This window comes from Centruroides sculpturatus, unplaced genomic scaffold (assembly GCF_000671375.1).
Source record: "Centruroides sculpturatus isolate CEXI.00-Female unplaced genomic scaffold, Cexi_2.0 scaffold885, whole genome shotgun sequence".
Classification (NCBI taxonomy): Eukaryota; Metazoa; Arthropoda; class Arachnida; order Scorpiones; family Buthidae; genus Centruroides; species Centruroides sculpturatus.
The window spans coordinates 1-123208 of NW_019385111.1; the positions used below are offsets into that span (position 1 = coordinate 1).

The window sequence follows — 123208 nt, forward strand, 5'->3', positions numbered from 1 at the left end:
TGACAAAATCTGGAGTGCCAGAGCGCTCTTATGCAGTCTGGCGGGACAGAGGCAGGTACAAACCACCGGACGTGACAATTGAAATTAGTGTAAAATTAATTACACATTTTGTTTTATGAGAATCCTTTACACAGTGTTAACGTTATTACTTGGTATAGTGCAACGTATTTTGGAATGATTGGACCATTCTTTGAAGGCAAAGCTGTAACAGTAAATTCAACTTTTACATGGAAATGTTTCACAACTTTCTTGAACTGGAGTTGCACCAGTATGATGTTGAATGCCAGAATCAGTGGTGTACTTAAAATTTAATTTTGGAGGAGACAAGTTGAACATATAAAAAAATTTTTAATCTGAATTCAATAAAATTATTTTCTTATGTGACCGCTAATTCATAAATAATATGTATAGAAATAGAAGACACGACATAATACAGGTATACCTCGCCTTACGTCGGTAATTGGTTCCAGGAAAACGACTTAAGTCGATAAACGACGTAAGTCGAATTTACTTGTCTCCAAATCTACTTGTCACTAGGCTAAACCATAAATTACCAATCCCAGTTCTGTATTTTATTTATTAATGCATTTTTAATAATATATGGTTAACAAAAATCTATTTTAAGCTTACAAACAAATAAATTTTACTTTTTAATATAGTACAGAAAAAAGTAATCTAAATTTACGAATGCATGTACTGTAAATACAGTAGGGCCTATATACTTGTAAATGTATATATTTTAATATGATTTTATGTGCTTTAAACATTTTTCTAGTGATATTACAACTTCAGTATTTGTGGCGGACAGACGTAAAGTCGAATAAAATGACTTAAACTTGATTTTTATTTTTTCATATACTTTTTTGACAAACGACGTATAATCGGGAATGACGTAACTCGAAACGACGTAAGTTGAGGTATACCTGTATAAATAAAGATTAAACTTTAATTAGGAAAAGATTTTTGAAACTTTTTCTAGTTTTTTCCATTTTCTTTGCAGGGTGCCGGGGTTCCTCTGGATGCACCACTGACCAGACAACAGTATAAGGCAATGGCTCACGCTGGGAACAGTGGCAGAGTTGAAGAGGCAGCAATTCCTCCTGAAATGTTGCAAAAAGACATGCAGTTTTTAGACTGCAAGAATGCATTGACAACAGACTCTATCTCACAGACACAATATTCAAAGTGACTATTTACAAATCCTATGTTAAATGCAGGATGATAAATTATTTCACCACAATTATGTAACTTGTATGTTATTTTAATCTAAAAACTGCCAGATTAATCTGCTGCATCCTGCTTAATTTAAATAAAAATTCATATAACTTATTAAGTAGCTAAATTCTTATAATTGAATATGGTAATTCTCAAATACAGAATAATTACGTATTATTGTTTTCTTACTCTCTATATCTCACATTTCATCATTAAATGCTAAAGAGTGATAAGCTGATTTGCTTATTTGATGGTGCAGGTTTATCTCCTTGCAATGGAAATATCTCGCTGGAGGACTTTCTCTGGGAAACTGGCCTCTAAGTGTTAGACATGAAAAACCAGAAAACTCCATGAGGCCAGCCCATTATTGAGTCACAACCAACTACTAGTAAACCAACTACAAAATACTAGTAGTTGGTTACATTTACAATTAAGCTATCCATTCTTAAAATGGATAGCTTAATTGTAAATGTACTTTTATGTATCAAATAAAATAGATATGATATTATTATATAAGTTTTTAATTTGTTGTAAATAAACAAATAAATTATTATAAACTTTAAAAATATTGGCATTTTAAATTTCCATTTTTTCATTGTTTTCTTCTAAAATATACTTTTTCGTTTTAATTTGTACTATTAAATTTTAATTTAGTAAAAATTGCATTGTATCGTATTTCAAAAATTGCCTTTTGACAAATGCTCATGAGACGAAGCATTCCCTGTCAAAATGTGTAGGATAAATACGAGTACTTCTCATAGGTTAATTTGAAGCCATTCCTTTAATAGTCAAATCCATTATCATAATAAACTGGATTTTGAATGCGAGAAAAATGGCAAGATATTCTTTTTCTTGCCATTTTCTTTTCGATTATTATTCGTACATCGACATGCAACACAACACGAAGTGGGCATTTGTCTTTTTGTGACAAAATTTCCATTTATTTCTCCCAAATAGACTGATTAATTTAGCTTATAGCTTAGGTCTATTGCTATGTGTTTTACAAGAATTTGAAATAGTTTTCACTATATCATATGACTTAATGCATTTCAAAATTCATTTAAAATTAAATCTTCTTGTTGTTGTATATTAAATATTCTGCAATAAATTTTGGTTTATTTTTAATATAACAGAAAAATAAAAATAATGCATAAAATAAAGATTGCAAAGAATGAATAATGAATTGTATAACTGTATTTAAAATCAGTGGTATGGCTAAACATGGTCACACAAACCCCCAATACATTATTTTGTTTTTTGCTATGAAATATTTTCATTGCTTGTTCTTTGTTTCTATTACATTATTTACTGGGCTGCAATTTGAAAAAATTGTAGACATAAATTTCCACTGTTGTCTGTCTTTCCTTAATCTTGAGAACGGAGTTAGTTAGATGAAAGATGAGAGAGACCAGATACGTGGACCTTAGGGACAGGCGGCCCCAATTAACTATATAAGAGCTTCTAATGCAAACTGGAAGTCATATTATTTCAATTCAAAAATTTTCCCTGAAAGGTGTTAGATAGATGAGGGCATGCTTCTATTGTTAAAGGAAAAGTATTATGTACAGGGCCACTACAAACCACTATTAATTTAAGGTGGAGAGAAAAACCGCAGCCTGGCATTACGATGATTTCACAATAAATAACTTCTCATTATATAAGTGATTTCTTTTTGAAAATCATTATTATTTACAAGTATCAACCCAAAAACCAAAAATTATAGCAATTTTTGCATATTTTCTGTAGAGTTCCTGTAGAGTCTGTTGTTGTTGTTTTTATTTTTTTGTTTTGCTGCAGTGGTGTATCTATGGAGGCACGACTGGGCAACAAACTGCAACTGAGTTTTTCTTCACTTTGACACACCTTGTAGTATTTACAAAAGTTGTACAACTTTAATTTTATCTTCTTTATGCCAATTGTTTAAAAAATTCTTTTAATTTATCTACATAAAATAAACTGATTATGTATATTAATTAATGATTATGTATGTAGTACATTCACAGAATCTCTCTCTGAATTTTTTTAATGTAACAGTTTGTGCAAGTCTTCAATTACATATCTGTTTCAGGAACATAATTAGCATAAATCACAATCATACTATATATACAAGAAATTTATTTAAAAAGAAAATATACATTAAATATAGAAAATAATAGAAATTTATTGATGTACATATTTTTCAACTGCAAGTTCAAACCATTTTTGATCATCAGCAAATATTTTTAACATATCTAATTCCAATGGATGTAAATTTCCTGTAATGATAAGTGAATGTAAAGGATCACCTAACTCTGCTTTCTTCATATTTTCAAGACTCAAAGTTAAGATTTTCTGATTTTCTGAGCCCAATCTGGCAATGCCAACACAAATGGTCTCTTTATCGTAAGCTTTAAAAAATTATGTTAAAAATTTATTTTTCAAAAATAATTTTTTAAGTAAACAAAAGCATGTATTTGTAATTATTTATTTTATATATACTTTCAGATGTATTACAAGTTTTTAAACAAATAAACCATTTTGAATTTATTTTCTATTTATTTCTGAAGATAACTAAATTTGACTGACAATATCAGAGTTATAAGTAGGTAATTCCATATCCATATGAAAGAATAATTTGCTAATCTGTAACTGCAGATCAGGAAATTATTCCTTTATCTGGTTATGAAATTGTATCACATCGCTATAAATACTGGATTTAGAGAGAATAAGACATCGATGAAAAAAGTAAAAATATAATTTGCGGAAAATTTTACAAAAAAAAAAAACATTTATATAATTTAATCATCAGATCAACATTAAAATTTGACCGATTAAAAATATTTGACTTATCAATTACTTACCAAGATCCATTTCAGAGCAGCCTGCCTTTAGTTTTCTTTCAATAATTTCCAGTAGCTGTTCAGCAGCTTGATTTACAGTCATAAAACGTGGAGGTTCGTATATTTTTTTACCTCTAAAATAAAATTAAGTATTTTCATAAATGGTTTCTATTTCTTAAAACTTTTAATTTAACTTCACTATAACTATTTTTAATATCTAATAAAACTTATTATAATTTCTTAATTATTCTTTCTTAAAAAAATTAACTCATCAAAGATACTAAAATAATACTTTAAAACAAATAACTATCACTAGCCTACATTCAGACTATAATATAGATAATTAATGATTAAGCAAAGTAATCTGACCAAATTGTAGGCAGTTAGATTCCCATATTTAATTAATTATTTTGTTACTATTATTCTTAGAGCTTGTCAAACTTAGAGATATTATAGTCCTAAAAGATATTAGTAATGAAGGAATTAATAATGGAAAACAGAAGGACTTAAAGCATAATATTTAACATATTTAAATTAAAGGTGAAATTTAGACATTTTGAAGAAAACTTTATTGACAATTAACTCAACAACAATTACAGTACAGTCTTGTAGGGTAATCACCATCAATATCAATCACATCTCACCTTCTTTGCTGCAAACTTTCAATCCTGTGAGCATACAATGACTGGAGTTTTTCTTTAAGAAAGTCTATAGTGGTGTTCTCACAGAGATATTGTAATTGAACTGTATATTGGCAATATGGTTCTGCAGGGTGGAAAATAGATGATATCAGTTGACAGAAAGTCTGGGCTGAGGCAGAATCTTCCAGCCCAGATTGACTAGCTTATCTAAAGTCATCTTTGCTCTAGGTGTTGGCATGTTGTAATGGTGGTATCAGATTTTGTCAATTTTTGGAGTTTATGGAAACACTCAAGTTGTTGCACTAATTCTCTGATGGTCAATCATGATTATCATCTATCAGTTGCAGGAAAATGTCATCATCAATGCTGGAATTGCTGCCCGGATGAGTTCATCTTAAAGTGAGAAATCTCCATCCTTGAAATTCTTGAACCTATTATAGCAGGTCTGTTTGTTGACTGTGTCCTCGCCAAATGCCTTGCAGATGAAATCATGAGCCTTTGTTGCATTGTGATCACTTTACGTGATAGAGCAACAGCAAAAAAATGTGTTCTTTCAAAAGTCATATATTCAGACATTACTGATATGTCTATTTTGAATGAAATATGTCATGAAATGGCTACTCAACTTATATATCCATATCAAATGCTGTGGAACATTTTTTCCAGTTGTTTCTTGAAAAAATCAAACTCTAAATTTCACCTATACAACCTGATAATTGCCTATCTTTTGACCAAATTAGTTTATTTAATCATTAATTAACCATATTAATGAGTCCAAATTTAATCCAGTGATAATTATTCAGTTTAAATAATTATTCTTTTATTTGTTGAGCATGACAAAGAATTACTTTTATTTATTTCATATAAATAAAAGTAAATTTTGCAGTTTGTTGATTAATTATTTAGTCTAAAATGCTCTATCGAAAACTGCTGAACTGACATATAGAATAGGCAAACTTCATAGCATTTGATTAAATATTTTTTAAACTCACAAAACATTTAGACAATTCATGTCTATTTTAATGTAAAAAAAGGCACATTACTAATAATTCAAGCTTAAAAAGAGAATCATATGAATTAACTGATCAGAAACTTGCAAGAGGTTATTAATACAGATTTTTCTATGGTTTATGTCAATATATTTAAAATATAAATTATTTTCCAATAAAATAAGTAAATTTAATAATTATATCCTAAAATTAATATGTTTGTGAAACTATATGATATGCAAACATTTAAGTGTATCAATTAGTGATGTAACAAATATTCGGTTACTATTCGGTATTCGGCCTATTTTTCACTATTCAGCCGAATACCGAATATTTAATCACTATTCGGCCGCATACCGAATACCTAAAAACAGGAGTAATAAATAACAAAAACAAAGTAAATTAATCATTTTGGTATTTAGATTTAATGTTACTGGGTTAGTGTTGTTTGTTTATATTTATTTATAACTTGTAACATGCACAAAATAAAAAAGAAAATAATATTAGTCACATGTATTCACAATTTATAATTACAAAGATCAGCACACATACACACCTATTCGAGAATCGTCGCACATCTGAGGGTCTGACCCTGCCTATCCTTCTTTTTAAGCGCTCGTCTTTGCTCTTCCCTTTCTCTTACCTCTATCGCTCTAATCCATGTATGCCTGTGCATACATCATAATACGTGCTCACAATACTTTCGATTCGTCACTTTTCCGTCGTAGAGTTCCCATTTTACAATTACATGACTCAGCCTGGTGATAACGGAGAAAAGAGACAGATAGGACGTCGATATAAGTCACAGTTATGATTTCACGGATTCGAGACAGCTTGATAGCCCGAACGGCCCCAGGCTTTCTCCCATGCACGCTAAGTGACTTTCATTACAAGCATTTAGCTTTCCGAAGTCTATGACAACAATTGTTTGGCATTGACAGGCGCAATTTTCGTGCCAATAAGCTGCCTCGACTTGTTCGATTATGTTATCAACTCAATTTCATATTTATTTTCACATTTTCACTTCACGGTCCTTCTCTGTTCTTTTTCCGTTATTTACAAGTGTAGGTCATTTGATATCATCTTTTATCACATACTTCCATGACACTCTTGTCTGTCGGCTGCAACTGCCAAGAATTAACATGATTGGCGAAGCGTAGTGACAATGGGCCAATAGAGAGCAGGATCCTTGCCATAATGCGGTTTGCGCGCCAATTTTCGTATGTGTGTTAATCAAGCCGAATAGTTTGGCCGAATATTCGGCTATTCGGCCACGCTCCTGGCCGAATATTCGGTATTCAGCCTGAGGCCGAATATACTATTCGTTACAACACTAGTATCAATCATTGTAAAATAGGATGTTTGGCAATGAATAATTAATTAGATGAATACAAAATACCTTTTCATTATACATAATAGCTTTGGAAAAACTGACTTCTTTTAGCCGTCAGTTGCTGTAGCTTTTGAGGCAGATGTCATCCTCTGACTCAAAATTATCTATTTTCATTGGGACTTTCAATTATGAAAGAGAAAAATTTAATCAGAGTGATATCTGAGCTGTATAACGAATGTTGATGCAAAAACTCATGCATAATTAAAGAATGAGCAGACACATTATTGTGATGGAGAATCCATTTTCTTTTCACCAACTTGGAATAAATAGACATATGCTTTCAAATAATCAGCAAACTGAGATAAAAGTTTTCATTGTCTATTTGACTATCTGGAGCAAATTCCTTGTACACAGCACCACAGATGTGTAAAAAAATAGATAATCAGCCCTTTTTCTTCTTACATAAATGTAAAATACGAAAAAATTATATTTTTCTTTCTCTTCTGACTTTTGGAGAATACAATAACTTCAAATATAACTTCAAATTTTAAAACATTAAGCCAATAATGACTATAAAATTTTCAAAAAAAAAGTTAAAAAGGTATAAAAAGAAAGAAAATAGTTTGCAGAGAAAAAACTTTTATTTACATTACGAACAAGCTTCCCAAATGCACTTCGCCAAAGGCCTCTTCAGTAGGGGCTTACAGTACACAGTTTACGTTCTGACAGTCAACTCATTAAAGAGCCACTTATATAGTTAACAAAAAATTCCCAGCATTCTGCTGTTAACATTCCTGTAATTAAATTTACATTATTGTTCTGCATAATTATAGTGAAGTGTTCTTTTACCTTTTGCTTTACATTGTTTTTTTCTTTAAAAATAATTTTTAATTTATTAGTATTAATCTGACAATTATTACTATTACAATGTTGGAAGACAGGAGAATTACTAATTTTTAACCTAACGACAGCCAGATGTTCCGACAGTCAAATCTTTAATCTTCGTTTTGTTTCACCAACGTAAAAACTAGGGTTGTTACACGTGCATTCTATCTGATAAACAACACCTTCTTCTAGATAATCAGCATTTTTACATTAGAGTTTTATGTAGTTGCACTTCACCTTCATCCACTCTTTGCTCTGTTTCTTAATCTCATGTCATACTATAACAGCCAAGTTTCACCTGAAACAATCATCTCTCTTTTTCATCTTCAATCTGCTTCAAACAATTAATCAATGATTATGATTTCTTCTGTTCCAAAGTGAATAGTTTGGAAACAATTTTTTTCAGAGATATTTGCAAGGCTAAATTTTATATAGTATGGGATGAACAATTTTATTAATATAGAGCTTAGCAGAGAATATTCATAATATCAGTCACTCATCATATAAAACCAGTGCATACATGTTCAATAGTTGTTAGATTGAGAGGTGAACAGCAACCATCTTTTTTGTTGTTAACTGATTTTCATTCCATCTTGATTCAATTTTAATATAAGTGTTTTCAACAAACATTATTGCTGCAATATTTGATGGATTTTTGCCAAATTTCACAAGAAATTCAATCACAGTTATTTGTTCATATCACTCATTTTTTCCAACACATTTCAAAAACTAACTGCATGTCAAAAAATAACAACAAAACAATAAACAGCATAAAATTTTGTGTGTCTAACATATGAAAGAATGTTTCCATATATGCAAGCAAAACTTGTCAAATCCTGCTTATCAAACTTGATACTGCTGTGTAACATAGCAAATATAATAGCAAAATTCTTATTACATTTATCACCAAACCTTATATAGTTTAATATTTTCTTCTATCAAAACATACACTTATAAATCTTTGCTTTTTTTGTTGACTTTTGCATAACATACAAATAAGAGTATATAAATTTGTTGATTAATTTGTAAGGAAAAAAACCACTGTTTACAATACAAATTATTCTATTAAGAATGAATATAAAATTAATTTTGTTTGTAACTTAATTATCTATAACAGATAATTAATATATCTACAAGGTCTGTTCAAAAAGTATCGGACCGTTTTTTTTTTCCGCGTAAACCAATGATGCGCGAGAGGCCTCCTTCGGTGGAGTTGTGGAGGGGACAGTCATGCACAGCCCTGAATTTTTTCCCGCCTGCAGGAAACGTCAGTCGTTGGCAATCGGCGTATGAGTGAGGTCATGTAGTGCGCTCTCGTCGGATTTCACTAAGCTGGAAAATGACTGAACAACGTGAGCAGCGATATTACATCAAATTTTGCCAAAAACCTTGCCGATACCCAAGCGTAAACCATTCGCAAGATTCAGCAGGCTTTCGGGGAAGATCCTCGAGGCCAAAAAAAGCGTGGCAGGTCCGCAGCAACATCAAAGGTCATGTTGACAGTTTTTTCGACTCTCGTGGGGTGGTGTGTCGTGAGTACGCACCACAAGGCCAAACCATCGCAAAGGAGTACTACCAGGAGGTCCTTCGTCGTCTTTCCGATACAGTGCGATGCAAACGATGGGATCTGTGGTCGATCAAAACTTGGCAGCTCCATCGTGATAACGCATCCGCCCATTCTGCGCATCTGATTCGGGCTTTCGTCGCCAAACACAATACTCCTGTGGTTCGTCACGCTCCGTACTCTCTCCACATGGCTCCGTGTGACCTTTGGCTATTTCTCAAGCTGAAAATGCCGCTAAAAGGAACCCAAATTTAGTCGAGAGAAGACATCATGCGAAATGCGACGGACCGGCTGATAACCATTCCAAAAGATGCGTTCCAGCAGTGTTTCCAGCAATGGCAGGAACGCTGGGAGAAGTGTATACATTACCAAGGAGACTACTTTGAAGGGGATTAGGGTTTTGTACCTCAAAGTCAATAAATTTATTTTTGCCGACCAAAGGTCCGAAACTTTTTGAACAGACCTTGTATAATGAAGCTTTTGATTAATATAAAAAGCTTCATTATAGGTATATAAAATAATTCATAATTATAAAATCAGAGTTTATTAACATGATAATTATTTTTAAACTCACTGCAAATTATAATATAGTCATACCTCATTAAATTTTCAATTGATTGTTCTTTCATTTTAATATCTAAAAATAAAAGAAAGAAAAAAAATTGATATTTAAGTAATTTTAAAACTATAAAGATTATTTAAAATATTGACCTAAGAGACATAGTGTATGTAATCCTCTTTTTCTGTTGGCTTCTATTTTATCATAAAAGCTATCTGGTTTCCATGTTTCAGTCCAAAATACAATTGAAACTGTTTCTCCATAATTATAAAGCTGTAAAATAAACAATTATACATTTTTTGATATATTAAATACAGTGAAACCTCAATCCATTTTTCTCAAATATATCACTTTCCTGGAAACATTCTTCAATTTCTAGGATCCTTAAACAAATTGTATTTAAACTGTGGAAATTAAATCCGTATCAGTCATTTCTCAGTTTATCATTTTCCCACATCTATTGATCAAAATTTTTAGTCCTGATAAAAATGAATTCTAACTAATCATTTTTAAGAAAGAGAAATACAATACACACACAAACATTAGTACATATTGATACTAGTAACAGCAGTTAATGTTTCTGAAATGCAGTATTGCTAGTAGTAATTTAGACTGTAGAGTTTGCTGTGCAACCTTGCATGTGTCTTACCTGTAAGATAATGAGCTAAAGAGGAAAAAGTGGTAAAGATGATGACAATAAAGCTAAGTCTGAATCAATGCTGAGTTTTACCTAGGCATTTAATGCAACAAAGCCCAAGAGAGTATTTTTGTATGCTCATGGCATTACTGGAACAGCAAACATCATGAATATTGAAAGTTTATCTGACCAATTTGAAAGGAAAAATAATACTAAATGAAAATGAATGACTTTTTAAAAAAGAAATAATGCAGATTTGACTTGGCAGTGGAAAAAATATCATTGATATATATTTTTGATTTAGTAAATACATACAAGCAAATGTGATTGTTTTTTTTTCCCCCCTCTCATTTTGTATGTGTCCTATATCTATATATTTCCTGTAGCAATAGTTTTCTTTAGTCTCCTGACAAAAGCGATGAATGAAGGTTTCACTGTATTAACTGCAAAAATACTTAATACTTTCAATTTATTTATAATTTTTAATGTTACCTGAAGGCCACAGCAACCTACAGCATTTAATATAGAAGCATTATGTACAACTTTATATGGAATTTTAGATTCTACAGCTCTCAGAACTAAATCTGTATGTGTTGTGGCCCTAAAATAAATTAATATTTAAAAATGTATTATTATGCAAAGCTTATTTATGTTACGTTTATTTATGATAACTGAGTTAATTTTCGTATACAGGTGTTCCCCTACTTATAAATGTTCAGCTGACAATAGTTTGATGTACCGTATGCCTAAAATTTAAAAAATTTTGTGGATTCTGAAGTTCTCTCGCTGCTCGTAGAGTGACATTGAAGTGAGTCTTTGGCAGTAATAAATAATAAATTTTTAATAAATAATTAATCTGGGCTTATTTCTAATGCAGATCATCATTTTTTGTTTTCACACGAATTCTGAAGTTCCATTGCTGCTTGTGATGTGTTGTCAAAGTTAGTAATGTAGTAATAGAGTAACAGGATTTATTGCTATTGTTTGCAATTTTTATAAACTTTTACAATTAGTGCATCCAAAATACACAAGTAAATCTAGCAGTGGAGATAAATGCAAAAAAGTTGTTCTATTACTATGGAAACTAAACTAAACTAAACATTATAAAACTGTGTTAGATTAAAAAAAACCATGTTTGAAACACTTGCTACTAAAAAGCATCAAGTGGAAAATGAGTGTAATGTATTCTATTAAGTACAGTAAAGAATAAAACATTAATAATAAGTGGTTATTCTGAAAAGAAAACAAAAAAAATGAAAAAATATATAATATATAGTGAGAAACAAATGTTTTGATAACTTTTGCTATTATCAGGTTAAGTATGTTTAAAAAAGAATGTAGGAGTAGTGAATATCATAATTTAAAGGAAGAGATGTCATTTGATTGTTTGTTGATGTTATGTGTAATATTTCTCTATACCAAAGTACTTTATAGATTAGTTTTCGACTTAAGACAAAATCTTGGAAACCTAATCTGTTCATTATTAGGGGAGCACCTGTACTTTTTTAAAAACATTTACGTATTTTGTTTAATGACTGTGTTAAAGTATGAAAAAGATTACAATATAACAAGAAAAAATGTTTGAAATTATTTTTAAACATTTTTTGAATTGATATAAAATAATACAAGTTACCTATAACAAAAGTAATTTTATAATTATTATTATTAAATTTTAATATTTTATATAAATCATACATATTTACCCAAATGGATCTCCAACCACTAAAAATGCAACAGTTAATGATTTTGCTTGTTCTAATATAGAATCTGAAGAGAAAAACAAAATAATATATATATAAACAATAAAAAAATTAGAATTATAAATTGCAAACAACTAAATACTATTTACATACAATATATATCACTTTTCATTATTATAAAAATAAAATTTACAATAAAATAGTTTGATTAATTGAATATATAAATTTATTTAATGTATAAATAATATTTACCATTTTATATTATTGTATATAAACAAAAAAATCATTAATGTTTTAACATTATACTTTATGTCTAAATATTTTATAATTCATATATTTTTAATGNTATAATTATAATGTTTATATAATAAGTATACTATTACTGTAAATTAAAAAATACATATGGTTTCCACTACACCGGGGCTGTCCAACCTGCAGTCTGCAGGTAACATGTGGCCCAGAGATGTAATGAATGCAGCCTAACATAAAATCGCAACTTCCTTAAAACATTGCAATTTTTATGTACTTATTTTTACTTTTTGAAATTCACATTTTAATATTTATTATAAAAAACTGTCAAAAGATGCCATTAAAGAGTCTTTAAAAATTGGGCACATTTCCTAGTTAAGCTGCTTAGTCACTTTGTTACTTGACAATTAAGCTATTTCCACTTCAAGTTAGCCACTGTAGTGCGAGTGCAGCGAGAATCACAAGTGCTGAAGACAAATGTTAAGATGGCTGTCATCATAAACTATATGCATATTATGTACTGGTACTATACCTCAAATGAAAAGATTTGACTATTTTGTGTCAAAATGGACAACTTTTTTTTAATTTGACACATTAGCTACTTTTTGAACAGAAATTTAACTTGGCTACATAAATTATTTCATTGTTTGTTTCGGCTAAGAACAGCAAATCTACTCGTGTAACCTTTATATATAGTTTTATAGCTTATGTGTAGCCTGAAACAAATTTTTTTATTCAAATGTGTCCTAAGGAAGACAAAAGGTCGAATACCCCTGCACTACACACATCATATAGTGCTACTTTTATCACTCTGGGATATGAACTGGCCATAAATAATACACATTGCAAATGAAACTGTAAAGCTAATTGTAAACTTACTCATTTGAATAATCAAAACAAAAAATATTGCCATGTGTTATTTTCCACAATGACATCCAGTCTCTGTGTTACCAGAATGGTTCATGCCCAAAGGGCTCTAGCAAATACAGCTGAGAGATCACAGAAATGTATTTGTAATCTGTTGCAATGAAAGATCACAACAATTCTAACTCCTGAGCTAAAATTAGGATCTATCAATAATTATACATTAACTACACTATTGGTGGGAAAATGAAAATTAAAAATTTATTTCCAGAAACTTTTTTGAGAAATATATTTAATTATTAAAATGATTTTTTATTTTTTTAGAACATATTATGATCATTAGAATTTTTGATGAAATTATTAATTCAATGACATCCATCTTTTCATAATATATATTACATTGTTGAAAGAAAATTACTAATTTTCAAGAATATTTTTACTAAATTATGCACAATATTTTTTTTATTACTCTGTAATAAAAATTTAATAACCTTAAAAATTCTAAAATTATTATGACAATTTTTAATTTTACTGTTAGGAAAACAGTGATTAAGATGGTACTGTAGCCTATTGCTCTGAGGGACCTGGGATCAAATCCAGATAGGTCACTAAGTCATAAAACTCCACGAATTTAAACAGCTATGCTGCTTTACAAGCTTTTGATCAGTAGTAATGGTTATATGCAGTGAAAAAAGGTTTCTTAGACGTAATTGCTTTCAAATTAGAGCTCCTGGAAACTAATTCTGCAAAAGAAAAATAAATGGTCATCAATGAAAAAATATCACATTTTGTTATTTTTATCTGTGGCCTATATAGATATCTTACAGTAAATAATTTTCAAAAATGTAGTAATTTACTATTTAATCAATGGAGACATTCTGCATATGAAAAAATGATGTCAAGGGCTGCAAAAACATTCTTAAAAAGTTTCATGCAGTTCTGGAGGCACAGATTACCGACCCCTGCATCAGACATTTTATCACGCAATTCATTGTTAATGATTCATCATATTATTTTTTGTCATGCTTAGTGATGCTTTGATTATGTGGAGTGAGCAATATTGAGCTGAGTGGTCCATAATAAAAATGGATACAATTTCAAGCTGCATCTTTTATGCATGCCGAAAGTACTGCACATTATACTTTTTATTATTGAATTGTAAACAAACTGTTAGAGAAATCATTGAAATTACATATTGACTAACCATATATTTTTTTATACCATGTAAAATGCAAAAATGCTCTTGGAAAAGTAATAGTCTTATTTAGTTAGTTAAAGGATATTAGATCTAGATTAAATAGTTTTATTTTGTCTTAATGTAACTTTAGTAATATAATAAAAATATTTAGTACTAGATGTATGCACTGTGAGGTGGCATTAAAATCTTCTTATAAAATAAGTACTTTCAAGGATACAAAATTGTCATCATCAGGCTAATGAATATAAAATGGAATGTCACTACAAAAATTTTGTATTGTTGAAAGTACTTGCATTATAAAAAGTTTTTAACACCATCTGACAATGCGTACATCTAGTATTATATATAAGTTGGTATGGACTTCGAAATACTATTTGTCTATTAAAAATATTTATTAAAACATACCTGATTCTTGTTCAACCATTTCTCTGTCAGCTAAAATTATTTCTTTTCCATAAAACTTTTCCTAGAAATATTTTAAGATTTAAAAAACTTTTGTATAATTATAATGTTTATATAATAAGTATACTATTTAATAATTTCCATATTAAATATAAAGTTAGATAAAACAACTGATTATCTATGTTATTTTATAACTTAAAAATATTTTGTTTTGAAAACTGTATAATTTGAAATATTTAATTAAATATTTTAAATACGATATTTGAACAGAAAATGTTTTTAAATGTTAAATTAACAATCAAGATAACTTTTATCAATAAATCTTAACAAATGTTTTGCTTTAAAATTAGTATTCCTTTCATGGCTTCAATGTTTAATTTCAACTTCTCTTTTGACCAAATGAATTCATTGGTGAAAATATTTTTTCTGTAGAAGATGTATTTCCTGAAAAACAAATAGTTAATTTTATAAAATCATTAAAATCTTGGAAATCAAGATTCTTTTTGTACATTTCATTATTTTGATCCATCTATCAGCTACATTGATTTTTTCCTCGTTCAATTTCTACTAATGTTTTGTTACTATTGTCATTATTAGCATTCATTAATTCATTAATCAAATTGTTGAATTTCGTCTGCTTCTGTTCTTGTAATATGTTCCTTAAATTTGTTGTAACCATTCTGTAAGCTATGTTTCATGCCATTTCTTCCCCAGCAATATCCATTCAAATTCATTATAAGTGTCGTCAATGCAGAATGAACATTTTCTAATAAATCATGAATTTATAATACAATGTACAAACCAGAGAGCTAATTTCTTAACTTTCAAAAATAGGTCAAAAGTGAAAATTTTATTAAAATGAGAGGAGAGCCAGGACAGAACAAAAATAAACAATATTGTCCTATTCAAAATGTTATGTATGGTCAGCCTATTCATATGAGACAGAGCAGACATATCCCCCCAATATTTTTGTACCAGCAAATTGTTCTCCCTTTCCATTATATTTTTATTTTATGCAATATTACAAAAATTAAAAGTAGAAATGAGTACCATACACAACAAATACAATTTATTTAGTATATGCACTTAAAAGCTGGCAATAAAAAAATTTTTTTATTACTGTCATTAGTCTGTCCGCCATATATTTTTTTCTTTTGATTTCTTTGACAGCTCAAAAAAAAAAAAAAAAAAAATATATACAACACTTAATTGAAGAATATCAACAATCAACAACAAAAAGAAAAAATAATAATAAGTGGATTTGTATACATGAAAAGAAAATTATCCAAAAAGCAATAATTGTAAGAAAACAGAAATTGGAATCATTGGCAAAAAAGTGGACAAATGCCAAACTTATTCTGTTCTGACAGTTCTGTCAATATGTCTGCTAAAGACACTCAGACAGAACTCTCGAAAAGCAGACAGTCTATGTGGATGGTTGAGAGGTCTGACAGTTAAACTCCACTAATATCATATGTTATCTGTTTATGCAAAGTCCATGTTAAAGCAAAATAGAATTGTGATCAGGAGGACAGACGATACACATTTCAATGTTAAAAACTGCTGTTAATACAAAATGTCAATTTGTAAGTCTGTTCAATTTTATATTACAGTAGAACCTCGAAAACTCGGCTCTCGATAACCCGGCACTCCGGATAACTCGGCCACACCCTGGCAGGGCAAAAAAATCCTTAGTTAATTAATTTTCATTATAGACAGCTTTATAAAAGTATAAAAGCTCTCATAAAGTATTTTTCTGAGGTCTGTCTTATCAGGTAAATTACTGTACACAGTGTATTCATTAATTTTCATTTTCATGTAGTAAAGGCTCTATGCCTTCATAAAGGACGTACTTTTCCTTTGTTTAAGGGTATTTGGGCAGTTTATTCTCTGTTATATTCTCAAGTAAACAATACATACAAGTACAGTACAGTATTTTCTGAGGAAACACGCATACTTATCCTTTTTTAACCCCATTCCCGATAACCCGGCATTTTCACAAACTCGGCCACCCTTCGGTCCGCATTAGGCCGAGTTTTCGAGGTTCTACTGTAACAGGGTTTGACTGCGATAAGTCGTCGACCCCCCTATAACACTGTTGATTATTGTGTTTCATATGAATTCCATGTTGTACGAGTCACTTAGATTTTACAAATACATGAACGGCTCATATATTTGTAAAATCTAAGTGACTCGTACAATATGGAATTCATATAAAACAGAATAATCAACAGTTATGGGGGGTCGACTGTATAGACTTTTATGACTAAATATATAAATATATCATTACATTTAAAATTTCGCTGGTGAGTGCCATTTGAACAAAGGTTCACAATGTATATCGTTCCCAATTTAAACTAATAAATATAATTACCAATTCTTCTTTTCCTACAGTTAAAATAGAAGTATAAGCTTCTAAATACACTCTATCAGCTTTCTTTACTATTTCTAATCCCTTGATCGTAATATCTTCCGCATTTCCTAATCCCAAACCGACAAGAAACAGCATTGTTAATTAAACAACTTGAAATTTACTCGCAACAAAACACGTGCTCGTTTGCCCGCTCTCTGGCGGATTTATACACAACACAATTCCGTCGCCGTAGTTCTGTTTTTTACCACGAGATGTCGCTACTGCGTGACGTCAAGAAGCTAATTCTGACTGTACTGTCGTGTATTTACACCACAGTCAAAATTAATTTATTACGGACGAAATTTGCTACTGTTCGTTTATTGAACGTCAAATTTGTCTTTTGTCTAATAGTCAATATTTATAATATAGCGTTAAAAGATGACTATTGTTCGTTATTTTTATCAAAATATTTAAAATTATACAGTATATCACAGTGGCGTGCCGTCATTAGAAGCGATGGATGCGCCGCTTCTCTTGTATTTACTAAAAAATAAATACATATTAATTTTAATTATACGAAAATAATCGCGCAATATTTTATTATAACCGCATTACGTATCTTATTACAAATTTCTATACTACACTGTTGTAAAGTACTATATTATTTTTCCGACTTTTCCAACGATTTCCGGCACGCAGTAGTGCCGATTACGCGAATCGCGAGTAGATTTATAACTTAACCCGACCGATAAGAATTTACCCGTATGTTTTTACGATAGTTTTCCGTATAGGTGACGGGAGTTTAAAAAAATCCGTTAAAATATTTGATATATTTATTCCGATTTTATATTACTCGCGGATTTCGATGTTAAACCGGTGATATTACGATTTCGTACGTCCCATCTATAAGGGAATGTAGAAAAAAACGTGTACAATTCTTGTACAATGTTAAAAAATTAACTGTTACTTCGACAGCGTCATTTACAACTAAATTTAATGAATGAGAGATGCGCCAGGTACGGAAAAAGCTCTAGAATTTATTTTCCTTAAATTTACGATTTATGTATCCGTTTGTCATAAAAATTTGTCTTTCCACTTTTTTCCCGAGACTACAAATATTCGAGTACAAAGTAACCGGTTTCGATTTATTTCTACTTAAGTAGTAGTTAAATAATTAAGCGATTAGGGAATTGGGGACATCAACAAAACCCTGACGAAAGAGCCGGAATATTACTTAAACAAAAGCTTAACAGAACCAATCTCTAGCCCAGTACAGTGGGACTGATTTCTTCGAAATATTAGATGTAATAAAGACAGACATTTTTCCAGTTCGACGACAGTGACCGAAAAGTTGTAAATTTCCGTGGACGACACCTGGTCCTAAAACGAATTAGTTAGAAAACAAACGACGGACAATCTATTAAGTTTAACGTACAGTATTTAGACTTTTACAGCTATGGTGAAAAACGTTTAAAATTTACAAGAACCCCGTCGCGTCTTTTGAGGTATATTAATGATGCCACAAGAGGCATTTGAAATTGACCAGTATGGGCACCCTCGGGATTTGGCAGCCCGCGTGCATGTACAGTACGCACCGCACACCTAGCGGGACCGTCTCCGATTCCACTTGTAGGGAGCTATTTGAATAAGTGGTTATGATTTAAAGAGTAAAGAATATTTTAATGTTATTTTCATGTACGTTTCATTACAAATCTATATTTAATTATAATTTTCTTTAAAAGCATGTTCGTACAATTGAAGAATGTTTTGTACCAGGTATGTATATCCACCACACATTTTATTTCACCGAGTAAGTTTCTATAATTTTATTTTTAATTTTAGTTCTTATATCGTGGCTAGCGATTCGAAATGTTATTGCGATATTGAAAATTTATTTTAAAAAAGTTTTGGCTCGAGATCATATAACGAAAAAGAAAGCATTATTAAAAGAGAACGGCCAATGCCCAAGTTAAATATAAACGCTTCAATAAAAAAAAATTTGTTCGATATTTTCACGATAAAATGGCTCTGTAAATGCATTTTTATGCATTTACAGAGTGAAATTAGTGTGTGGAATAAGAATGTCTTTGACAATTTAGCTGGCAAAAGGAGCGAAAATGGACTCTAACACCCCCTTACTACTTTTCATTTCGTATGTTAATAATATAATACACAGTCTTTGACCCTGTCAAAGATACATCTCTGATACTGTGCATTTATACAGCTTGGACAAGATTCGTGAAATGAATTGTAATAACTTTTTATTTTTATTAAGTAAATTAAAAATCCATCATGAATTTAATAATCATAAATTGTTTTCAAGACAAGCACATTTATGCCATAAAAATTTCAACATATTTAATTAAAAACTAGCATTTCTGATTTTTGAAAGTATCAATTCTGTTGATTAGAATTCTAAATCAAATGAAGATATATTAAAACATTTCTATTGTCTAAAAAAAGTAATCAATTATATAATAATTATTCTTCGTCCTTATAACAACATAAATTGACTTTTTCTGACGAATTTTTCCCAATAAAATTTCAATTATTCAATATTAATATTTGTCCATTATCAAATAATGTTTATTTTTTTAAATTTACTGATAACAACTAACATTTTTCGATACTTCACAATTTCAAAAGTAAATAAATAACAGTAAGAGTAAACAATATCATCACATAACACACTACAACACTACAGTTCTTTCTCTTTTCTTTCCAATTCTTCATTAAATTTAAGATTTGCTAAAAAGTAATTGTCACTTCTTATCTCTTTAACTGCACCTTTGAGTTCCCTCTTATATTGGTATCTTAATTTTTCCTTTTCTAATTTACTTTTACTACCTTTATGTTGTTTTCTTCCTTCGAATTTATCTTCTATTCTGGGTTCTAAGAATCTTAAACATTTTGTAGGTTGTTTCTTTTGTTTTAGAAGTTGTTTCTTTTGTGTCGATTGAGATAATTATTAATCTTTCAATTTTTTTAATTAAACATTCCAGATAATAGTGTGTTAATTGTAGAAAACAATTCCAAACCAGATGAATATTCACTATATAATGTTAAAAATTTTGTACTTAGATCAACTATGGAATTAATTATTTGCACTTTCAAACAGTCGTCAACTTCTTTCAACAATCGTCAAAATTCTGAAATAAAATTCGATTTATATAAAAAAATGTAAAAAAAGAAAAAAAAATTAATGCAAATATGTAAATATATCAACTTAAAAAGTTTTGTTTTAAATTAAATACGATATAAAACGCGTGTTAAACTAATTAATCATTAACTAATTAAAACTAATCATTCATTAAATACAATATAAAACACACAATATAATTTGTTGGAAATGATCGATATAAAATACAATATAAACAAAAAAATTGTCGGAATACTTACAGAGTGTACCCCGTTCGAAAATGCCATTGCTTAAGCTTGTTTTCGTCGCGAAGCGGCACGTCGAACGGCGTACGCGTACGAAGCGTGTGACGTGACATTTGTCGGTGCTATTCGGTCACGTGACTACGTATCTCTGACGTGTTTCCTGATAACTTACTCTTTTTTGCGAATAATTCGCTGAACTTTAAAGATATCGCGTGATAAATTGTAATATACTATTGTATTTTTATTGTAATTAGAAACTAATTACCATTATTATTGACTATATGAAGCAACAAAGGTAAAACCGCTCGCTAACGACAATAGTTCTATCATGATATATATAGTATGATGATATATATTACTCAAATGCGACAAGAGATGTCTAATGTCTTGATGTAAACAGATATAATTCAATTTTGTTTAAGACATGAAAGAGATTAGGCCATTTAAAAGCTGAGCAGAATTATTAGTTATATGTTGATTTTAATCCATATTTAAAATGGAATGATCTCTCCAAAGTTCAGCGAATTCTTTTGCAAAAAGAGTAAGTTATCAGGAAACACGTCAGAGATGAGTAGTCATGTGACCGAATAGTGCCGCCAAATGTCACGTCACACGCTTCGTACGCATCCGCCGTCCGATGTGCCGCTTCGCGACGAAAACAAGGTTAAGCAATGACGGTTGGAACGGTGCAGAGTCGTTAAGTAGTCCTATGAGTTTTTTGTTTATAGCGTTTTTTAAATGAGTTTCCCCTCATATATTGTGTTTTGGGCATGTCTAGCATGTATGTCTCTATTGTAAAAAAAAATGAAAAGAAAAAACGTTGGTGTATGATTTATAAAGCTTTACCCCATAAATAATATGAAATAAGTACTTACTCCAGATGACTTCCATTCATCCTATGTGGCATCTCCTCTCTGGAAGTTGACTACCATTGCATGAAACTATTCTCTATGTTATGCTTCTCTGACACAATCCTGAAAGTCCATTCTCTGATGCTGTCGGACCAGTTTAATCTTGGTCTTCTTTTCTCTCTATTCTTCCTTCCAGAACTTCTTTCTGGAGGCTTTTCTGATATAATAGGTGACATAAAAAGCAACCTTTCTTTTCATTATGATGGTCATTAATTCTCTATCATGTCCTAGCATTTTCAAGACTTCTCTATTTGTTTTTCTCTCACCAGATCTTTAAAAAATGGTCACTCCGAAAAGGGTGGTTGCGAGCAAACTCCTACGAAGCTAGTAATCCGGCGGGTAGAGTTTAGCGGCGGCAATGAGGAAGTGGTGATGCCGTTTTGCTAAGTCCGGATATTTGGCTTTGAAAAGACCCTCTGCCAAGTAACCGAGCGTTTTGTCCTTCCGGACACCCTTCCGGGGAATGCTCGAGCAGATTTCTCGCCACGTGTTGTTGGTGGGATTGAGGTGGCTGCCTATCCGGATATCAACAAAGTTATAGCTATAATCGACCGTCAGGCGACGAAAGCCTTCATTTTCGAGACAATCGTACGCCTTCCAGCAATCGCTCATAACTGTTGCCCCGGGAACCACCCACTCTCTCAGCACCGAAAGCAAGGTATCGCCGTCACATGTATCTACGGATATTAAGAAGTTTCGGAGAGTCTCTCTCTCCACACCCCAAAAAACCGATTCGCCTTCGAACGTACTATCCTTATCGAATTTCCAACATTTCAATTTCGCCTCTCCTACCTCGACAACTCTGTCTTGTCCTCCGAGTCTCTCCGCTTTGGAGAACACATCGTGGATAAATACCTCCCTGCAAAAGGAGTACCAATAAACGATGGTCTTCTGGGTAAGACCGAGAAATCGAGTTATCTGAGGAGTCCTCGGAGGCTTCCATATTAACAAAGTTAGAATGAATCGCCAGAGGGTAACAAAGTCAATTTGCTTATTTTCTAAGAAGGTGCCTGCCCAAACCGACCTACTCCAATCACACTTCGTCGGACGTTTTTTTCCCCGCCGGATTGTTTTTCCGCAATGAAAACGCAATCCGCTCACTTGCGCGTTTAGAGGATTGCCACACCGACCGCAGTTAACTTTGTTTCGCCAAATGCCGTGGCGAAGCAATTCCTCTTTGATACGCTCTTCCGAATAGCCCACTGCCTCGAAGAAGTTATACTCGCAACCCGAACATATATTATCTGCTGATGCCTCCATTTCACAAAACGACGTATCAACGAACTAACGAAACTGTATTGATCAGGGTTGCCAGATCTGAAGGTTAAAAAGTAGCGTGGTTGTGCTCCAAAAGTAGCGGATTTGAACTGTTTGTAGCCCAAACAATAAAAAAGAATTATTTTGCAACTATGCACTTTTACTAATGAAATAAGTTTGTAATATATGTATATACATACACAGTGTATATCAGAATGACGTTTTAAAAATTTGGGGATTGTAGAGGATGAAATTTTGAACGTTTTGATATAAGGAACCTACAGCCGGAAATGAGATACGTATAAAGTTTCTACTGCACTTTGCACGTTCTATGAGGTCGGTATGCTGAATGAAACAGCAGAATACAGTATTTATGACAAGTTTTATTGACAAAACAGTAGAGTACAATCAAACTGTACATCGAATCAGTGGCTGCACTACTTTAGAGTAAATGTTCAGTGTGACGACCACCAACTTCGTTACATAATGTGCAACGACGAACCATGTTTTGTCCGACTCTCCGTAAGATGCCACGCTCCCCTCTGATGGTATTAAATGCTGTAAAGATGCGCTCCGTAAGCTTATGAACTGTTCCTACAGGTGTTGCGTACACAAGGGACTCACGTTGACTAGCTGTGTGTTTACATCACAACGCCAGTGGATGCAAGGGGTGACCTGAAGAACGACAAGCACTGAGTACACAACGTCCTGTACACAGGCTCAGTTAGACCACTGTAGTTGTGTGTTTACAGTCTTTCATCCGCAGCAATAACATGACGTCAATGGATGGAAGGGTAGCTACCAAAGTGAAGGGCGGTCAAGCACTTCCTACCGCTGTAGACACTTTAGTTCAAATTTCCGATTATAGGTTCCTTATACCAAAACGTTCAAAATTTCATCCTTTACAATCCCCCAAATTTTTAAAACGTCATTCTGATACACCCTGTATATGGACATTCGGTGTATCTGCATCAATTTTCTCTAAATCAAAGCGAGTCATTCGCAGGCGAGGCGATTCATTTTTTGAACTTAGAGACTTAGCGACTGCGGCTTTTCTTTTCAGTTTTAAGGCCATCCTTTTCCATTGTATCAAGAACTGTTGTATCAAAATTTAATAACTTTTGGATCACTTATTGGGAGAGAAAATTGGCAATTCCAACAGGATAATGCTTGTAGTAGACAATCCACAATTTCACAAGCAATGTCGCCTCCGTGCTTGTGAAGTTGTGGATTGTCTACTGGAGCGAACGACTGATGGAAAACGGAAGCAAAGTATCTTAATCTTTGTTAAACGTTGCAACTTTATTTATATAGTTAAGTGTAATGAAATAAAATAAAACTTTATTACTTTTGTATAATACAATAAGTGTTTTGCGATTTTATATATGAAAATAAAAAAGTAGCGCATTTTTAAGATTTGTAGCCTGAAGATAATTATCACTAGCCCAAAAAGTAGCGTGTAGCCCAATTTGAAATTTTTGTAGCGAGGGCACTTAAAAAGTAGCCCAATCCGCTACTTGTAGCCCAATCTGGCATCACTGGTATTGATCAGTAAGCACGAGGTAAATGTGTAAACCACGTGTAAACGGTTACCTTTCTATGATTCGCTTATGGATCGACCATTCACAGAGCAGGAAGTACTCGTATAAACAGTCACGTGTGTAAATTCTGTATGAGTTCGCCGGCCAACATGTTATTCCGCGACGAAAACTAGCTATACCAATGGTAGCTTAAAAGGTGTAATTAATAAATAGTTCTATGATTTTTTTCTATACGATTCCGTTTACATGCGTTTCTCCCGAAAATTCTTTTTGTTTAAAACATGTCTTTTAATTATGCCTCTCAAAAAAAATTTCTAAAAGCATGATATATTTAAAATACATTTTACCCGGAATTTCATTAAGATTGTAAATAAAAAGGTAAAAAAAGAAATTATCAAAGTTAAAACGACTACAAAATTAGACAATTCGTTAAACTTATTGCAAAAAACCTCTTACACAACGCAAGCCATCTGAAATCTGATAACCAATAAAGCTAAGGATTGAAAATTTTCAATCCTCCTTCCTATTGGTCAGTGGATAAACCAATGGGCGCAAAGATTGAAGGCTACACAGTTAAATTTTATTTGTTATTACGTCAACCAATGAGAGTGCGACGTTTTATGTAAAGACATAAATACTTTGCTCGCCATACGAAAAATCATTTTTCATTTCGTTGTTGATCTGTCATTACTGCGTAAGAGATTCAAAAATGTCTGGTCGTGGTAAAGGAGGTAAAGTTAAGGGAAAGAGCAAGACTCGTTCCAGCCGTGCAGGATTGCAGTTCCCCGTAGGAAGAATTCATCGACTGTTGAGAAAAGGCAATTACGCCGAGAGAGTAGGTGCTGGTGCTCCCGTCTATTTAGCTGCCGTATTGGAATATCTAGCCGCTGAAGTATTGGAGTTGGCAGGAAATGCCGCAAGAGACAATAAGAAGACAAGAATCATACCGAGACATCTTCAATTGGCCGTAAGAAATGACGAAGAATTGAATAAACTGCTTTCTGGTGTCACCATCGCCCAAGGTGGTGTCCTTCCTAACATCCAAGCAGTGTTGCTGCCCAAGAAAACCGAAAAGAGTTAAATCTCTTTCATCTATTCAACGGCCCTTTTCAGGGCCAATTCTTTCTTGGTAAAGAGTAGTCGTTGGTGTCGATTTTAAACGTTTATATTTGACTTGATTTAATTGCTTTTTATTCTAAATTAATTTTAAGAAACGTGTAAGTATCGGATTTTATAAATTTTGAATGTGTATTTGAAATTAAAATCGTATATATAAGGAACTACAGATGTAATTGTAAAAAATAAATGTTCAGTTTAAACAGGTAAGTTTTTAAGCATAGTTATTTCAAGTATGTATAAACGATCAAAGAATTGAAGTTGAGAAATTTATCCAAATTGGCCTAGAATAAAATGATAATTTGAAAGGAAAAATTAGAAGATTCTATTTAAAATAAATGATATGTTCCTGTTATCAGATAATTGACATGGAAAATTTGAAATAATTCAATGCACACAGAATGTATCTGTCCTAAATTTTATGCAATTAAATATAACCTATACCATATGAGAAAAAAAGTGGACATTGAGATTTTTTCATTTTGACAGTGCATTGAACTTTGTTGTTATAATAGAAGGAAATGTGTTACATGTATATTTTTTAACACATGCTTGTGAGTGTTGACAATCATTATAAAATATGATAGATACAGTATATAGACATAGTAAAAAAAACAACCCAATTGCCAAACAATATAATCCAATAGAAATAATCTGGGATTTCAAGGACTTGGTGCTTTTTTTTTTTTTTTTATGAAATGTATGTATGACTACAAATACGAGTATTAAATGTAGGAGTTAATGTTTTCTAGTCAAGAAATTACTAAGCAAAATAACTCAAAATCTAAGCTGGTATGGTTATTGCAGAAATCATGAAAATGGACTTGTGGGTTTTTAAATTGTACCCATCAATTACAGTTGATGTGTATAAAAAACAAAATGGGAAACAAAATAACTTAATTTTAGCTGTATTGAAAAGAGTTGACATCTATCCACTAAGATGTTGAATTTTAAAACTTAAAAATACTTTATGCAAAAGTGCAGTTAATGGTTGATTGTTAAGAGTTAAAACAACTATTCTTTTTTATTTGAGTTTAATTCAGTATGAGAAATTTTTTCCTGTTTTTAATTGCAAAGAATTTAAGCTGATTATGTTATATTTATTATTTAGTAAAAATTTAAGACTACATAGATTGAAGTTAGTCTTTTATTCTGTTGTGAGAACTTTGACTTGTTGAGGAAAGAAAACAAGAGTTATCTTGAAAATAATTGGAGAGGTTTTAGAAGAAATAATTTAATAGTGTAGATTGTAAAAATAGTGGAGAGGAAATAATTGAATTATTATTGTGGAATCATAAGGAAAGTTTTATTATTGAATGATGTCAACTACTCTTGTCACTGCAAGTCTTTTAACGATGTCAAGTTCATTACTTCAAGTCTTTGAATTTTAAACTTATAAATTGTCCTAAAAAAAATTTGTTTAGATTTTGTATGCAATGAATTGACAGTTTTGTCCAGGATGACCTTTCTATGGTGTTTTTGTTAGTGGAAAAAAGGTTAGCTGTTTTCTATAACCTATAATTTCAGATACTTTTGGTTTAATTTTCATTTTAATTAAGCTTGTCTAAAACTGAATTTTTTTGTGATTAAGACATCAAAAAACTTTCAGCTTTTACGTGTCGCAACTATGACTGGAATTTTGACCGGAAGACATTGCATTAAGCAAAATCAATATGTGAGGGGTTAGTGATAGACAGTAGGGTTTCAAGATATAGACATCAGAAAGTCAGTGCCACACAAAAGGTTCCAAGTGTGCAATGTATTTCTTATGGATAGCACTTAGACTCTGACAGCCGATTGCAGAGAACATTTAGAGACTGACGGCAGTTTACAGATCGGGTAGACCGCTGTTCAGAAAAATTTCATTGCAGAGACGGCGTTTCCTGTCTGCCACAATGTAGACAGCGATTAGAAACAAGTTATTTTACCTATTTTCTAGACTCGCTCGACAGCAGGTTTAGAGGGCTTTTCAATTCAAGTGGTAGCTTTGTTCGCGGAAAAGTTTAGATAAAAACAGATATCGTTCCTTTGATAAATGTTGTAAACAGTACGAATTGACAAAATTATTCATTAATTAATTGCTTGGAGCAAAAACAACAAAATTAAATACTTTAAATTTGTTTTAAATGTTCAATTCCAATATTCAAATGGGTGAATACTTAAAACTTCAATTAATTTAAATCAGATGCATTTATTTACAATTCGAGTATTGTGTCGGTTATAAAACGTTAATGCATTTCAGAGTCATTGTACTGTTAAACAAATGAGACAATTTTAATAATTACAGAAATCTGTTTATAGATATATATAAAAAAAATGTAATATTAATAATAAAATATTTAAAATTATTCAATTTGACAGTAATAAGATGTTGAAATAGTTCGGAATAGATTTTTAAGGAAGACGAATTTTCTAAATATGGATTTGTTCATATTTTAACCATATTGGCGATGAAATTAAATATCGAAATGGAAAAGGATTGTCATTAATTGCCGAACAATGGTTTTGATGGCCTTAAGATTTTATTTCTGGAAGCTTTCGGAATATAGCTGGCGACTATTTCTGACGTCACAAACAAATAACCCGATTGGCCGAACGACTCCTAAAACGTAGTAAAAATAGTGAAGTAAGTAAGAGTCAATGTTTTGCCGAAGTTCGTTTAGAGAATGGTCAGAAATAGACGATCGTCATCTTTGCAATGCATTTTAACTGCAGTTCAGCCAGCCAACTGATAGACTGTTCTGTTGATAAACGTCGTTTAATGTAAACTCTGTCTCTCCATTCGGCTGTGAAAGTTGCACTGCTGTCGTAACTGATGATTGCGATGATGATTTGCTGATATAGATAAATGACAAAGATTTTCCATGTTGAATGGTTTATTGGATAATTAAATTGCCACATTTTGAAACACATTACCTTGTAGCTAAAGTTCAGTAGACTTTCTTCTTACTGTAAAGAGTCCAATATAAACTTCAAATGTCCCAAGTATATGCCACACTTGGAAGCTTTTGAGAATAGCAGTGATTTTAATACAATTGCAGTGCAAATCATTTTTGTGTTTACAGCTTTGTGACAGGGCCGTTCATCTGCATTTGATGCAATACAACCACGCAAAAATCTGAATTTGGGTGGGACTGGTGAATTTGGGACCTTTTGATTTTTTTTTTTTTTTTTTTTGCATACCCCAATTAGTAAAGTATTGTGTCATATGATATGGTTGTATCAAAAGGGGATGAAATTATTTCTTATATTCAACTTAAATGGTAATCTAAGATTGCAAGGAGGTTCAGATGCTTAAATAGAACTAACAGAATAACTCAAATGAATCTATTAAGTTGTTTAAAAATGAATGAAAGTCACATACACATGTTAATTTTTGTGGATAGAAATTTCTTGATTGGATAAAATCAAAACCTTTTTATATTTTGAAATGGTTTAATTACTTTTGTACCTAATCAGGAAATGTTAATTATTGATTTTACCATAGATAACATATTACCTGCAGAATTTTTTAATGAAAATTTTTCTTTAAAGTGCTCGGTAACTTATTCATGTAGACAGTTTGAATAAAGTTTTATGTAAATTAATCCTACAAAATTAATGTAACAAAGTTTTTACTGATTTTTCTATTTAGAATGCATGGCAGATGTAGCATACTAATTTATTTTGGAAAAAATTAGTAATATTTTTGATGCCAAATTCAAAGACTGTCTAAATGAAGCCAGTTATATTTTTAAAAAAAATTTTTTTATATTAACACTTTTATTGTTGTTCTGGTGTGCTTTCCAAAATATGGCCACATGTTCTGCCAGTTGTTTTTTAACAGGCTTCAAGTCAATGCCTGTTGAAGGCAGCAATCTTGAAGTCTGTCGTTAAAAAATGACTGGCAGAGAGATAACAGAACTTGTGGAACAAACACATTTACAATAAACTGTATGGGACCAAGCCTTTGATAGAGAATTGGACACCTAATGAGGTTTACAACATGAGATCAAAGTTATTCTTACTCATTTGAGAATCAGACATACTCTGCTGACTCAAATACCTTTTGAAGGGCGAATACCAACTGGGATGCCAGCATTGCAACTGTACTTTAAACGTTAAACACATACTGTGCAGTTGCTCTGTATTTGATAGGAGTCGTAGACAGCATTTTAAAAATGCAAGTTTGTTGGGAATTCTGGGCCAAAGTCCAAATCTTGACATAACTTTCTGAAAGTTACTATGTACAAAGAGATTTGATTATTTTTTTACTTTTAAATACCCTGTTGTTGTTTTTTTTGTTATTTATTGTTTTATTATTGTTGAGTTTATATTTAATATCATATAAAATTTATATTTTTAGTTTTACCTTTGGACAAGGCACAGTTATATAGCTCTTGTGCCATAAACTCAAACCAACCAGCCAGTTGGATCCAGCCTTATATCATAGGGAATGGTGATTCCCAAATTTTTTTTAGCCATTGCCCCCCTTGGTTCCTTAAACTTATACCCAACACCCCAATCCATTTTCCCTTGTGTTAGAAAGGCTTGGAAATATTCTTAGAAAAGCTTTTCTACAAACCTCACACTTTATGTCCTTACCATACATTGTTCTCCATACCTGAAAACTATTAAATTCAATGTTTCTTCTTACCCATTTTAACAAAGGAAAGGGAAGGGTTGTCAGTGACCCAAATCCTCTCCTATTGTCACCATTTGGTCAGGACTCTAACACCCCCTTACTACTTTTTTGCTCCTAGATTTACTCTCCACCCTCTGTGAGTGGTAGTGTCCATTTTGGAAACTACTGATATGGAATGTGGTTACTTTTAATTGTATTTTGTCATCCACAATATTTTGCATTTAGAAGCAAATCAATTTTCAAATGTTTGTGCAATAAGCTTCCTGCCTAAATCAGATGATGCTATGGCAAAGTGCTCTCTTGCAGTGAAAATTTGAAAAACATTTAGATAGTTACAAGCACTTACATAGGTGCAATGAACATAGTTTTAAGAAATAATTTTATTTCCTGTCACTTTCGAGGATGATTTTTCTTTAGAAAATCCATTAGAGCAGAGAAAAATTAAAATTAATAGGCCATTTCCATAATGTTACTCAAAATATCCAAAAATATACAGCTTTTGGTAAATATATTTCACATATGCAAGTACTGTACATAAATCTAGCTAACAAATTCCAGTACAAGTTGTTCAAAGGAAAGTTAATCATCTATATTACATCTTTCTATCACTTTTTAAAAATATAATTAACAGGACATTTTCATAATGTTACTCAAAATATCCAAAAATATACAGCTTTTGGTAAATATATTCCACAAATGCAAGTACCGTACATAAATCTAGCTAACAAATTCCAGTACAAGTTGCCCAAAGGAAAGTTAATCATCTATATTACATCTCTTTCGATCATTTTTTTAAAATATAATTTTATAAAAATGCATGTTTTATGCATAAAATATCAATCTATCAATCAACATTTATTTGCTATAGCTTTTGCCTTACAAAGGGGTTACAAAATCATGTGGCATTGATAAATACAAGCATTGTTATACATGATTTCAAAGAAAAGAAAGAAACAACAACACAAACAATAACTAATATATTACATCTTAATTAATAATGTTATGTTAACATGTTTAATATAAAACAGAAAAATTTATAAACTTTAAATAACATACCAGAACTTAAATTATCATCATATAAACAAAACATATCAAAACCAGTTGTCAGTAAANATACTTTTATCAGCATAGGACATAAGGGAACTGATAAAAAAAAATCAACATAAAAAAAATTTAGAATGTCTTACAACATATGCCAAATTCATATGGTAGATAGATTGCCTTCTACAGGGCAACAGTGGAAAGTCTAGAGGCTAAGCATTGTAATCAGATGTACCCAGTCATCAAACTTAGATGTCAGTCAGATGTACTAAGAGTTCTATAGGATTGGACTAGACTGGGATGTCAATGAACTGACAAATAGTGGTGTTGAAATATACACCAATGGCTCTAAAGATGGTAGCTTAGTAGGTGCTGTGTACTGCATCTTTTCTGACAGAGTTCAAGTGTACAGTCAGTCAGACTGAACGAGGAGGTGTCTGTGTACCAGGCAGAACTGGTGGCCCTGGAGGGGTGTCCTGGTGGATCCTACAACATCCGGGTCCAGAGCCGGTCACTGTTTACTCTAAGCCAGTTGTCTCTTCAGGCGCTGAATGATGGATATCATAGGGACAAGCTGGTACAGGAGATTAGAGATAGGGTACTGAGTGTGAGGCATGAACGATACATTGCCCTGAGTTGGGTTCAAGGCCACATTGAGATCCCAGGCAACAAATGTGCCAACCAACTGGCCAAGGGTGCAGCCAGGGATGGGCCCTGGCCGCACCCTTGTAATGAGGATGGTTGACCATCTGGTTATTTACATAAAAGGTAGTCTACTGCAGAGATCTATTCTATGACACACTAGCAAGATCACTGGGCCTAAAGTATGGTAGGTAGGTCAACTTACACCTACATGCCTGAAGTTGGCCAAACTCCAGTAAGTTGTGATTGGCATATAACACAAATACTGACCAGACGCAGGAGGTTTCCCACTTCAAGTCCAAGTTTGGACAAGGAGATGGTTTCTGCTCCTGTGGGTGTCCTCGCAGTGACACGAGGCACTATATACTTGAATGCCCTCTTACCAAGGACTTCCACTGAGGGGTTGACCAGGTCAACTGTAGTAAGCCTTCTGAACAAGTACTTCAAACACTTGCAGCTAGTAAAGTTAACCTATTGAAACTAAAGGAATTGATGAGGAAAGTAATAGATCTCTGACCTGTAAGCTCAGTGGATGCACTGGGCTGGGCTCATAATAAATGGTCAGGGTGGGACCCTGCTGACCATTTATTATGAGCTGGCCTCTCTATGGTAGATAACTCAAAGTGCAGTACAGGCTTCACACAACACTGTATGTGAATGCACGAGGGTTGGATCTGGGAGCAAGGAAGGTTTGTCCCCATTGGGTTGTATTGCCAGAGCCCAGAGCACTTATCCCAGGTTCAGCTTTATATGTGCAGGCACCTCGGTGGTTACAAGGTATCAGACCAAACCTATGATTAAAAAACAGTCTCTTTGTACTCTGTAGTGCCATTTGGCAGAGCAGAGGCAATTTATAGTTGTAATATGTAATATGAGGTAGATAGATTAAACCTTGGCGAAGGCTGAAAACATTCTGAATTTGTTGTTAAAAATTCTCTTACTGGTTATTAAAGGTTTTATTTTTAATTGATCACTCCAGTAATTTGTGGAGGAGATAGTTATAATGAATCAACATAAACATTAACAGGTTGGATTTATACATTTCAAAGTACTAGCTGAACTGTGTGAGGCCCTTACTAACACTTTACGATTTTATAAGCAATCATAAAAAGAAAATTAACAAGCACACTGATCTTAATTAATAATAATGTTTTATTGTTCAAAAGTAACATATACAACATATTATAAAATTAGATACAGTTTAATAAAGAAAATACTAAAAATTTTGTTTTCATAATTTTTGATCACAAAAAAGCTACTAGAAGCTAAGAAAAGCTACCTGTAAAACTACGATGAATTTTATATTAAAAGGGATATGTAGAAATGTAATATAAACAATATTGGTTATTAATAATAATAAATACTAAACAAAATAAAAAGTAATGTATAGTTTGTTGGTTTGTAAAATAATTTTTTTACAAAATTTGATTTCAATTTTATTTTTTGTAGAAATCTTTGAAGCCTTTGAAACTCAAGGTCCTAAGCTACAGCTTCTGTAGCTTACTTGTAAATCTGGTTTTACTTAACTTAATGGCCATATATTATTTTTTCAGCTTAATGACCAATGGAAAATGATCAATGCCTTTTGCTCATGCAGGGCTGAACTTCTTGGTAGATAAAAGAAGCAGCACTTACTTTATCACCTGTAAAGAAGAAAAAATAGAATTATGAACAAGTTTACCACAAGCTTGGAATAAACCAACAACTTTAAAAAAGGAAGAATACAAACAGCAATAAGGTTTAGCCAGATTGATTGGAATAGGAAAACAAACTAACACATATCTCCAGCTGATCCAAATATAATATACTGATAGAAAACTCTTCAGATATCTGCTCAATGAAGAGTGCATTGCCCATAAATATAATGGTTATGTTGTTCTCCAGATGCCATTAGACACAGCAATAGACATTATTGTTTATTGGAAATAACATATCCATCAAAACTTAGACATCATCATTAATTATAAACGCATCCCAAATAAAAGTAAAGCCTCCGTACAGCATTAATCCATGCATTTCTTCTAACTGGATCTTTTTTCATTTGGAAAAAATAAAAAAAAAATAACTACCCTGTGGTATTACTGTAAGAATTATTACATCTTACCACATTACAAATATTTTGTTTTATTCCAGAGGAAAATTCACCAAATTTGCCATGTTAAGACTAAGTTCACTATTTTACTGCAACAGATCTCTATCAGTAGCACAACATATAGGCAGGGAGCATATAATCCTAAATTTCAACAAAGAAATTGTTTCATTTGTTTTAATGTACAGAATGTATTGACTATTGCTATATCAATGGCATTTATAGAGTGAGAATTACCAATTTTCCTATAAATTTCACTTGATATTTTTGTACCTAATGTATCCACTTCTCCCTTAAATTGATTATGTTGTCCTCTAGCATATGGGGTTTTGAAATTTCTTAACTTTTTTTGTACATAATATAAAACAAAAGAATTTAAAGCTACTTAAATTAAAAACAATTAGTCATATAACATCATGTATTATATACAGGGCTATTAACGGGAGATCTGAGGATTTTCCCCAAGCCCAGAGAAAACTAGTGGTTTGTATACCTTTAAAATTTATTTTTACTAACTTTATTAATAAAAAGCAATGTGTTTCATTTGTTCAAAAAAACAAAAAATGGCTAAAGGGACCTGCTCTACATTCATACCCCATACAGTTCAATAATCCCAATCACTTCACGTGATTTTAATTGATCTCAACTTTAGTTGATTAGAATCAACTAAAGTTGAGATCAATTAAAATCACGTGAAGTTGATATGTATGGATATTAAATATTTCAAATGCTTTGGTTAACATTTTAAATATTTCTTTAGAAATATAATTAAACAATTTCAATAGATCTATAATGATTTTGAATGTTCTATTGACAAGGCCACTCATATCCATTTTTACCATTTTGCATCATTTGAATATATTAATTGCATATTTACTAACCTTAGAAAGATATAAAAATGCTGACAGAATAAAAAACAAAAAATTTCTTAATATAAGCATTGTGCAATATCAATTTTAATAAACATTAAATTTTCTTTTTTAGTCTCTGATATATTTTATAAAGTTATTGCCATAAACACTGTCAAGAATATGTCAATAACTTTAAACTCTTTAACATCATAATTTAAAAAAGGTCAAATATTTTACAGGACATATAAATCTGTACCTAGATTTATAATGTGATCTATCTTAATGTATTATGTTCTTGATATTGCATGACTGGTGACTCCTGTTACATGCCTTTCTGTGATGTTTTGCTTTGTTAATAATTTCTTTTGTTATAGTATAATGTACTCATAACAGTTGCTATCAGTCTTTTTATTGATTTTCACTGAAATTATTAAGGACAATAATTTTTCTGGTTATTTATTTCCTATCTGTTTTTTTTACCACATTGAATATCTTTTCCTTTTGCCATACAGCAAAGAAGTGGATGCCCTGCAATGCTGTGTGGTAAAACCATCATCAGCCTTACTGTTTTACAAAGATTACAAATCTTTGTAAAATAGTAAGGCTGATGATGGTTCTTTGAGATTTGTGGGACTTTACAGAGATTAAAACTTTGCAAAAAGTCCCACAAATCTCAAAGAACCATCTAGTTTCTTTTCTTGAGAAAGATACCATACGGCCTGTATATTCTTAAGTGATGAATCAGATGTTTCTTCTTTTTGAGCAGAGAAACTGTAGTGCTGATCAATAATTTGGTATAACTGTAAAAGTAACTCATTTCCTTCTGCTGATGAGTCGGTCATAATTGATTTAACTGTCAATATGATGGCACTAAAGTTGCCACACTTGAAGATGCAGTTTATCTTATCTGCCATTTAAAATTATCACATTTGAGCTAAAATTCTCATACATATATAAAAATATTAATCTTGGTTATTTCCCAATTAAAGAAATCTGAGGACATCATTCTGGTTCACTTCAGTCATTTGTAATAAAATACATACAATGTCTTTCATTATATATTGGTGTTAGACTCATTAAATGAAGCGTTTGTGATAATTTCAAATTCTTTAAAGATAATAACAAAAGAGAAAAGTGGCCTGTCCACTGATGGAGAATACAAAACTGATGGTTGGCAACTATGCAATTGATATTTTTACTAATGATTAAAATTATGCTGATTTCAAATATAGTTAATTGGGAAAATTTTTCCTAGGGATAAAAACTGCTCTTTTAATATAATTCTGATCATCTATTGTAATAGAGATATGGAGAAATGCTGCCCATAATTTGCAAGAAATAGTGCAATCTATTTCATTTCTGTCAAATCAATCTGCTGAAAAAAATGATTAAAATTCAACAATAAGCATGTTACTAATGCTTAGCAGGCACTGTGAGGTCAGTGTGATTAACTGTTCTATCAGAGTGTCATTCAATTTCTTTCTATTCAAAAGTTTTAAGCAGCCATCTCGAAGGAAAGCCATCTTTTATTACATTCTTATATATAAGAGAGAGTACTTTTGCTTAATAAATTGCAAAAAACTGGCTGTATATTAAATTAAAATAGTCTAGTCTGCTTTAGAGAGCATCCTCAGTATTGCTTTGTTGTACTCTCTTAGCCAGACTGCTCCCTTATCCAGTGTTCTGTTACGTGGACTCCACTGTATAATATAAAGTAAATATATGAATAACCAATCACATTACAACTATTTCATGTATAGCAAGCTTCAACCACTTTGTGGCAAGGCAGTTATATCACCTTTTTATAAATCTACAACAAAAGGTCAGAAAAAGTTGAAGCTTCATTTGTGTGAAACAGTTGTGGTAATGTGACTGGTTATTTGGATTGTTATTTTTTATATATATTAATTTTTTTCCTGCAATATACAGATTCAGTAAATACCTAGTTATCAAAAAATGTCTCAGCAAACAATTACTGTATGTATTATAACAATCTCACTTCAGTCTGTTTCACTAAAGTAAAACAAAAAGAGTAATGTCATTATGCTTGTCAATGCAAGCTGTCCTGAAGGAAACAAATTCATAGAATGTCCTGCATCAGTACAGTTTAATTCCACCAAGTTTTTTAGCATTAGAAATACAGTATATGAACATTGGAACCAAAATCTGGTGGATTTGTGAGGACTGCTGTAATTTCATTATCATAGTTTAATCAATGTGTTTTCATTGCAAAGCTAATTAGCTTTCCATAAAATGCTTTATGTAGCTCACATATAGATAAAAGGTATTTCTGAATTTATTATATTCTTATATATAAGCATTTTCATATTTTGTTTTTCAATTAAAAGAAACCTATAATAAAATCAAAATTATTATGGAAAATGCTAAATTCAGGAACAAAATAAATTTTTATTCAGAAATGTTTTTCTCATAAAAAATCATCATCAGCTGGAAAATTTTCTTAGTGCTTCATAAATACATTTAATAGTAGTTCAAATGTAACAGTATTCCCAGCTGATGATGATTTTTTTATGAGAAAAAACATTTCTGAATAAAAATTTCTTTAGTTCCTGAATTTTTCCTGATAATTTTAACTCTAGCCAAGTACCAAATGTTTTTTCTATATCTAATAAATCCAATACAAACAGCATTGTAAGCTTTTGACTTCTACTCTATAGGTTTCTACACACATTATTTATTCATTCATGCAACAAATATTCCAATAGTGATTCTGAAATATCAAGTTGGTCTAAAAATTTAAAACTAATAAACATTTCTCTTCAGTGATTTTTCTTTGACTCTAAAGCTTATTTCCCAACATTCCCTCATTTTTTCTAGTTTATAGAATTGGGACAAGCATGTGTGTTTGTTCAAATTACCTCCAGTATTTGATAGGAAGTTCAGTTGTTTTGTTCAAAATTTAAAAAAAAAAAATACAACTTATAATTTCATAAATAAATCAACTTGTATAAAGTAAGTTTAAAATTAAGCATTAGTCCAGATTAATGTAAAATTTTTGAAAGATGAAGCTGATACTTTCACATATAGAGCGTACTAGCAAAAAGAGACTTATTCTTACAATCTTATTACACCATCTAAGATTCTCTAAGAAAAAATTGCTTATTTAACAAATGTTTTCAACCTATTAATATAAGTAATCTTCAGGTTTTGAACTAAAATTAAAAATTGTTCCAAAATTAAAATGTTGCATTTCAAATTTTACATTTAAACTTAATATTTTAATATAACTCGGCAAATACAAATCAGGTGTGTGGGGTTTATTATTAATATTTTAAATACAAATTTTAAAATTGCACAAATTTAAATTATGAACAACATAAGGTTACCAAAATAAAAATTTTTATTTTCTATTTTATTAGTTTTAAGAAAGTATATCATAAAATTAAAGTTTATATAGGGGGAACACAACTCTGTTTTTATGTCCTAATCTTTTTTCTACAACATATTTTCATGCCAAACATAATGCATTTGCATTCCTGGCATTCAGACATTGTTCTTTAATCATGTCCTTGTATATCTATTTTTTCCCTGCCCATAGCAATGGTTGGAGACCAGTGGCATGCCGTCCATAAAAGCTGTGGAAATGTTGCTTCCTTGTATTTTCTAAAATATAAATACATATTGTGCAATTTATTTTAGCATACTTTGAATTAATTAAAATTAATATTTTATTATAACCGCATTATGTAGCTTATTACAAATTTCTATATTACATGTGATAAAAAATTATAAGATTTATATTTGAATACACAATAGCAATTTGTATATGCATATTCCCAATGGAAATTCTGTATTGTCAAATATGGGAGAGCTCTCAAGGTAAAAGTATTTGAATCATGTAAAGCAGCCAGATTATATGCATTTGCACGTGCACTTTACAGAGCACTGACCTAACACTGTTTAGCTGATGGATGCTACACACTAAAATATATAATGCTTCTAATAATTCCATCCAGGGCCGACACAGCCGACACCCAGGACCAACCCTACATCAAATGTCACCACACACCACTGTTGGAGAGTGTAATTTTAATGTTTGCTTCATCCCACTTTTAAATTGCTGCTAAATTAATATTACTATGGCCTTTTACCACATTGTATTTGTTCCTTGAGATGCACAGATTTCTTTGTGTAACACCAATATAATATTTTTTTACCCCCAACTGTTGGTTTTGTAGGGTATTTTGTATACCCAGATAGACATACTAAGGGAGGAGGAACAATCACTCTTTAGAAAATAGAGAGGTTGCAGCAGACATTTTCATCACAAAAACATGTGTCGGACATTCAACACTGCCTTCCTGTAAACTTAGGAGTTTGACAATGGCATTTGGAATGTCAAGCATGATTCCATTGACATACACGTTTTTGCAATTAAAACATCGGCCGCAACCTCTATAATTATAAATATAAGGTGATCTTTTTTGTACATTCTAGTTTTTGTAGGTTGCCAATTCATTTATAATGCATCCCAAACATTTGTACAGTGGTACCTCAGGATACGAAATTAATCCGTTCCGAAACTGAGATCGTATCATGAAAATGTCGTAAGGTGGATCATCTTTTCCCATATGATTACATGTAAAACCAAATAATTCGTTCCAACGCGAAAAACATACTCAAATTAAAGCCAAGTAATACATTTAAAAAAATAACTGTAGTAAGAAAAACAAATGAAAAATGCGAACTAATGTAACGTCGTATGGTGAGTTTTTGTTCGTATCGTGGAGCAAAAATATGTTCAAATTTCATGTCGTATCCTGAAAATTTCGTATGCTGGGGCGTTCGTAACCTGAGGTACCACTGTATATAAATTTAAAATATATCAATAGAAGAGTTATCTTTTTCTTCATAACTCCTGATTGTGATCATATTGCTGCAATTTCTTTAATTCTATTGATTTATTTTAATTGGTCCTGTATATTTGAGCAATACAAAAGGATCTAATAAATGCTTTGAATGCTAAAAGTTTATATTTGTAAGTCATTGGACCACGATTGGATGTATAGAGGAGTTTTGATTGTATTGTATATATTAAACTAACTTATTATATACCTCCTTGCTTAAAATGAGATATCAAACTCTAAGAAGTGAAGACAACTAGAGTTCTCTTGTTTGATTTTATATTCAAATCATCCTTATTATCGTTGATCATAATCAAAATTTCCTAAACTCTTCATTTATTCCTCTAAACTACAAACACATTATATTCTATAAAAGATATGTGAATGATGTCTTCTGTGAAATCAGGAAATATATCTTTCTCAAGCTTGTATAATACCAGTTTGCATAAGTCTTCAGAGGACTTCCCATTCAACCCCTTTTTGTTTGTAAAACTTGCCATTGAACCCAAAAAACAATTGATAGCAAATATGGCTAACTCATTAATTTCATTTGGATAAGCTGCTAATTCATGTTTATATTGGACCATGACTTCATTAAATTAGAATCATGCTTTGATGCAGTTATTGAACATGCAAGAATTGTAACGGGCTTTGAAAATTTTTATTTCATCAAATTTAAGCCTTCCATTTCTCTTGCAACTTTACTTAAATTTTGTACAATATTTATATTGTCCTCTAGTTTGTTTGAGATGTACTGTACTTTACTTGTGTAGGCCTTTTTTTCCTACTTGATATACTTATATACAAAATCAGACCCTGTACACAGCTATGGACATGGAAAATATAGATATAAACAAGAGCAAAATTTAACAACAATGCCAGAGATGCAAATACATTACCTTTGGCATGAAAATAGTGAGGTTGAGGCTTTGACAACAGTGTTTGGAACGTCAGTGGAATCATGCTAGATGTTCTAAACACCATTGTCAAACTTCTAGGATTACAAGAAGGCGGTGCCGAACATCAGATGTTCACGTTTCACATTGAAAACTTTGACCACAACCTAGCTAATATGTCATAGAAAATAGATTCAGACACACAAACCCTCGATGTCTTTCTACAGTCAACTTTAAAGTATAACATGAAAGTAAAATCATTTTTATTTTGTTAACCTTATTATGATTATAATTTAAATTCAAATATTTTAAAACAGTTTTAAAGCTGTATTTTCAAATTTTACATTTAAACTTACGCAATGTTCTATTTTTGAAATGATTTTTAATTTTAGGACACTAATTAGGGCTTAATTGTTTAACAAATATGCCAAGTGACTGCCAGATTAAACTGGGCTACTTTACTGATATTTTTAATTAAATCCTAAATAATTTTATACTATGAGGTAGACATTAGGTACAGTCTCTTATTAAACAATGTTTTCAACTTACTTTCTCTCAGCAAACCTTAGTTGGTGTAATAAGATTGAAAATAATCTTTGTAGCTGATACTTCCTTTTTCAAATTAGTTCATAAATTATGAACACAGATGATTTGTTTGGAAATGAAAAAAACAATTTTCCAAAGAACAATACATTTGTTAAATACAAAAAAATCTTTAGTCTATTACAATGACAATTTAAAAATTCATTAAACCATCTTGAAATAGAAAATGTCCTAATCTAATTGTTAAATATTTTTACACCAGAATTCTTACTTAATAATACATGTTAATTTATCACTTCAAAAAATTTAAGTGCATAAAACAATTTTTATTTCACATTAAATATTTATCAAATATACAGAAAAGTTTAAAACGGTCTTCAATACTAAAATAAAAATTCTGGAAGTAGAAGAAAAATAAAATTATAAAATGGCAATATTTTTAGATAAAAATATTCTGACAAGTAATGCTATATATTGTAAAAATTCTTAACAGTATCAAATCCAATTTTCCTACATTCTTTGGAAATCTGAAAAATAAAAAGTATAAATTTGTAGATTCAGATTAAATATATATGATGAAATGCATTTAATTTCAAATAAAGATAACATTTACTTTAATATCTTGTTTTTCTAAATATTGTTGAAAAAAATTTTATACCAAAATTAAGAATGCCGTGTAGTAAACTAGTTTTAGTTCTTGCAAAGAACAGTTATACTATTAAAAATATAGTAGTATAAAAAATAATTTAAAAAAGATGTCAATTATTAAGCAAATCATACATACTGATTTTGAAATTTTATAAATATTGATGTTAATTGGTGCATTCTATTCTTCAAATTTAATAGGTTTGTTTATCATTTTGAAAATCATTTCTCAGTAGTTTATCCAAAACATTTACTGTATGTTATTTTATTGTATCCTTCTGTATGATTTCTTAGTATTCTTAAATAATACATTGTTCTCATTAAAGACACTAGTGATCTCTGCCCAAAATCACAATTTTAAGGAATTGCTTTGTATATCATTTCAATTTGTCAGACAGTTAGTTGTTAGTTGTTATTAGTTGTTAGTACTGCAATGTCTATAACTAAAAGAGAAATATGTCCAATATTTCAAATGAGAATGGCATGAAGAATTAAAATAGGCAAAGTAGCAAGAAAGGACTATCTTTTGCTAGGTAAGATAATCAAGTGTATTGGTTTATTGGTATTTGCACACCTAAAATATGTATGTTTCAGGTGCAAAGCATATTATGATTACAAAGATAAAGGAAATTATACAAACATGATAAAGCAACCAAACATTTGAAAGGTGAAAACAAGATAAAATTCATATAATAAAGAAATAACTAACGGTAAAAACCATCATGGATTACTAAAAGCTAACACAATAATATCCAAATGAATTTGCAAAGTTGATTAAAAATCTTCAAAATATTTTTATAATTATTGATATGTATTTTTCTGCAGAAGTTAATTCCTGAAATGTTTACTTTTTTACAAAATCTTAGTCAAGCTAAATCATTAAAATTTTAGTACGAAAGTTTTACATTGAATATTGTCCATATTTCAAATACTGATCTTTTTTAAAAGGAAGATCTCCAATTTTTAGATCCTCAAATAGTTACTAGAAAAACCAAATTCATTGAAAAAATTGATTATTATTCCTCAATTTATTAGATCCAGATTTAATTCAGAAACTTGAAGATGAATGATTGGCTCAAAGAAATTGATTTTTCAAATTTTCAAAAGATTAAATTTTGAATAAGGAATTACAGTACAATAGTTCCAAACAACAATAGAAACTATTACTATTATTTTCCTATTACTTCAGATATGATACAAAAAGTAAATAGATCAATTTACAATTAGACAATTATTAATACCTGTACAATTTTTTATAAACTTAAAACATGCAATAAATGAATTGTTCAATAAAAAGGATTTTTTGTGATTTTTGTCAAAAATGAATTGTTCAATAAAAAGGATTTTTTGTGATTTTTGTCAAAAATCTCTCAAAAATCAAGATTTTTCATAACTTTATTCACAAATTAATTTCTTTACAACCTAGCAATGCTGCCAGTAAGGTGTGTTTTTAAGGTGTAACAGTTTTTATTGCTTAAAAGTAGACTGTCTTTGATATGAAACAGAGCAACCTTTAAGCAGCATACTGATCCAGACTGGGAAGCTGATTTATAAAACAAACATACATCAGACTTCTGATATAAACCCACCAATAAATTATTACAATCATCCATCCTTATTTTAATTCATACTTAATTGGCTCATTTTCCATTCCCAATTAATACAAAGTTCTTTTAGTCTAAACTGAAAATCAAGAAACAGTAAACTGAATTTTTCCAATGCATTATAAAGAGCTAATGATGTCAATATCTTGACTGATTTATGTATTACACTCGCCGGTTAGTTTAATTTGTGGTTTTGTAAATGTATCATGAAGACAATCGGTTATAAACCCAGAAAAAACTTTCAAAATTGAAAAAAGGGCCATCTTTTTAAACCATTTCGATCCACAAGATATACATTTTGGTAGATTCAACCACACATAATAATGTCTAGTCATTAGTAAAGTTTTCTGTTAAGACTAGTTTCAGTAGTGTCTTTAAATCAGTGGTTCATAATTAACCAGTTTTCTGCAAACCTACATCAAGTGTTCCAAGAAAGAAAAAATTTTAAAGTTTTTTTTATTCAAATTTATTCCCATTGCTATATTCATATAGACAATTCAATGTTTTTTTTTAATTCAATATATTAAAGTTTATTAGCTTATTGCTTCATTCTTTCCTGAGAAAGTAAACATGGAATTGCTTATAAATTTTTGAATATATTGGTACTAATGCTTTGTGTAATAGAAGTACTGTATCCTGAGGCTGTAGAACACTAATTATAAAGTTGAGAAGCACTTTAAAAATTGAGAAAATATCAGAATATCAGTTCAGTAACTTGTTTAGAGTTCCTACTCAAATTTTTGTTTTAAATTCCACAACTTACCCTGACCCTTATATTGTGGCATATTAACAAAATAAAACAATCACTTGATTTACTATACACATAAAGTTAGAAAAAAAGTTTATTAACAAACAGGAAAGTTTCAGAAATTGAATTTTGCTTGGCAATCAAAATTAGGATAAATAACTTAAAATCAAATGGTATTATCTATTATTTTTGTTCTTTGTTAGCATTTTTTCATCAATTAACATCTACCCTCAAATTGAAAGTAAATTGTGAGAGAAAAATTACATTGTTAGATTTCTCTCTCAAACTTTAAAAATAATTGATATTCTTGTATGCTATAATTTCGGGGAAATTGCTTACCTTAAAAATATATAGATCATTTTTGCTCGTAGGTTTCGTACCATGTCTTATTAAACTCCTATTTAGATAGATCAGGCTACTCTTTACCAATATATGTTGGCCCTGAAAAGGGCCGTTTTGATGTATTCATCGAAGAATTACTTGGAGCTGGTATACTTTGTAACGGCTTTAGTACCTTCTGAAACCGCGTGTTTTGCCAATTCTCCTGGCAACAACAGACGAACGGCCGTTTGAATTTCTCGACTAGTAATAGTCGATCGTTTGTTGTAATGTGCGAGACGAGAGGATTCTGCGGCAATTCTTTCAAAGATATCGTTGACAAAACTATTCATTATAGACATAGCTTTGCTAGAAATTCCAGTATCCGGATGGACTTGCTTCAAAACTTTGTAGATATAAATACTGAAACTTTCCTTCCTCCTCTTCTTCTTTTTCTTCTTATCTCCAGCACGAACATTCTTCTGAGCTTTCCCGGCTTTCTTAACAGCTTTACCACTCGGTGCAGGCGGCATCTTAACTCGCTACTCGTATCCGAAAATAAAGATGGACTTACCACTGTTCGGATCCTATTTATACAAAACTGAAGGATTGAACTTTCAAATACTGCGCCTTGATTCGCTAATTTGCTTTCGGATGATTTCATTGGTTTAGAATCAGCCAATAACAGTAAGGATTGGGAGTCTACAATCCAAACTGCTATTGGTTATTAAATAGACCAATGAGAGGTCTCTAGGGAAGCGTGTGAATAGACTAAAATACTTTACTACTCTATGAAAGATAAACACGTGTAAACAAAGAACTATAATGACACATTTTAAAACAGAATAAAATATTTAGAAAACAAAATTTTACGGATACGTAAGAAAATAAAGGATGTCTTTTATACCAATATGCCATAGTAATAAGTAACTCATAATCTATACTAAAAATACGAATTTTATTAGACTACAATATAATTATTCTGTTAGCTTCTTTGTATATTAAACTGAACCGTAAATGAATTCGAAATATTTACCTTTTATTTTAGGTAATTTCTACCAAAACATGTATTGTACAGTACATTATATGAAATATACAGTCAATTAATCCCTCGATGTTTATCTGAAATCCGTTTATCTGAAATCGCGTTAATTACAGTTGTATTGTACTTCAGTACTCGACCGAACAATCAACACCGCTAGAACAAACTTTCGGTTAACAAAGCACATCAAAGAAAAGTAATTCTTCGAAAAGAAATTATTTCGAACAACGTTTATACTTTGTTTTAATGTATAATGTAGGATAATATATTTTTAATTTTATATAATTGTTATCTTTATTTTTATGTATATTTGTTAAATTTTGGGAGGTAGATATCAATTGTCCTTCGGGACTTTTCTATTTACTTGTAAAAATAAATAATGTAAGATGGATAAATATGTTTGTTAATTACAAAATCTTTTTTTTACTCGTTTAACTCATTTCAATAGAAAACAACGATAATTTTAGTAAAGAAAACAATAAAAAATTTTGTATTTTGTCTGTTATTGATCTCTCATAGAATATTCTGCTCGCTCCTTCCTATTATTGGTCAGTGTAGAGCAATTGTTTGTATCCATCGCCTACTGTGATTAGTCGATTAATCTCTTTTAGAAGGAATGTTGTGATTAATCCACTCCCGCTGTTCGGCAGAGCAGCCATCCGAATTCGTCATTAGTTTATTGTATTTGAAAACAAAACGAGAGAGGAAATAATGTCATCCTCAACGCTTTCTGTTAGCGGACACCAAGCATCCGTGCAACCTCTAAGTTCACGTGTTATCTAAACATGATTCATACTTCCAGTTGGCATCTTTAATATTAAGCAGCTTAATAATTTAATTTAAATCAAGAAATACGTGATAATTTTTTAAAAATTACAAGATATTTCTATCAAAATTTGCTAGATTTTAACTTAAAATCATAGTTCCGAAATAAATTCAAGAATATTTACTGTTAGAAAGTTTCCTTGATTTCCCTATGACTTGGTTGATATTACAGTATAAAACTTCTCTAAGATTGCGCTAATTTATTTGAAATTGAATGAAAAAAAACATGTTTTTGTTTACAAATTTCTGTTAATAATAAATATAAAATATTCGTCTATGTAATGTATTGTTATGGTAAAATTCTTTCATTAATTAAAGTCATTATCGGGTCGAATTGAATACTAATTAGGGTCTTAAATACTGTATACATTTTCCAATGTATAATACGAAGCACGGTGTTATTCTTAAAAATTTAATGAAACGTTTAATTAAATAATCATTCAAATTTGCACAATTCGTTACCCAAATATCTGTATATCATTTATAATTACTTCGCCGATTGTTTTCCGTTTCCCCCCCCCTCTCTCTGACGGAAAATGAGTTTCATTTCTTAGATTGATCCATAATATGAATATGAAATATGATATTAGTGATATACTTTATTAAAAAAATGAATTTGACTTCTGTTTTATAAATATTTTTAAATTTAATTTTATAAAAAGATTGATTCACTAGAGATTGGAATAAAAGAAAACTGGTCAGTGAAAACAGTTTGAGAAGCACTATTTTAGATAATTCTAATGTAACTTCATGGAAATAAGTAATAACCTGGAATAAGTATTATCCCAAAATCAATTCTAACACTATATAACTTTTCATAAATAATTACTTAAGATGAACGGTTAACTCGATTATTATCGAGTTCAATTATAAACATTCGTTACAGCCGTATGCCTTCCCTTTGTCGTCGGGTTGCCCTTTTTTGAATCTCCCAATAGAATTCTAAGGTTTCATTTTATTTTTAAATTAGTTATTCATTTTTATCACAGAAAACTTTTCTTACGGATGACAAAATAAAAATTAAAATATTTGTTATTAATCCCTTCTGAACAATAATTAACCTCGCTACAACACGTTGTTCCGAAACATTTCCTTTCTCTAAATCGGAAATAAGTTCATAATATATAGCTCATACTTCGTAAGTCTTAATCGTGTATATATTTATATATTTTTTACCAATATTTACACACAAAAAAAAATATATATCCTTGAAATAGTATGCTTGTTAACGTGCAAAAATTTTTGTTTTTGTGGCCCAGCTGTCGTGTACCTTCTATAACAGCCAAGTCAAACTCGTCGTAACAATTATAGATTTTGATCTATGGCAAAAAACGTGATTTGTGTCGGAATAATTTTTAAAAGTATTAATATTAATTTAATTAATTATATTGTAGTATACTCAAAACAGTGCAAAGTTCAGTTTCGACTACGATAATTATTACATACAGTTTAACAAAAGAATAAACGTAACGCTGCTATATTATCTGTTTTTATGTTACTTTTACTCTTCAAATGCCAGTTTATTCATAGAACTTCTTTTGTGTAGAAATTACTTCCAGGTGCACGAATGAGATAAGAGAAAACAAGATTTATTGCCCTTAGCGTTGGACGAAATCACAAAGGAAACACGTGGGACAGAGTCGAACGAGGCGGACGTGAAAGTAAGCTTCAACAATAGACAAGCGCTGTTCTGATTGGTGGGAATACAATCTTTGAAAGGAAGAACGGGATAGGTTGGAACGAAGCGGACGTGAAAGTAAGCTTCACAATAGACAAGCGCTGCTCTGATTGGAGAAATACAATGTTTGAAAGGAAGAATTGAGCTCAGGCAGTCACATGTTTGTTTTTACGGGTCGATAGATAGACGGATTCTCTGATTGGCCGAGATTTAAGAAAGAAATATTTTAGATACGAGGCTGGAGTGAATTGTTGAGATGGAAGGAAATGTGAGAAACCCTGCGTCATCTGTAGTGAATCTTTAAAAAAAGATGTAATCGTTCCCGACAAATCAACCAGAATACTGAAGTTGTATTGCTTAGAACTTGTTTACTGAACTTTTATGATTTTATTTGTAGAGTCTTTTGTATAGATATATTATTTTCCTTTTATTAACGCTTTAAAATCAACCGAATAACCTTAATTTTTTATTTCTAACGACAACGGGAAGTTATTCGGACAGACCGACGTTACGTACAAACTTTATCTCGGACATTTCACACGAAAGAAAATAAGATTATACTTAGAGGATGTTTTAAATTTTCTTTTATGAATTAAGTTATTAATTTAAAAAAAACTAAAGAAAAAATATTAACAGTAAAATGCATACTGCTATGAAACGAGCATCAAAATATCGTTACTTTTAAACTTTACACTAAACATTGATATATTTGGCAATTTTTAAGTTGTCTAATGCATTATAATAGAATTAATCTGAACTCAAAGCACTATGGTTTTAACGGTGAACGGCGGTTGTCGTGACAACAGCAACCGTTACGATTGCTCTGTGGGTCGGCACCGACTGGTTTTTTTCTGACGATTGCTGGATCGAAAACCATATTATTCAATTGTATTAAATTTCCATTGACACTACGTGTTTTAAAATAATATGGGAAGATACAAACAATATTTTTGTTTGTATCTTCCCATATTATTTTAAAACACGTATATATAATATATACGTGTTTTAAAATAATATGGGAAGATACAAAAATATTGTTTGTATCTTCCCATATTATTTTAAAACACGTATATATAATATATAGAGATATATACATTATAAACAGTTTGTACTATACAGTACAGTACGTTACTGTATAAGCAAAAACCGGAGAACAGGACACAGAATCGGAGGAAAAGAATACATTAGGTTTTCTATCTGAGGTTCCTGGTCGGAAACAGTAATTTTAATGGGCAGTCACGAATATGACTCACCATCCGGTAACCTCCATTGTGGACGTAGTCAGACCCACGATGGGCATGATTTTAGAAAATAAGCCCTCTTAGCCAAATGATCTTTGCCCATTTAGAATAGTGAACAGTTCATTAAACGATTTAATACTACGCGACACTCTGAGCCATCGCCACGCGACAGACACGTGTGATTGGAGATTATTAAACACTAGATCGAATCCGTATACTGTAAGTGGATATAATAAAAGCTAAAACCTTTCATTTTTCCCCTGCAGATGGAATACGCAGTGATGAGTTTATTGACGTTTATAAGTTCTTAGTTTTCATTTCGTTCCTGTGGCACATTGCCGGTGTGGAGGAGGGGGAGGTGCCTTGTATAAAAGGAATAATTACGCTACTAAATTTTGGTTGTTAATTTAGAATTTTATTAAAGAAATCAAATTAATGGAAAATAATTTCAAGATTTTAATAAGGCGAGAGTTTCTAAGACAAGATAATCAAAAGCCGATCTGGTCGACTGTCTGGGGTGGATTCTGGTCTCCTTATATTCTGTAAAAAAATACGATCAATTTATTTAATAAAACACTCTATATTAATTTCAAAGTATCATTAAAATATTTTCATACCAGACTGCAGTTTCAGATGATTCAAAATAGGAATAAATTTGTTATAATAAGGCCATAATGCCGGTCCCGTTTTCTCGTATAGATGTTGAAGCGCAATCAAAGCCTTACTGATTGTTTCTTTGTTTTGACCGTATAAAGTTTCTACAGAAATTTTACCAAATTAAACATTTAACGTCAGTCGACATAAAATAAACCGAAAAAGTTTTCGTATTAAATAACGTAAAGAAGTAAACGTCATAGGCGACATAATAGTCGGGGCTGACTGTATAGTACAGTACATGGTAATTATAATTACCGGATAATGACGGTATAACGAATGGTAAAGCCTGTACGACTTTATTGCCTCCTTCGTTTAACATTTCCTGCAAACCAATGTAGGCCGCTATCGAATACGGAAGACATTCTTCTCGCAAGCCATCAAAGAATATCGGAAGAAAATAATCGTAGTCCAAATTACCAACGGGTGTCTAAGCAAATAAATTAATTAACAATCGTTGCGTGTAATTTAAAATGAATAATAAACCTACCAGCCATCTGATCGAGCAGCCCATTGTCTCGTCTTTCAATACTATCAATATAGGCAACTCTCCCCACTCGTATCTTTCCCTAAACGAAGGACGATATTCTGGAAGTGGATAACTTTGACCACCAAAATAAGAATCCGACACCTCGTTAAATGAGATTTTTTAAATTATTATTTATAATTATTCTAGAATTAATACAAGTTAGAATTACAGTCGACCCCCTATAACACTGTTGATTATTCCATTTTATATGAATTCCATGTTGTACGAGTCACTTAGATTTTACAAATACGTGAGTCGCTCACAGTCCGGCACACGTATTTGTAAAATCTAAGTGACTCGTACAACACGGAATTCATATAAAACGGAATTATCAACAGTGTTATAGAGGGGTCGACTGTATTATACCTTCCAAGTATCGTATTTGAATCGCGTTGAAAAATCAGAATTTATCCGTTCGTTATCCATCATAAAGTCAGAATATGAAAAAAATTTTGTTCCTATTGTTAATTTATTAGATTAAAGTATCATTAATTGTAATAATAATTTTCAATTATTAGAATTACTTACACAAATTATATTATTTAGATTAAAAATAAACAATGCATTGTTACTGAAATACCGGGACCGAAAATAAAGATTAAATCGTATTTAAATTAATGTTAAAGAAACGAAATATACCTTAAGATATCTCGATTAATAAACTTATTTAAAAAATAATTGATCTCCTTGCATTATAACACTATTGGAAAACGATAAAGTTTCTAATGCTCTATACTAAATCAATGTTTTCTACATAAAAAAGAGAGTTATAAACAATTTATGTAGTCTTTAAATCCTTTTGATGTAATAAAACAATTAGCTACAAGTAAACATCTATTTAGAATCAGATCCGCAGCTCTGTAATTTATCATAGTTTGTACCACAAGATGCCCACAAGTCTAAAGATCTTTCCACAAGTCTATCTTTCCTTTCTTTTTAAAATTGTTAAATGTGTGATAGAGAAATGCATAATTGATAATTTTAAATTGAAAGATTGATTATAAATTATACAAATTACAGTACGACTTAAACTACATATGATTTCCAAAGGAGGAATGGAAAATTATAAATAAATGCATTGATTTTATACAAGTGAAGATATTTTGTAATAGTAGTTATTGAAGTAACTACTAACCGTCTACTAGAGTCCAGATGGTCCCTGGACTCTAGTAGACGGTTGGCTAACGGGAAATATTTGCCCGGCTCGTAACCATACATGTTTATTTTTTATATTTTCAATTGATCGTAATTTCGGTTTCTTATGAAAAGTTAATAATGATGTCCAGAGAAAAATCCCAAAATGTTTATTTAAGCCAACAATAAAATGATCATATTATGTTGATAGAACATTGTCATAAGGTAATTTTCTGATATACCGGGTGATTGTGACAAAGTACAATGCTATTTAAAGCGATTCAATGCTGTTTAAAGGTATTTAGCAGTCCAAATTTGGTATGGAGACATTTAAAAAAAAAAAAAAAACCAAAACTTGTCATTAGGACACTTTTCACACTGTAAATATTTTATTTATACAAGATACTTGTGCTATATGGAGTCTAGAGCCCAATTTAGTCTCCATTTAAGGTGATGAACAATGTGTTTGACGGCCAACTATAAATGATCATCTCTGATGCTGTTTAACAGCATGCAATACTGTCTTTCAAGCTATCAAATTTGTAACATGTCCTTGAAAACTACACTTTTTAAGTGTCCTCGCAAATAAAACCTGCTTTTCATTATGTACAGTACTAAAAGTGCATTTTGGTATTAATTTTCTTTTAAGGAAACACCTTGTGTGTCCTGAAATGTCATTGCACCAAATTTGATTGCATTTGGATTGCTAAGTAACTCTCTAGATGGTAACGAATAAGATATTTTAATTACAAATCATCTTGTATAAAGTTAATAAAAATTCAAAAATATTCTAGTGTACTCTACAAATACTGAATTTTTTTCAAATGGAAACTATAGTAATTAGTGAGTTTTCCAATTAATACAGTTTGAATTAAAGATATTATCAAATGAGGATATGATAATTATTAGTGCTTTCTGGATACTGTAGACCTGCGGTAATTCGGCACCCCCTATAACCCGACATGCCTATATGCAGCTCGGTATGCAAGAGAATGCGCATCGTACAATGAACTTTTACTTCTGAGGAGACTGAGAGACGAGGCCTTACTCTCGCATTTAGCCAATGTAAAACAAAAGAAATTTGATGAATATTTGCATGCACCATAAATTTATTTGTTTATTTATTTTCAAATTAAGATCATACATAGTATGTACCTTGGAAATACTTACATTTGTTGTATGTAATTGATTGACATCAATATGTTTAGTTATTATTTTTTTGCAAGTGCTATAGTGTTAATGATGTTAATTTTATAATAAACCCTACGCTATCTATTGTGTTGTTTAATTCACTAAGTCCCGTATCGTATATTATGTAGTACATATAGATTTGATCTTACCATTTTTATAAGTATGTAATTTGTCAGATTAAAAGATGCTCCTTTTCAAAAAAGTTCCGGACTACAAGGGGTCGTGGCAGTACTCTATAGTCCGACAAATTCGATCATCCGACACCACCTTGCAAAATGTTTGTCGGATTACCGTGGGTCTACTGTAGTTGGATGGTGTATAACAAAGATTTTATTGAACTGTTTAGTAGTATTAAATATTAGTTTTAAGTTCAACATATTAATATATTTGAAAACAATTGCCATATTATATTTTTTTTTATATATATTAAAACTTTATTAATAAAGTTAAGTATTGAAGACTAATGTACAGAAATAATTTTCTTCTAAATAAAATTTTTAGAGATTCTTTAAGCAATCTTAATAAAGAAATAGTCTTTTATTTTATTTATTTTGAATAAACGATGGTTCGAATAACTTAACTCTCATGCCAAGTGAGATTCTACGTCCAATTTCAGAAAATCTAAAATAGCATTTGACTATACAAATATCCAATTTTTATCTGAAAAAAAAAAATTAAAAACAAAATAATTATAATATACTATTTAAACATAATAATAAATGTGAATAACTTAATAATATCTTTAAATGATAGTGATAAAATCTATAATTAATGTTGACATTAAACACAACAAATTTTTGTAAAAAAAATTAATAATTATGACATTATTAGAACAAAATTCAATAATCAATAATATAAGCAATAAGCTCAATTTTTTTAGTTTACTAATGCATATTCTTATCTTTCAAATTGAATAAACCCTTTTAATTATGATTGTTGCAATCCTAAACACATATTAAACTAAGTACTCTGAGACCATATCATGCCAACTTAAAAGAAAAAAATGTTACCATGCTAGTTGAGGATTAATAACATTATTAATGCAATAAGAAGAATATGAAATGACAAATCTCCTGGCTTGGATGGTGTGACTGCAGTTATGTTAAAATATGGGGGAAAAAATGTGGAAGAATGGATGCTCCGACTCTGCAACTTATGTTAGGATAAGGGGCACTGTGCCATGTGATTGAAGAAATGCTGTGATTGTTCCAATATATAAAGGAAAGAGTGAAAGAACAGATTAGACAGACAAGAAGTTCTGTGGCATATCTGGAAAAGTGTTTGCACAAATGTCGGTTGACAGAGTTGAGAGGCTGACTGCAAAGCAAATATGGAAAGTGCAATGTGGATTTATGAAAGGGAAGGGATGTATGGACCAGATCTTCATGATGTCAATGATTCTAGAGAAATGTTTGAATGTGGGCAAAAAAGTGTTTGCAGTGTTTATTGATCTAGAGCACGGGTTCCTATTGATAATTTGTGTTCCGCAGAACCCTAGGGATCTGACAATAAAATTTGGGGTTCCACAATTAAATCCGTCGAGTCTAGTGATGTATGAATGTGCCAATGTAGATTTGGGATGTGAGGTATAATTGTCATAATCTTGGATCGAGTCCTCTGATGATATCCTAAACATGTGCTAAGAGTTATTTGCAGCTTCATAAACAGTGGGGACTGATTTATCAGTAATGGAACAAACAGAAATCATGATATAATGTTTGATAAGATAATGAAAACCATAAAAATAGTAAAACTTAAGGTAAAATAGTAAAACTCATATTACAGATGATGATAAAACTTACCATCATCTGTAATATGTTGTACAGCATACAAGTGGGCATATCAGTCAAAAATTATTAGAGTTTTGCATTGCAATCGTTTCATGATATTTTAAGTATTTTTTTTATATAAAAATAAGTTGGGAACTGCTGATCTAGAGAAAGCATACGATTGAGTGAATAAGGAGAAACTGGAGCAAGTATTATGTGATTATGGAGTGAGAGGTAAACTACTTAGAGGTGTAAGAGCAATGTATGAAAACAGCAAAGCATATGTATGCATGGATAGTAAAGTGTCTTAGTGGTTCACAATTGAGGAAAGTGCAAAACAAGAGTGTGTTATGTCCCCATCGTTATTTAATGTTTTGTAGATGCATGCACAAAGAGATCCCATTATATGTCTTATATAGGAAGCATATGTGTGAGCCTAAAAGAAAGATTCCTAAAACATGGAAGAGATCTTCAAAGCTAGAAGGAATATAGAAAAAGTACTGGCTAAAGATGTTCACAAAATGATATGATGTTCCAATCATTTTGTTCTCTTCCAGAGCAATCAATACCAATCAGAACAACATAAGAACTAACAATTACAATTTAAGAAACGTCTATCTTGTATATAAAGAACAAACTATTTGTTAGTTTGTCTCTCCTGCTTGCAAAAGATCCCTATTAAACATTATGAGTAAGCTCAAAATATACATGTGTAAGTTTGAGGATGTCAAGTTTAATGTTTGAAAAATCTGATTGATTGCTGATTAGCACTTAAAAATAATATTAAACGAGAAGAGAAAAATAATACACATTTCATTGGTGCTATGATTATATTTCTGTGGCAACTGTGTTCAAATTAAAATTTTTCTTTTAGAATTATCTGTTAAAATTTAATAGTTAAGTCATTAAGCATTTCTTAAAAATTTTCTATCCAATTCCAAGAAATGTTGAATACCTCCATCAATTAATAAATAAAATGAATGTTCAACCAATAGATCCATGGATCTGGATACAGGCACTCTGCTTGAAATAGCAATGTTTATATTTATTTTAGCACCAACGTATTCTATTTAATCTCATTGCAATTTACTAGAATTAGGGCCAATAATTTAATATTTCTTTTCTCAATATATTACTAAGTTAAATATTTATCACAAATGTGATTACATTATTTTATATTATGCCAAAGGTCAGAGTTGTTACTTGTTAAAATTATTGCAACTATTTAAAGACTGTTGTATGGATGTTAAAATTTAGATCTAAGAATATTTGAAGCTGAATTGTCTTGATTTCAAAATCATTCATGTAAAATAAACAAGATTTCTTAATTTCTGAGAGTTTATTTTATTTCTTTTACTTATATATCATCAAAGAGTCAGAATATGTTACTATATAACCTTCTTATTATAAAGCTACTTTTAATAGGGAAAAATACATTTCATTTATGATATATGACAAATTATAATATATATTACATTTTGTCATTAATGGCCACCATACAAAGGCAATACAATAAATATATTTTTTTAGATGATCATGCATTATGTATTATGTTATATATACCTTACATATTCCAAACTGGAAGTCTTGTAGGATATGTGCAAAATACGTGGTGATGTTTCCATAACTCGGACAAGAAGGTCATCGATGTAATTTTCTAAATCTTGAATTTTATCTTTCTGCCTAGATAGTAACAGCTGTTGTTTAACCACTAAATCTACTAATTGCTGAGAGAAAAAAAAATTAAATTAAATTTATAAATTAAAATATATCGTTAGAAAAAAATAAAACGTACCTTGCGATTCATTGCTTTATACATGTGCAATTCATCTTTGGAAATGTAATCTAAATTTGGTTCTATTTCTGATGCTTTGTTTATCCAATCATTTCTTTCAAGAATTGTTTCACTCAAATCAGTTGTAAGTTGGACAGAATGTCTTCTACTATCTAAAAAGACGTACACTACGTATAAACAATTTACATAGAAGTATTCAAAGAAATAAATGAATTATTCTTCAATAATCATTATCTATATCCGATAATTCAAAATGTTCTATGACCTTAATGCTTAGAAAAATATAACTATTTGTATATTCTTACGTTCTGAAATATTTCCCTAATTTTTTAAATATTTTTAGAATGTTACTAAATTAAATTTGCTATCATTGAAAAAAATGAACAAATAGATAATTTAATATTCAGTTTTTTTCATTTTCTATAAATATAAATTTATTTTATAAATAAATTTCAAATTATATAAGTACTTGATCAAGAAAATTTATGTTTTTTTCTATAAAATTCTTTACTATTTTTAAATTATTATTAAAATTTCATGAGAGGTAAAAATACAAATATATTCAGAATTAGAATTTTTTTACACTATTNTGCTCCATTAATTTTGAAATTAATCAGCTTCATATAATTCCAGAAACAGCTTTAAAAATTTGTACATCAGATTTTACACTGAATATAGCAAAAGAAACAAAATAACTTTTAAAAAAGGATTTCAGAATTTAGAAATTCAGGAAAGACAAACATAATTATAATAACTTATCAGAACAGTTCAAGTATGGGTCTCTCAAATATTTGGCACAAAAGTAAAGTGCGCAGTTAGGTAGGCTGCTAGGAAACGGTCGATCGGAGTGGTTTTTAGACGCTTTAGGTCAGAATTGGAGCTATGTTGGAGAATTGGAGCTATGTTGCAGAATTGGAGCTATGTTGGTTCGCGTGAAAGTACGAAGTGTCCATTTCCGTCTCTTTTTGAACAGGAGGAGCGACAAGCGAGACTGAATCGACCATGTGGAAGGAGGCTACTGACCGCCAGCCTCTGGCCATCTCCAAGGTCCTGAGGTTGCTGATGAAGAGACGGCTCCACAGATACGACAGGGAGGCCGACGACCAGTGAGTGTGTTTGTCGACCTTATACATATACGCGCGCTCTGTTAAAAGAGAATCGGAAAGAATAGATTTTGGTTTTTTCTTTTTTAGCGTCAACAGACATTTGTAGTAGCAACCGACAGTAAACGGGAATGAGATACTACGTGGTTTTCTTTTTTTTTTTTTCGTTTCAGTTAGAAGGGACTGTCTTTAGCAAGGGCAAGAGATACCGGTTCAGAAGGGGGCCCCCGGGTCGCATACTGCGCAATGTTTTCGTTTATTAAAGGCCCGATATTACGTTTATCCATTATTTTCTCGGCTTCTTTCTTTAGTTCTTCAGTCAGTCTACTAGCTCTTTCGGTATCGCTGCAGCTAACAGCGAAAAGCTGTTTTTAATTGTCTTTATATTTCTGACCCCGATATTACGTGGATCTATGTTCTTCTCTAATTTATCCATAACTTCCTCAGCTTTATTGTTTTCCTTAGATTAACACTACCTTATTGTTGGACGTATGTATGGGACCTTTAACAATATCTGCATATGTCTGTGCTGGGGGCATGTGATGGCACGTGGGTGCCAAAGTTATGAGTGATGGATGAGGAAGTGCCTGTAGTATCATTACTAGTAGTTGTATATGTGCTATTATCAATGCTTGTTGCTGGATTATCCTGACAGGTTACGTGATCTTCATTAATAATGTTACATGTTTCTGTCTGTTGATGTATTTGATCAGCAACCTGTTGTTTGATAAGTTCAAGTGTTGTTTGTGGGATAAGGTTGTTGTGTATAATTGTTCTTTTTTGATCAACAACCCTTTGTTCGGTGACAGTGAGGTGAGGATATTGTGTGAATCTATGGTGTAGTTGTTGTCCGTATGCTGTCATGTTTGTTTCGAGTCTTGTGATGGTGTAGTAAGTACAGATGATAAACTCGTTCATTTCTGATGTCCATTTCATCTGTTGGCGTGGTTTTCCAGCCTTTGTGGTCTGTGAATGCATTGCCACAGAAACACCAAGGCTAGGTTGATTCCTCACATCTGTTGAGGACATTGCAGTAGCCATGCTTGGGCTGGCACTGCTTTCGCCACCAGTAACCAAGGGAGATTGCGGCCTATTTTTTGAACGTGAGCCTCTGCCTAACCCATGAACGTGGACCTTGTTAACCCGGGTGACGTCCGAGCCGGTATCACACTTTGATCTGGTTACTACCATGATAAATATCTCCACAGAATGTGGGTATGGTCACTCAGCTTCATTTCTCCCCATAGACCTTACTGGCATGGGTGTCCCTACCAGGAGCTTGTGCTCCAGCCTGCATTGCTCTATGGTTCAGTAAAATTAATGGGCTCTCCCACCATGACTAGGTGGTGACCACAGGAGAGTTATTATTATTATTTTCAAATGCATTCTATTTCAATAACTGTATTTCCAATTTACATGTATGTCAAAGATGGCCAAAAGTGAGTCCAAAGAGTTTTACAATAGACTTTTTGATTTATTACTACTGTAGTGCAAAGTTTTGTACACTTTCATGATAATGCAAAGCAATATTTTGAAAGTAACAAGATCACATTTTATTAAATGTGTTTAAAAATGTGATTAATAATAAGTTTAGAATGTTTTTGATTTTTCATAAATACGACAGAATGACAAATCCTCTGCTTTTGTAGTAACAGATTAATTGGATACACATCGTAAAAAACTTTTACTATTTTCATTGTCCAAATTTTTTAAAATTTTGACAAAGAAGTAATTTTGGTCATCAGATTTAAGAGAAAAAGATGCATTCAGTTAGAGAACAGGTTTACTTTTTTAGTTTAGATAATCGTTAGCATTTATGAATTGTATTTTCTTAACAGGTCAAAATTAATAGAGCAGATCTGCTCCATTAATTTTGAAATTAATCAGCTTCATATAATTCCAGAAACAGCTTTAAAAATTTGTACATCAGATTTTACACTGAATATAGCAAAAGAAACAAAATAACTTTTAAAAAAGTAATTACTAAAAAATTAATTCTGTTTTGAGCTTTATTTAATAAAATTATTTTAATAAAATCTTATAATCATCATTAAGTCATTAATAAAATTAACAATTATTAAAAATTAATACATTATTAAAGGCATTAATTCAATAAAGTTTTAGTTTTATAAAATATTTTACCGATTTCGCATAATCTGAAATTGAAGATAAAAATCAACTAATAAAAAGCTCTCAATGAAATAAGATTAAAGATCATATATTTAAAATCAACATAAAATATTTATCATTAATATTGATCAAATGTTAGTTTTACATTTATTAATTTAAAAGAAGATTATAGAGATTATTGTATGGAATTAAAGAAAACAGAAATTATATAGAATATTCAGCAAAATCATATTAAAATTATTTTGAAATTCTAAAGTTTGTATTATTTATTCACTTATATACTGCTTTTACTTAAAAAACAGTAGATCCACTATTATATTTTATTTGTGTTAAAGAAAATTTTACAATTCTAAATTTATTTCACATAATATTTTTTGACAATTAATTGAGCTGATTTTTATACATGCATAAAAACAAATATATAAGTAAATTTGTTTTTTTTTTTTCTAATTTTATCACATCAGAGCAGAGCTGAACAAAATACCAAAAGTATTTCAAATACAAATATCAAGTACTTTATATAATTTGGAGTATTTGAAAATAATCCAACGCTATAACAAGGGTATCTTTTGCCTGTGACTAATACACTTTTCATAATATCATTTCTTTTGTGTAGAACAATGCATGCCTTTTATTTGCCCTCTATATTTCTTTATTCATATATGCATTTTGGAGTCATCTCACCTCATCAGTATTGGTACCACTTTGTACACATTTCTTTTACACATTTTATATTTTACATTAATTTAAGTAATTTTATAATAAATCTAGTGCTTGTTTACATTTCTTTCAATTTGACACATCCACAAGCTTGATATTATTTTCAAAAGGCCAGTCATTCAATGCTGCTGCTTTAGTGATTGGGGAAACTGGGCTGGGTGTTCTTTCAAGCTATTGGGGGTTATCATATTAATGATAACCCCAATAGCCGGAAAGAACATCCAGCCTCACTGAAATTTAAAACGAGTAGTGGCAAAGTTTCTCAAATCACTAAAACAGCAGTGTTAAGTGACTGGCCTTTGAAAATAATACCAAACATGTAGATGTTTCAAACTGAAAGAAATGTAAGCTAGCACTAGATTCATTGTAAAATTACTTGAACTAATGTATGTACAAACAGGTATAGCCACACAAAAAGAAATGACAAATGATACAATGCTGTTTTGAAAAAATAAAATCAAAAACATAATATTTAATAGTAATTACATCAAATAAGACTATACATTTAATTTCAGTACAGTTAATAAAAATTGTTTTGTAATTATGAAAATTTATCTTGATAGAAAATATGATTAAAACAATTTTGTGTGAATAGAAATGTTTAAACAGTTTATGATATTTAATTTGCTGAATATACTATATTGAAATGTTAAATGGTTAGTAATAATGGCTTACAGCGTTTAAGTAATTGAAGTTTACCCTTCTTTTCCTTCATTGTAAATTTTATTTCTGATAAAGAATCTGCTGATGATTCTTTGCCATCAATTAAACTGCTATCTGACTTAGTCACTTGAACCTCTAAAAAATTTTAATAAATGTTAAAATAATTCAACATAAACAACTTTTATAAAAACAATTGTTATAAATTCCAAAAATAAAACAAAAATAATTCAAAATCTCTCTGATAAAAGTACCAGATGATCATAGTTACAGTACTCCTGTTCAATACTATTTAGAGATATTTAGCAGTCCAAATGAAGCCAAATTTGGTATGGAGATATTGCAGGACACACAAGACATTTCTATGAAAAAATAAATGGTTCTAAGACTTGCCACTATGGCACTTTTTGCACTGCAAGCAACAAAAAAGGATTTTTATTCGAGGAGATACTTAAAAAGTATGATTTATTGAGGATATGTTGTGAATTTGGTAGCTTTGAAAGCAATATTATATATTGCATGAGAGAAACATCACAGTGGATCAATTACAGTCAACACATATACAGTTGGTGAACATACTGCCTTCAGGTTTTATACTTTTAGAATCAGGATCATATTGAACAGTATCCCTTGCATCATCAAAATCTCTATGTAGCATGAGTGCTTTGTACAAATAAAATGTTTGTTGTTTGCAGTGCCAAAAGTGCCATAATAATCAAATTTTGGTAATAATTTTTTTTTTGAAGAAATGTCTTCCATCTGTCCTGAAATGTCACCATACCAAATTTGATTGTATTTGAACAGCTAAATATCACTCTGGATAGCATTAAATAGAGGTACTGTACAGTCAACCCCCCTATAACGTGGGTTCATATAATGCGGATTTGTATATTGTGGCAAAAAAATTACGACCGTATTCGCATAAAGACACTAAAAGAGACTCATAAAATGTGGTAAAACGTCATCATCAACTCATGTCGCGACAGGATTGGTAGAATCTTGACCAATAGTGGACGAGCAGCCGAACTACTTACACGCTACGGAGAGTTTAGGCGGGTAAGTTGAGTTTACTATCGTCTGTACAGTATACAGGCCTAAATTAGGTACTGTAAGTCTAATACAACAATACTGTAATTTTATACATTTCTTGAAAAAAACATTTCTTATTCAACGACCATAAAAATTATTTCTATTAATGATGTCTCCAAAGTTAAGTTATTTTTCTGCGAAAAATTCGCTGATCAGAAAACGTGCCCGCCGTTCCATGCGCTTCTCAGCGACAAAAACAAGCTTAAGCAATGGCATTGTCAAATGGTGCACACTCGGTAAGTAATCCTAGCCGGGCTATGATTGGATCATGTATTTAAGGATTCCTACAACGTGAAATTCTTATAAAGTGGAACGTATCTACCGTGTTATGGTGGGGTCGACTGTACTTTAATTATACCCAATATTTTTAAACACTAGGATCAAAAAACAATTCTAAAACATTTAATGAAACTTTTAGAAATAAGAAAAATTTTAAGAACTAATAAGAACATTGATTATAAAGAAATTAGAAGAATCACCAAACACATTGTCCATATTTAATTACTACTATGGAAATCACATAAATATCTATAATATAACAAAGGAAAAAGTTTTGTTTTGGTTAAATTATTTATTTATTTTCAAAGAAAAAAGCAATGTCTTGTAGACAATAAGTGTCTCCCTTAGTACAACAATTAGATAACATACCTAATTAAAAATCATAGAACAAATTAAAAATAAAAAAAATGTTTATCAAATTAAAAACAAGAAGTTAAATGCATTTCTCAATGGAATAATTAACTGTTGAAGTCATGTCGAAGTATAAAATATTATATATAGAAGCCAAAGTTTCTATATATAATATTTTAAGCAAAAAACTATGATCAATTGGAGTACATTTTAAAAGCTTTCTTGTGAGATGTACTGCTCTTGAATGACATAAGTTTAGAGGCAAGAAAGATTGTTTTCTGTGGACTATTTTTTGGTACTTTTCATAATCTTTAGATCAAGATGCTGGTAATACACGAGAACTGACTAGTGTTGGATTACCAAGATTATAATTTGAGTGAGTATTTTTAATTTATTGTAAATATTTATAGTATTATAATAAAGTATAAAAACCAGTTCTGTTTTAAAATATTAAGGATATTAATTTAAAATTACTTAAATAACACTTGGATAGTTAAAAATAACGGAAATATAAACTTGCCTGATTCTGTCAATAGAAATTGCTTCCAATTTTCAGGAGATACTGACAGCTGTCGCCTATCGGTTTTATTACTGGAATTAATAGATTTTTCTGGAGAGCAACCAGGCATACTATATGTACGTTGAATTGGTTTAGAACCATTTGAAATAAATACTAATTCCTAAATATAAATAAATTTTAAGTTACAATAAAGAATATAATAAACATCCCAAAGCCCAATGCATTGATACTAAACCAAACAATTGCTATAATAACCCAATTAATTGTGGCAATTGTTTGGTTTAGTGTAATAAAGAATTAAAATATTTTAATTTTTTTCAGAAAAAATTTTACAACTACAAAGAAAGAAAAAAAAAACCAGTTAAATTACATTTTATAAAATCATTCAAAAAAATATAAATTACTAATAATAATTACTGAAATTGAAAATAAATATAATTTTTATTTTGGCAAGAATATTTTTTAAAATCACAAATGCTTTAATTAAAAATACAGTAATAATACAGTCCATTTTTATAATTAACTGATTCTCATAAAATAATCCTTAAGTGTAATTGAAATTGTATTCCTGGAAATATATCATATTAAAATGGCTAACAAAAAATATGGCTTTTCATATAATCACAATAGAAAATGGTTTATGGATCAAGCAATCATGAGCGAAAGAAGAGATTTACTGCATATATTTATGTTTATATATATTATATTCTAATTGATATAAATATAAGCTATAATGTTTTAATCACCAAAAGTCAAGTAACTTGTACTTTGGCACTTAAAATCCTGTTTTCTTTTTAATAACAGCCTAAAATTCTAAATTTCACAAAAATAAATTCTTGTCAATATTAGTATATAGTAGTCCAATAAAACAAAAAGCCATTAAATCTAGTAGTTTTGAATATCACAGTAGTCAAAATGGTTATGCTGCCATAATTACTGTGCTCTAACCATAACCATCAAAATGGTTGCATCATTATATTGTATTTCAATTTACTGGCTTATCATACATATGAGACTATTATACTAAGTTACCATAGTATATATAATTTAGACAATTTAGACATACAATTTAGATATAGTATATACAATTAGGTCTAGGATATGTTTTGAGACCTATATCCAACTTAAGAAGGCTAAGCAATGATAGCCAAAATGCATTTTGGAATATGTCAAAAAAAAAAAAAAAAAAAGGTCTTAATTGTATATATTATAGTAACTTGGTAACTTAGTATAATAGAGTCCATATATATATATACAGGGTGTGTCCCAAAAAAATAAACAGCTGATAGCTCAATTGATATATATTTTTTTTACTTCAAGGTTAAACTCATTAGAATTAATAATGGAAGTCAGACTAAACTTTGAACAAAGGAAATTCATTCTAAATTGATACTGGAAGTGTGAAAACATAGTTGAAGTACAAAGACAGTTTATTAAGAGCTACATTGGATTAGGAGCAAATTAAATGATACAATTGTGCGAGAATTCGGACGCAAATATGAATTTTCACACATGGTGTACTGCGTCACCTAGAAGGTGACTTTAATCATCTGAAGAAGGATTCCCCTCACACCAGGGGATCGTCCAAGTCCAACGTAAATATAAGGTGCAGATAAGTAGCCAATTAACGGTGACAACCACCTGTTACTGTATAGAGAGTAACCAAAAGGTTACCGACGAGGATACAACATAACCCCATACTCCCCTCTAAGTCCGAGTGAACCGATGAGAAAGTTGATCTAAATGACCAAATAAGGCAATAATTTTACAAAGGGGATGAAATGTAGTCTGACATGAGTCACCTCATGTCAATAAATCAGGGAGTTTGACAAATTTATGATGGAAAGATGTCAATTATTGGAAGGAAAGGATGACGATAACATAAACACAGCTATATGCAAGTCGAGCTGACAATTGCATTAGCTTTTCTTCCCCCATGATTCCCCCTCCAAGATAAGTATAAAAAGGGGTCGAACTTGCACCTCCAGGCAGACAGCCAAAGAGGACATCGCCAGGTAGCCACCCTCAGCGGACATCTCCATGCAGACCTCTACAGTCGGAGATCAACAGAGAGTACACCCACGTTGGACATAGCCGAGCAGACAGGAAGGGACACCAACTCCATACCGCCATACCATCCATCCCTGGGAAACTGCGATTAGGAACCGCCGAGCCCAGTGCGTCCTATCAATGCCCTATACTATGAGATTGAATCCCAGGAGGTAAATCCTCGACCAAATTGTCTCTCTCTCTCCAACACATCCCTCTTAGCGAGGTCTCTCTCATTCTTTAGTTTAGGATAGAACATAGATATAGAATAGAAACCTTTTATTATTCATATTTGTGTCATTTATGTTTTTTCCTTTGATATGTATAATCTCTTAATTGTTTATTAAATGTGTTGTTACTGTTCAACCTGTGTAGTTATTCGGACACCTCGTCACGACCTCACTACCCCCCCCACTCGATTTGCCCTCCTAAGCCATCTGACAAACTGAGAGCGGGTTTTACTAACCCGTGCAGAGTAAGTGGGATCATCCCTGTGGCCCCCTGCTACCTCACAATTGCACCTACTGGAGACCTGATAACCTGCATCTTATGGTAGAACATCATGTTAATTTATCAGAAGTTACAGTGTGGTGCAGCTTATCATCAAGAGGATTAATCGGATCAATCTTTTTTGATGCTACTGTGACTGGTCCCATTTACTCAAACTTCCTGTGACAGTCTGTCATGCCAACATTAGAGAGGACTTTGAAGATGAGGAGTTTTATTTTCAGCAAGATGGGGCACCCACACATTACTATCATGATGTTAGATCCTACCTTGATGAGATCTTGCCAAACAGGTGGATTGGACGAAGGGGTTTCATAGAACACTCTCTGCGTTCACCAGACCACACCACTAGACTTTTTCTATGGGGATACTTAAAAGACAAAGTCTATGCTATGAAACCTGCAACAGTTGCTGAATTGAGAGCAGCCACTGAACGAGAATGTACACAAATATCAAACAAAATGTTTTGTGATTCCATTGCTTTGCATTGTCAACAATGCCTGGACCAGAACGGATGTCAGTTTGAAAACAGGCATTGACAAAACAATTAAATAATGTCTATAGATTCTATTACATTTTGAAAATGAAATATATTTTAATAAACACTGACTTTATAATTATTTAAAGTCACCCTGTATAATTCAATTATAAAATACACATAGCTATTTCTCATAACAGTAAAAAGAGAGATCATGCCTATTTTGGATTGCAATTAATAATTAAAATTATTCTTGAAAAAGTTGACAGAATATTTTGTCAGTTCTTTGTTAAAATGTCAATAATTTTAATTTTTATGAAAACCTTATCTCTAGTTCCAAGACTTTTCTATCTTCATTTTTGATATTAAGAGTAATATTAGTTTTCCTCCTAGTACTATAAATAAATAGAATATTATAATTAAAAACTGAAAATGTAATTAAAACAAAAAGGAAATATTACATATGTGTAATTCAGACATTGATTATAATTCAAATATGCAAGTCAAATTATTTTAATACACAATATAGAAATAATTAACACTAATCAAAATAAAAAACAAAGTAAACCTCAATAAAAAATAAAAGATATATATGTTTTCAAAACACTTTTATAGAAAATTTAAAAGTTTTGAATTTAATTACAATAGTAAAAATTTTAATATATAAATTATCAGGAATTAATAAAATATAATTCAGACACTTATTTAAGTACTCTTTTAAATTAGATTTTGAATAACAACAGATAATGACTATCAATTCTTGCCAATTAAATTATTGTTAAGAAGAACTATCATTAATCTTCGATTCAATTTGAAAAAATTTATTGCTAATATTTACCTCTTGCTCCTTTAAGGAAGACCTTGATATATCATACTTTCTATGAGTAAGAGAGGGCACTGTTTCTTCTTCTATGTCTTCTTCAGAAGATACAGACTTTCTTGAAGGTATTTCACTTAAACGTCTCTCTCTTAATTGTTGAAGCTGTTTTGGTAGTTCCGAACTATCAGATTTTAACGAAAAACTCCGCCTTGGAAGATGAGGTAATTTTATTTGGCCTGAAGTCAAATAATAAGAAAATCTCACTTTTGTTTAATTGATATTTTATATAACATTAAACTGACTTAATACTCTACTAACCTGCACGGGACATTAATTGTTTCAATTTAGTAGCAGTTTTACTTTTTGAATAAATATTGGAAGAATCATTAGTTGCATATGTTTCACTTATAATAAAGGAAACTGTAAGTTCCAACTGGCCTCTATATTTATCATTTTTTTTATCTTTCTTACTTTGCAACATGTACCATCTATTTATCAAATAATAACTTATTGGTTAATACAACAGAAATATGATTGATTTATACAATTATCAATTTTGTATTTAATGTTTAATAGCTGTATGTACCAAAAAATAAAAACTAAATTCATAATTTAGCCTTGTATTTTATATATTTATGTTAACTCAACTTATTTCTTAAGAAAAATAAGATTTCACTCATTACAATTAACTAAAAGGTATTGTACTTTTAATATTATATGATTTTATAATTTCTCATTTCTTCTAGAGAATTTTTATTTATACTATAACTAACTCTTATTTTAACTGAAGTTTCAATATTTTTTAATTGAAAAATTTATTAATAAATAAAAAGACGGTCAATTCCAAAAAATTTGATTAAAACTTTGGTCGATCACCTTTTATTTCCGTTAAAATTTTGTAATAGTTCGCCGCCAGGAGGAGAGTAAGGACGATTTACATTTAACAGCGCATTCCTTGAGTAAATATAAGGATCCAAGACTCCCGAATGGAAGAAGGATGACTAAAGACGTCGAAAGATCACCAGTTCCAATTTTTTACAACTTTTTTTACAAGTTTTAATGCTTAAATTGGATTATTTCTGTATTTTAAAGGACTGTTTATAGGCGACCGTGTAGCCTAAAAAGGAAGGTCCGGTCGCTGAAGTTTATTTTGAAATTTTAACAGAAATAAAAGGTGATCGACCAAAGTTTTAACCAAATTTTTTGGAATTGACCGTCTTTTTATTTATTAAAAAATTTATACATCTAGCGAAATATTAAAAATGAAAAATTTATTTTAAAGTAAACCACTATTATTACTAAAAAATTTTTTAAATTTTGTAATTAATTGTTCTTTTTTTATTTTTTAATTTGCAAAACACACAAAAACAATTTCATATAATAATCATTAAGACTATAATTCAAAATATACTGTACTATAAATGATAAATTTGAACATACAGTTTGAGATTATATAAAATATTTATTTTATGCTGTTTATGTTTCATTTAGTACAAAGCCTAAAGGAACAGACCAGACAGCAGAATATATATATATATATATATTATATTTTTTCCCCTAAGATACTATAAACATTATGACATATTCAGACTATAAAAGCAGAATGGTAGTAGACCATATACTCCATATGTTAAGTTACAACTTTCGATTATTGAAAAACTGAATCATTAAAACAGTCTCCCATAGAATAAGAACAGACTTCAACAATTATGTAGAAAAGAATAACTATTTATTTTCATGGCATCCAAATTTTGAGATAAAATATTCTTTCAGCTTTTGAGTGTTTGCAAAATTAATTTTTTAATTATAAACTTTTTATGCACACATATATACACAATATAAAAAACAAATGCTTCTGTAGTAATAATAATTATATATTGTTAATGCCTAAATTCCTAGCTGCTTACATAAATAAATGTGGTTAGGAAGATGTTCAATACAGAAAGAATTACTGACATCACAGGATTCTAGATTAGTGTATAAGTGAAACTCCACTATTTATCATTTGCAGTGGAATGATAATGATAGGATTCTAGAGTGGAAAACTGAGTTTATGTAGTACCAGCTACAACAGCTCGGTGGATTCAGCCTATATACTGTACTGTACATTATATTAGTAGGAACCTTGTGCAGGAACTATACAAACTTAGATATGACATGCGCATAGATAAAAACAACACAATTCTAGCTTGCTTCACAAATGTGGAAAATACAGAAATCATATGGAATCAAGTTAGAATAATCAGAAATATCAGATTACCCAAGAATACAGTTACAGCTGAAAGAATAAACAATACAAGTATCCCTTGTATATGTCCATGGTAGGTAGTTATGTTCTGAAAAAGTGCTGTGTTATGTGAATTCATGCTATACAAAGTAAAGAACTAATGCAAAATATAGGGTTATGTTCCAGAAGTTAGCAAAAGTATACTATTCTTTTTCGTTAATAAGAGAAATATGTTTATTAAAGCAATCAATAATTTATTTCCAATCAATAATTAATTAACNAAGTGATGTGTTATGTGAATCCATACTATATGAAACAAAGAACTAATGCAAAACATTCCAGAAGTTAGCAAAAGTATACTATTGTTTTCGTTAATAAGAGAAATATGTTTATTAAAGCAATCGATAATTTATTTCCAATCAATAATTAATTAACAATCACAATTAAAAGTACTGAATTAATAATATTAATTTTAGTTAAACGAGGGCGTTTTCTTTTTACAAAGTATCGTTGTCATCTCAGCTTTCTTGTTGATCTTGATCAGAAGTATCAGCAACATTTTCATATTTTTTATTTTTATATGTAATAAAATAAAAATATGTTATCAATCGAAAATTTGTTCTAGCGAGTCGCATTTGTTAAATCGAGGTCCGAGCGACATATTTTTTTGGAAAAATATTTGTTGTAATGCCGAATTGTTCAAGTACCGAGATACCACCGTATTTCATTCGTCATTTTTACGAATGATTACTGTACTTACATACGATTTAAAAAGTTTAATAACACCGAAAAATGTTTAAATAGACTTTACTAAATAAGGTACGAAGATGAATCTATAAGAAGAGAAACACTGTGACAGTCTTAAAAGTTAAAGTATGAAAGCGACGACGACGACGACNTTTTCTTTTTACAAAGTATCGTTGTCATCTCAGCTTTCTTGTTGATCTTGATCAGAAGTATCAGCAACATTTTCATATTTTTTATCTTTATCATAAAAAACTTTTATGAGTGATAAAATAAAACTATGTTACTAATTGAAAATTTGTTCTAGCAGGCATTTGTTTGGCCAAGTACCGAACGACCTTTCTCCAGAATTTGTGTTCGAATACTGAATTGTTCAAGTATTGAGATACCACTGTATTTTGTTCATCATTTTTACAAATGAAGTATCATTTGTAAGTAATACTTAACGTTAAAAAAAGTTTAATAACATTTACTTGAAGATGCTTAAATAAAGTTTACTAAATATGAAGGTTAATCTATAAAAAGAAAACACAGTGACAGTCTTAAGGGCTAATGTCTGAAAGCAATGTCAACAATACCTGGTAGAAGTACTGTGTATGATATAAACTACAATACTAGAAGTACTGTGTTGTATGAGGAATACCTGTATTTAGTCAACAGTTAAGGGCATCATGTCTTAATGCAAAAGATGCAGAAACCCTCCCCATGATATGAAAATTCTTACTAACTACAGTAGAGCGTCGATTATCCAAAAGTCAATCATCCGAAAGAATTCCAGTTAGCAAATTTAAATTTTAGCCAGTGCTGTGGCACTGCAATCTTTGGCTATGTCTTGGGCTATGCAAATATTTTACGTTTTTGATACTAAATTAACTTCTGAAGTATAATTTTTTATTGTTTTTATATTTTTCAATATATTTATTTTGTTCGTACAAAATAAAAAAATAATTTTTAACGATACAANATGTCAATGCCAATGAATTCATCTGAATCAGGTTTTTATTAATCAATTTATTTATAAAATGATGGGAATTTTATTTCTAGAATCCTAGATTGAAATTGGATTGATGGGCTAAAGCAATGCAACACATGGATGATCTACCAAGAGAGATGCCTGCTGAGAGAATTTTCTATAGGAAACTGGTCCCTAATTAGGTGTTAGACACACACAGAAAATCTGGAAAACTATCACTAGCCTTTTGGTCAGATGCAAACCCATAACCAATTACCAGTGTTCATCATCCTAGAATCTATATCAAAATATTTAAATATTGACTTAAAATATACTTTCAGTTTTGCAAACATTGTGTCAACATTATCATTTATTACAAAACGATTTGTTTCTGTTACCTTTTATCGTTTAAATTCAATGTGAGACAAACTATTCGTATTAAAATGTAACTACAAAAAAATACATTTCTATTCTTAAATTATCATCTGTATATTAGCTGTATAATAAACAATGAAAAAATTGTTCTTATATACATTTTATTTGTAGTTTTTAATCTTAAATGTTCATCAATCAACAGCCAAAATAATTTGGCAGAAAATATCCTACAAATATTATTTTTAGAAATTACATGGTGCTTAATGTCTAGTAGTTGTTATCATCTCTTAACTAAAGTAGAAACTATAATTTAATTTTAAATTTAGAAATGTCTGAAACAAAAGAATCGGCCCAGAGCGGGAGTCGAATCCACAACCTCCACTTATTGTGCAGTATCATGTAATTTCTAAAAATAATATTTGTATGATAATTTCTGCCCAATTATTTCAGCTGTTGGTTGGTTATTAATATGTCAGGTTATTGGAATATTGATATATTTAATCTTAAATGATTGTGGCTATCTATATTATCTGAATTTTCTGTTAGCCAAGGTACATTACTCGGATAATTGAGGTTCTACTATGATTTATATATATAAATCAATCACTGAATAACAGGCAATCTACACGAATAAATAAACTGATTGCCTAGAGTAATATATATATATTAATCACTTCACAATGGTTAGGATCTTTTCAGCATGCTGTATTAATGATAGTCTTCCAATTCAATTCTCAAGCAATTAAAACTACATTAAATTGAAAGTTTACAATGTGAAGACTATCAATGAAAATACAGTAGAGCGTCGATTATCCGAAAGTCAATCATCCGAAAGAATTCCAGTCGGCAAATTTAAATTTTCGCCAGTGTTTGGGCACTGCAATCTTTGGCTATGTCTTCGGCTACTCAAATATTTTACGTTTTTGATACTAAATTAACTTCTGAAGTATAATTTTTTATTGTTTTTATATTTTTCAATATATTTATTTTGTTCGTACAAAATAAAAAAATAATTTTTAACGATACAATAGTCTTTGTTAGGCTTAACATCGACAAAAATTCAACGCGAAGCGACACGCAATGGAGAAAAATGTCAAGATGGGATAAATTAATATATTTTTTTGTACATAATCGGTTATCCGAAACATCGATCTTCCGAACAACCCCAGTCCCCAATTGATTCGGATAATCGACGCTCTACCGTACTACTAAGAGATGTACATCAGTGTAGGTATCTACATGTACTGTACAGTATCTATATCAAGAAGATCTATTTTATCTTATTTTTATTTTATTCATAGTTTATTTTCATTATTTTGTATTTAGTATTTGTATAGTAGATTTTTAATTCATATTTATGTTGTTGACATTTACTTTTATTAAGTATTGACTGTTTTGGAATTTTTACTCTTAATTTTAACATTTGAATAATTCTATTTTGAAAGTTTGAATCCTGAAAATAGTCTATAGCAATGATTTTCAAATGGTGTGCTGCAAAAATTTTTAAAGGTTATTAAATAAATTATTTTCAAAAAAAAGCCCAAAGAATAATAAGTGTATATATGAAAAATAAAACCTCTTTAAATTGATTATATGAGTTTTTCACTGTTATAATAAATAAACATATACATAATGTAGTAAAAAATATATATTCATAAGTAAAATTATATGTGCATAACACAGGGTTATTTCATTTAAAATGAAATTTTCTTTAAATCAAAAATGTATCTATAATTGATATAATCTAATATATTTAATTTAAATTATTTTCTATTAGAAATAGTGGGGCATTGCAGGTTTCTAAAGGCAATTATCATGCCACTTTTAAATGCAAATTAAAATGTAATGTTAACTGCTTTACTTAAGTAAATGAAAATTATTAATTTACTATAAATAACTATTGTAACTGCTGTTATTTTAAGGAACAACAATATTGTTTTATTTAATTCATAAAACATAGACAAAATGAATTAGATTAAGTGGCAAGTAATATTGCGATAGAAGGTTTACAAACACAACTTTAAATCATATGATTTCTTTCCATGGAAATTTAATTATAGATTCAAGTATGCCATGAGATAAAAAAAAGTTGAAAAATCCTAGTCTATAATCTAGATCAAAAACATTAAATTCTATTTAGTCTCTTGCCTATATGATTTGTAAATATATAATAACTGAAGTATATAACACGACTGTGTAATCATAATAAGAAATCACAATTTTAGTGATCTTTTTCTGTAGATAAGAGCTTTATGAAAATCAAGTTTCTTCATTGGAATTTCTTTTGATAGTTATGAAAAATTTGGTAAAGTTTAGAATAGTGTTTTATTAAAAATGAATTGTAATTTTACAAAAATTATCTTAAGTTAGTGATGACTTATTAGTGACTATAATATTAATAAAAGTATTAAATTGTCTTAAGTGTTTTGAAAATCATGACTAACACAAAGAATGCATATTGCAAATATATTCACAAGTACTTTTAGTAATGAACACATTTACTGTTTTCAGTTGTTTGGAACAGAAATAAAATAATAATATTGAAATTCCATTTGAAGTTCTTATTTAATTTTTATTCAAAATACCTGAAAAAATAATGTGTTCATTACCAAAAGTACTGTACTTCTGTACAGTAAGCAATTTTTGTGTAAGTTGTGATTTTAAAAGCTTTAACACTAAGAAAATTTACATTTAGTAATATTGTACGGTGATGTGTGTCAATAATAATTTATGATTATAATATAAATTTGTTTTATTTCTTCCTATTTACAGTCACTGTTCTTAAATTTGGTAATATCAATAATAATAAAATTTGACATTGCTAAAATGCTTAAAAAGTTTTCTATTATATTTATGTGAATTTTTTTACAATCTACTTATTACTATTTGTTATATTTTCTATTTCAAAATAAAAAGTTAAAAATTAATCAAATCAGATACAATTTTTACTGTTATTTTAAATTAAAAATTTCAGTTACAGTTCCAACTGTTATTGAAAAAAATAAATTTTATAAACTTGCTATAGCAGAAACACACCAAGAAATGATAAATTATAGAAAATATTTTGCCATGAAGTACTGAAATGGTTAGTATTAAATGATATTGTTAAAAATTAAATTTGTCAATAAAAAAATATAAATAAAAAAACTAACTTTGTTTGTGGAGATTTAGAGATTTCTAAATCTTGAAAAGAAATGGTTACATGGCCCAAAAATTCATCCATTCCAAAAAAGTTGCGATGGTACACAATTATCTCTAAGTTTCTTGTTTTATCATTAAGTAATCTGCGACAAATATTTATGATTAAAAATATTATTAAAATAATTGTGAATAAATAACTAAATTATTATAAAACTTAAAAGCAATAATCTGAAATTCTATAAAATAGAAATTTTAATTAAATATTTTTATTTTTTGTATAAAAACATATATACTAAAAAAGTGATAATATTGCTTCTTGTCTGGTTAAGTTTTTCATATATTAATCACACAAAAATGAAACCATTTATTAAACTTTTTGATTAAATTAAATTAAATATTTTGAGTTAATAAGGAAACTTTATAATTGTAACTCCAACTGACAAGGGGTATATTCCTGAAATGCATATCGGAGAAATACAAACTAATAATATAAAAGAATATTAATAGAACTCTGTCCCTCATGTAATAAGTATGGAAATAAAATCATTATTAAATCAAGTGTAGTGAATTAATACATACTAAAAGATTGTTTGTATAGCTCAAACTAATTAAGACCACAGCCTTCTAACAAAAATAAATGCAGAATATCATTAAGGGTATGGAACTTCGTTTTTAAGATACCAAACCTCCTCTTGAAGTAATTCAATCATTTTACTTTTCAAAAGTGAAAATATTTGGGAAAGATAACTTTAGCAATATTTTATTTTTTGAAATGAAATCAGATAACTGATTCTATGCATCACTATGTAAAAAACAATTGCTGCACAGAGTTAACAATAAAACTGCAAGGACTATGAGTAATGAAGTAAAAATTGGTGAATAAATTAAAAAAACTAAATAAAATTAATTTTTTATAAATCATTTTTTGAGATTATAATTTATAAAAAAATTTTTGCCCAATATCTTAATGAAAATTACATGCGTCATGTACTTTTTAAACAGTTAAATTTCCTTTCTTTCCATAAAAACTATTATATTATGAATGTAAGTTTATTATATCCTTCTAGTAAAAAATATCCAAGAAAACAAAATATTTTTTCCTATAAGTAGCAGGAAAGTGTTAAAGATCATATGATTATCATTATGCATTGTATTGATTTTTCATGTATTTATACAATTTACATATTTTTTGATTTTATTAATTTGTAAAAAAATATATGATAAAGAATTCAATTCATAATGTACATTTTTTTATTTAACTTCCGTAAAGATAAAGATTAAATACTTACAGATCACACTCTTCATACCAAATTGGATTTGTACATTTTGTTTTAATTGAAGTCATGTATCTTTCTTTACCAAGCTGTACTACCACATACGCATCATTTGTACCTAAATTCAATGTATAATAAATTCATTATAAATATAAAATTAAATAGTTTATAAAATTTAATTCATAAATTATTATATATTAAAAGCAAATAAATATGTATAATTATAAAAATATTAAAACAGACATTTAATATTTGAAATTAGTGTATATTAAATTTAACTAAATAATTCCTTAAATTACATCAGTAGAACCCTAATTATCTGAGACAAAGCTGTAAGTGAAAACAACACTATTTTTCTTATATTGTAATTTATAAAAGAAAGTTTAAAACAATAACATGTATTACAAAATGTCTCTGTTACATTTTATTGTGTACTTTCAATGTGAGGCAAAGTATTCATATTACAATGTAACTACAATGCACATTTTAACTCTTAAAAATATTGCACATATTAGCTATACATTAAATGATGTAAAAATTGTTGTTCTTAAATACGATTATATTCACTAAGGTATAAAACGAGACTCAAAAGAGATAAACCATAAAAAATCCTTCATACTTTAACTTTTGATTGAAAATGGTTGTATCAATCCATTAGATCTGAGTTTTCAGTTATCTGAAATACATCAGTCCACATTACCTTGGATAATTGGGGTTCTATTGTATACTATAATTTTTAATAAATATATCATAAACTTGTCTATAAAACATTATATATTATTAGAAGTTTCTTCTATTGTTTTTACAGTACTATTAAATATTATTTTAGCAAGCGATAAATATTCAATTTTTTATCATAAATTTCAATTAATAATATATCTTTCAAAATAAACTATTATGACAGAAAATATTACCTAAGATTCTCAACTGAATTATACTTAATACATTTTCACATTATCTTAATATACTTTCTTTAAGATTTTCAACCGAATTACACTTTAAATAGATTAACTACTTAAAATCTGATCTGGTCATGTCATACTTTTCTCCATAAGAAATTACATGAAACAATGTTTAGCTTATTAAATATGATATTTATAATGAAATAATTTATCTCCAAATGAAGATAAAACATATTTTAAATAATTTTGAATGGAAGAAATAAAAAGGGAGATTCTGTTATATGCAAAATGATTCATTCTAAAGTGAATATATTGTAGTATAACATTCAGAATAAAATAAAAAATATTACAGTAAATAGTAAGCATAACTAGTCACAGATACATGAAAAACATTTAAATTGTGTTTGAACATTTTAAATTATATATGAATGAAATTTTTTACATCATTCTTTTTATGAATATAACATTTTTTCTATAGGCATTGTACAGTATGAAAAAAAGCTGGCAAGTGCTCTTGCATGATTTTCTTGGTACTCATAATTTAAAGTTAAAATTATGTGTGCCACCATATGAGATTTTAATAAAAAATAATTTTTATAATATTAATTACTATAAAAGTTACTTAATGACAATGATAAGACACTTTTTGTTTATTTTTGAGTAAGGGTAAGTTTTTAAGATAATTGTAAATGCCAATAACAAATAAAATTGTCATTAAGTCTGATTCCATTTGAGATAAAACCCCTGCACCCATCTCCTCCATTAACTTATAATTCCAAAAATATAATAGTATGCCCCATGTATAGAAGTATCCCTGCCAAATTTCAAAATTTTTTTGGCCCAAGGAGTCCTAGAGATATCAAACAAAACAGAATCTGACACACAAACAGGTATTCACAAGTGCAATTTTGTAAGGATGTTTTTTACATTTTTGTGTTTATGGAGTGTCAAAATGTTGAGGAAATGCAAAATAATTGAGAGGTCAAAATTTGACCAATCACCATACTCTCCTTATGTTATATTCTATAATAGCTGGAAAGGTGGAAAAAAAAATAAAATTTTTAAATCATAAATTAATTAATATTCATATTCGCTATTATGAGGGCAGTTCAACCTCTGTCCGGAGTTTCAGTAATGATAATGAAACTATGTGTGTTACATAGTCCTAATTTACAATTTTTTTCTGTAGGTACTCCCAATCTACATGCTTATTTCTACCATTGTTTTGGCAATGATACTTTGTCTGAGGAATAGAAGTCTTTTGGTTGATGACAGCCACTGCATAATAAAACTCTTTGAAGTCAGAGAGACTTCAGTATTCTAAGTGAATCTCCTGTTTCCAAAGCTTTTTTCAAAGATCCAAGCAGGAGATAATTGCATAGTGACAGATTCAGATTGTATGCCAGATGATCTAGAATTTCCCAGCCAAGACTGTTGATCACCTCCACTGTGCATAGGACGTTGCTCTGACACCAGCCAAAACTTCTATTTTACGAGCATAGCATTTTTGCTAAAACAATGGGAGAAGTGTTAGTGTGTAGAATGGGAGTAGATAGAGGAAAAAAAACCATAAATTAGGTCTATGTAACACATACAGTTCCATTGCCATTACTGAAATTCTGGACCAAAGTTGAACTGCCCTTGTATTTTAATAAATTCATCAATGAAAAACATAGAAGAAAGTGTGAAAAATTAATAAAATTGCTGGTGAAACAAGGTAATTTAATAAAAATCATAAATGATATATTATGCAAATATATAAATTGTTCTACACTATTTTACCAGAATGATTAATTATAATTGAAAATTACTTGAATCAAATAGTTCATGAATGAATCACAATCATTTATTTAATCCATTACTTAGAAATCAATACTTTCTTTTCCATCACTTTAACAGCTTTGTTTATTTTAACCATGGTATATTAATGTTTAATTTCAATTATATTAAAAAAATGACAAATTTAATTAACTTAATAATTTAAAATGTTTTAACTTAGAATATTTTTTTAAAATGAGAAGCACAAAAAGATGAAAATATTAAATTAATTTGTTTAGTTTGTATTTAAAATATATATATATTAAAGAATTTAAAAAATAATAACTATAATTACATATAACAATATTCTTACCATCTTTTCCTTTAATAATAAGATCTTTGGCTTTTTGTACTGTAAATAAAAAAATGAATAATATATTTAATAAAATAACATCATCATATTTTATACGAAATAAAATACATAGATTGAAATATTTTCATAAGTTTTTAAATTAATAATTTCCAAAAAAATTAAAAATTTCATTTTTTTTTATTAAATTAATTAATTACAATTATTATAAAAATTTAAAAATAGTAAATAAAATAAAATTAATATGTATCACACGTATAAAAATATTTATAAAAGTGGACTTTGTTTATTTTACTTCTTTAAATGATATCCATAAACAAACAGCAAAACAATTGATAAAATAATAAATAGGTTTTATTTATTACAATATAAATAGAAAAGAATGATTACTGATCATTGGCTTCTAAGGCATCAAAAATAATTCATTGTGCTTGTGCACAACATTTGACATCTTAGAAATTGCATTGAAATGGTTATAAATGCAACCTGAAGTGGATTTTTCAACTGTTATCAAGAAACCCAGGGATTTAGCAGGTTAAAAAAAAACTATATGAAACAAAATAAAATAAGTGACTTCTTTCAAAAAAAAAAAAAAAACTGTAACAAATAATTTTTATGTAAATACTGTACTTTGTTTAATATTAACTTTACTGTTATGAAATTTAATTTAAAATTAAGGTTTCATCAGATTGTAGATTGCAATGAAATACTACTACAGTACAGTAGAACCTCGAAAACTCGGCCTAATGTGGACCGAAGGGTGGCCGAGTTTGTGAAAATGCCAGGTTATCGGGAATGGGGTTAAAAAAAATAAGTACGAGTGTTTCCTCAGAAAATACTGTACTGTACTTGTATGTATTGTTTACTTGAGAATATAACAGAGAATAAACTGCCCAAATATCCTTAAAGGAAAAGTACGTCCTTTATGAAGGCATAGAGCCTTTACTACATGAAAATGAAAATTAATGAATACACTGTGTACAGTAATTTACCTGATAAGACAGACCTCAGAAAAATACTTTATGAGAGCTTTTATACTTTTATAAAGCTGTCTATAATGAAAATTAATTAACTAAGGATTTTTTTGCCCTGCCAGGGTGTGGCCGAGTTATCCGGAGTGCCGGGTTATCGAGAGCCGAGTTTTCGAGGTTCTACTGTACTCGTTTTATAAAATGGTCAAGCTTCCAGTTCACTGTTCATAATGTGAATCATTTGTATATTGTAGTAAAATTGTAATGCATTTAAACGAGATTAGTTCCTTCAGTATGAAAATTGACTGTTAAAACTTAATAATTTTTCAATTTTGATAAAGAATTATGATTATTTTACATAAATAGTATTTAACAAAAGTTATAAATTGAAAACATATTCGAAAACAGTGGCAAGCCTAAATAAGATAGAATCTAGTTGAAAGCTATTTAGATTGACAGAACCTATAGTTTTTCTGATTAAAAATGTAAATGAGTAGCTGTAAATTAGATAAATAAATCATTATTATTTGGTAAACATGGATGATTCCAGACATTATATTTTGATAATAATAATAAGCGTACCATATGAAGAATATTTTAAATACATTTAAAACAGAATTAACAACTAGACTCCATGTAAAGTTAATCAATTGATAAAAATTATTATTTATTTATTATATTACAGTATTTGATTTATATAACTACAAACGTTATCTTACGTATGGGATTATACCAATTACTTTTTTGTTGATTAAAACTCATAATTTTACGCGTTTTTCTTAAAATAAGCTAATTTTAATATATATTAAATTTAAAAAATTTTTTAAATGGATTAAAGTTACAATTTAATATTTACATGTATAGTAAAGACTAAACCACCAGATTTATGATAAAGTAAAAATAAAAGGTGCTACTTTAATGTAATTAATGTTTAACTATTATCATTGAAATCTGATTAAAATGCTATATAAAATTTGTTCAAATGTTCATACAAAAAAATACAGGTAAACTTTGTTTAGTGAAACCTCAAAGTTATTAATGTTTAATACTAAGCCTTTAACTGTATTATTATAAACACGCATCTTATTATAATGAATTTTTAGAAAATTTTTAATATTAGCAATTCCTCAGTAAAGTTAACATAATTATAGCTGCTATATTTATTGTTACTTGTGTATAATTTTGTTCTTGTATTTAAATGGTAAAAGGAAAAGCTATAGACTTAGTAAAGGAGTATTACTTAAATGAGCGCAGAATTTTGTAAAGACACTTAAATATTTATAATGAATTTTCTACATTTGCATAAGAATTTTTTTTCTATAGAGAGAACTATATGCCATACAGAACGTTAATGTTGTTGGGAATGAAGTTAAAGCGTAATTTGAATGCCATTTTAAAAAGTGTAGCCAAAAATTATAAATAACTTATTTCATAATAAAATTTTGAAAAATTTTTCTAAAATAATTATTAAAACGAATATTTAAATATTCGTTTAAATTACTGATTTATTTTTTAATTTTCAATCATTTAGTAAAACTTCAAAGTGAATAAGTAAATAAATTTTGATTTTAAAATCAAACTCAACTGACAAAGCAAAATAACAGTGCCATCAAGCGTCACAGGTCATAGAACATGTACACTATTCTACACACTATACTGTAGTGATCAGTTAAAACAACATTCTACTATACATTTGATTTAAAAAATATACAAGTAATTCTTATTTAAATTAAAAAATTACAATTATTATTCATTTAAAAACATTTTAATCATACTATTTCATATGTAAATAAAATTAGACTTATTTCAATTAAAATATAATTTGAACATAAAATTATAATATTTAGACTATTATGTCAATTTGCTATAACTCTTGAAATATAAACACAGACAGAGCAAAGTCTAAAATAGTCTTTTCAATACAAACTAAATGTTATACACAACAGATTAAATTCAAAGCTTTCTAGTCCCATCAGTGAACTTTACGGTGTAACAAAAAATAAAAGAAAAAACATCATAAAAGCAGAATAGAAACCAAACAATTCAAACAAAAACTACACACACAAAAGATAGATGTAGTTCATTAATATGCAAAAATCTTTTAACAAATGTATGCAGCAATGTAACAATATAAAATTACTTTCACATAATTACTTTTTGCAGTTTTTTTATCTTTATAGTTTTAAACAATACAATAAAGTACGATATTTTAATATGAATTTTTAAAATTGTATAATGAGTTCAAGAAACTTATANTGTAGAATTATATTGGGCTATATTACTGCTACTCTTAATAATTAAATGCTAAATAATTTGGCCTAGAGATAAATATTAGGCAATAAGCACCTCCTCTTATTAATTATTCAATTTAATTTAAATTATAATTAACTTAAAAGGTCCTGGAAGAAATTAATTGGCCTGGAACAGGACAAATCTGCAACTACTGCTTACTGTGTGTATGATGATCCAAACAGAATATTTTCTTCCAGAACCATCCAAATTAATTAATAAATATTAATTTAACTATAATTATTAAATTTAATACCAGATGATGCCTAACACCTACCTCTAGGCCAAATTACTTAGCATTTAATTATTAATAGTAGCAGTAATATAGCCCAAACTAATCCTGCAATCATTTGGCTTTGACAAATATCTCAACTAAATTTCTGAAGAACTGAAGATTAGGCTAAAAGCTAATGATGAAATAACTAATGTATGAATAAGTTTCGTAATCTGAAGTTAAAATAAAATAAATGTATATATATTTTTTCATATCTGTGATCTTGCTCACTGCATTTCCTACAAACAATTATGACTTAGGTTGAGGACAATCTCTAGATATATGCCTATAATCATTGCAGTTGTAACACTTAAGTTCATCATTTTTATTTTGAACATCCAAACTTCTATTCCTTTCCATCAACTTGTAAGGACCATCTTTACTGTATTTATTACATATATATTTGCTTCTGTTTTTGTTATGAAGAACTACTGGTTTATTATTTTTAACTGTCTGGTTACAATTTCTTGGTCTTGATTGTTGACTGTACATGTAATTTTTGTAATACGGGTTTCTTTTTGATTCAGCACTGTACTTCAAATTTTTACGTTCTGGGAAAAAAGCTTTCATCCCAGAATGTACGTTTTCATATGAGTCCAACATTTCAGTCAATTCCTCAGGATCTATTAATTTTGGCCATTTATCTATAAAATGTTCTTGAATCGTTGCTAGAACTTTCTTTTATATTTGATCTGCAATAATCAGCCCTTTCAAAGCATTGAATTCAGTAATCTCTAGACTTGATAGCCACTCTTTAAAATTGTTTAGGAATTCAAAAGCATAATCTTTCCAGGTGCTTTGCGGTGAAGGGACATGGTCAAGAATTTCTGTTTAAATTGTCTCAAAATTATCAAATTTTTGGTAAATACCACCAGAAATAGGAGTGCCTGAAATTACTGTTAGCTTCATTTGAGGTTACTTATGAAGTAATGAGGCTCTTGCTACATTGAACAAACCTATCAAAAGAAAATAGCTTCATAATAATTATGTGATTTTCATTGGACAATATATGATTGTACAGAACAAAACATATTTAGAATGTGCCAAGAAAGTCAAAATCTATTGAAAAATGTTAGATCATTCATCTAATATTCTAGAATTAGCAACCAGGAATTTCATTTGTTTCCTATCTTAAAAGAATATTTATTGAAATGTAACAGTGATGACATTGTATATTGTCATTTTATTCTATTAAAATGTTCTTCGTTTATGAGTAGTGTAAACTTATTTTATAATTGATTTTCATATTATATAACAATGTTTTATTTTTTCTGGACACTATTCACACTGTTAGGGTTTATCCCTAGAAGAGCAAAAACCAAGAGGAATTAGACACACAAGAGTAATTTTTACTGATAAACTGAGTTAAAACTTTTTAAAAATAATGTCTGGTTTGAACATAAAACCAGACCAACTGGATAACATTAAAAATAAAAATGTCTTCAAATTTTAATCCAGAAGTTTTAATGAACTAATATTTTACCAGTACTTCCAATTTTACCTAATAAAGCCAAAAATTTTTATATATCTATATAAACTTTTGTCTGTGTTAGGTGAANCAGAAAACACCACAAGCAAACTTGCAATATCTAATGAACGTAAGTGTTGTTATAAGTTTTCAGATTATCTTAATTTGTTTAAATATTCGGCACGATCCCAAAGCAAATTTACTTCAATCAACGCAGCTGTACGACGTTACCTTGTAAGAAGTTACTAAACTATAAAAAAAATTTATAAATATATTTTTTAAAGTTTTCTCTCAACTGATTTCTGAGAAGAACTTTATAATCTGTATATAATATATATTTGATAAACAGTTTAATTTTGCTAATGTCTGCCAATTGTCATCAGTCTCATGACTAAATACAGTGTATGTCAGCAAATCAGTTCATGTTTACGATAGGCATTAGATCAAATAGCATTTTTGAACCTTTGTACAGACTGAGAATGCTATTTTGAATATTGTTTTAAGATACCGTTCCACTTTTATTTTATTTCAAATTTTCAACAAGTATTGTAAAATATTCAGCTCTACAGAAAGCAAATTTTAGATGGCCTTATCCCATAAAGGAGCACTCTCGATTCCTTTTAGTTTTTGCTCGTACAAGGATAGCCTACGACATTAGCAAGATGCCAGAGGCGTACTGCAGAAAAAAATCTTGTCATATGTACTATATTAAGGTTTGCAAAGTTTTCGTCTAGTTATAATAGAGAAGCTATTAAATCTTACCGAATTAGTAATGTAATATATCTTAAATAAAATCATTAAATATTTAATAGGAAGGAATACTTCAAATTCAAATTTTTCTGAACAAATTTCTCTTTCTCATTGAAACTATAATATAATATTAAAGTTCATGTTTTAAATTAATTCACAAGATATTATATGCAATAATTTTATTGTTTATCTAGCATACATAATAACGTAATCTATATGCAGCAAGTATACCGTAATACGTCATACTAAAATATTAAAAATAGGAGTCGATCTCGGCTTACTTTCGTACGGATAATTCAGTTCGCTCACTTAATAATTAAAAAAAAAAAAAAAAATGACTATTGCATATATTACGGCAATACGCAAACAATAAAAGAAACTTTCATTTTTCTCATTTTCTGGATCTTAAAAAACTTTTAGATGATTGAGGCTATTAAAATAAAAGATAAATTATCTTTATTAAAGATCATTTATGGATCAGGCATCTTTAATAAAATAAAAAATTTACGAAATTTACTAACATAATGCTTACTAAAGCATTTATTCAACAAACTGTTAACTATGTAATTTATAATCGGATCAGTAACTCGAAACTCTTTTGTTTTTTATATATAAAATATAGAAAAATAATACGTAATTTAATATATATTGAACGAGCATATTAATTTATTACAATAGGCTTTTGTTAATAGACATATTTAATATCTAAATTAGAAAATAACATTAATAAACAAACACTAAATGTCAGTCACAATACGTGTATTGTCTTCTATTGTAAACTTACCAATAACTTGTACGTGTGTTGGATTCCACATATCCATAGAATGACAACATTAATTAAACAAATACAATGGGATATACCCGAATTATGTAACGCGCCGAATAGATTTACAAATGATCAAGGACGAACGTTTTTAAATGAATGAATGTTTTCGAATCTTTCAATTTAAAAGTACCCATCTCGCTCGACCGAAAGGAAACTGAAAACTACAACAACAACGACGACAGCACCCTCTGGTGTGGCCGATTAACATTTAATAGACTAACACGAAATAATTGACGTTATTAAGTGACTAAGTTGTAATTTTTTTATTATTTTTTTTTTTTTTGCGAATTTTTAAAAATGTAAATACTAAAATCACTGCATGATTGTCGTAATAAATAATATATAAATTTCATGACGTGTTATGTAATTAATGTTAATGTCGTTGCAGACGCGTAATTAAAGTTTAATTATAGTTAGGTAATAGTTAATTTTAAATTTCTAGCAATTTAATAATTCGTTCGTTGTTTAAAATTGTTTAAAATTGCATAAAATTGATTGTTTATCCGTTGTATATATATATAATGAAATAATATATCAAAATAACTAATCATATCTATAATTATAAATATATTATTAATTTATAAACAATTATATAAAGTAATTAAATTTATTTTGTTCAATTAGTACATTAGTGAACTCGTAGATGCATGCAGCGAAAATTCACATTCAACGTCTTAAAAAAACGTATTAGAGAGGTTGCGGCCGAAGTTTTCATCTGTAAAACGTGAACGTCGAACGTCGAACGTCGAGCGCCACTATCTTGTAAGCGGCGCTTGACGTTCGACGTTCACGTTTTAGAGATGAAAACTTCGGCCGCAACCTCTTGAAAANCGCCACTATCTTGTAAGAGGCGCTCGACTTTCGACGTTCACGTTTTACAGATGAAAACTTCGGCCGCAACCTCGCTATTGTATAAAGCGCATCAGCAAATTTTGTCACTTGTGATCTATCGTGGGCTGGAGGAGTAGAAATTTCGTCTTCACCAGTGTAAGTTACACAGCTCTGTCAAATATTAGTCAATTATTTCTTCTGGATTTTTTCTTACTATACGTTATATAAATGATTTCCTGATATTTAGATAGTAAAAATCATATTTTATTTCAAATTTGTAAAGATGAACCATTTTATTACTTTTTATGGACCTTCAAGATTCCTTCCACTTGTCAATATTGTTTGCATATTCTACGTGAATAACTAATAACCAATCTTTCCTGTTTTGTAATTTAATTATTATATTCGTAGATTAAATTAAAAGTTGAATTTTAACGCTCACTTTTACACGATTAAAATTTAAACATCTTTAGTAGCCTATATTCTTTATCACTATCTTCAATATGAATATAAACAGGTGGAAAAATCGGTAGATGAACACAAGATGTCAACTGTTGTGTTACGTTAAAAAACTCTAGCTCACTCGCCAACGAGAATCTACATATAATTAACCTCATTTAAACTAACGTAAAAATATAAAAGCTACCTTTAATTGTATATCAAAACACCTAAAGAGTTTCCATTACGAAATCGCAATTAAAATTCTTAAATTCATATTTTAAGAATTTTAATTGTGATTTCGTAATAAAAACATAAAAAAAAAAAAACGACAGCCATTTGTTAAACGATTTTCAAATTTCCGAGAATACGAATTACGTAATTTGAGAGTGAAATGGTACCGCGGTTCAAGGTTGCTCGAGTCGTACCACTTCCTAAATCGTATCTTTTAAATTTTGAATTTAATACCGCGGCAATAAGACGTACACTTCGGTTAAATGTGTTCTTTAGAATCGTGTTTCTTTGGGCTTACTGTAACTGATCTATGAAAACTGCAGCGGCCTGCCGTGACATTTGACGATAGGGAAGCGGTGTTTGTGTAATAAGCCGACTTCCGGGGGCAATCGGTTAATTGCGCGTGATGGTCTAGGGTCCATTCGTATTCGTTACTAGTAAAACCCGTAGACTTCTAAATGTATCTTGTGCATCGCATTCATTACATTTACTTGTAAATGATGCTACCAAAGTAACGGTTAATTTTTTTAATAGCGGCATGTTAATGAAAAATGTCCTGTTATAATATTTCGGGGTAGACGTTACTTAAATTAGAAATGCCGTGTGTGTGTGTTATGCGAAAAATGTATATACGAATTTTCAGTCTACGCTGCTNCTTTGAAATCTTCATAATGTTCCGATTCCAAAAATATATAAGTTGACCCCCTTATAAATATAATATGACCATAAAAGACCAACATTCAAAAGATACAAGCGTTGCTATGGGTAAAGGTCATTGACCTAAGCCGTAACAACGGAAGTCAAGCAAATGTTGATTTTGGAACTCGATAGTAGAATCGCCATAATTTAAAAATTAATAAACGTATAATAACGAAAATTACACAAAATAATGCTAATAATGTCCTTAAAGAACTGACCGAAGGAAATTATGATAAAGTTAACCGGAAGCTCAAAATCGACGTTCCATTTAAAACCGGAAGTACTTTAATAACTCGGTCCCTATTTATCCGAAGACCCCAAAATTTTGATACGTGACTTCGATAGCTAGTCCGCATAGACTGCCGTCAACCATTCCGGTTGATCGAGGCTCAAAAATCCGATTAACCGGAAAAAGCACTTATAAGCAGATAATTTAAAAAGTTTCGAAAATAAACTGTTCCACTTAACTGATTAACGTTGTTCGTCACTTCCGATAACAAATTCCATAATGAACCACTTTTTGTTTCGTATTAATACGCTAAAAATGCACTAAAAACCAGGAGCTTAAAATTGCACAACTTTACCATACAAAGACAATCCAACTAGTCAGTAGTTAGGGACATTTTTTTTCATTGGATGGTCATCATCTCCCCTTCCGAGGATCAGCTACATCCTTGTCCCACCATGTATCACAAGGATTGAAAGACTTTATTAATTACAGTTCAGTTTGAAACCGTACAATTTTTATAAACAGAACAATAAAAATAAAAGACTAATAAACTATATACAGTGTAATTGTCTAATTACATACAACTACCGACAGCTCGTCGGTGAAAAACAGGGGAGGATGACTCCCTCCGTCTTACAACAAAATCTTCCTTATGAAGATCCTAAGGTCATTACAAATGTCTCGGTTTCGGATAACCGTATACATATCAGCGTTGGTATCATGACTCTGAGTATGGCTTAAAGTCAGATGAAGCCGCATCGCTTCATATTTGTGGCATGTGTAAAACAGATGGTTAATATCTTGTGTCTCACCGTTGCAGTCACATTCTGCATTACTCCTTCTGCCAATCTTCTTCAGGTAAGCTTTTGAGTTACAATGTCCAGAGTACAACTGGCTAAAATAATAATCCACCGGGATCCAGTTCAAATCTCTCATCCTCTCTTCAACACACGGAAGGAGCCAAAAGGTATGCCTTCCTTTTGAGGAGCACGACCATCGATCCTGCCATTCGTTATAGGTGCAGGTTCTTAATTGCTTTTTAATTCCCGAGATGGGGATCTTGTCGTAATACACTTCAGGAATCAGGGTGGCCTCTTTCGCCAGCAGGTCCACCCTTTCGTTTCCGGGATTCCCGGCGTGTGCCTTAACCCACTCCACTCTAATATTGAGACCATTATGCTTTATATTTTTCTTAATATTTAACGATATATTATTTGTGTCTTTAAATTGCCTCAACGTGTTGACGGCAGCCATGCTATCTGAGTAGATTATAATAGGCTCCAAGTGCTTCATCTCAGCCACCCAGTCGACTGCTCTGTCTATAGCTAGGAGCTCAGCCTGGTAGACCGAGCATGCGTCACCAAGTCTAAATTGCCTCTCCACTAACGTACTGCCGTTGCACATCACCAAGAAGGCAGCACCAACTCTCATGTCCACTCTTGAGCCATCTGTGTAGATCTGGATTGAATATTCAGTATTCCTGCTTGATGGTTCTAAGACTATGCGGTTGTAGGATTTAAGTTGTTCGCACAAAGCAGGCCTTAGCTCATAGTCCCGACTGGTGTACTCGATGTCATTCACAACAATGTTGCTTCCTCTTCTACATTGGAACAGTGTGGCTCTTTCATTCAGGACGAGATCCACCGGCGGAGCACCTGCAATCACCTGCAGTGCCTCTGTTGAAGTGGTACTATATGCTTTTGTCCACCTAAGAAGTGCACATCTCTGCGCCGAATCAAGTCTTCTCTTAATAGCGACCTTTCCAGCTGCATGGCTCCAAGCCGCCGCACCATACGTTATCCTAGGGAGGAACGCTCCCCTATAGATGACCTCTATTGCCTCTCTTCCAAGACCCCAGGTGGCTCTCGCCACCCTGGCCAGAGCATTAAACAGGTTGATACAACTATCCTTAGTCCGTACAGCATGCGGGAGCCAGGTTAACCTGTTGTCAAGTGTGACACCTAGGTATCTCATTTGTTTTTCAATTTGAATGCTTTCACCTCCCATTTTGATAATGGGTTTCCTCCCGTATAAGCACGGGGAGCGGCCGGTTGAAAAAACAATGGCCATAGTTTTCTTAGGATTGAATGTCAGTTTGATCTGATTGCCCAGCTCTCGAATATGGTTCAAGACCCACTCACCAGTTGTCTCAATCTCCTTCCTTGAGTTTGCGCCAAAAAGCACAAAGGTGTCATCCGCGTAGGCCAAGTCTATAACCCCGGGACCCTTATCAGCCCAGAGAAAATGATCAAACACAAGGTTCCAGAACAGAGGTCCGGAGTTGGAGCCCTGAGGGCATCCTCTATTCAGCCGTTTGGAGACATACACCCCATGAGAGTTGTAGATCACCGTTCTCTCCTTTAAATAATCCTTTACCACATAGTATAGGTTCTGGGGAACCCTTGCTTCACGCAGCGACAACAAAACCAGGGGCCACCAGGCGTGGTCGAAGGCCCCTGTAATGTCCAAACTTATTCCGCAACAGTACTTAAATCGAGCCAATAGGTCATTAATATTACCAACAACTTTGCAAATAACATCTTCAGTACTCCTGTTCGGCATAAAGCCATGCTGCTTAGGACAGAGATAATTTTTATCGATTAAATGTTCAATGATCCTCTGACTAACCAAATAATCTAGCACCTTTCCCAGCAGAGGTAATAAACTTATCGGCCGGTAGCTCTTCACATTACTTTTATCTAAGTGATCTCCTTTAGGGATGATAACCAGCTTAGCAATTTTCCAGGGGTGTGGGAAAACCCCACAGCGAAGTCAAAGGTTATAAACAGTCACCAAGAACGCCGGATTAGATTCCCATAATTTGTGTACTATCTCAGCTACTACACCGTCCGGCCCTGGAGCCTTTCCAGGCCTGAGCCTGTAAATAGCGTTCCCAATCTCTTCCTTAGTGAACTCTGGGTCCACTTTGCTGCTATATACTTCATCTCCCTCCTGTCTTATCCTGCTTTGCTCCACTGTGTCAAGCTCAGCCCTGTCGAGGGGAAAGAAGGTGTTCATGAGGCACCTTATGGTCTCTTCAGTACCAGTAGTATACTCATCTCCCTCACGCACAGAAGTCAAGAATGAAGGCACCTTTAATCTCCCGGCACATGCTCTATACGGGAAGCCCCACGGCTTCGAATTACTCTCGTTACAGAAATCTATCCATGTCTGGAGTTTTCTTGTCTTTATTAGATCCTTATACTTAGTGCACATTTCCATGTATTCGGACCTCTTTACAGCCCTAGCGCTATTATTTTTTGTGCGTTGGTAACTTCTCCTTAATCTATTACAGTTCCTTCTCATAACCGATAGCTCGCTACACCACCAAGGCACAGGGGAGCGGCCACTATTTTTTCTTGGGATAGAAGCCTCACATATTGCGAGGAGGGTGTCCTGGAAGTGGGAGATGATCCTCTCCACCTCCGACTTGTCCGCTATAGACTGCCAGTTGTGAATTGACCCGATTTCATGAGTCCTGATGCAAAACAGAGGCCAGTTGGCCCTGTGAATAGCGTAACACGGGTTCGAAGAGCTGTCACCAGGCTCCTCAAAGCCCACATTATAAAATATATAGCCATGGTCGCTGAGGCTGCAACGCGGGGAAACATCCCACCCGTGCACCATCCTTACGGCCGCATTATGGCAGACCGTTAAGTCGATCCAGCTACGCCCGATAGGGGCGTCAAATGTTGGCAGTGAATCCGGTCTATTCAAAAGGTGAAGATCATTAGCATTAATGAATTCAAGCATCTGATCCGTCCGGCTATCATTGTCTGGATCGCCCCACAGCTCCGAGTGGGCATTGAAGTCACCACCAATAATTATATGCTTTGAATGAAAGTGTTTGACCATACCCTCAAGTTCTAATAAAACTGGGCTCAGGTCGTTTGTTATTGGGCAATAAGCACTTATTAAGATATAATTTCTATGTCCCCTACCCACCTCAAGGCAGGTTATATACTTATTACTCCATTCATTGTGAAACACCACTGGTATCTCGGGGTTACTGACAATCACCAGTGTAGAAGGACTATAGTCTCTATTATAAATTATCTTGTATCTTGTTCTGAGACATGCGGGAGCCCCACGCAGGCAGTAGGGCTCCTGCACCAGCGCTATGTCCACCTCTTCAAGGGTTTTACAAAGGGCGGATGTACCTCCTATAGAGCGCTGAACATTGACTTGTAGAATTTTTATCTTGCCTTCACTATCCCTATGCCGAGAGCTACTCTCCATAGTCCGTATTAGCAATCAGCATTTTCCGAACTTTTTGAATCATTGGGCATTTCTTTGAGCACGCGTTGTGCCCCACTTTAACTTTTTCACGCTTACAGTTGGCGCACTCCGGCTTATTTTTGTTTTTACAATCTCTGAACTTGTGGTCACCTCCGCATTGGCTACACGTTTGGCCTTCATCTTTACATTCTTTAGCTATATGTCCTATCCGGCAGCACTTAAAGCACTGCGTAACGGCCAAATGATCTTCTACGTTACATCTAGACCATCCCAGATTAACCTTTTTAGATGGTAAAATCAAATTTCTTACCCGAGGGCTAACTTCTATGACCCAGTTTGTTGTGCTCTTGTTCCTGCTACCAAATTGAAATCGAATTTCGCTTTGTTTGCAGAACTCCTCTGCTGACATCGCAGAGCTTATTGTGTCGTTTTGATCGTATAGGTGTTCTTGTAGTTCCTCTTTAGGAATATCCGTTTTTACCCTGTATATAACAATCCTAGGTCTTCTCTTCCGAGGCTCCCTAGTCTTCAAACCTGTATTTGTCTCTCTCATTTCCTTCAACTTTTTCTTTTCCTCTGCTGATGCAACCTCGATGGCCACCCCACCGCGCCGCAACTTTCTTACTGCCTGGATTCCTATGCCGATCTGTCTTGGGTTGACAGCCTTCTTCAGCTGTTCTTTAGTCTTTTCAGGATCATCATTATCTTTAGCCAGGTCTATGAGCAGCACTTCCCGGTTTGCTCTTATGCCTCTCCCTGCTGTCACTTGCGCAAAGGTGGGCTTGGAATGACTCTTAACTTCGAGTATTTGTTCAATTCTTGAGCTGAGTTTGTCCACCGCTTCTTGCAGTGGATCCACTTTGCGAATGGAAATCAGTTCTATTATTTTGTCAATCTGACCACAAATGTACTTCATGTGGTTTTCCGCCCCCAGCTTACACCCGCTGTTGGCCAACATATAGTTCCTCACATCCTCACGGATCCCTTCCGCAACCCTGAGGCGCTCATCCTCGAGCCCACAGTCCATCTCACCAACGGACGACACCTCGTCATCCGAGTCCGACACATGGGGCCGCTTGGCCGACATAGTCCTGAAAAGGACTGAAAACGAAAAGAAACACGCAGAGGTCGGTTCGGTTTCGCCCTTGCGGGCTACTCACGGGCAGGACCACGAGAAGGTACGACCCTGCACCCCTTGGATCAGTTATATCGCAATAAAAACAAAAAGCTTGACAAAAACACAGGCTAATCGCCGAAAAGCAGTCAAAAAGCTCTCGAATCGCAAACTAATCAAGTTGGGGCTCCCTGCCCAGTAGATAGGGACATTTTTTTTTTTTTTTTTTTTTTTTCATTTGTCGGAACCCGCCTAGCCAGAGTGACTCAACTTGTCCACCCCAGTTTGGCCATTCCATGTTAATACAACTCTGCCTCGCAAAGCTTTGCAAAGATATTAATTTATTTTCTTATTATCAATTTACATCTATTTAATTATTATGTGCCTCTAATTTCATCCACGATACAGGATTAATTTAATCAGTTTTAATCGCGTGTTGGTCAGCACGAAACATAATTTATATTCTTAATTTATAAAACAAGTTAGTTAATTCTGTCAACAATTGAAACAAATTGTTCTGTTCCACCAATTCCCGCAGTGACGCCGGCCATTGATGACCATTAATACTATAAGCACATCGGAGAGTGTGCCTGCGCTCCTCTAGGCGGACACAGTGATATATAATATGTTCTGCATCCTCTTCCACACCGCATGTCTCACAATTTGCCGAATCTACATGTCCATACTTTCTAAGATACTTATTTAGATCCCCATGATTTGTTACAATAGCCGATATCCTATGTGTTGGCCTAAAATGTTTATTATTTAATCTATTTCTTATATCCGGAAAAAACCCGAATGTCCACCTTCCCTTATCTTCTATCTGCCATCTTTGCTGCCACTCTGCAATATATTTAGACTTTACTTCAGTTTTCAAAACATCTAGCGGCACCCTGTTATATACTGATCTAATATCCATTAAGCAACTTGCCTTAGCTTGTCTATCCGCCTCCTCGTTACCCATCGTTCCTACGTGTGCCTTCACCCATGCCAGGGTGACCTCATTTCTAGTACCACTATCCATAATCCTTTTATATTGACTCCAAATTTTATGCGTTAAATTATGTTTACTATTATGATCAGCCAAAGCTGATACCGCCGATTGACTATCTGTACAAATACATATTTTACTACCGTATTGCCTATTATTTATCCAATCAAGTGCCATCGATATGGCCAGCATCTCTGCCTGAAAATTACTACATTTCTCATTAAGTTTCTTGTTCTGCCAAAAATTTCGTCTCTCACCCACATAATATACAAACGCTGCACCAACTCCATCGAGTCCTCTCGACCCGTCTGTATAAATCCTTTTATTCATTGATCTCGTGTATTCTACAACCTTTATATTTGGTATATCTCTAACTCTTACCCTTTGCTCAATTAATAATGGTGCTTCAATTTCCAATTTCTCACCTCGAATATAATTCGGGATAATACCCAATGATTTTATAGTAGATAGGGACATTCATTTCATTTCATTTTGTCGGAACTTGTCTTCTGGTTACGGACTTCTTACTCCAGCCTTCCGACTGTTCCCTTTTTAATGGATCTCTAGTCCGCAGAGCTCTGTAGAGATTTTTAAAATACAATATATAAAATGATACAATTATAGGTAAAAAAAAATGCGCGACAATAGTCTCCGTGTAAGCGGAGTGGGTATTTACAAAATAGTGTCTAGAGCTAGTTACAATATGGTCAGTTATTACAATTAGCCTTCTGCTTACAATATAGGTTTATCATCCTATGCACGATGTTGAAGAGGCAAGCGTCGTGGATGAGGACCGCCGGAGAAGGAGGCCAGTCTAGCTGCTTCAGGTTGCACACTTGCCTGAGTTCTTGTCTGATGTTTTCAAGCCGAACACAGTTGTACAGGATATGTACTGGGTCTTCTGGGATGTCACAATAGTAACAGTTCGGTGAGTCCGCGTGACCGTACTTGTGTAGGTACGTTTTGAAGTTCCCATGATGACTTAGAAAGGTAGTGATGTTTTGGTTCAGCGTAAGGTGTTTACACTTTAGACGCTGGTTTATATCTGGTAGGAAGATGAAAAGACCTCTTCCCTTATTGGACTTCTCCCAGGCCTGTTGCCAGACCATGTTCTGGAATGTCTTGCATTGATGTTTAATGCTGTTTCTTGTGACCAGATTATAATTGTCTTTAGTAGTATGTACACATGCTTCCTTTGCTAGCATATCAGCTGTCTCATTGCCGATGTGGCCTACATGGGCCTTAATTCAGCAGAAGCTGTAATTAATGTGCTTATTGTTGTTCCGTAGAACCTTCCAGATGTCTTGGATCATCCGGCATTTGTTATTCAGGTCCTTAATAGTATCGATGGCTGATTTGCTGTCGGTGCAGACCAGAACATCTATATTAAAGAGATGTTTATTTGACCAGATGAGTGCTTTCCAAATGGCAAATAGCTCCGCTTGATAGTTGTTGCAGTATTTGTTTAGTTTCCAGGATTGATTATATACCATTCTTTGATTATTAAAGTAGGCCATCGCTGCCCCAACACCATCAGGGCCGCGGGAGCCATCTGTATAGATGCGGAATTTATTGTTTGATACATAAGTTGTGACATTAATGGATGGAATATTCCTGATGGGCAAACGTTGAGTCAACCCTAATTTAGGTTCCAGTCTTATATTGTCCAGGCCTAGATGGTCCGGGACATTGTCCTCAGCCCTAAGTAGATACAGATCCATTTTGAGATTTACTTCTAGGTCGAGCGGCAACACACCCGCCAGGACCTGAAGGGCATCGTTCGATGTGGTACTATATGCCCTGGTAATCCTTAGTAGGATCTTCCGTTGAATGTTATGTAATTTCCTTTTGTAATGGGTGTAGGCGGACCTATCGCCCCAAGCACATGCTCCATAAGTGACCATCGGGACGATAGCGCCCTGATAGATGGTCTTGAGAGCGGGCCCTGAGAGGCCCCAGTCTCTTCTTGCTATGTTGGTAAACCAGTTAAAAATTTTGCTGGTTTTCTTATCCAAGTTGACTATGTGTGGGAGCCAACTAAGATTCTCGTCAATGGTCACCCCCAAGTACACCAGGGTGGGGGTGATGTTGATTTGAACACCATTGAGGTGGAATTTAGGATGTCTTCTTTCCACTTTGTGCCTGGTAATGACTATGGCGTTAGTTTTGTTGGGGTTGAAGTTCAACCTGTTCTTCTGACCCCACCAGTAGATCTTATGCAGAGTCTTATTAACAATGCACTCCAGCTTTGCTCTGCTATCTGCGGAGATGACAAGGAGAATGTCGTCGGCGTATGCCGTAACGTGTACATCCTTCAGGAAGCCTTGGCAAAGGAGATCATCCAATAGGATGCTCCAAAGGAGGGGGCCCGAACAGGAGCCCTGTGGGCACCCCATAGTGACAGACTTTTGGATAGTGTCCATCCCGTACGTAATATAGGCTGACCTGTTGGTAAAATAGTCACATAAAACTTTGTAGATATTATTTGGGCAATTCCGATTTTCCAGCCTGGTAAGGAGGAGAGGCCACCATGTGTGGTCAAAAGCACCTTGTATATCTAGCCCGATGGCTGTTGACCAGTTTGCTTCGACTTTTTGTAGGCAGAGGTACTTAGTCACCCTATAGATGTCATCTTCTGCACTTACTCCCTCTCTGAAACCATATTGCGTATTGTGCAACGGTTTGGTGGTAGATAGCCACTCTGTAAGCCTGTTAGTAACCAATCGATCTAATAGCTTCCCCAGAGTAGGGATTAGGCAGATAGGCCTGTAACTTTTGGTCCTTTTGACATCTTTACCGTTCCCTTTGTAAATCGGGATCACATTGGCATTTTTCCAATAGCTTCGATAGAGGCCGTATTTTAGGCAGCAATTACAGATGGCAACTAGTGTTTCAGGGATATAATTATTCAGCTTTTTCACTATTTCCACTGTGATGCCGTCATGGCCAGGCGCCTTGCCCTTTTTGAACTTGCTGATAGCCCATTTAATTTCTTGGGATGTGAAGGCAGGGGCATCCTCGCCCGAGGAGCAATACTTAAGGTTTCTCCTGATTTCTGAGTGATATAAGTTATCATCATTCATGTTATCATCTTTGAAAAAGTCATTTAATAATAACGTGAGGCTCTCTGTTGTATTTTGCCCTTGAATACCTTCTTCGTTTATAAGGTCCGTAAGTTGGAACTTATTTTTCAGTCTGTTCGTACCAATTTTGTATAGAATGTTCCAGGGATTTACGGAGGAACGGGTACAAAAATCCTCCCAGCTCTCCTTTTTGGCTTGTTTTATTAGATCTTTGTACCTTCTTTGCTCCTCAATATATAAAACTTTTAAGTGACCCCATTCGGTATGGTCTCTACTTTTTTGGTACTTCCTTCTCCTGGCTTTGACCTTGTTTTTAAGTATTTGCAGATCGCTGTTCCACCACCGCACCACCTTAACCTTATCCTTATAGATAGGTATATTGTCTTCAATAGACTTAGTAAGACTGCACAGGAACTTATTTATACTGTCTGTAGCATCCTGCATAGTTTGGATGTCATCATAAACTATGTTGTTCACCTTGATATCGTCCATGATCTTGTTCCAGTTTGCTAGCCGGAGATTGAACCTCTTGATGTTTGGCTTAGGTTGGGAACAGTTAGCGATATGGTAGGTGATGTACCTGTGGTCCGACAGGGTAATTTCATCTAAGACAGTCCAATCCTTAATATGGTGGATGGCATGCCGATTGCAAATGGTTAAATCAATATTCGAGGAGCCGTTACTGCTTTCGAAGGTGGGAAGGTTTCCAGGTTCATTCATGAAATAGAGGTCTTTCTCACTGAGGAAAGCTTCAAGAGCGTCTCCCCTATCATCTGGTTCCTCGTCATACCAGGCAAAGGAGTGGGCGTTAAAGTCGCCCCCAATAAGGATGTTATGAGATAGACTGTACTGGTCGATAATATCTTCTATGTTCTTTAGAGCGTTAAGCATATCCTCCTCCATGGGTACGTATACACTGCCAATAATCCAGCTCTGGTTTCCACTTTTATGCTCTATGTAGGTTTGATAGGCATTACTGAACTTGGTGATAACCATACAGTTTGTGTTCGTACCGAGGATACCAATCATTGACCAAGGAGTCTCTCCCTTGCTGTGATATATCTGTTTCATACTTAGTGGCCAACCATAAGGTTTGCCACCACGTTGGTAGGGCTCTTGAATAAGGAGGATGTTTGTATACTCCATAGAGGTGGCAACCAGTTGGGAGACTGCAGCCACACCTCTGCCCAGATTAACCTGCCTGATGTTGATATTTGTACTGTTATACTGCTGCTGACAGTTGGTTTTGAGAGTCGTGTAACTATTCATAATTAGTTTCATTTTGAATATTTTTTATTATCTTTTGGCGTTCAGTGCAGGAGTTTTGGTTTGCCCGGTGGGCAAAGTTGGGGGCTTTATTTCTCACACAGTTTATACAGCTGGGCGAGGTGTTTTTATTTTTACATTCGGAGTATCTGTGGTCCCCTCCACAGTGGTTGCAATATGCCCTTTCACTGGAGCACTCCTTCGCGAAGTGCCCGTACTTGCAACATCTGTAACATTGAATGATGTTGAAATACTCCTCAACGTTACATCTCACCCAGTCGATGTATATTTTCTTTTGCTTGGTCATTATACGTTTAAGTTTTGGGGTGACCTCACACACCCAGTGTTTTTCTTCAGGTCTCTTGCCCCATTTATATTTGACCTGTATCTGTTTTTTATATTCCTCATACTCACCAAGCTGTTCAGATATCTTGCTGTTTTGTTGATAAATGGCCTCTATCATGGATTCCTTGCTTATTTCAGCAGGGACGTTATATATTCCCACTTTTGGGAGAGACTTTTTTGGCTCTCTGGCCGTTAGGTTTTCTATTTTTTGAATTTCATTAATTATTTCTTTTTCACTTCCTTGCTTTTCCAGTTCAAGAAGGAGAGTGTTATTCCTAACCTTTCTGACCTTAGTTATGCCTATTTTTAACTTTTTTGGATCCAAGTGTTGTTTTATCCGTTCTTTAATGGTTTCGGCGTTTTCGCCGTTGTCTTTACTATTAATAAGGATAACAGGGCCGTTGCCACCTGTCCTATTGATTATAGGGCCCGCCTTCGCTACTGCTGCGTAGGTCGGAATAGGCGGCGCGGCACTGGTTTTCTCTATAAGATGATCCAGTTTAGAGGAAATAGCTGACAGTTCTGTGTCCATAGGCTTCTTAGTTCTTTTATATATATCAATCACTTTATCAAAGAATTCCAGGATACTCCTGGAGTGGGTTTTGGTCCCGAATTTCGAGTTCGGGTTATCTTCCATATAGAGTTCTAGCTGATCTCGTATGGTAAAGATTTCAACCAGCCGAGCATCTGGATGAACCAAAGAATGTCTGCTGGGTCCCTCTTCCATGCTCATAGCGGAGCTAAAGCGAAGTAGAAGGGGAAGAAAAAGAAATTGGCACTGAAAAGTGCCTTTTGCGCTGCTGTTAGTACCCCCAAAGACGGGGAAACAGGGCCACCACGGGAAGGTCAGCAGCAGGAGACGATGCTAGCCGTGTATTGCGATAAAGATAGCGTCTAGATGACACTCGAAAAGAATCTCGTAAGAACTACGAAAGGTCGCTACAATAGTCTCGTATAGATCGCACACACAAAACACATAGGGTCTCAGCCCCAGTAGATAGGGACATTTTTTTTTTCATTAAAAGTCATCATTTCCCCTAACTGGGGATCAGATCTTCCCTGCTCCACAAGCGTACCACAGGGAGGACATGGCTTTATTAATATGCAAACATTATTACAACGCAATTATTTTACTACATAAAAAAAGATATGTTACAACTAGAATGAACTATGTACAATTTGTCTAACCTGACAGAAAATTTGGCAACTCGCCGGGAAATGGATCTAGGGAAGACTTCCCCTAGTCCTTACAAAGTATCTTTTTCACGAGGTCTGTCAACTCATTCTTAATATATCTATTTCTAATTAAGTTGTAAAGTTCCGGGTTGGAGTTATTAATATCGGATTGAAAGTGTAAGGCGAAGAGTTGGTATCTCATATAATCGTATTTGCTACAATGCATCAGCAGATGGTCCAGTGTTTGTGGGCCAGTACCGCAGTCACAAGTGGCACTAGTCAGTTTGCCAATCTTCTTAAGATAGTCCCTGCAGTTGCAGTAGGCAGTATACATCTGACTGCTGATGTGATTTATTTCAAGCCATTTCAGGTCTTCCATTCTTTCTTGTATATTTGGCAGGATCCAATACGTGTGTCTGCCTTTGTTTGAGTTAGACCAGCGATCTTGCCAGTCGTCGTACGTGTCTCGTCTGAGTAACCGCTTAATTCCAGAGATTGGGATTCTGTTATATGTAATATCTTGTAGACTTAGGGCCTCTTTCGCAAGAGCGTCGGCCCGCTCGTTTCCAGCGGTTCCAACGTGGGCCCTTACCCACATGAATTTAATGTCTATTTGATGTTTCGTTAACATTCCTTTGATATCAAGAGCCATATAGCTCGTGTCCGTAAACTGTAGTAACGTGGCGATGGCCGCTCTACTATCCGAGCATAGTAAGGCCGGTCCGGCCGTTTCTGTTTCAATCATCCAGAGGATAGCCTGTTTGATCGCAAAGAGCTCTGCTTGGTAAACTGAGCACTGATCGCCCAGTTGAAATTTCTGCTCAGTAATCACTTCCTCGTCTTTGATGGCCAGAAAGGCCGAGCCGACTCTCTCATCCATTTTTGAGCCATCAGTGTAAATTGCCAGTGGCCACTGTGTTATGCTTTCTTCATTTGCCATTTCTATTGGTCTGCGATTGTATGTTGCTGGTAGCATGCGGATAGTAGGCTTAAGTTCATACATGTCTTTTGTCAGACTTTGGTTTGATATGTTTACCTCTAAGCCTCTTATACATCGAAATAGTTCCGCTTTCTCTCGTAACAATAGATCAAGTGGGGGAGTGCCCGCCAGGACTTGGAGGGCCTCTGTCGATGTAGTCCTAAACGCCTGCGTGAGTCTTAGTAGCGCGCTTCTTTGGGCGCTGTTTAACTTCCTTTGGATTGCTGCCTTTCCTGCCGCTTTGTACCAAGCCGCTGCACCATATGTTATCTTGGGGAGCATAGCTCCTTTGTAGATCACTTCAATCGCCTCTCTACCCAGTCCCCAGTTCGTCTTAGCCACTCTCGCTAGTGCGCTGAACATCTTTGTAACACTGTCTTTAATTCTAGTGGCATGTGGAAGCCATGTCATCCTGTTATCGAGGGTCATGCCCAAGTACTTTAACTGTTTCACCACTTGTATACTCTGGTCTTCCATTCTTAGGACTGGTTTTCTCTTGGTTAGGTCTGAAACTCGACCTCTAGCAAATATGATAGCCTTTGTTTTACTTGGGTTGAACGTCAGTTTATATTTTGTGCCCAATGCGCTCACTTTAGATAATAGTTTATTTCCGGTGTGTTCGATTTGTAGTCTTGAATTCGCTCCGAAGAGCAACAATGTGTCATCGGCATACGCTACCTCTATTACATCTGAGCCTTTATCTTCCCGGAGGAAGAAGTTGTACACCAAATTCCAGAAAAGGGGGCCAGAATTGGACCCCTGAGGGCATCCCCTGCTGAGAATCTTTGAGATGGTGATCGAGTTGGATATGTAGGACACTTTTCTATCATTGAGATAATCGTTGACAACGTCATACAGGTTGGACGGGAGTTGAGCCTCTCTTAGGGCCAGAAGAATTAGCGGCCACCATGCGTGGTCGAATGCTCCGCTAATGTCGAGACTGAGACCGCAACAGTACTTAAATTTTGATAGGATTCCATCTATTGATTCCGTTACTTTGACTATGATGTCGTCTGTACTCATATTGGGCTGGAAGCCGTATTGCTTTCCGCATAGGAAGTTCTTGCTTGCCAGATGAGTTGTAATCCGGCTACTAATAAGATAATCCAACACCTTCCCCATTAAGGGAAGAAGGCTAATAGGCCTATAACTCTTTGTGTTGCTTCTGTCTAAGCCATCTCCTTTTGGTATTATCACCAGCTTTGCAGTTTTCCATATAGGCGGAAACAGGCCAAATTTCAGGCATGTGTTGTACAATTCGGCCAGATAATCTGGGCAGAACGCCCAGAGTTTCTTTACTATTTCTGCAATCAGGCCATCTGGCCCCGGGGCCTTCCCCGGCTTGAGCCTTAGTATAGCGTTCTTAATTTCTTCCTTTGTAAAGGCAGGATCATGTGTGCTAATGTATTCCATGGCGCTCTCTCGCCTTAGTTCTTTCTGAGTGGCAGTGTCTGTGCTCTCATCATCTGCTGGGAAGAATGCTGCCAGAAGTTTCTCCACCGTATCTCTTACTCCTGTTGTGTGTGACTCACCATCTTTGATTGAAGTTAGGAAGGTAGGTTTCTTCAGCTTACCTACACACATCTTATACAAGAACCCCCAAGGCTTTGACGTACTCTCGGAACAAAATTCTTTCCAGCTTTGCAACTTCCTTCTTTTGATACAATCCTTATATATTTTACACCTATCTAAGTATTCTCTTTTTTTCCTTTGCCTCTCTTGTGGATTTCTTGTTCTCTGATACCTTCTTCGAAGTCTGTTGCTTTCTTTCCGCATTTGTGTTAGATCACTACTCCACCATGGGGTAGAGCTATTACTCTTCCGTTTCATTGGGATTGCTTCCTTACATGTGTTGCACAGTAAGTCATGAAAGCGATTGATGACTAGGGTAGCTTCTTCTTTGTCTCTACACTCTTTGAGTTCATGTATTCTAAGATTATCTTGGATTCTTTGCTGAAAGAGCGACCAGTTAGCCCGGCTGATCGAGTAATGTTCCCCATGCTCCACTAGCTCTTCTAATGGGAGGCCAACCTCTATAAAGAGGTAGCTGTGATCACTTAGGCTGCATAAGGGCGAGACTTCCCATGACCTGATCTGCTTAACTGCATTGCCATTACATATTGTTAGGTCAATCCAGCTTTTCCCCACACCCGCATCAAACGTGGGCAACGAGTCCGGCTGGTTTAGGATATATAAGTTATTTGCATTAACAAATTCTAGAAGTTCATCCACCCTATCGTCATTGTCAGGGTCGCCCCAGAGTTCGGAGTGGGCGTTAAGATCTCCACAAATAATAATCCTTTTGTTTCGGAGTTGTTTGACAAGAGACTCCAAATCACTTAGCACTCTGTTAATATCATCTGTAATTGGACTGTATGCACTGATTAATACATAGTTATCTTCCGCTGTACCAATCTCCAAGCATGTAATATATTTATGACTTAACTCAGCGTGGAAGATAGTTGTTAAGTTAGAGTTACTGATAATGGCCAGCATGGATGGGCTATAGTTCTCATTGAATAATATTCTTTCTTTTATTCTAAGGCATGCTGGTTTGCCTTGTTTGCAATAGGGCTCTTGAACTAAGGCTACGTCTACTCTTTCCAACACCTTATTTAATGCAGAAGTGCCGCTGATGGATCTTTGTGTGTTTATTTGGACAATTCTTATTTTTCCTTCATTTCTTTGTGTTTCTGGTCTATTGGCCATAATCAATTTTTGCCATAAGCATTCTTCTGACCTTTATTATCAGCGGGCATTTTTTTGAGCATGCGTTGTGCCCTGTGTCTTTTAATTTCTCTCTTTTGCAGTTTATGCATTCTATTTTGTGCTTGCCAGTGCATTCTTTAAATGTGTGGGCCTCTCCACATTGGCTACACGTGGGGCCCTTTTCCTTGCACTCTTTGGCTATATGCCCAATTCTGCAACATTGAAAACATTGTGTTACAGAGAGATAGTCTTCTACTCCGCACCTTGTCCATCCCAAGTTTATCTTCTTATTCTGGAGTATTAGTCTTCTTAGCAGTGGTTCAACTTCCACTACCCAATTCGTGGTTGGTTTATTTTTGTTACCGAATTGAAACTTGATGTTAGATTGTCGATTGAATTCTTCCAAGGTAATGTTATCCTGGATATTCTCGTTCTGTTGGTAGATGCATTCTTGTAATTCATCTCTTGGTATTTCTTTGTCAACTCCGTAGATCACTATCTTCGGTCTTTTTCTTTGGGGTTCTCTCGTCTTCAGGCCTGTTTCTTTCTCTATGACATCCTTTAGCTTTTCTTTTTCACTCTTGGTTGCTACTTCCAATGCAATTCCGCCTTTCTTCAGCTTTCTTACTGCTTGTATACCAATTCCTAATAGTCTTGGGTTTATGCTTTTCTTAAGCTTACTTTTTGTGAGTTCTGGGTCTTCATTTTCTTTTGCTGGGTCCACAAGAAGCACCTCTTTGTGTGGTTTTGTTTGTCTTTTGGTTGCTGCAACTTGAGCATAAGATGGGGTTACTTGGCCACCTTGTATTAAGTATTTATCCAGCTTTTCGTGCAACCCTTCCACTGCCGCTTGCACAGGGTCTTTTCTCCTATCCACTAGTAGCATTATGATCCTGTCAATCTGAGAGCACACAAACTTTACGTGGTCTCCAGCTCCGAGTTTGCATCCTGCGTTTGAGAGCATATAGTTCCGTACTTCTTCGCGGATATTCTCCACCAAACTTATCCTTTCATCCTCGTTTTGAACATCCATGTCACCTTGCGACAACAGCTCGTCGTCTGAAAGTGATAAATGTGGCCGTTTGGCCGTCATAGTCCTCAAAAGGACTGTTTAAGGTCTTAACTTTTCGCAGTAGTCGATTGGTTTCGCCCTTTCGGGCTACTTGCGGGCAGGACCACGTGGAGGTTCGACTCTGCTTCCCCTTGGACTGTTATAAATGCACTAAAAAGAGCTAGACAAATTGTAGGCGAAACGCCGAAAGAGATAGTCAATAGCTAACGAAGCGCAAACAATCAATGGGGCACCCTGCCCAGTAGATAGGGAAAGATTCAGATTCAGATTTATTTATTGGAACATACCAAAGGTACATAGCCGGCGCCGTTAAGACATAGCCGGATGGTAACGTGACAAGGGATACATTACAGCTAAAATGGAATACAAATGAGTAAATATAAATGTAACAGATAACATACGCGACGCGAGTACAAAAGAGTGCAACGTTAAACAGTATGTACAAAAGAACAAAATGGTAAATAGAGTTGTTACAAACTAAAGGTTACATAAACGGTAGATGCAGATACACTGCAATTATATTTACAAGGCAAAAGGTAGCATTAATAATGCATAAATGGTAAAATAGAGAATACAATACAAAATTATAGAAGCGCAAACACAGAAATAACATTGGAGAGGAGATGACAATAATTACAGGAATACAGTATGGTAAAATAGGAACACTACGAGCTAATGGATACATAAAGTGGTAAAATAAAATACAATACTAAAGTTATTTACAAAGCTAGTAACAATATTTACATTGGCGAGGAAATGGCGAGACACTAAGTACGAAGTCTGTGGAATCCAGGAACTGGAGTGTTCCTGAAATAGGAGTTAACAATGTCCAGTAGAACGTTGTAGGAGTCCTTGTGCTTTATAAGACAGTTTAGATTATGTGGAGGCCAGGCGTCATTGTGAGTATCACTGATAATTTTGAGTTGAAGGCGCTCACGTTCAGTCATCGGGCAATGGAGAATGTAGTGTTCACTTCCATCGACGGTGTTGCAGATGAAACAGTTTTGGTTGCTAGCATTTCTGAATCTAGCCAGGTAGGAGTGAAACCTACCGTGGTCAGTGAGAAACTGAGAGATGTTATGGTTGGGGGTGTACCAGCTGCAGGTGAGGAACTCTTTGATGTTAGGAATAAAATTATGGGTTATGGAGTGAGAGTTATTGTTATCCCAGTCTTCCTGCCAGGAGCGAATGAGGTGATTCCATAGGATCCCTTTGATGGAATGGATATTTATTTTGTTGTAAGCAATGGGCAGGTCGAGATTGATGGAGGCTTCCTTAGCAAGAATGTCAGCCCTTTCATTGCCGTGAAGACCCTGGTGGGCACGTGTCCAGTTAAGGTGAAAGAGGCAGGAAGAATTATTGATGATTTCCTGGATGCTACAGGCCAGGGGGTGGGAGTTCCTTGACTGCAAGATGGTGAGAGCTGAGGCACTGTCCGTTGTAATGTTAATCATCTTGTGGTTATGATTGCTGTCGGCCCAAGAGGCAGCCATGAGGATGGCAAACAGCTCGGCTTGGAAGACAGTGCAGTCACCGCCTAGCCTGTATTGACCAACAGTGACCTCCTCACCATTGCTAAAAACTACGAAGCTGCAGCCAACAGAGGTGTTGTTCTTGGAACCATCGGTAAAAATGTGGAAGTCAGCCTGGTCGGTGGTGTCAAATATGATCTTATAGTAGGTAGCAGGGTGCCTAGAGTCCTTAAAGTTAACATTTCTTTCCAGGTTGTCACTGCAGATGGTAGTGTTGCCAGCAGCAATGTCGATGCCCCATTTAATTTGCCAAGTTTTATGGTGTAAGATGATGGTTTTGTCAATGGGGGCTTTCCTGGCAAGGATGTGTAAGGAGGCGTTGGGAGTAGTGCTATAGGCCTTTGTGAGTTGAATGAGGGCTCTCCTTTGGGCTGCCAGAAGCTTGCGTCTAATGTGGACTTTGCTGACAGCTTGCCCCCAGGAGCCGCAGGCATAAGTAGCAATTGGCACAAAGATCTGATTATAAATGGCTTCCATTGCCTCGGCAGCCAGGCCCCAACGCTTTCTGGCCATGCCAGCAAAGGCGTTGAAGATCTTTCCCGTGCGGTCATTAATATAGGATGCAGAGACAAGCGTCCCGTAAAGTCCCATGACTATACTGCCGCACCTGTCTATATGACTTCTCGGCAGTAAAATAACCCAACATAACATAATCACTATAATACACTAATTAAAAAATAGCTAAAACAATAGATTAAACTGGACAATAACAAGTAAATTTAACTTCTAACACGAATCCGTATCCTCTCTAAAAGCATAAGTTGTAAAACGTTAAAAACCTGTAAATAAATATTCCTAATCGAAACAAAACGACGTAAATAATTCGGGTTATCAAAATCAGACTTTAAATAAATACAACGCGATCGTACATGTGCCAAAAGTGGACACTCAAATATAAAATGTTGTAAAGAATCATTAAAACCACATTCACAGATAGAAGTACTAACCAAACCAAAACCAAACAATTTTTCACGAAAATCCCCGTGACCAGTCAACCATTGACTTGTATAAAAATCTGGTGTAACCCACTGTGCCAAAATCCTAGCTCTAATCGACGGAAAGTAAACAAAAGTCTGCCTACCCTTATCCGACATCACCCATCGCTCATTCCAAATTTTTATTAGCTCATCCTTTATCCGTCTCCGTATCTGGGAATCGGTAAGCAGCATACTATCCCGCGGATACACAAATGTCCCCAACACAAAGGCTACCTTAACACGCAATAAATACCTATAATACATATAGGACACCTCTAAATCCAAAGGCAATTCATTAAAAAGGACTTGCAGAGCCGGGGAAGAAACTGTTCTATAAGCCCTTGTGCAAATCAATAGAACAACACGCTGAGCCTTAATCAGAGCTTTCCTCTGAGGGGGCCCCAGCGCGTCGCCCCACACACCAGCGGCATAGGTGACCATAGGTATGAACAGGAGTCTGTACAGGGACTTCAGGGCGGGAAGCCGCAACCCCCACCCCGAACCCAACAGCCCCTGTAACCTACAAAACTGAGTCACAGCTCTTGTAGTGATGTCTTTCACATGATCATGGATACCCAGCCTAGTACTGAAGGTTATCCCCAAGTAACGAACCGAAGAAACAGTCCTAATTGATGCTGTGCCCATTCGCACGCTGGGGGGGCGATCCGGGCTGAGGACACCCCTCAACAGCATTGCCACAGTCTTCTGTGAAGCAATCTGTAACTTTAACTCAGCCAACCAACACCTCAGGCTAAGAAGAATCTCTCCCGCGGATGTCTCAATAGAAGCTCTACTATTCCCCTCAACTAAAACAACCAAGTCGTCCGCATATGCCACGTACCGAACACCCACATTCCGCAAACGTACCAATATATCATTAAAGACAATATTCCAAAATTCTGGACCCAGTACCGATCCCTGAGGGCAACCCTTGCTCACAACCTTACTTACATAAGCATCCCCATGAAAATACCGAACAATCCTATTATTAAAATAATTACTTAATAAATTATATAAATCTTGCGGACAATTCTGTAACCGCAAAGCTTTCAGCACAGCAGGCCACCAGATATTGTCAAAAGCCCCTGAAATATCTAAAAAAAGGCCCAACACGTACTTTTTATCCGAAGTCTGCGTCCACCTTCGCAAAGCACACATCGCATCAGTAGTACACATTCCTGGACGAAAGCCAAACTGATAAGGATCAAGATAATTCGAGAACAAACTATGTAACCTTAATTTAATTAATCTTTCAAAAATTTTACCTATACTCGATAGTAAACAGATTGGCCTATACGATTTTGGATTGCTTCTATCCCTGTCTCGAGCCTTCAACAATATAATTACCTTACCTAACTTCCATCNGGGGAGTGGGCATTTGTGTCACCAGCAAGGATGAAGAAAGCACTGGGGAAGACATTCATACAGTCCTGGATTGCCAGAAGAAAGTCCTCAGTTGAAAAGTCTTTTGGGCAGTAGAAGTTGATAACGATGTATCTCCTCCCACCCATGGATAGTTCAGTGCAGCAGATGAGATCGCTGCTAATGTTCTGGTGGTGCAGAAGGGGTAGATCATCGTTGGGGGTGATTGAGATGGCCCAGGGATAGTTATCAGTGCCTCTCAGAGTAATGCAGGAGGTAGGCAGACAGGCAGGTCTATTCCCAATGCAGTAAGGCTCTTGGCAAAGGATGAAATCATATTGGTCGATGACAGAGGTTAAGATGGAGGTAGAGGCAATGCCTCTGCCCGTATTATATTGCAGGAAACTGATCTTAGTTTTGTGCTGTTGATCCATAGTCGGTACTGTTTATGATATTGGTTTTGATACGTTGATAGATATTGCAAGAGCTATCCTTTGCGTTGTGGTTAGTGTTAGACCTGTTTTCGTGTCTGCAGTTACAGCAGACAGGTGGTTGTTCAAGTTTTGGGCATTCTTTAAAGTTGTGCTCGCCTGAGCAATGACTACAGGTTGGCACAGTCTGGCTACAGGAGTTGGTGGAATGCCCGAATCTGCAGCAACGAAAACACTGCAGAACCGGGCAGAAGTCAGAAATTCTGCACTTGGACCATTCGACGGAGAGTTTTCCCAGCGTCAGCAGCTGTTTTCTTAGGTAAGGAGAGACCTGTATCACCCAGTTGGTATAGTCTTTATGTTTTCTACGCATGCTGAATTTGATCTTAAAGTTTTCACAAAAGTTTTCCTCAGTAAAGGACTCGGCAAGGGCGTCGTTTTGGTTGTAGATTAGAGATGGGAGGTCCTCACGTGGAATGTGTGTAGGAATTGAGTAGATGGCCATGTGAGGTAAGCGTTTCTTGGGCTTTTTAACCAGCAGTTGAGGGATTTCTTTTACTATGTATTGTTCTAGTATCCTGGCATCCTGTGTCCTCTTCACCTCAACAGCCAGGCCACCGCCACCAACATTGCGGATGCGTTCAATCCCAATACGAAGTTGGGATGGTTTGACTTTTCCATATATCAGTTTGCGGATGTTATTGCAGCTCTGTTCGCCTTTTCTATCATAGATCAGGAGTACCTCAGTGCCAGACTTAGGAATTCTGGGGTTGTAGGAGCTGCCAATGGTCTTCCCGGATTTCAGCGCGTCGCAGTAGGATTTACCCGCAGAGTCTCCGTAAACTTTGTGGGAGCACAGCTGTTCTAACCTCTCCTTTGTCTGCAGTTGGTTGTCCAGTATGTGCTTAATGGGACCCTCCTCCATGAGTTCCTCCAGTTTACCCGAAAGTCCTTCAATATGGGTAAGTGGAGTTTCAAGATCAAGACGATCTATGAGGTGGTCAATATGTCCATCAATCTTATCATTTGAGTCGGCAAGTTTGTCTAATTTGGAGTTCACTTCAGCAAACCTTTTATTCAAATCGCTGGTGCAGTCAGAAACTATCTTGGGAATTTGTGTTTCACGTTCTGTGAAGCAAACGTCCAGTCTTTTAAGAATAGTTGGGAGGTCATTGTCGATAAGCTTGTTAAGTTTGAGATGTATTCCCTCCAGCTCAGGTCTAGGCGAGGTTGGAGGGTGAAGAATGGGCATGGGAGGAGTTGGGGCAACATCCAGGAACCCCTGATGCCTCTTAACAGGAGTGTCCTCACAATTCTTAGAGTCAGACATAGTGTGAGAAAGGACGGCGCGGACGCCAATGCGGTCTCCAGAGGTAAATGTTGAAGTATCTTCTTCACCAAAAGTGGATTTGGCTAAATCAATGATTTTTTGAATACTGTCGTTAATATAGTTTTGGTTTTGAATTGAACCAAAGCGCCTGTCTGGTTTCTCAGCGCAGAATCCCTTCACTTCATCCGCAATCTTGTACGCTTCATCCAGGAAAGAAGCAAGGAGTCCGGAAGTCATGATGTCCAGATGCACAGAACACACAATGTACAGTGTAAAAAGTCAACCAATAGGCAGTGTAGAGTCGTGGAAGAGTGCAAAAGGTGCCTTACGGCCAGAGACTCTGTCCCAGCTGGATGGGATCCAACTCAGACAGAGAGAAAGGATTGGTTGACTCAAAAAGTAGTAAAAAGTATACTCACCACCTTAGAGACAACAAATATAGAAGTTTGCAAGTAATCCAAGGTGTGAGATGGTCCAGAGTCGGGTACACCAAAAAAAAAAACCAAAAAGTCAGCAGTGGATGTCCAGAAAAAGTCTCAAACGCACATAATCCAAACGGGTGTAGACGAAGAAGGTCGATTCTTTGTAGTCCTTGGTGGGTATCCAGAGGGAGCACCTTGGGAAAAGATGGAAAGTCTGCGCTGAAGCGTTGCCCTGAAAACTCCAAGAAACCGCAACCACACCAATAGCACTGATGTCAGCAGTCTACTAGGGTCGGGCTGGTATCGGGGGAGGCCAAGCTAGCTTGGCCAGTGGAGACACAGGCTGCTAGCTAGCTTTGATAACCTGCCGCTGTTGTCCCTCAGTGTCAACAAGACACCTGTTGGCACGGGGGGGACCTGGTCTAGTGACCAGGGCTCCCACCAAACGAAACAAAAACAGATGAAGAGGTGTCCAGCTACCCCAACACAGTCTATGTTGGTTAGACACCTGTCGCACTGCGACAGCCCTGGCTAGTGGACGGTAAACAAAAACAGAAGTACAGGTGCACCAGACATAAACACAGCATATCCATTGAGTAATCCTTGGGTAAGCACAACACGTAATCCACACATAAGAAACACACACACTTACGCACTACGCCTGGCACAGCAACACAACACAAACTCAACCGATGAATACAAAATGGCGTCCATCAGGTATCCACAAGGCAGACATCAACAGGCAGCTTGAGAAAGGCAAGATGGCTGATGAAATTATCCAAACTGAAGATGGCTGCTTTACCCAGACTTCCCTGTTGTAGATAGCAACGTTGAGGAAGCCAACATGGCGTCCAGCAAGATGAACACACACCAAGCAAAACTAAGTTCAGCACAGCTAAGTCTAAAACAAGGCCTAGAGACCAGACACCAGCTAAGCCTAAAGCTAGTCCTAGCAGAGCTAGAAACAGCTAAGCCTAAAAATAGGCCTAGCAAACCTAGAACTTAGCTAAGCCTAAAATAACCCTAACCAGCTATACTATACTATGGCACACACTGACCTCAGCCTAAATCTAGGGTTAGAAAAACAACTAAGCTAGACTAACTGCAGTTGAAGAGCTGAGAGAGACACAACCTTCCACTACGAAAGCTACACTCAGAATAGTAGATAGGGACAAGCGTCCCAGAAGTCCCAATTAAAACTGCCGCTCCTGTCACAGACTTATCGGCAGAAATTAATTCAATTAATAACAATATAACCAACTATACATTAACCAATTAAAAATAAACAATAAATAAAAAAATATATAAACAGGACATAAATGCAATATATATAAACCACACTCCCATTAAAATCTCCGCAACTGTATACGCTCTAAAAGCATTAGCCTTAAAACTTTATAAACTTGCCTATAAATACTTTCATTTAAAATTAAACGCTGTAAATAACTAACCCCAGTAAACATATCGCTTAAATAAATACTTTGTCGTCGAATAACTGTCAGCAGTGGACACACGAACATAAAATGATAAAGACTATCAACAACACCACATTCACACTTATCAGAACTAACCAGCCGAAATTTAAAAAGTTTAGCGCGAAAGTCACCATGACCAGATAAAATTTGGCAACTATAAAAATCTGGTTGAACCCAATGTGCCCGTGTTCTCTGTATTACAGAAGGGAAAAAATCCGCAGTCTGTCTCCCTTTCTCAGATGTAATCCATCTAACATTCCATTCCTTATATATCTCTGCTTTAATTAATCTCCTAATCACTGAGTCCGCCTTATTAATACAACCCTCAGGATACGACAATGAACCCAAAGTAAAAGATATTTTAGACCGCAATAAATACCGATAATAAAAAAGACGAATCTCTAAATCTATAGGTAATTCATTTGCTAAAATTTGCAAAGCTAGAGTGGAGGTAGTTCGGTATGCTCTGGTCATAATCAATAAAGCAATCCTTTGTGACTTCAAAAGACGCTGACACAGAGAGGGCCCCAGCGCGTCGCCCCACGCACCAGCGGCATAAACAATAATAGAGACGTACAGTAGCCTATACGGTGTTCGCAGGGCGGGAAGCCGCAACCCCCACCCTGATCCCACTAGACTCTGCAGTCTCCCAAACTGAGCTACAGCTTTATCAGCAATATAATCAATATGGCTAGCAATACTTAGCCTAGTACCTAGCAATATACCCAGGTAACGGACTGTCTTCACAGTCTTAATTATAGCTGTACCCAACCGCACGGTAGGGGGGCGATCCGGGCTGAGAAACCCCCTCATCAACAACATCTCCGTCTTCAACGGAGCAAGTTGTAATTTTAAATTATCTAACCAACCCACAAGCAACCGAAGTACCTCCCCAGCAGTGTTCTCAATTTGAGATCTACTATTTCCCTCTATAAGTACAACTAAATCATCAGCATACGCAATAAAGCGGAATCCCAATGACCGGAGACCAACCAAAACATCATTAAACACCAGATTCCAAAGTTCTGGTCCCAAGACAGAACCTTGCGGACATCCCTTACTAACTAATTTATCATAGTACTCCCCAGCATGAGAATACCTGACTACTCTATGCTCAAAATAATTTTGAATAACCCTAAAAATGTCCATTGGACAATTACGATAACGAAGAACACGCAGCACAGCAGGCCACCAGATGTTATCAAACGCACCTGCAATATCTACAAATAAGCCCAAAACATATTTAGTATTAGCTTCATGTGTCCACTCACGTAACAGCCTCACTGCATCAGTAGTAGATCTACCACCTCTAAAACCGAACTGGCATTGATCCAAATAACCACTAAAAATAGCACGTAATCTAAGTTTAATTAATTGCTCATATAATTTCCCAAGAACTGATAGTAAACAAATAGGTCTATAAGATTTAGCACAACTTTTATCTCAATCTTTCCCTTTCAGCAATATAACTACTTTAGCCAACTTCCACCTATGTGGAAATAACCCTCTAACTAAACAACCATTATACAACCGTAACAACTGATTTTTAATTACAGGGAAAGCCTGTTTAATCATCAAGTAAGTTACTCCATCAAATCCAGGAGCTTTCCGACCTTTAACACCATTAACTACCCTTTCCAACTCTACCATTGTAAAAGGCGCTGATCTCCTATCAGTAACATAACAATTATTCTCTTTTCTAACATTACTCTGCTCTGTAGTGTCTCACTTATACAATCATCGGGAAACAAGACCCTGAACAAACTTGCCACAGACTCTTTCCAATCAATAGGATAATCAGAACCTTTAATAGAACATAACATAGTACTCACAGATAGTTTCTCTCTTACTATTTTATACGGGATACCCCATGTATCTCTATTAGATGTGGCTTCAACAAAATTCCGCCAACTTACAATTTTTTCCTGAATTATTTTCTGCTTATAAATTTGATACAATGACCGATATTCATTTAACTTAATTCCGCGCAACACAAATTCCTTTTCTCGTTGATAATCTCTACGCATACGATATACCCTTTTCTTTAACATCTCTAATTCCAAAGTCCACCACTTCGATTTATAACACCTAGTTCTTTGCTTTTTAGATATCACATACTTTCCAACAGCAAGTGCACTATGTATATTATTACATAGATGAATGATATCACTAACATATGCAATTACAGGTACTGTTTTACGCTGCAAATAATTACTAATTACATTGCGATATTTATCCCAATTAACAAACTTTTTATCTAAATGTACCTCATTTCTCCTATTAGTGGCTACCTGTCCAAAATTAATCTGATAAAAAATAACTGCATGGTCAGATGAAGTAAACTCATGCGTAACTACACAATCATTAAAATGACCCTTTAATCTTGGGGAGTATAAAACGACATCAACAAACGAAGATCCCCTAGTTGACATAAATGTCGGAACTTTATCTTGTGTATTTAAAACCGTATATCCCCAACGACAACTAACAGCCATCAATTCCTCCCCTCTGCCATCTAATATACTACTTCCCCAAACTGGAGATTTAGAATTAGCATCTATACCTATAACAACCATCTGCCCTACCAAAGCAGCCATTATCTGTTCCATCTCATATAAAGACACTGAGATATCACCCTTAGGAGGAAAGTACAAACTAATAACAAATATACTAATTCCATCATTAGCCAACTGTGCCGCAGCACAGGTTCCTGAGGAAAATTGAGTTAATTCCATAATTGACCATGTTTCACTAATCTCAATTAGAGCTGCCCACGGATTTTCAGAAAAAGCCTGAACAACCCTATTATATACCCCAAAGCCCCGTACTCTCCCTTTAAAAATATAAGGTTCTTGTAAAACTAAAATATCAGGACATACCACATCAATATAATTCATTAATTCACCAGGAACAATTTTACTACGTTGACAATTAAGCTGCAAAACTTTTAATTTCAGATCATATTGTCTAACCATAATCAATATTACGTTTATACCTATTAATAGCCATTAAATACATATAACAATTTTTATCCCTGGTAAAATGATCGAATTTCCTACCAACATTTCTACAAGGTACACATATTCTATCTGGCCTATCCAATTTACACTCACGTGAACGATGCCCTTTCTCACCACATCTATAACACATCTCATAATCTTGCCTACAATTTTTTGCAACATGACCGAACATCTGACATTTAAAACACTTAATAATTTCCAAATAATCTTTTATCACACAACTCCTATATTCTACATATAACCTTGACAACTTCAACAATCTATTTCTCAAGTTAGGAGCAACTTCAACAACCCAATTAACCAATAATTCTCTCTTTCTACTTGTTCGATATACTAATTTAAAATTATTCCTAAAATCATCTATAGTAATATTATTAGTCCCAGAATCAGTTCCATAAATTAAATCACTATTTAACTCAAACAATAACCGCACTAATTGTTCTTCATCAAATTCTCGTGGAACATCCATTAAAATCATTCGAGGTCTACGTTTCGTAGGCAACGTTATTTCTAATCCTACTCTCTTAACCAATTCATGTTCTAACAATCGCTGTCTATCTTGTTCTGACGCTAATGTAACGACTAATCCACCATTATATAATTTACGCACTCCTTGTAATCTTATTCGATCAACTACTGGATTAATACTAGCTAAGAGTTTCCTTTTAACTTCCTCACTATTTTGTATTTCTGTACTCTTAACAAAAACAATATTATCACTAACCTCTTTTATAATCTCATTATCTAATCTACTACTCTTTACTTTTTCAGAATACAACATTGACCTAGGTACAGAAGTAGGTAAGTCAGAAATATATTTACTCTCATATACATTAACCTTACCAATTAATCGTTCATTTTCTAAAGCTAGAGTACGAACAATTCCTACCACTTGACTAAACATTTCAATTACTAACTCTGTTGTCGGTTTACTTAACCTACAATCTTTGTGTAGAACTTTTTTGCGAAACTCTATATATAATCTTTCTGCATCTTGCAGCAACTCTAAACCTTCACATTCAGTATCTGTTTCAGAAGGATGAGACAATCTAGTCATACCTACTTTTTGACCAGCACTCCCAGCCGGTGATTCTAATTGAGAGCCAGGAGACTCTCCCCCTTCCCCCCGCACTTGTAAATACTTATCTTTCTTTTTTATACTACTCATAATAATTAAGGAGTTCCCCAATACCCCCCAGATCCAGATGCGCGCCTGACCCTTCAGCCATAACATGAGCCCGACCATGCCCAGAGGCTTATGAGAGAGCCAAAGGCAGGCCCCGTGGCCTCGGCAATGGCCCCCACCCCCTGCCAGAGGGTCCTGGCCAGGACGCCACCCTGCACTCTGACAGGGGGCAAGATTATCCACTAGTTGATCGGGGCTGCCAGGGTAAACTGGCTAGGCCCCCAAACTGGCTAGGCCCCCCGGGCCCCTCACTACCTAGTGCCCCAGGTGTGCCCCCCCAGTTTTAGAGCTGTACCCTCGGGGACTGTCTTCAACCCTCTCCCCCCAGGGCCATGACCAAAACACATGCCACAGCATCCAAGACAGGCTAACACCTGAATCCCCCGCCGCACATTAGCTTCCCCAGGACGCATACCATTACAGCATGCCCCCTGGGTACTGAGCCCCTCTGCCACGACAAGGCTGGTACGTACGAGTTGGGGCCATTGCCTGGTTTGGGCACAAGCAATGGACCCCCATTTAGAGGAGAGTAGATAGGGACATTTCATTTCATTTCATTTGTTGGAACATCGCCTCTCGGAATCGGCTCAGTTGTGGCCGTCCCTTGAGACTGTTCCTGTTTGTTGTCTCTGTACACCGCTAGGCTTCGTAGAGAATTTGGGTACAAAGAATAAACTAAAATATTTACATGTGAAATTCACGCGCGACATTGTTACTTCCGTGATTCCGGAATTTATTAGATTACAGAGTTAATCGCGTGTTCTAAAGCTTACCGGATGGTTACTAATTGCCGTTTTCCTTCTGCTTGTTGTTTGTGTAGACCATACTGATAAGGTGGGTGAACAGGTTAGGATGTAACGCAATAGTGGCCGGGGAGGTAGGCCAGATAAGTCCTTCATAGGTGCACGCTGATCGAAGATCTTGCCTATGTTGCTCTAGCCGGATACAGTTGAATAGGAGATGATGAGGGTTTTCGGGAACACCGCAGGTCGTACAGTTTGGAGAATTGGAATGCCCGTGCTCATACAGGTATTCATTGAAGTTGCCGTGGCTTGTCAGGAACGCCGAGATATGATGATCTACGATGAGGTGGGTACACTGTAGCCTTTGATTAACATCAGGGATGAATCCGAATAGATGGCGTCCTTTGGTTGAGGAATGCCATTGCTGCTGCCAGATGCTGCGATGATGTAATTTCATCTGGTATTTGATGCTGCTTCTGGGGATGAAGTTGTAGATGCTTTTCGTGTCTTGGTCACACGCCTCCTTTGCTAACTTGTCGGCCGCTTCGTTTCCGATGTGTCCAACGTGGGCCTTCACCCAACAGAAGTGGAGGGTGTTTTCTTTGGTGTTCCTTAGGATGTGCCATATGTCTTGTACTAGCATACCTTTGTTGTTGACGTCCTTAAGGGCATCTAGTGCAGATTTGCTGTCTGTGCAAATATATATCTTCTTACGGAAAAGGTGTTGGTTCGTCCACTTCAGGGCCTGTTTGATGGCGAGTAACTCCGCTTGGAAATTGCTGCATCCACCGCTGAGTTTGCAGGATTGATGATAGATGTGCCGGGTCTTGTGTAGATAGACGAAGGCAGCGCCCACTCCATTTGGGCCTCTGGAACCGTCGGTGTAGATCCGGTTGCTGAGGCTGGCGCTGTAGTCGACTATGTTGATTTCTGGGATGAACCGAAGTGGGAGACGGTTGACGGCTGGAACGATGGGTTCGATGGTGTCGTTGGGTCCAGTGATATATGATGGTGTTAGGCCAAAGAGACGGAGCATGTGGGTATCATGCTTCTGCCGAACCTCCAGATCTAGGGGGAGGACACCGGCCAAGACGTGGAGGGCGTCATTTGAGACTGTTCTGTAAGCCCTGGTGATCCTTAGGAGGATTCTTCTTTGGATTGCAAGGAGTTTCCTTTTGATGTGAACTTGAGAAGATTTGTAGCTCCACGCACTTGCTCCATAGGTAAGCATAGGGATGATGGCTCCATGGTAGATTTGCTTAAGGGCCATGCCCGACAGACCCCAGTCCTTTCTGGCCACTTTGGCAAACCAGTCGAATAAGTTGCTGGTCTTCTGTGTTAGGCTCTCGATGTGCGGTATCCAGTTGAGATTTTCGTCCAGGACGATTCCCAGGTAATCCAGAGTTGGAGTGATGTTAACTTGAACATTGTCGAGGTGGATAGTAGGATGTCTTTTATTAATGTTGAAGTTGGTGACGATCATGGTGTTAGTTTTACTCGGGTTGAAGCGCAGCTTGTTGTCTCGACCCCAGCACTGGATTTTATGAAGGATATCGGTAGCTTTACGCTCTAGTTTGGCTCTACTGTCGGCCGTGATGACGAGGATGATGTCGTCCGCGTAGGCGGTGACGTGGCAATCCATAAGGAAGGCTTTACACAAGAGGTCGTCAAGCAGGATACTCCAAAAGAGCGGGCCAGAGCAGGAGCCTTGAGGGCAACCGATGGTAATACTCTTGTTGACACAGATGTCTCCGTAGGAGAGGATAGCCGTCCTGTTAGTGAAGTAGTCCTGGATCGTCTCGTAGAGATTGTTCGGGCAACGGTGTTCTTCAAGTTTGGACAGCAGGAGCGGCCACCAGGCGTTGTCAAAAGCTCCTTGGATGTTGAGGCTGATGACTGCAGTCCACGTGGCAGTTGTTTTACATTCTTGTATTTTGTTGACAACTCTGTAGATTGCGTCCTCGGCGCTGGTGTCCTCTCTGAAGCCATATTGGGTGCGATGAAGAGGGTGAGTGGCGTAAAGCCATTCCTTCAGCCTGGTGGTAATCAGTCGGTCTAGGAGTTTACCCAAGGTGGGGATCAGACAGATCGGCCTGTAGTTCTTAGCTTGTTTGGTATCTTTATTCTTGCCTTTGTAGATTGGAGTAACAGTGGCAATCTTCCAATAACTAGGGAAGATACCATGGCGGAGACAACAGTTGCAAAGGGAGAGGAAGAGCGTCGGGAGCCGCTTGTGGATGTACTGAAGTATCTCGGACGTAAGACCATCGTGTCCTGGTGCCTTTCCTTTCTTGAATTTATTGAGGGCCCAGTCCACCTCACACTGAGTGAAAGCTGGGATGTTAGCGCCTGTAGACTTGCGTTTGAGGTTATTTCTTATGTTGGTGTGTTTTAGGTTATCTGTGGCTGGGTCATCTTTCTTGAAGAATTCGTCCATGAGGATGTTTAAACAGTCTTTAGTACTGGAGCCTTGTGCGCCTTCGCTATTCTTTAGGTCCGTTAACTGGAATTTGCTCCTTAGTTTGTTGGTCCCTATTTTGTATAGGACGTTCCAGGGGTCGTTAGATGAGCGGGTGCAGAAGTCTTCCCAGCTCTCTTTTTTGGCATTTCTGATGTGGTCTTTATATTTCTTTTGCTCCTCGAGATAGATGGCTTTGAGATGAGTCCTTACGCACGGATCCCTACACTTCTGGTAACGTCTTCTTGTGGCTTGTAGTTTACTCTTATGGATCTGGAGTTTGTAGTTCCACCAACGGACGACACGGTCCTTATCTCCATAGAGAGGGATGTTACGGTGTACAACATCGGTGAGGTGACGTAGGAAGTGGTTGATGGCATCCACGGCTTCAGCTTTCGTGTTTAGGGCATCTAGGCTGGTGGCACAGGGGGACAGTAGGTTGCAAATCCTTTCCCAATCAGCACGTCGAAGGTTGAATTTCTTAATGTTCGTGGTTGGAGCAGGAATGTTGGTTAGCTTGAAGGAGATGTAGCGATGATCAGATAATGAGGGTTCTTCCAGCACTTTCCAATCGGAGATGTTGTTTAAGGCGAGTTTATTACATATGGTGATGTCCACGTTTGAGGACCCATTGCTGCTCTCAAAGGTGCTTAGATTCCCAGGCTCGTTCAAGAAGTAGAGGTCCTTTTCTCCCGCAAACTCCTCGATGGCTTCTCCTCTGCTGTCAGTCTCGTCTTCAAACCAAACATAGGAGTGGGCATTGAAGTCTCCACCTATGATTATTCGATGAGTATTGTTGTACTTGTCTATCACTGTCTCTATGTTCTTTAGAGCTTCGGTCATGCTCTCATCCATTGGGACATATACGCTGCCGAAGATCCACTGTTGGTCTGCATTCACCACTTCTATGTAGGTCTGGCAGTCATTGCAGTAGTTGGTAAGGAGTAGGCAGTTAATGTTGGGGTTTGTCAAGCCGATCATGGACCAAGGTGTCTCACTTCCGCTGTAGTAGAGCTTTCTCATCTGGATTGGCCAGCCGTACGGGGTGTTGTTCCTCTGGTACGGTTCCTGGATAAGGAGAATGCTGGCAAGGTTAAGTTGACTTGCGACCAGCTGGGAAACCGCCGCAACGCCTCTACCGAGGTTGACCTGTAAGATTTTAATAGTATGATGATTAGTACGTATTGGATGGCTTTCTTCGTTGGTTAATGTCGTATTATCCATAGTTGGTTCTTGTTTGGATGTTTCGTATAATCTTCATTCTTTCACCACAGCAGGATTGATTGGCTCTGTGGGCGAAGTTGTTAGCGTTGTTCCTGACGCAGTTTATGCAGCTGGGCGCTGTACTTTTATTTCGGCATTCCGCGTACTTGTGGTCGCCGCCACAGTGGTTACAGTATGCACGGTCGCTGGAGCACTCCTTGGCAAAATGCCCGTATTTACAACAGCGAAAGCATTGGATTATGTTGAAGTATTCCTCTGTGTTACAGCGGACCCAGTCGATGTTGATTTTCTTCTGTTTCGTTAGTGATTTCTTCAGTTTTGGGGCAACCTCGCACACCCAGTGGTTCACGTCAGGTTTCCTTCCCCATTTATACTTGATTAGGATGTCTTTCTTGAATTCTTCCATGCTGGTGTATTGGTCTGCGATTCTTGTATTTTGTTGGAAAATTGCTTCGGTTATTTCTTCTTTAGTAAGGTCTTTTGGCACATTGTAGATGGCAATCTTCGGGAGAATCTTCTTGGGTTCTCTTGCTGTTAGGTTTGTTATCTTGTTGATTTCTTCTATTAGTTGTTTTTCGCTTCCTTTTCTCTCCACTTCTATGAGTACACTTTGGTTTCTAATTTTTCTAACCTTGGTAATCCCCACCTTGAGGACCTTTGGATTGAGTTGTTGTTTTATTCTCTTTTTGATTTCTTCTGCGTCCTCTTTCTTATCGGTGCTTTCAATGAGAATAACTGCAGAGCCGATGTTCGGTTTTGGTTCTGGTGGAGTTCCTCTGGCTTTATCTGCGTAGGAGACGGTCGCTGGCTTCTGTTGTTTTGTAGCCTCGATCAGCAGGTCCAACTTCGTAGTGATGTTGTCGAGTTCCATGTTGACTGGCTTCTTCGTTGATTTGAACACGTCGATCATCCTATCGAAAAATTCCAAGATACTTTTTGAGTGCGTCTTGGTCCCAAACTTGGAGTTCGGATTCTCCTCCATATACCTTTCCAGCTCCTCCCTGATGGCAAAAAGTTCAGTCATGTCAGGTGCTGGATGCTCCTGAGAAGGAGCGACTCCCTCGTCCCCATTCATAGCAAAAGCAGGTGAAAGGGTGAAGAAGTGAGAATTAGAAAATGAAATAAAGATAATGGCACTGAAAAGTGCCTTTTAGCTGCTGTTAGCACCACCTATAGAGGGGAAACAGGGCCACCACGTGTAGGTCAGCAGCAATGAGACTAGATAGCTTGTGCGTCAGCGATAAAGCGTCTAGATGACACTAAAATGTGAAATAGCTTTCGAAAAATCACTTCGAATAAGGCTCACGAAATCGCACACAAACACATAGGGTCTCAGCCCCAGTAGATAGGGACATTTTTTTTTTTTTTTTTTTTTTTCATTTACTAAGTATCTTTATTTTTACAACCCTCAGTTCCGCTAGGCACCACTGAGGTAGTTTACATATTTACATAATTTTACAGTTTTACATTGGTTTCAGAAGTTACATTAAGTATAAATATAAACAAAACAATTTGAAAAAGAGTAAATACACATCAACAAATGCCGTCACAATGTACCTTAGTGACTAACAATATAATGAACAGTGCTTGTGTTCCAATGTAATAGAAATTCCATTGCTAGTAGAATTATTTAATTGACACTAGTTCTTTTAAAATACGTGTTTACCAGATCAATGAATGCTTGAAGAGGTTCTTTGATTTTCATGATCTTGTATAGGTCCTGAGGCCAGTTTGCCTCAGTTGGTAGCAGTAATTTAATATCATTTCTTCTATCCTCAAGCATTGGGCAATCCAGGAGGTAGTGCATAGCACTGTCTGGTGTGCCACATAATTCGCAATTATGATCAGTTGTTTTATTGAAACGAAATAGGTAACTGCTAAATTTACCGTGACCGGTATAAAACTGAGTAACGTTATGACTAATAAAATGTTTGTCATTGGTAGAAACCTTTGGGAAGAATTTCTTTGTTACTTGGTTATCTTGTTGATCCCATAAGTTCTGCCATTTCTGTGTTGCCGTTTCTTTAAGGTTGGAGATAATATGACTCCTAGGAATTGCGGTGTATCTTGGAGTACTATTTGAAGAGGAGACTGTGCGGGCCAGTTCGTCTGCCCGCTCGTTTCCAACGACCCCGGAATGCCCTCTCACCCAATTTATTGAATACTTATTATTATTATTTTTTGTCATTTCTATCAGAGTTTCTTTTACAATCGGGTGATTCCAGTTATAATTTATAATGGCTTGGAGGGACGAACTTGAGTCTGTGAACACATT

General features: G+C 33.6%; 10 protein-coding genes across 13 annotated transcripts; 1 reads left to right on the forward strand and 9 right to left on the reverse strand.

Moving 5' to 3' along the window:
- Positions 1 to 3375: 3375 nt before the first annotated feature.
- LOC111634931 (diphthine methyl ester synthase-like) lies at positions 3376 to 17657 on the reverse strand. The gene is made up of 8 exons (XM_023379766.1): positions 17430 to 17657; positions 15059 to 15119; positions 12346 to 12409; positions 11135 to 11243; positions 10158 to 10278; positions 10044 to 10083; positions 4056 to 4168; positions 3376 to 3602 (listed from the first exon to the last, which is right to left on the reverse strand). The coding sequence occupies exons 1-8, from the start codon at positions 17562 to 17564 to the stop codon at positions 3376 to 3378; spliced, it is 870 nt and encodes a 289-aa protein (XP_023235534.1). The 5' UTR covers positions 17565 to 17657.
- Positions 17658 to 19775: 2118 nt separating this feature from the next.
- On the reverse strand, positions 19776 to 25060 carry LOC111634928. Of its 2 annotated transcripts, XR_002758302.1 has the most exons (3): positions 24513 to 25060; positions 21668 to 23009; positions 19776 to 20557 (listed from the first exon to the last, which is right to left on the reverse strand). XR_002758302.1 is itself a non-coding variant. In XM_023379763.1 (2 exons), exon 2 carries the CDS (start codon positions 22961 to 22963, stop codon positions 22028 to 22030), a length of 936 nt encoding a protein of 311 aa, XP_023235531.1. In that variant the 5' UTR covers positions 22964 to 23009; positions 24513 to 25060; the 3' UTR covers positions 21080 to 22027. The 2 variants fall into 2 exon arrangements, 1 of the variants encoding a protein (XP_023235531.1); XM_023379763.1 differs by lacking the exon at positions 19776 to 20557 and having other exon boundaries at positions 21080 to 23009.
- A 72-nt stretch (positions 25061 to 25132) lies between these two features.
- On the forward strand, positions 25133 to 25827 carry LOC111634929 (histone H2A-like). Its single transcript, XM_023379764.1, has one exon. It carries the CDS (start codon positions 25211 to 25213, stop codon positions 25580 to 25582), a length of 372 nt encoding a protein of 123 aa, XP_023235532.1. The 5' UTR covers positions 25133 to 25210; the 3' UTR covers positions 25583 to 25827.
- Positions 25828 to 44511: 18684 nt separating this feature from the next.
- On the reverse strand, positions 44512 to 45080 carry LOC111634930 (histone H2B-like). The gene has a single exon (XM_023379765.1). The coding sequence runs from the start codon at positions 45014 to 45016 to the stop codon at positions 44642 to 44644; it is 375 nt and encodes a 124-aa protein (XP_023235533.1). The 5' UTR covers positions 45017 to 45080; the 3' UTR covers positions 44512 to 44641.
- A 4582-nt stretch (positions 45081 to 49662) lies between these two features.
- Positions 49663 to 51502, reverse strand: LOC111634932 (parkin coregulated gene protein homolog). 2 transcript variants are annotated; one of them, XM_023379767.1, is made up of 5 exons: positions 50819 to 51502; positions 50414 to 50554; positions 50182 to 50353; positions 49887 to 50027; positions 49663 to 49809 (listed from the first exon to the last, which is right to left on the reverse strand). In XM_023379767.1, the coding sequence occupies exons 1-5, from the start codon at positions 50879 to 50881 to the stop codon at positions 49718 to 49720; spliced, it is 609 nt and encodes a 202-aa protein (XP_023235535.1). In that variant the 5' UTR covers positions 50882 to 51502; the 3' UTR covers positions 49663 to 49717. The 2 variants fall into 2 exon arrangements, with proteins under 2 accessions (XP_023235535.1, XP_023235536.1); XM_023379768.1 differs by having other exon boundaries at positions 50414 to 50595; positions 50819 to 50935.
- Positions 51503 to 53215: 1713 nt separating this feature from the next.
- Positions 53216 to 85572, reverse strand: LOC111634926 (rab11 family-interacting protein 1-like). Of its 2 annotated transcripts, none has more exons than XM_023379760.1 (11): positions 85327 to 85572; positions 78794 to 78832; positions 75776 to 75878; positions 74498 to 74629; positions 67366 to 67535; positions 67066 to 67283; positions 63194 to 63353; positions 60970 to 61092; positions 56342 to 56493; positions 56110 to 56273; positions 53216 to 53437 (listed from the first exon to the last, which is right to left on the reverse strand). In XM_023379760.1, the coding sequence occupies exons 1-11, from the start codon at positions 85361 to 85363 to the stop codon at positions 53434 to 53436; spliced, it is 1302 nt and encodes a 433-aa protein (XP_023235528.1). In that variant the 5' UTR covers positions 85364 to 85572; the 3' UTR covers positions 53216 to 53433. The 2 variants fall into 2 exon arrangements, with proteins under 2 accessions (XP_023235528.1, XP_023235529.1); XM_023379761.1 differs by having other exon boundaries at positions 60994 to 61092; positions 85327 to 85571.
- Positions 85573 to 88432: 2860 nt separating this feature from the next.
- On the reverse strand, positions 88433 to 90361 carry LOC111634899. The gene has a single exon (XM_023379733.1). It carries the CDS (start codon positions 90359 to 90361, stop codon positions 88433 to 88435), a length of 1929 nt encoding a protein of 642 aa, XP_023235501.1.
- Positions 90362 to 93480: 3119 nt separating this feature from the next.
- Positions 93481 to 94672, reverse strand: LOC111634933. Its single transcript, XM_023379769.1, has one exon. It carries the CDS (start codon positions 94618 to 94620, stop codon positions 93610 to 93612), a length of 1011 nt encoding a protein of 336 aa, XP_023235537.1. The 5' UTR covers positions 94621 to 94672; the 3' UTR covers positions 93481 to 93609.
- A 10868-nt stretch (positions 94673 to 105540) lies between these two features.
- Positions 105541 to 106956, reverse strand: LOC111634901. Its single transcript, XM_023379735.1, has one exon. The coding sequence runs from the start codon at positions 106954 to 106956 to the stop codon at positions 105541 to 105543; it is 1416 nt and encodes a 471-aa protein (XP_023235503.1).
- A 13969-nt stretch (positions 106957 to 120925) lies between these two features.
- Positions 120926 to 122008, reverse strand: LOC111634902. The gene has a single exon (XM_023379736.1). It carries the CDS (start codon positions 122006 to 122008, stop codon positions 120926 to 120928), a length of 1083 nt encoding a protein of 360 aa, XP_023235504.1.
- Positions 122009 to 123208: the final 1200 nt, after the last annotated feature.

What these genes read in the sequence shown, in the direction of transcription:
- LOC111634929 (XM_023379764.1), top strand. Translation starts at nt 25,211, where the DNA reads ATGTCTGGTCGTGGTAAAGGAGGTAAAGTTAAGGGAAAGAGCAAGACT.
- LOC111634930 (XM_023379765.1), bottom strand. Translation starts at nt 45,016, where the DNA reads ATGCCGCCTGCACCGAGTGGTAAAGCTGTTAAGAAAGCCGGGAAAGCT.
- LOC111634931 (XM_023379766.1), bottom strand. Translation starts at nt 17,564, where the DNA reads ATGCTGTTTCTTGTCGGTTTGGGATTAGGAAATGCGGAAGATATTACG. An exon ending in GTGGTTGGAGATCCATTTGG is followed by an intron (nt 11,244 to 12,345) that starts GTAAATATGTAT and finishes AATTTATTTTAG; the next exon opens with GGCCACAACACATACAGATT. An exon ending in TAGGTTGCTGTGGCCTTCAG is followed by an intron (nt 10,279 to 11,134) that starts GTAACATTAAAA and finishes TTTATTTTACAG; the next exon opens with CTTTATAATTATGGAGAAAC.
- LOC111634901 (XM_023379735.1), bottom strand. Translation starts at nt 106,956, where the DNA reads ATGTTATGTTGGGTTATTTTACTGCCGAGAAGTCATATAGACAGGTGC.
- LOC111634902 (XM_023379736.1), bottom strand. Translation starts at nt 122,008, where the DNA reads ATGAATGGGGACGAGGGAGTCGCTCCTTCTCAGGAGCATCCAGCACCT.
- LOC111634899 (XM_023379733.1), bottom strand. Translation starts at nt 90,361, where the DNA reads ATGCCGAACAGGAGTACTGAAGATGTTATTTGCAAAGTTGTTGGTAAT.
- LOC111634932 (XM_023379767.1), bottom strand. Translation starts at nt 50,881, where the DNA reads ATGATGGATAACGAACGGATAAATTCTGATTTTTCAACGCGATTCAAA. An exon ending in TCAAATACGATACTTGGAAG is followed by an intron (nt 50,555 to 50,818) that starts GTATAATACAGT and finishes TCATTTAACGAG; the next exon opens with GTGTCGGATTCTTATTTTGG. An exon ending in TCATCTGAAACTGCAGTCTG is followed by an intron (nt 49,810 to 49,886) that starts GTATGAAAATAT and finishes ATTTTTTTACAG; the next exon opens with AATATAAGGAGACCAGAATC.
- LOC111634933 (XM_023379769.1), bottom strand. Translation starts at nt 94,620, where the DNA reads ATGTCCCTATCTACTATAAAATCATTGGGTATTATCCCGAATTATATT.
- LOC111634928 (XM_023379763.1), bottom strand. Translation starts at nt 22,963, where the DNA reads ATGGAGGCATCAGCAGATAATATATGTTCGGGTTGCGAGTATAACTTC.
- LOC111634926 (XM_023379760.1), bottom strand. Translation starts at nt 85,363, where the DNA reads ATGGATATGTGGAATCCAACACACGTACAAGTTATTG. An exon ending in CTTCCTTAAAGGAGCAAGAG is followed by an intron (nt 63,354 to 67,065) that starts GTAAATATTAGC and finishes ATTTATATTTAG; the next exon opens with GAATTAGTATTTATTTCAAA. An exon ending in ATTTCTATTGACAGAATCAG is followed by an intron (nt 61,093 to 63,193) that starts GCAAGTTTATAT and finishes AAAATTTTTTAG; the next exon opens with AGGTTCAAGTGACTAAGTCA.